At 47.9% G+C, this 144,179-nt stretch overlaps 3 protein-coding genes and 1 pseudogene across 3 annotated transcripts in view; all 4 read right to left on the bottom strand.

Moving 5' to 3' along the window:
• LOC119454571 (prolyl 4-hydroxylase subunit alpha-1-like) overlaps positions 1 to 11,480 on the bottom strand; it is a 13,504-nt gene extending 2,024 nt beyond the window's left edge. Inside the window, exons 1-2 of the mRNA XM_037716469.1 lie at positions 11,441 to 11,480; positions 6,241 to 7,172 (exon numbers count right to left, since the gene is read on the bottom strand). Coding sequence (XP_037572397.1) covers positions 6,241 to 7,172; positions 11,441 to 11,480 — 972 coding nt within the window. The remainder of the gene's footprint in view (positions 1 to 6,240; positions 7,173 to 11,440) is intronic.
• Positions 11,481 to 18,437: 6,957 nt separating this feature from the next.
• Positions 18,438 to 77,831, bottom strand: LOC119453912 (uncharacterized). Its single transcript, XM_037715953.2, has 3 exons — positions 77,678 to 77,831; positions 73,526 to 73,705; positions 18,438 to 19,456 (listed from the first exon to the last, which is right to left on the bottom strand). Exons 1-3 carry the CDS (start codon positions 77,784 to 77,786, stop codon positions 19,401 to 19,403), a joined length of 345 nt encoding a protein of 114 aa, XP_037571881.2. The 5' UTR covers positions 77,787 to 77,831; the 3' UTR covers positions 18,438 to 19,400.
• Positions 77,832 to 118,863: 41,032 nt separating this feature from the next.
• On the bottom strand, positions 118,864 to 119,364 carry LOC119454572 (uncharacterized protein K02A2.6-like). Its single transcript, XM_037716470.1, has one exon. The coding sequence runs from the start codon at positions 119,362 to 119,364 to the stop codon at positions 118,864 to 118,866; it is 501 nt and encodes a 166-aa protein (XP_037572398.1).
• A 21,292-nt stretch (positions 119,365 to 140,656) lies between these two features.
• On the bottom strand, positions 140,657 to 141,897 carry LOC125945282 (uncharacterized; annotated as a pseudogene).
• Positions 141,898 to 144,179: the final 2,282 nt, after the last annotated feature.

Below are 144,179 nucleotides of genomic sequence, written 5' to 3' on the forward strand. Positions count from 1 at the left end.
TTTTCTGAGCGATGATTGGCCCCTCGGGCCGCTGCCCGTGAAACGTGGTCGAAATGACGCTTTGCTTGTGTTTTCATTTTTCGTCGGCGCCATTAGCAGGCCGCCTCCCTTTGTTGCGAGCCAAGCTAGCGCTACGACAACGCTAGCGCTCTTATCATATCTAGCGTCATGTGAGGATGGAGTCAGAGAAATGCCTTTTCACGCGAGCCTTGACTCGCTACAGGTGATCTGCAATCAGGTGGAGGGAACTGAGGCTGTCGTTACCACTTACACATGAAGGAAGCCATCAGTCGGCGAAACCAAGGCAAGAAGAGGGTAGTGTTTCTATTTTTTTCTTTTTAAGTTGTGGTGTGAAAAACTTTGAAATTGATTGTCTAATCACTCATGAAAGGAATAATTGATTAGAAAGTAGAAGAAAAAATGTCGCAGTTTCGCCCGAACGGCGAAGCATCAATTGCGATAGCAAATTAGTAGAGAGCTATTCGGAGTAGGGATAACAGTTTTATCGGCTGCATAAACTTGGACACATGCGCTTACTAACTGAATTAACAAGCGTGGTGTCAGCGCGCACAAGCAAACATGAATAGATCACACTCAATAACTGCAGACAACCACTGTCAAAACGCTGGCAGCAAGCACAGCCGCCGCAGTGAGCGAAGGTTCGTGCAGTCTATCGCTTCAGCGGAAACTGAGCAGCGAATACACAGAGCATACAAAGGTCAGAGCTGTGTGAAGATCACTTTTAAGAGACGGTGCGGGCGACCGCCGCATCCGGGAAAAGTACAAGCGCGGTTGTTGGCAGAGTAGAAGCTGCCCCCCTCCCTCCCTCCCGCGCTGCCTTCCCGCTTTCCTCCTTTCGCGTGGGAGATTGAGTGGCCAGTTCCCCTTGCGCCCGGTTGCAAGATAGGCATTTGGTGCCGCAGCACAGCGTCGCCCCGCCTCCCTCCCTCCCATACCCCCACGGCCTTTCGCGCGATGGAAGTCGCGTTTGCTTTCCGCCGTGCGTTCGCTCTCCGTGGACGCGCGCTTTCACTCGCGCATAGGGCGCGCGGCCACGATTTTATCGCCCTTGGACTTTATAAGGAACCTCACGGTGACGACGACGGCAGAAATCCGCTTGAAGTGTCCATATAATTGCTATCGCAATAAAATGAGTACCAATCAGCTAGTGGCTGAGCGGTTTTCCTCTCCGTCGTCACTTGCGCTGTCCGTAACGCGGAGGTGCATTGAGCGCATAGCAGCATAGAATATAGACGAGAATTTGTGTCATAATCGTGGCTCTTAAGCTCAAAGTAAGTAACCAAGAAGACATGTGATAGTTTATTTAAAGCGAATTCGCCGAATTGAGTGGGTCAAACGCCTTTGTACCAATGACACTGTGCAGAATACTTGCTGTGTTTGCGAAAGAGGCAATAAAGAAGCTAATGCACGCGCCTGCATTCCGTCACGATGAAACGACGAGAAATCGTATTCCATCACCTCTGGGACTACCCTAAGACTCTACAAAAAGAAAAAAAGGCTGATTGCTCACACGGAAATTTGTAAGACTACGGCAATTGATAATTAACTTACGGAATTAAGATGTAAAGGTTATCAGAGTTCAGGGAGATTATGAAAAGCGCGTGGCTTGTACTATATGAACATCCGCGAATAATACAAGCCAGATACGTAACTTCGCTTTCTTGCGTACAGCTATTTACTTCACGACGGCTGCCAAGCGATCATTGAGCAGTTCCTAATTGACTTATATTTACTTTCGCTTAATGTACTCACGTTCATAAGCCTATGTGCAGGAAATAGGATATTTGTTTGGTTTAATTCAACAAAATAATTCTTATTCACGCATTTCGCACGATGAAAACCGCTACCAGTGTTTTATAACTGACGGCACTGAACTGAAGCATGATCTAGGTGGCGCCGAAGGTTGAGGTGGGTGCTTTGAAAAAAAGTGCCACGTTAACTACAAAATATTTCTTCTCGGCGCGCGCACACACGCACACACATATACACAGACGCGCGCATGCGCACAAACATACGAACACACACACCCATACACACACATTGTTGCGAAGTCCGATCGTCCGAGCGGCCAAGAATGTGTGGTGTCGTGCCACGTGCCGGGAGAAGGGGGTATCCAGGTAGATGAGAAAAAAACTACATATGTCATCATCATCAGCCTATATTATTGCGATAGCAATTATATGGACACTTAAACTGGATTTCTGCCGTCGGCGTCGCCGTCGCCGTGAGGTTCCGTATAGATAACATCATCGCCGCGCGCCGTATGCCCGAGCGGTAGCGTGCGGGGGACGCGCGCTATCACGGAGAGCGAACGCACGGCCGAAAGCAAACGCGACCGGCGCGCGTGGGGGCATGGGAGGGAGGGAGGGAGAGAGGCGGGGTGACGCTGCGCTCCGCCACCAAAGGCCTATCTTGCAACCGGGCGCAAGGGGAACTTCCCACTCAATCTCCCACGCGCAAGCAAGGAAGCGGGACGGCAGCGCCGGAGGGAGCGGGGGGGGGGGGGGGGGGGGGGGAGGCGGCGAACTTTTACTCTGCCAACAACTGCGCTCGTCGCTCGCCGGCCGCACTGTCTCTTATCTCCACACGGCTCTGACCTTTTCTATGCGCTGTGCATTCGCCGCTCAGTTTCCGTTGAAGCGATAGACCGCACGTACCTTCGCCCGCTGCGACGTATATGCGCTTGCTGCCAGCGTTTTGCCAGTCGTTGTCTGCGGTCATTCAGTGTGATCTATTTATGTTTGCTTGTGCGCGCTGACACCACGCTTGTTAATTCAGTTAGTAAGCGCATGTGTCCAAGTTTATGCAGCCGATAAAACTGTTATCCCTACTCCGAATAGCTCTCTACTAATTTGCTACCGCAATTGATGCTTCGCCTTTCGGGCGAAACTGCGACATTTTTTCTTCTACTTTCTAATCAATTATTCCTTTCATGAGTGATTAGACAATCAATTTCAAAGTTTTTCACACCACAACTTAAAAAGAAAAAAAAATAGAAACACTACCCTCTGCTTGCCTTGGTTTCGCCGACTGATGGCACGCTTGTTCATTCTTTTAGTAATAGTCGGGCCACATTTTCCAACGCACGCTACGCATGCAATGCTGCCCGGATCGGCAGTGCAGCGCTACAGGTGTGTCCCTTCGCACGCGCTGCCCACGGGAAGCGCTTCTCATCAACACCACCGTTTCACACGCGCCTTCTCGTGGTCATCGAGTCTCTCTTCATGTCGGCCTACCTACGCCGCAGCACACCTGCTTACTTAATCAGCTCATGTTTACTACAATTCATATTGCTACCAAAGCCGCTCACTTACTTCGTGTCACATTGCTGTGTTGCTCTCGCATTCATTGCTTCGCCCTTAGGGCGAAACTGTGACATTTTTTTATGTCCACTGCAGGACGAAGGCCTCTCCCTGCGATCTCCAATTACCCCTGTCAGCGCTAGCGTATTCCAACTTGCACCTGCAAATTTCCTAACTTCATCATCCCATCTCCTTTTCTGCAGACCTCGACTGCGCTTCCCTCCTCTTGGTATCCATTCTGTAACCCTAACGGTCCACCGGTTATCCATCCTACGCATTACATGGCCTGCCCAGCTCCATTTCTTCCGCTTAATGTCAACTATAATATCGGCTATCCCCGTTTTTTCTCTGATCCACACCGCTCTCTTCCTGTCTCTTAACGTTAGTCCTAAGATTTTTCGTTCCATCACTCTTTGTGCGGTCCCTAACTTGTTCTCGAGCTTTTTTGTTAACCTCCAAGTTTCTGCCCCATAGGCTAGCACCGGTAGAATGCAATGATTGTACACTTTTCTTTTCAACGACAGTGGTAAGCTCCCAGTCAGGATTTGGTAATGCCTGCCGTATGCACTCCAAACCAATTTTATTCTTCTGTAAATTTCTTTCTCGTGATCAGGGTCCCCTGTGAGTAATTGACCTAGATAAACGTACTCCTTTACAGACTCTAGAGGCTGACTGGCGATCCTGAATTCTTGTTCCCTTGCCAGGCTATTGAACATTATCTTTGTCTTCTGCATATTCATCTTCAACCCAATTCTTACACTTTCTCGATTAAGGTCCTTAATCATTTGTTGTAATTCATCTCCATTGTTGCTGAATAGGACAATGTCATCTGCAAACCGAAGGTTGCTGAGATATTCGCCGTTGATCCTCACTCCTAAGCCTTCCCAGTCTCAGAGCTTGAATACTTCTTCTAAGCATGCAGTGAATAGCATTGGAGAGATTGTCTCCTTGCCTGACCCCTTTCTTGATAGGTAACTTTCTACTTTTCTTGGGGAGAACCAAGGTAGCTGTGGAATCCTTGTAGATGTTTGCTAAGATATTCACGTATGCCTCCTGTACTCCTTGATTACGCAATGCCTCTATGACTGCTGGTATCTCTACTGAATCAAATGCCTTTTCATAATCTATGAAAGCCATGTAGAGAGGTTGATTGTACTCCGGAGATTTCTCGATTACCTGATTTATGACATAGATATCATCCATCGTAGAATATCCCTTCCTGAAGCCAGCCTGTTCTCTTGGTTGGCTGAAGTCAAGTGTTGCCCTGATTCTATTGGAAATTATGTTGGTGAATATTTTATACAATACTGAAAGCAAGCTAATGGGTCTATAATTCTTCAGTTCTTTAACGTTTCCCTTCTTATGGATTAGTATAATGTTGGCGTTCTTCCAGCTCTCTGGTACACATGAAGTTGTGAGGCATTGCGTATAAAGGGCCGCAAGCTTTTCGAGCATGATATCTCCTCCATCTCTGATTCAATCTACTGTTATTCCATCTTCTCCAGCAGCTTTTCCCCTGGTCATGTCTTTCAAGGCGCTTCTAACTTCAGCGCTAGTTATAGGAGCCTCTGTATTCGGTTGATCACTATCTTGAATGAAAGTAGCTTGGCTGTTTTGGGCACTGTACAGGTCAGTATAGAATTCTTCCGCTGCTTTTACTATGTCATCGAAATTGCTGATGATATTACCATGCTTATCTTTCAGTGCATACATCTTGCCTTGTCCTATGCCAAGCTTTCTTCTTACTGATTTAATGCTGCGTCCATATTTTACGGCTTCCTCAATCTTTCCCACGTTATAATTTCGAATATCCCTTACTTTATTTATTATTTCGAATATCCCTCACCAGCTCATCATCAACTGAGGTGCAGCTGGCAGATGGCACAGTGTGGAACCGACATGCAGACCACCTGCGGCGCCGCCTCGAAGGCACAGAGGAGTCGCCCACATCGGGAAGAGGCAGCGACAATGGGCAGCAAATACAAGTGCCAATTTTGCAGCCATTTTTAGACGAAAGAGAAGCAACGACGCCAGCGCGTGCTGCCACTCTGGGGGGTGAGGCACAAACAAGCATGCTACCTAGGCCGGTGGAACCGAGTGACCACGCAATGACCAGTCCTGCTGACGCTGAAGCTGTTTTCCAGACACCGGTGCGTGGTATGACAGGGCTTTCTGCCACTCTAGGAGGCGACGCACGGACAAGCGTGCTACCTTGGCAAGCAGAAACGAGTGACCACGCAAGTGCCAGTTCTGCTGGCACGCCAGCTGTTTCCCAGACACCGGTGCTTCGGCGGTCTGTCAGAACGCGCCGACCCGTGCAACGGTATTCACCGTAACTCAAGCTTGGGACGGAAGGTGTTGTGACGGAAGCTAGCGCCACCACTGAAAGACCAGTTGGATCCCCAGGGGGCGCACAGAGCCAGAAGCCGGCATTCGGCGCTGGGACGTGGTAGGAAGAAGCCGCCATGTTGGCGTTCTGTACCGAATCAATAAACGCCATTGTTTCATTATAACAGAAAACTTACAGAAATGGCAAGGAGGGATCCCGCGTGCTGTATTTATTGAGCGCCGACAGCCTAACATATGAGGAGCGCGCCGCGTTATCCCTGATACTACGCAAGCGAGGTGCTTCCGACAGATGGCGACTCCATAAGTTCTCGCCGCCAATACAGTAACTCTAGCCTCGACTAACGCCCTTAGCTTCGACTAATGTCCTTATACCTTCAGAAAAGTACCGACATCCTTTGAAGAACGCCGCTTCTCAATAAAACAAATAAGTTTAGCGTGAGGAACCAACTCAAAATTTGTTCATTTTAGTGCCCCCCTTAACTGAAGTGACCCCCACTGCAGGGAAGTATATGCCGCAGAAGCGAGCTAATACAACGGCCAGAGCACGGAGGAATGTATGCACTCATACCTTGCCGATTCGTTTCCAGCTTGGCATCCCTGCAGTGTTTGTCGGGGAGTAGACGCCTGCACGCTTGAATCCCTTCTGCGCTGCTGATCGGATGTAGTTCACTTCCGATGGGGAGAGGAAATCGCTGATGAGCACCACTCGTGGCTTCAGCGACAGCACCTCTAACTTGAGCGGCTGAAGAATCAAGCGCGGGTCTCCGAAGTTCGTAGACATCTTGCAAACAAGTCTGCTGCCAGATGGTCTCATGGCTGCCTGTTTAACGCAGACGGACTTGTACTCCCTGACATCTGACTGCGGCGACGAAGGGTAGGGGTGCAGCGACATACGTTTCGCCCGCTGACTCAACCTCCGCCAGAGCTCGTCGTTTGTCCGCAGTGTTCCGAGGCCGAGCTTAAGCTTGCGGAAAGTGCGGCCAGTGAGGGGCGACGTCACAGCAAGCGCTGCTTGGCTCCAGGCGGAAGTGTTCCCAAACTCTCCAACCGTAAAGCAACCCCTGGCAACGTCTGCGAAGTCTTCGGGCAAAGCGGCTGGAAGTAGTCGAGAATGCATGGACGCCATCGTAGTCACCGGAACGTCGTAGACTTGCTGCAGCTTGCAGATTCCAACAGCGGCGCCATTGAGGTCGCTAACCGTGGGCCACCAACGTCGGGAATAAGACGGTAGGAAAGCCGAAGGAATGCTACATAGGCTGGGACAAGGAGCGCTGAATGCGGGGTATGAGTTGGCGAGACGGCTGATGAAGAGGAACGTTCCCAATGTATGGTGGTCATCGTGCAGCAACTTCGCAGTCCGGAAAGCTCTGTAGTGTCCTATGGCTTTGTCCAGCCGCCGTTGTTCCAACAAGAGGTACAAGTAGCCGTCTTCAAGAGCTGTGCTTTCGGTTCCAATCGACTCCTGCATGTCTTGCGTTGCCGTGAACAGGTCCGAGGCGCCTGAGGCGACGTTGAACGCAAACATGAAAGAAACAACACTTCGCAGAGCGGGCCACATTATTGTTGTTGACAATCCCAGCTGATGATGACAGTGGATCAGGAAATTACATACACCCACTATGGGGATGGGTGAAAAATCAAAACATCGGGGGTAGAGGGAAAGCAAAACAATAAATGCGTATAAAAGATACAACTGATGGAGAGGAATGATTTAGAAAAGCAATCTGCCTTCAAAGAGCGTGAAATTAGGTGAAAATAAACAGACTTGCGCGATTTCTCCGGCTATGATGAACTCCTTTAATGCAGCTGGTTGTAACAGTGGATGCCATCATCACCTTAATCGCGGCCGCTGGATAAAAAAAAAGGTGCGGCCTGCCGCGTGCATCGAAAACGGTGTGATCCGCCGCGGCGCCACACGCCGGTGGCTGTTGTCTTGCATCGGCATAGCAAATGCGTCAGGAACGCGCTTTGAACGCCGTCGCGCGTGCCAGCCGACGCGTTCCATCCCCGTCAGCTAGCGCCGTTCGGCCCAGCCAAGCGGCCGACAATGCAACTACGGCCGTCACGTTCGCTACCATAGCAGCGCGCCCGACGCGGCAGGCCGCACCTTTTTTTTTTTTTATCCAGCGGCCATGCCTTAATATTGGCTTGTTGGTCCTTCATGAAATTGCATAACCCACTACGGGGATTAGGCCACTTTCTGGAAGTAAAAATTTACGTGCGATGTGGCACCCTTATTGCCAGGGAAACGCGAGCCCTTCTCACACCGTCTTCGCCTCCTCGGAGCCCATGCATTGCAGCGGAAGCCTCGAATAAATGCAGACAATCCGACCAACCGGGCCATCTCCTCGTACACTGTGTTCCTCTGCCGCAGGGGCATCGGCGGTCAGCAGGCGTTTGGTGCATTGCAACAGCTTCACGCCTTTGTCCACAAATAATTATATCCCAACACTAAAATATCATACCGAGCACACCATTTTCCTAGATCCGGTCAGTGAAAGCGAGGTAGTTTCATCTTTTATTAAGCTAAATATATGCAAGTCCCTCGATCCATCAGGAATACAAATTACACCAGTTAAATACGTTATCGATATCATAGAGAACTGTCTAGTTTTTTTAATATGTGCCTTACAACCGGAGTGTTCCCACGTAAGATGCAATGTGCGAAGGTCACTGTTATATACAAGAAAGGTGACAGAAACGATTTTTCCAATTATCGTCATATTTCTATCCTAGAAATTTTCCCAAAAGGGTACGTTAGACAAAATAATACATAAACCACTCGCATCCTTCGTTAACAGATATAACATTCTAAACCCAGTATAATATGGTTTCCAAAAAAAATCAACAGAACTAGCACTTTTTGCACAAAAAGAGTACATACTTGAAAACTTCGAAAATCACAACCTAGTTTTAGGTGTGTTTTTAGACTTCACAAAGGCTTGTGATAGCCTTAGTCATCACATTCTTCTCCAGAAGCTTAATCACTATGGTATTAGGGGTAACGCACACTACTTGATATCACCGTACCTACGACACCGCTCACAATAAGTAGACATTAACGGGCACGCATCTTCCTCAATACAGATTAATTTAGGTGTACCTCAAGGCAGCATCCTGGGCCCATTTTTATTTCTTTTATACATCAACAACATCGTCAGCGTTGATGAGACGGTAAAGTACGTTATCTACGCTGACGACACAAGCACATTCTTGTCTGGTCGCTCCGCTGTTGATTTAGTAAATCATGCAAACATGGCTCTTGAATCAATTCAGGAATGGTCCCTACAAAACCACCTGGGTTTAAATGTCGCAAAAACAAAAGCTTTGATGTTTCATCCGCGTCATAAGGTGTGCCCCATGCATCCGCTATTTATTAATGGTTCATCGCTTGAATACGTTCAGTCCTTCAAAACTCTAGGCATCTATTTTACTGCCACAATGTTATGGGATGCACACGTTGATTTCCTGGTTAAAAAAACTTTCACGTACTATTGGATTCCTGCAGCGAAATTGTACAGTGGTTCCGGTTAACACAAATGTACTTGTTTTTAACGTGCTATTCTCTTCCAATCTGAACTATGGTGCTCTTGTGTGGGGCACAACCACAAATGCAAATATTATGAAATTGTTTTTACTGCAAAAGCGAATTATTAGATTAACTTGTAAAATGCCCTACTTGTCCCATATAGCTGAATTGCTTGCGAAATTAGCATAGTAAAGGTTTCATCACTTTACGAATACAGGCTTTTCCGCCACTACAAATTATGTACAAGAAAACATGACAACGCTTTGCAAAACATAGCCAATCTTAAGATCAACGCAGTGGCATATAACACACGTAATCCGGAACAGTGGGAGGTAGCACTAAATCGTACTAACTATGGTAAACAGATGCTCCGATAACAGCTACCTTCACTGTTGAACCGGTTACAACAAAAAATGGTGTTGAAATTGCAAACATAACATGGCAAGAGCTTCGTGACTTGTTCTTGTAAATTTTCTATAACATTACTTGATTTCATTCGACTGTGTATTTGCTCCAATCCTTCCAATGTTCCCGCTTTTTCTCTATGTTGCCTTATTTCATAATTTGTTTAATGTAGCTAAAACTGTTTACATCAGGTTCATGTTATCCTCATGTTTACCAATCTTCTACCAACATGTATAATTATTCCTGTGTATATATTGTTTTTCATTTTCTCCGATCTTATTCATTCTTTATATTTTTTTGTCCTACGCACTGTCCGTTGCTCTAAGGGGGCTGTCAGTCCCCGTCAAGCTACTCATTGCAGTAGCTTTTTGTGACTGCTCCTTTCTTTCTTGGAAAGACAAATAAAGCAAATCAAACACCCCCGAGCCCATGGGAGTCGGACCTTCTCGCGCTTAACCATGAGTGGCTTAGCCTTGTGCGGGGATAAGGGCATTTTTGGAGTTAAGCCGATACTGAGATTGTGGACCTTGAAGGCCCCTGGCGGAGGCAACATACCCCTTTGGTCTCAGCTTCACGTACACGGCACCCCCGAATTGACCCGCCTTGGAGAAATAGGTAGTCACCTTTTCCTATCGGACTCTTCACTCTTCCACTTTCATCTTTCTTTTTAACCTGTTCTGTCCCCTCTTTTTCCTCTTAAATGCGGAGTTTCCAGGCGGATAGTGTAAAACCTGTGTGGATTACCAGCCTTGATTATTGATATAGCTGGATATAGCACTATAGTGCACGACCTTGTTTAGATAATAGCCACAATCAAAGTGGCCGAACCTAACTAATTGTAAAAATTACCGCTGTGACTGGAGATTGACTTATCAACGTATGGGATAAAAAAAATCTATTACACCGGTCACAATTTGTCCTCATTGAAAACATACCATCTGATCCCGTGTCCTATGCTGATCTGATCTGATCCCAAGCTCTTTAGACGCGGGCTCAGTAATTGGATCGCTATTATTTTTGATGTTTATAAATAACCTTACAAATAACATTGATCGTAAAATTAAGCTTTTTGCAAATGACTGCATAATATACAGGGAACAATAGCTTGATTTGGGCGAGTTGTTTCATACTGAATAACGTAGGTACAGCGCAACAACTTTTTGAAGGAAACAAAGAGACAGGAAAGAACGCTGACTTTAAACTGAGTTTAGTGAAGAAATTCCCTTTGGCTATTTGCTTTGTGATCCCTGCTCCTCGTCCGTGCAGTACATCAATCACTCCACCCATTATCACCACTAGGTGTCTCTCCTCCATTGTGTCCCACATGCGTTCCTTGGCCTTCGCTATCACCTCTCTAATCGGCTTTCCCGGAAGCGTGCTAACCTGGACTCGTTCGCCTGCACCTACCCTCTCTGTTATCGCCGGTTCTACTTTGCGCATGTTGGAATCCCCAACAAACACTACTCAACGCTTTTCTTCCCCCTCACCGCCGAAAGCTGCCCCCGAGGTCACAATGCCCTCCCCTCCTGTCTTATCCTTGCCCTTGGCTTTGTTCTCTTCCGCGGCTGAGTCAGTGGTATCGCCCTCGTGACTATCACTGACGGTTCCGACACTGCCTGCCGGCGTGGCGGGTTCGGCTGTCTCTGCACTCGCATCGGAGCCAGCTCCATTGACGGTGCTCGCCTCGATGGGTTCACCATTGCTTTGCTCAATGGTGGCCCTCAGCTGCATCTCTACGTTAACTGGTTTTTAAATGCAGAGCATTTCTTTAACTCACATGTAGTGTGCGCCGTCCGTCCGCACAGTCCCAAGTGCTGAAGCACGAAATGCCTACCTGCGGGCTCGAGGAGTCGACGCTCGATGTGCTTAGTCATGCAGTCCCAACTAAGTGCTGAAGCGCGAAATGCCTAGCCGCGAGCTCGAGGAATCCACGCTCAATGTGCTTAGTCGAACAGTCCCAAGTGCTGAAGCACGAAATGCCTAGCTGCGGGCTCGAGTAGTCGACGCTCGATGTGCTTAGTCATGCAGTCCCAACTAAGTGCTGAAGCGCGAAATGCCTAGCCGCGAGCTCGAGGAATCCACGCTCGATGTGCTTAGTCGAACAGTCCCAAGTGCTGAAGCACGAAATGCCTACCTGCGGGCTCGAGGAGTCGACGCTCGATGTGCGTTGTCGCAACTAAGTGCTGAAGCGCGAAATGCCTAGCCGCGAGCTCGAGGAATCCACGCTCGATGTGCTTAGTCAAACAGTCCCAAGTGCTGAAGCACGAAATGCCTACCTGCGGGCTCGAGGAGCCCACGCTCGATGTGCTTAGTCGCGCAGTCCCAAGTGCCATGCGCGAAATGCCTAGCCGCAGGCTCAAGGAGTGCACGCTCGATGTGCTAAGCCACGCAGTTCCAAGTACCGATGCGCGATATGCCTAGCCGCGGGCTCGAGGAGTCGACGCTCTATGTGCTTAGTAGCGCAGTCCCAAGTGCTGAAGCGCGAAGTGCCTAGCCGCGGGCTCGAGGAGTGTCGAGTAGTCGACGCTCGATGTGCTTAGTCATGCAGTCCCAACTAAGTGCTGAAGCGCGAAATGCCTAGCCGCGAGCTCGAGGAATCCACGCTCGATGTGCTTAGTCGAACAGTCCCAAGTGCTGAAGCACGAAATGCCTACCTGCGGGCTCGAGGAGTCGACGCTCGATGTGCGTTGTCGCAACTAAGTGCTGAAGCGCGAAATGCCTAGCCGCGAGCTCGAGGAATCCACGCTCGATGTGCTTAGTCAAACAGTCCCAAGTGCTGAAGCACGAAATGCCTACCTGCGGGCTCGAGGAGCCCACGCTCGATGTGCTTAGTCGCGCAGTCCCAAGTGCCATGCGCGAAATGCCTAGCCGCAGGCTCAAGGAGTGCACGCTCGATGTGCTAAGCCACGCAGTTCCAAGTACCGATGCGCGATATGCCTAGCCGCGGGCTCGAGGAGTCGACGCTCTATGTGCTTAGTCGCGCAGTCCCAAGTGCTGAAGCGCGAAGTGCCTAGCCGCGGGCTCGAGGAGTGCACGCTCGATGTGCTTAGTCGCGCAGTCCCAAGTGCTGAAGTGCGAAATGCCTAGCCGCGGGCTCGAGGAAGCTACGCTCGATGTATTTAGTCGCACAGTTCCAAGTGGTGAAGCACGAAATGCCTAACTGCGGGCTCGAGGAGTCTACGCTCGATGTGCTTAGTTGAACAGTCCCAAGTGCTGAAGCACGAAATGCCTACCCGCAGGCTTGAGGAGTCGACGCTTGATGTGCTTAGTCGCGGATTCCGAAACATCGAGTGCTGAAAGGCTTAACTGCGTGTCCAATTGAGGATTGCGTGCACGAAGCTTGGTCGCGAAGTCCGCGTCGCTGATGCTCGGAATGCTTAGCTGCGGGTCTGTCAACAAACGGAGGGATCAACCACGCTACTCCTATGTCCACGTAGCACCCAAGGCAAAGGTGGCGCTTTGACGCACTTGGCGCAAGTTGCACTTCGGTGGGCGCAGCAAGGTGCAGACGAGTAGAATTGTAGCAAAATGGCACAGTTGCACTGCATGATAGTAGGCAAGGGTTATGTGATAACCATATGGGCCGTGTGACAGAAGGGGAAAATGCTATCACGCAAGTACACCTGAGCAGGCGCGTAGCCAGGGGGGGGGGGGGGCTGATGGGGCTTCAGCCCCCCCCCCCCCCCGAAATTTTTTCGTGCTGGCATGCACCGCCGACCAAAACTACCACCGACGCCGGTAATCATTCTGGATTTTGTGTACAATGTCCTTTTCACGCTCGAAAAGACATTTCGGCACGAGCATTGCGAACTCGGGCTGGATTTCGAGACAACGCCCTTGCAACTGGAGTCACGTAACGCAAGGAGCCCCATCCGAGCACAAACTTTCAACGGCTTTTCGATAGCGAGCGGGCGCGTTGCGGCATCTCGCAGTGGCCGCGGAATATACGGAGCGCATGGATTTCAATTACGAAATTTTATGGGTATACAGTTCTCATAAACTTTTGACGCGAAAGGGGCGCTGAAATTTCCAAAGGCATGCTTTAAAAGATTTTCAATTCTAGAACTTTATGGGGTTAATGTTCTGATAACCTTGGGCCAACATGCGCGCACTGGAACGCTCGTGTCCAAGCCGTTGTATAAATGGAAGCGCGCGCTCGCAATCTCCCACACACACGAAAATACTAAATATCACCGTGACTGTCAGCTAGCAGCTGATAATTTTCTCCAAACATTTTCAGGAAGCGTGCCCAATGTGATTGATCAGCTGGACCAGGGCAGGCAAAGTAAAATATGAGAAAACAGAAGAAAGTGAACGGCCTATTATTGAGGATTTTTTTTTTTTTGCGGGCGACAAGGTCTGGCTCTCCGTGGCCACAGGGACAGGGGCCCTATGGATTTAAGCAATGCCCCTGCTGAAAATGCAGGAATTTTCAGAGTACTTCTTCGCATGCAAGCTGATTGTGGAGATACATATCTGAAGAACCATTTGGAAAATTGCCCCAGTATTGCCTCGTATTTAAGCCCAGACGCACAAAACCAAATTATAGAACTTTATGGTGACATCATCAAAGAAAGCTTAGATTCAAAAGCAGGCTACTTCTCCATACTTCCTGACGAAACGACGGACATCGCTGGAATCGAACAGCCTACTGTTTCTGCAAGGTACCTAAACAAGTGTGCCAACGACATCAATGGAGTGTTTTAGGTTTTAGCATCAGAATAGATGCCCATCTCTCACTGCGACAGCAGGTTCTATGTAAATGTGTAAATACTGCTGCAGCTTCTAGTCACCCTTCCAGTGATCACTGCCAGCGCAGAGAGAATATTTTTTTAACAAGAGTTTCCTAAAAAACTACTTGCGCTCTACAATGTCTGTGGAACGCATGGTTAGGCTGGCGCTTCTATACACCCACAGAGACGTCGGCATCAACGTGACCGCTTCGCTCAACTTTCCCACCGAGAGAAGTTTGTCCTTAAGATAGCGAAGCAGCAAAAATCAATGCAAGTAAAAAGCACTGTTTCTTCTGGTCCATAAGTTCTTAATTATGAAAACGTATGACCGCTCACTAGCTATTAAAACCGCAGAAATTTTGGCCGTTTATTCTAGCAGTTAGCATCATGATCAAAATTATCACGCGAATACAAAAATTACGTAGATACCAATAACCAATTTTGACCGACCTTGCTCATTGAAAGCCCGGCCCACGCGGCGTTCGCCAAAAACACTCGGATATTGGGTAGTTCAACTTACCGCATCATCTGTGGGCTTCGTTTGTCCTTTTCTTTCCTTTTCAGCTGCCTGCTTTTATTTCTTTTTTGAAACGAAGGAATACCCTCCTTTGATTTTGGGTGCAGAATAATTGTTGGCGTTGTGCAGGCAGTTAAATTACACATTTTCGTACTGATTAACGCGTTATTCCTCTATTATTCTACCCACATGGCACTGCCGCGACCGCTGCATGGCCCAAGTACATATCACGATTTCTGCGATCATAGTTATGTTCTTGCCAGGATCATCTGTCTTTCTGTGCTCAAAGTTTACTATCTGTGACTGAGCAACATGTTTATTAGTCGTATTTGACACATTATATACACTGACGTTTGCTTAAATACGTAGATTTATTGGAGACTCATACGTATTTTTAAATATCTTACTGCGAGGTTTTGTGTACACAAGCAGTGAACTTTGTTTCCAGCGACTCTTTTATTGCCCTTTAGCGAGTTGTATCTTCGCATTTCTAATATATACTTTGCAGAACTCCCACTTTTTATTTGTACTCACTGTTGCGAGTATTAGCTCGGTGTAATTACAATACACGACGAATTACAGCTGCTCCTGCGCAATCAATTGCAACGAGGGATAGCGTCATTGAGGTTTCTTCCTGGCCGTTGCATATGTAGAAAAATGTAAACAAGGTTCTTGAACGACAAAGATTCATCAAAATATTTGTCCTCAACTTATTCATTTCATGGCCTTTACGTTTTCCATATAAGCTGCATGCACTGCTTTGCTGGTTTCGAACTGATATTGACCCTTTTCGCGGCGATCCCGTGGGCGCTGCCATATTTGATCACGTGATGACGCGTCCATTGCTTGCCTCAACTGCCTCCATTGCCTCCTTGTTTACAATGGAAGTGTATGACGCCGGCGCGGCTCATAACACCTCTGTTTTCGGAGATATCGTAGACGGTGACTAGGTGGACGACACGAAGCTTTGCTCACAGCTTCAGAGAACATGCAAAAGCGCTTTCGGAGCTGATTGAGCTATGTCCAAACGGCGCAGGCAGTTTATATGGTGCTTCTTCTAAAAGCGGGGCTAAATATGCATTCCAAGCTTTGCGATTATGAATTCAGTCAGGATTAATTAGTGTGCTCTTTGTTCTTTATTCGGCAAATATTTTGAAGCAGTGGCTTGTCGGTTTCTGACTCAGTGAAGTTCCTCGATGCGGCCACTATATGATTATTTTCTGCCTAATCGCTCGCGGGTGTGCTCAGTTCCGAATCTGATAGATTTGTTCTTGCTGCGCAAAAGGCTTGAAACGTAGCTGTTTTGTACATTGTAATACCTTGTAGCAAATATATATTACAGCTAGTAACTTGCTTACTCTTGTGGACCGTCACGAAACATTCAGCTTCGACCATTGGTGCGCCATAGGTGTAGTCCGTCATTTATTGTGTGTATACAGTGCCCATATATTCAAGTGTGCGTCCATTCACTTATTCTTGATACGTCGGCGATAGAGTGGGCGTAAGTTTTCCTGCCATTTGGACAGATGTGTATAGATAACGTGCGCGAAACTTACTATGACAGGAAGCGGCGCTAGTCCCTTTGTCATTGTTTAACGAGTGGTACTCACTGTTGCCGACGTTCTAGGGATGAAGCCCTTTCTTTGAAGGTTAGCGATACAAGGCTGGCGGATGAGCAAATTTCTGTATCCTCTAGGAAAGCCGTACATCACGAAGTGCCGGTAACACGTTCGGACAGTTGCAGCAGCGGTCCGCGAACTTCGCCACACAGATTCATTCTATTCCTTAACATGCCAGTCACAATTTTTGCAGCCAACTGCTGCACACGTCTTCAATCCACATTATTCAATCTAGCATGATTGGAGCACAGTGTGTTAGCGAAAACTCAGTTGCATTTCCGACAGCTGATCGCACAGAAGCAAGGTAGAATCGGCAATGGTTTCGTATTCGTGCGCGGTCGCTGAGGAGAGGTATGGCGCGCCGCCGTGAGCGCCTTCTCGTTTCTCTAAAACAAACTGCTCCGCGAAAAGGGTCAATAGTTCTAAAGTTCATGTGATGTTTTCTTTACTTATTATTTAGAAAAAAACACACGGAAGCATTGATATCAGTTATTTCTGCCACAATTTTTGGGGCATACGAATATATTCTGTTATGAAAACATACATATTTTAATGGATAGCGCATAACGTTCAATAATTCGTTTGCAGCATCTAATATACAATGAAATTGGCAATGCAGTTATTATTCATGCATTTGATCCCTCGACAAATTCTATAAGGAGGAGGCCGCGCTGCAACCTGAGCCCCCCCCCCCGAACAAAATTTCTGGCTACGCCACTGCACCTGAGTACAGATATGCGACTTCAAATGACCTCGATTCGAAAGTCGAGACAAAAAGCGCTCTCTTTTGTACATCCTCCGCGATTTTGTTCCCTTCGAAGTAGGACTCAATGCAAATGACCTATGACGTCCACTTGGCCTTGCCGTCCTAAAATAATGGTACTTCGTACGACGCACAAGCAGCGAAGCCCTTGCTCTTCAATGTGTGGCTACATTTCTTGTCACCATTGCTACACTGTGCCGGGGGTCTGAGTGCAGCATCCACGACACACTAAACGTAAGCTGCCAAAAGAAGAATAATTTATTTTGGCCATCAAAACCACAGAAACAAGTGCAATCAAGTACAACTCTGTGCAAACAAAAACAAGCACTATTACGGGATAGCACGAAGCTAGGCGTGCACACTGACAGTGTAATCTATTTTGCAGCAGTTTACTACGTATGTACATAAGAAACTGAATTCTGGGGTTTTCTGTTTTCTCGCCCCGATCGAAATGCAGCCGCACCAGCTGGGATGTGATCCCACGACCTTGTGCTTAGCAACGCAACACCATAGCTGCTAAGCCACTGCTGCGGGTGAATTTATTCAAGTGCATGCATGATTACACTTAGGAAGAGAGTAACACTTGATGGGGTCCTCCAACCTGGGACAACAGTTTTCACACAAGCTGTGGTAAGCAGAACGGAAGTGATCATGTGGTACAAATAAACGGAGTTTATAAAACACACAGAAGGAAACACAAAACTACCAGCATATGTACAATTTGAATCCTTATACAAAGATGACAAAGAAATACAGCATAGATTGATGTATAAAAATGCATTAATGCCTCATTATTGTACATGTACATCATTGCATAAAAACAAAGAAGAATGAGTATGCCTTTTCACTCGCATTACGATACCCTCAACTATTACTACCATACACACTTCGCTGCATAACATACAGGAATAACTGGACAAACTATGGTTAACAAATGCTGGATTACCAGATCACGAGATTCTTGAACAACAAAGATATCGAAAAATTTTAAGAAACCATAAATCTGGCAAAATAATAAAGCAGGAAATAACTTAATTACTACTTTCGTTGGTTTTACCTCAATAAATATTCATCAAAACGTCATTGTTGTGTAAGCTCTAGTGTATATTGCTGTTCGAATACAATGATGTACCAATGATGCGTTTTTATACAACAATGCAGGCTGTATTTTTTTTATCTTCGCATAAGTATTGAAATTGTACGTGTGCTGGTAGTTTTGTGTCTTTCCTTCTGTATGTTTTATATACTCTGTTTATTTGTAACGCATCATCACTTCCGTTTTGTTTGCCACAGCTTGTGTGAAAACTGTTGTCCCAGGTGGGTGGGCCCCATCAGGCGTTACTGCCTTTTGTCCTCTGTTCCCAAGTGTAATCACGTACTTGAATAAAGTCACCCGCTGCGGTGGCTTAGCGGCTATGGTGTTGCGCTGCTAAGCAGGAGGTCGTGGGATAAATCCCGGCTGCGGTGACCACATTTCGATGGGCGCAAACTGCAACAACGCCGGTGTTCCACGCTTTGGGGGCACATTAAGGATCCCCTGGTGGTCAAAATTTAACCGGAGTCCCTCCCTATGGCGTGCCTAATGATCAAATCATGGTTTTGGCATATAAAACTCCAGAATTCAGTTAATGCAATTCACTCAAATAAAGTCAGTCAAGTAAAAAAGAAACTATCACTTTCACTTGTGGTGGCACTGGTGCCTGTATATCTTTCACTTGTGGCGGCACTGGTGACTATCACTTTCACTTGTGGTGGCACTGGTGCCTGACGAGCTGGATTCTATGTATAAAGGTCTCGTGACATAATTGGCACTGATATGGCCTCTCGCCAGTGTGCACGCGCAGGTGATCATTGAAAATGGACTTATGCAAAAAGCTCCGAGCGCACGAAGGGCACTGAAATGGCCTCTCGCCTGTGTGAGTGCGCACGTGTCTCTTGAGATTACTCATGCGCGTGAAGTTGTGAGGGCATGAAGGGCACTGAAATGGCCTCTCGCCTGTGTGAGTGCGCAGGTGAGAATTCAATGTGGACTTAGACAAGAAGCACTGATGGCACAAATGGCATACAAATGGCCGCTCGCCTGTGTGAACCATGGTGTGCGATTTCAGATGAGACGCTCTATTAGTCTTATAGTCACAGAAGTTACAGTGGTAGTGGCATGCCTAATGTGACTTCTCACTGTCTGTCGTTGAAGCTTGAAAGCTGGAAGGCCTCGATGCTGCATAAACAAATCAAAACAGGTTAACATATTATAGCATTTCATTTGAAAGCAAAATTGTAATTACAACATGTCAATGAAATAACACAACATGGATATTCCCACCTGTAGGTAGTGGGTCGAGGGCAAGAGTGGGTCGAGCCCAAGAGAAGAAAGAAGACCGCGCGCCCCTTCTCTGCTCGAGCCAGCCCCGACGGCCGCGTCTTCCAAGAGCCAGCTGCTCTACGTTTATTAAACCTTCAAGACTACTTCTCGAGGCTCGTGGCAAACTGGTGGAGGTGCTGGGTAAGCGTCTTCACGGATGTTGCAGACCCCTCCAAGGATCCGCGCTACGAATCCAGTGCCTGTCGACACTCCCGTGCATCGGGCCAGCCGCAGGATCAGGGGACTGTCTCCAGAAGTCGTCAATGCTACAGTTCCCACCACATCAACCGGTATGACCAGCGCTTCTCTTCAAACCGCCCCAACCGGTACGGGAAGCACGATGTCGAACCGTTACACACTTGAGAGCCCACGGATCCCGAAGACGTTTCATGACACAGTGTTCGAAGACGTCGAAGACTGGATGGTCGAATACGAGCGCGTGGCCTCCGTGAACGAATGGAACGACACGGAAAAACTCCGACACGTCTACTTCTACCTGGAGGATGGCACGCGTACGTGGTTTCAGAACCGCGAGGGGCAACTGACGTCTTGGCGCGAGTTTTGTCGTCAGCTTTTGGAGACATACACCAGTGCTGATCGCCACGAACGAGCGGAACGTGCGATTCAGGCCCGCGTCCAGTTGCCAAACGAAACTGTGACCACTTACGTCGAAGACATGACGCGCCTCTTCCGACGGGCGGATCCAAGCATGACGGAGGGGAAGAAGTTACGTCATCTGATGCGCGGGGTCATGGAGCAACTCTTCGCTGGCCTCGTACAGAGCCCTCCGAAGACGGTCGCAGAGTTCTTGTCCGAGGCCGTGACTATGGAAAAGATGCTTCTGCATCGCTCGAACATGTATGAGCGGCAAGCGAACAGCATGTCTTCTGCTGACATTTTCACGGCCATAGGAAACAACGGTGACTGCCTGCGAGAACTCATTCGCTCTGTCGTGCGTGAAGAGTTGCAAAAGGCCGCCGGAACACCGCACCCTACGGTAAGCTCCATAGCAAGCATTATCAAGGACGAAGTGCACCAGGCGCTCCGTGACACCTTGCCTCCTGCTAACGCTGCGGCAGTACCTCCTGAATATCCGCGTGCGACCTACGCGGGAGCCCTGAAGCGCCCTGCTCCCTCTCCGCCGCGGTTCGTTCGTGCTCCTCCTACGGTGTCAATTCAGTCGGCGCAGCCGATGTCGTACTACGACGCTGGGTATACACCGCCGCCGGTTGTTCATGCCGCTCCAATTGCCCACCATTCGGAGCAAGCGGTTCACTACGTCGACGACAGACGCCCGCCCCCCTCGGAAGTCGGATGTTTGGCGCACACCCGATCATCGGCCTCTGTGCTTCCACTGCGGTGAAGCTGATCACCTGTACCGCCAGTGCCCATACCGGCGCCTTGGGATTCGCGGCTTTTCCGCATACTCGCCGCCACCCCGATACGGCCAGCGACCCCGGGACATTGAGGACTACCTCTCTCAGCAGCGCTTGCCACCGCCTGCCAGGCGGCAGTCGCGATCGCCGTCTCCCAGACGATTTTCACCTCCGCCCCAGCGCTATTCTCCCGAGCGGTCGACCAGTCCCCGCCGGGAAAACTAACTGAGGTGATCTTTGGGGGCGAGGTCGCTGACGGTCGAAGCGCTGAAGACCTCCGACGGACGCAGTTACGGAAACATACCGATCCGCCATCACCTGTAGCTGAACGAGACGACCGGCTTTCGCTCGATATACCAGTGATTATTGACGGTTATGCCGTGAGTGCTTTAGTGGACACCGGCGCAGACTACACGATGCTAAGCAGGAAAATAGCAACGCAGCTGAAGAAAGTGATCACGCCCTGGCATAACTCGCAGATTCGGACGGCTGGCGGCCACGTCGTTACTCCGCTGGGCGCCTGCACGACTAGAGTTGAGATTCAAGGATCTACATTCGTTGCGAGCTGCCTTGTCTTACGCGAATGCTCCCGCAACGTTACTCTTGGGGTTGACTTCCTGCAGGAGTACGGCGCGATTATCGATCTGCAAGAGCGTCGTATCACTTTCTCTGCCGCACGAGCAATCGACGTGCAAAACGGCCAACGGCGCGACGACGTACTTCGTGTTTCGGATGACAGTGTAACGCTTCCTCCACGAGCCAGTGTCCTCGTCGACGTTACATGCTGTGGCTTACGCGATGGCGAAGCGGTGGCCGAAAGTAACTTGGAACACCTACTGAACCAAGGTGTTTGTGTGCCTCGAAGTGTTATACAGATTCGTGCTGGTCATTCGAAATTGCTTGTTACCAACTTTAGCTACGAGCACCGACACCTGTTCCGCGGCACTTCGTTAGCGTTTGCTGACGCAGTAGCAAACGTTAACTGCTTCACGTCAGAAGTAGTGGAGACAGCAGACACGTCTCTGGGCCATCTCGACATCAATTCTGAACTGTCCACCGATAGCCACACAGCACTGCGCAAGCTCTTGCTTGAATTCAGCACCTGCTTCGCACATTCTACCAAGGTACGCCACCCCGCAGGGGCGTCTGCGTCAGCAGGCGTTTGGTGTGTTGCGACACCACGGACCCGAGCACATGAGGGTTGGCCCCTCCCGCGTTTAACCGTACGTGGCTTAGCCGTGTCCGGGGAAAAGGGGATCCTGGGGGTTGAGCCGATGCCGAGTGCTTGGACCTTTACGGCCCCTCGGCGGAGGCAACACACCTCTTTGGCCTCCGCTTCACGTAGACGGCACCCCCGGACTGACCCACCCGGGGGAAATCGGTAGTTGCCTTTTCCTGTCTCTCTCTCCCTCCAACCTTCGTCTTTCTCTCTCACTTTCCATCTCTCCTGTCTTCTCTTCACTTCGTTTTACTTCTAATTTTCCAGGCAGCAAGGGTTAACCTGGTGTAGTTTATCCAGCCTTGGGTCTATTATATTAGGTTATAGTGGCTATGTACAGCTGGCGTCTTCGTTGCCTTCGGGTTTCGTAGCGTCCCCATGTTGGGCTCGGTGGTGGGTGGCTGGCATAGCTACCGAAATTATAGTTCCCTTTATGGCTCTTTCGTCATTTCCCCGACTCCCTGATCGCCCTCATAAACGAGGGCGCACCGAAGATATCTTTCAATTCCTTGGTAACAAATTGCAAAATTTCCCCCGATTCCATGTTATTCATTCTGATAACTCTGAAAAGACGATGAGAATGATTTCACCCTTCCTCGTGTCAAAGTGTCTCACCGAAACTCTTGGGGCATGGCTACAAGGCATCAAAAATGGCTAGTGGAGACCTCCTTTTGGAACTCCGCGATACGAAACAGCACGAAAAGCTTCCAAACCTAGTGTCATTCGGGGAAATCCCGGTGACAATATCCCCGCACCGAACTATGAACACCAGTCGTGGCGTTGTCTCCGACGATGACCTGATGCATCTGGCAGAAGCTGAACTGTTGGAAGGCTGGAGCGAGCAAAACGTGATCAATGTCAAACGAATTATGCTAAGGCGGGACGGCAAGGAGATCAAAACCAAGCATCTAGTACTTACTTTTGGATCAAGTATCGTGCCCGAGACAATCGAGGCGGGCTATGTAAAGCTACGGGTCAGACCCTATATTCCAAATCCTCTTCGTTGCTTCAAGTGCCAGCGTTTCGGCCACAGTTCCCAGAACTGCCGAGGCCGACAGACATGTGCTAAATGTAGTTCCGATGACCATGCCTCTGAAACGTGCGAAAACACACCACACTGCGTCAACTGTGATGGCGAGCATGCCGCACACTCGCGGTCATGCCCGTCTTGGAAGAAAGAAAAAGAAGTCATCACGATCAAAGTAAAGGAAAATATAACTTTCAAAGAGGCTCGCAGGCGGGTTTCATACCTGCCTAAAGTCAGTTTTGCCGAGGTGGCGCGTCAGGGGGCAGCGCCACAGCGGCATCCGGCAGCTGTCCGGCCCACACAAGGTGAGCCGGCGGTGACGCCATCCGCCCCCTCGGTGGCTGCGGCCAACGCTGCTCCGCCGCCCCAGAAGAAGGGGCCATCGACCTCCGGGCTGGTGGCCTCAAGGGCCTCGTCCCTCGAGACGAGGCCTTCACGTCAAGCCAACCGCTCGCAAGAGCGCGTGTCCAGCGCCTCGCAAGACGCGATGGACACAACAACCGGCCAGACGGCGCCGCCAGCGCCTAAGGAGCGGCGGGAATCCCTTGACCGCTCCAGAAAAGAGAAACCTCGCGTCACGGCGCCTGGAAAGGGCACCGTGAGCTAGTCTTCATCTTCTGAACACACAGCACAAACACTTTCTTCATTATGGAAACACAAATATTACAATGGAATGTTAGAGGACTTATTCACAACCTCGACGATATAAGAGAACTCCTACACAAACATAATCCTAAGTTGCTGTGTGTTCAAGAGACACATCTGAAACCCACAAACACAAACTTCCTTCGTCAATACACCATCTTTCGAAAAGACCGCAATGAGGCTAACGCCTCGTCCGGCGGTGTAGCAATAATAGCAGATAAGTCTGTAGCTTGCCAACATCCAGCCCTCCAGACGCCCCTTGAGGCAGTGTCAGTTCGGGCCATTCTGTTTAACAGACTAGTAACTGTCTGTTCCATTTATGTCCCCCCCAATCATCGCCTTGAAAAAACAGACTTTTATAACCTCATTGACCAGCTTCCCGAACCTTACATCCTCGTGGGATATTTTAATGCTCACAACACGTTATGGGGAGACTCGCGATGTGACGCGAGAGGTCGTCTCATTGAAAATTTTCTTCTGACCTCTGGTGCCTGTCTCTTTAATGAGAAGGAGCCCACGTATTACAACGCCCAACACGATTCGTATTCATCGATAGACCTTGCACTTGGATCCGCTTCCCTTCTGCCTGACCTTGAATGGAACGTCATCAAAAATCCTTTTGGAAGTGACCACTTCCCTGTAACTTTAAACTTAATAACGCAGCATGACAACCCTCCCAGTATTCCTCGATGGAAATTAGCATCTGCTGACTGGGAGCATTTTAAAGAATCAACTTATTTACCACGAGATTTTATAAACAATTTTAGTATCGACGATGCTGTTGCATATTTTACCGCTTTTATTATTGATGCTGCTGAAAAGTGTATTCCACAAACGAATGGTAGCTCATGTAAAAGACGTGTTCCCTGGTGGAACGAAGACTGTAGACAGGCGCGAAAAAGGCAAAATAAGGCATGGGGCATATTGCGTAGATCTCCAAATGCTGAAAATCTCATTCAATTTAAACAGATTAAATCGCAGGGAAGGCGGACACGACGTCAGGCAAAGAGAGAAAGCTGGGTGAGGTTTATCTCGGGTATAAATTCCTACACACAGGAGGCAAAAGTGTGGAATGGCGTAAGAAAGCTAAAGGGGCAACAAATTCATCCGTTGCCTCTGGTTAATGACCAAGGGAATACCTTGCAGGACCAGGCAGACTGTCTTGGGGAGCACTTTGAGCATGTGTCAAGCTCAATCCATTATTCCAAATCCTTCCTTAAATACAAACAGATAGAAGAATGCAAGCCATTTATACGCAAATGCCGACAGAACGAACCATATAACCGTCCTTTTAATATTGCCGAGTTGAGAGCTGCCTTGATCGCATGTAAGAGCTCTGCACCGGGACCCGACAGAGTCGTGTATGACATGATTAAGAACGTGCACACTGATACACAACTAACACTACTGGCGCTTCTCAACACTATTTGGGCTGCCGGATATCTTCCATCCGCATGGAAAGAAGCGATTGTGGTCCCTGTATTGAAGCAGGGTAAAGATCCTTCCTTGGCGGCAAGTTACCGTCCCATAGCTCTCACAAGTTGCCTGTGCAAGCTATTTGAAAAAATGGTTAATCGACGCCTTATACATTACCTTGAACTGAACAAAATGCTTGATCCCTATCAGTGTGGCTTTAGAGAAGGCCGATCCACAACTGATCATCTTGTGCGCATTGAAGAAAATATCCGAGACGCATTTGTACATAAACAGTTTTTCTTATCGGTATTCCTCGATATGGAGAAGGCGTACGACACAACATGGCGTTACGGAATCCTGAGAGACTTGGCGCTAATAGGCATCCATGGCAATATGCTAAGCCTAATACAAAGCTATTTGTCCAATCGTACCTTCCGCGTCAAAATCGGGAATGTATTTTCACGGCCATTCATTCAGGAAACTGGTGTACCCCAGGGAGGCGTGCTCAGCTGCACACTGTTTATCGTTAAGATGAACACACTCCGTGCCTCATTACCACCGGCTATTTTTTATTCCGTCTACGTAGACGACATACAACTAGGCTTCAAGTCATGTAACCTCGCAGTGTGTGAGAGACAGGTACAGCAGGGCTTAAACAAGGTAACGAAGTGGGCAGACGAAAACGGGTTTAAAGTTAACCCCCACAAAAGTTCTTGTGTTCTTTTCACAAGAAAGAGAGGCCTGATTCCAGATCCCTGTGTAGAACTGCATGGACAGCAAATACCTGTCAACAAAGAACACAAGTTTCTAGGCATCATACTTGACTTTAGGCTAACTTTCATCCCCCACATAAAATATCTCAAAGCAAAATGCCTAAAAACAATGAACCTCATGAAGATCTTATCTCACACATCATGGGGCAGCGACAGGAAATGTTTAATGAATCTTTACAAGAGCCTCATTCGTTCGCGACTGGATTACGGTGCTGTAGTATATAACTCTGCTGCCCCAAGTGCACTAAAGATGCTGGATCCCGTTCACCATCTAGGTATCCGCTTGGCCACCGGTGCTTTCAGAACGAGCCCTATAGAAAGCCTATATGCAGAATCGAATGAATGGTCACTTCATCTCCAGAGATCGTACATCAGCTTCACATACTTCCTCAAAGTTCACTCTGATCATGAACATCCATGTTCTCAAACCGTTAACGATTTGACGTGTACTACACTTTTCCATAATAGACCCTCTGTGAGACGGCCTTTCTCACTACGTGTGAGAGAACTTAGCGAAGAAATGGATGTCCCACTTCTCGAACATCGTTTAATGCCTCCAGGTAAGCTTTTACCACCCTGGGAGTGGCAGGTGATAGCATGTGATGTATCCTTTGTGGAGGTCACAAAGCACGCTCCTGAACTCGAAATCGCAATACATTTCCGTGAACTCCAATCGAAGTACTGTTGCCCTGAATTCTACACCGACGCGTCAAAGTCCCATGCTGGTGTATCTTACGCGGCCGTCGGTCCATCTTTCTCTGAATCAGACGTATTGAACCCTTATACAAGTATCCTCACTGCAGAAGCCTATGCAGTACTGTCTGCGACTAAACACATTAAGAAATTAAAGCTACATAAGGCAATAATATTCACGGACTCCTTAAGTGTCGTAAAGGCACTAATGTCTTTAAGGAAACACAAAAATCCTGTTTTCATTGAACTTTACTCATATTTGTGCAATATTTACTCATCTGGTAGACATGTGACAATATGCTGGGTTCCTGGTCATAGATCCATCGAAGGTAATGTGCTTGCAGACCAAATGGCCACATCAATTACATCTGAAGCTACCAATCTTAGCAGTACTATTCCCGCCACAGATCTGAAGCCTTTTTTGCGAAGGAAACTGCGAAACCACTGGCAACGCCTGTGGGAGAGTGAAACAAATAATAAACTCCACCTGATTAAGCCACAGTTAGGTTTCTGGCCCTGTACAACTAAAACACGACGAACTGATGTCCTATTCTGCCGTCTCAGAATAGGACACACATATGGTACTCACAACTTTCTGTTGACTGGTAACGAGCCTCCAACCTGTGGCCGATGTGGTCAGAGGCTGACCGTCCTCCATGTCCTCTTGGAGTGCCGGGAAGCCGAAACAGAGAGAAGGAAACACTTTCCTCTTGCATACCGCTACCATATCCCTCTCCATCCCAGTATGTTTCTTGGCAAAGAACCACTTTTTAATACCAAAGCAGTCCTAGGTTTTTGAATGACGTGGTACTACATGTGATTAGCCCTAGACATTCGTAGCACATCCTCCTGCCAGAGGATGCTGTTGCGATAGTGCTCAGTATAGCGCATGCCTCCAGGCCTTTATGTTCAAGGGCTCTGTTGAGGCAATAGTGCTTCATGCCAATTTTCTCATCGGACATACTTTGCAAATAGTATTTTATTTGCAATGCATATTTCATGCTCATAGCACACGCCATCAGTCATTTCCATAATCTTATTACCTGTAGATTTTATGCACTTTACAGCGACTATTTTTTAGGCCCCCTTACAGCCACGTCATATCCACCACTCGTAATTCATCGCTTCAATTCAAACTCATTAACACTGGCCTGGCGCTCTTTGGCCATTATTGGCCCTTGCGCCATTAAACCCCATATATCATCATCATCATCTACCAAGGTACGCCAGACTTCCATCATTAAACACAGGATCATCACGTACGAAGACGCACGCCCGATACACCAGCAGCCTTATCGCGTGTCAGCAAAAGAACACGAAGCCATACGTACGCAAGTCCGGGAGATGCTTGACGATGGCGTCATCGAACCTTCCAACAGCCCGTGGTCGTCTCCGGTCGTTCTTGTCAAAAAGAAAGACGGAACGCTACGCATCTGTGTCGACTACCGCAAGCTCAACAACGTGACTGAAAAGGACGTGTACCCGCTGCCGCGTATCGACGACTCGTTAGATAGACTACGGCGTGCCCACTATTTTTCTTCTCTCGATTTAAAAAGTGGGTACTGGCAAATCAAGGTAGACGAACGCGACCGCGAGAAAACAGCCTTTGTGACTCCAGATGGGCTCTATGAATTTCGAGTGCTTCCTTTTGGCTTGTGTTCAGCCCCGGCTACTTTCCAGCGAATGATGGACACTGTCCTTACTGGACTGAAGTGGCAGGCCTGTCTTGTGTACCTGGATGATGTGGTCATCTTCTCTGAAACGTTCGAGCAGCATCTTCACCGCCTACGGAGTGTGCTAGAAGCCATCCGATCGGCAGGCCTGACACTTAAGCCCGAAAAGTGCCACTTTGGTTACGAAGAGCTCAAGTTCCTCGGGCATGTAGTAAGCGCCAAAGGGGTCCGACCCGATCCCGACAAGCTTGCCGCTGTGGCCGCGTTTCCAGATCCTGCCGATAAGAAGGCCGTCCGGCGCTTCCTGGGTTTGTGCGCCTACTATATCGCCGGTTTATTAAAGGCTTTTCGAAGATAGCGGAACCCCTGACATGCCTTACGAGGGACGATATGCCATTTGTGTGGCATAATGAGCAACAGGCGGCTTTTGCTGAATTACGACAGCGCCTGCAGTCAGCACCCGTTCTTGCACATTTTGACGATGATGCTGATACTGAGGTGCATACCGACGCCAGCAGCATTGGCCTTGGCGCAGTGCTCGTCCAGCTTCAAGATGGAGTGGAAAGAGTTATAGCGTATGCCAGCCGCTCCCTGTCCCGTGCCCAGGCGAATTATTCGACTACGGAGAAAGAGTGCCTCGCGGTCGTGTCGGTGATCATCAAGTTTCGCCCCTCTCTATGGTCGTCCCTTCAAACTAGTGACGGACCACCATGCCCTCTGTTGGTTGGCAAGCATGCGCGACCCTTCAGGACGACTGGCACGGTGGAGCTTGCGACTACAGGAATTTGACATCACCATCGTTTATAAGTCTGGCCGTAAGCATGAAGACGCTGACACGCTGTCCCGCGCACCCATTGATCCTGCCAGTCAGGAAACAGAGGATGATGACGGCTTCCTGGGCGCCATTAGTTCGTCGGACTTGAGCAGACGGCAGCGTGACCACGCTGAGATTAGACCGATCATCGATCATTTAGAGGGCCGCGACACAACCATACCACGCCATCTGTCCCGCTCGCTGACGTCCTTCTGTCTGCGAGACAACGTGCTTTATAAGAAGAATGTTCGTTCGACCAGCCGTGCTTACCTCCTGGTGGTTCCAAGGGACATGCGCGACGACATCCTCTTCGCTTGCCATGACGAACCGACATCTGGTCATTTAGGCTTTTCACGAACACTCGCTAGAGTAAGCGAAATGTACTATTGGCCCGGGCTTTCGGCAAGCGTCAAACAGTACGTTAAAGGCTGCCGTGAATGCCAGCGCCGCAAGACACCATCCGTTAAACCGGCTGGCTTACTTCAGCCAATTGAAGCACCTCATACGCCTTTCGACCAAGTCGGCATGGACATTGTCGGACCGTTTCCTCTCTCGGCCGACGGTAACAAATGGGTGATCGTCGCGACTGATTATTTAACACGCTATGCTGAGACGCAGGCGATCCCACGAGCCACGGCCTCAGAGGTAGCGCAGTTCTTCATGCGCCACATCGTCTTGCGTCACGGTGCTCCCTCCACTGTAATAACAGACAGAGGGACAGCATTCACAGTGCAGCTTATGGACGAAGTTTTTGAATTGAGCAACACCAGGTATCGCAAGACGACCGCGTACCATCCGCAGACCAACGGACTTACCGAGCGACTAAATAAGACTGTCACAGACATGCTCGCAATGTACATTGACGTTCAACACAAAACATGGGATCGGATCTTGCCTTACGTGACCTTCGCGTATAACACCGCCGTGCAAGAGACGACGCGCTTCACGCCCTTTCGCCTTCTCTACGGTCGCGAAGTCCAGACGATGCTGGACGCTATGCTGCCGTGTCAAGACGCTGACCTATTGACAACTGACGCCGAGGAATTTGCAGAGCGTGCTGAGGAAGCTCGGCAGCTCGCGCGGCTGCATATCGGCCAGCAGCAGCAGGCAGACGCACGACGCTACAACATCCGCCACAGGGACGTGTCCTACAACCCCGGGGACCAAGTTTGGGTGTGGACCCCCGTTCGCCGTCGTGGCCTCTGTGAAAAGCTTCTGAGCCGGTATTTCGGTCCGTATAAAGTGCTCCGCCGCATCAGTGACGTAAACTACGAAGTTGTTCCGGACACAACATCGCAGACACGGAGTAGGACACAGACAACCGACCTCAGACATAGTTATGTTGTGCGCATGAAGCCGTACATTGCGCGTCTGTAATTTTTTGTTCATTTTTTTTTCTCTCATTCCCTTCTTTGTTTCTACTTTTCATTTATCTTTGGGAGCTTGCTTCTTCGTTCATTGACTGTGCCGGCGTGACGGCTACATTTTTTTTGTGTACTTTCGCTTTGCCTGCCTTCCTCTTCTTTGTCTTCTACGCCTATTTTTTTTAAGCATCGAGGCGATGCTTTTGTTCGGAAGGGGGGATATTGCCACCTGTAGGTAGTGGGTCGAGGGCAAGAGTGGGTCGAGGGCAAGAGTGGGTCGAGCCCAAGAGAAGAAAGAAGACCGCGCGCCCCTTCTCTGCTCGAGCCAGCCCCGACGGCCGCGTCTTCCAAGAGCCAGCTGCTCTACGTTTATTAAACCTTCAGGACTACTTCTCGAGGCTCGTGACAATATTAATGCTAAAGATTGTTTTTTTTCTTCATTCAAGAAGTATTGAGGGTAATTTCGGATCAGCCCAAACAAAGCACAGCTGGTTGACCATTTCTGATTTGCTTAATATACTTATGTGTGATTGTTCAATGACCCAGTTCGTGAAACTCGCACATATTTTTGCCAAGACAAATTTTCATAGTAAGCAGATCGTAAAGCGAGAGGACAGGGAATGTAGTATTAATGCAAGCTGCTGCTGAATGGTTTTGAGTTTTTTTTTTCTTTTCAAGAAACCTAAAGTTCCATACCAGAACTAGTAGTCTGGTACATTAGTTTCTTTTTTGTTTGTTTTATTGAGTGCATTGGTTATTACTTTGTGTGTGTTAGAATGAAATTGCATTACACTTTCTTTACCCTTCTGAATGTTATTGTTATTGTTTTACTTCAATCATGACTGTTTCAACGTTTCTTTTTCTTATGTATGCTCGCCCCTTGTGTAATACCCCAACAGGGGCCATTAACGGTCAATAAATGATGATGATGATGACGATAATGATGATAAGCCCCTCAGTAAAAGACATGGCTGCAGGCTTCACAAATACATACACTTGAAGTGCCCCCTTTCCAATGACCATACAAGAGCAACAACTGCATTTTAATACAATATGCAACACAGTATACGGTTCCGCAAGTGATCAGAGTGCTAGCACGATGCAGCTTTGAACTGAGACCATTTACTTTCAGTCGTGTGTGCCACGTTATTCCCACTATTTTGTGGTTTTATGGCAGGTGTTTATTCTCTCCACTATTACTCCATAACACTCTGCAAAATAAAATTTCTGTTGGCAGAATATTGTTGCACGCACGCGTGAGTGAGAAGAACGATGACCGGTGAACGTGCTTGCGGTCCCGGGTTGAAAGAGAAGAGGACGACGTTGAGTTGATCAACCAGCTGACCGCTCTTGCGCTCACCTTCGCGACCTACAATAAACGGCCCCCTTCATCCGTAAGGGTGATAAACGGTCTCCTTCGCGCGTAACAATATGCATCATGACATGGTGGCTGTTAGACACATCACTACAAATGGGTTCTACAGCAGATTGTAGACACCTCTGCTTGACATCTAGGACATTTATAAAACGCACCAACATCATTACAACTGCTTACAGTGGTCTAGATGCTGCTCCAGCAAAGAATTTTCTCACAGTCATTATTTCCGCCATACTATTGTATTATAATTTTCTTCATACACCATAAAAAATGCGAGTAACCTTAACAAACATATAGATAAAAAGTATGCAATGAAGAGAACAGTGATGCTGTTGGAGGCTGACACACATACTACAGTGGAACCTCGTTGATACGATTCTGCATAATACTTTTTTGTAACTATATGTTTTTATTTCTTTTCCCCACCAACATCCCATAAGAGCAATGTATTTTCATGTGGTTGATACGATCGCGTTTTCACGTAAAATTGGACGACACGACTGCAAACTGGTATTTCTGAAACTAGTAGCCTTATATTCAAATATAGTAGGTTAAATTACCCAAAAACAACGTGTTAAGGGCCAGCGACACTAGCGGAAAAACCCCCGCTGCATTCCGGCGAGGCAAAACGCACGCCACAAAAGCTGTCGCCAAGCAGGTTTTTCGTGCTGCGGGAGGGAAAAATCCTGGACCGATTTAAATTGCCGCGCGCCCCGGCAGCAAACAAGCCGCGAGTGAAGCAGACCAACAAGAGCAGCCCCTTAGTGAAGTACGCGCGGCAGGCTGGTGTCATGCGGACCCGCCCGACCGCTATTTTCGCACTGGCAGTATCGTCTGTTCGCGTCAGCTGCTTTCACTCGTGCTTGTTTTGGTCGGCTTTTCAGGTGAGATCTTCATGCGGCCACGTGGCTGAACGAAGCGCCTGCCCTCACAGAGTTAGTATACTGATTAAATTAACTCTATGCCTGCCCTCGTCTGCTAGTCTTATCGCTCGTGTCACGCTGCTCCACGGTGTTTCTTTGTTTCGGAATTCTTAGCCTCGTTTTTCAACGTTCAAAAGAACTTGTTTATGGACTGTGAAAAAAGGAAAGTTCAGCAAAAACTGAACAGCTATTTTAAAGTTGCTCAATAAAAGTGTGTTGGCTGCGGTTCGTGCGGCGTCGAGTGATGCTGCTCCGCATAATGCACGTGTTATGCAGAGCAGTATCACGCGACGCCAGAGGAAGCTTTGCTAGCGAGGTCGTCACCAAGTAAGCCTCTATTCTTACGTTTTGGGGCTTGCTTTGGATGATACGATTTTTGGATGATACGTTTCATTTTCTGGTTCCCGTGAAGCTCGTATCAACAAGGTTCCACTGTATATTGTTTTGCTTTTCAGGAACTAGTTTAACCCAAAACAATTAGTGCACAAAATTAGCACACAAATCAGAAGCTTCCAGTACTTTTGTTGCTGATGAGCAGCAAACAGCCCTGCACATGCATGTGCGTACTAAAAACAGAATCACACAGACTATGTACGACACCACTAATGAAAACTAAGTATGAAAAACCCTGTCTCACTGACTGCTTTGTAAAAAACATGGTCTTTTCTGCACTAACAAAACCAATATAATTTGAAATTGCAAAAAACGCCAAAACAGGAAAGCTAATCTATGGAAAAAAGGCATAAAGACCCTTTGCTGCTATAGCCCCAGCACTGTCGTCTCAACAACAAATATATTTTACGTGTACCACAATTCTAGTATACATTTATACTGATGCGGAACAGCTGGACAGTGTGACTGCAATGGAGAGGAGGAAGGCGACGTGTTCCCGATTGAAATAGGGTCGCCATCTTGGCCACTGTTGGCCTATGTGTATATACAGTCGAACCCACTTATAACAATATTCAAGTGCCACAAAAATTCCGTTGTTATATGCGATAATTGTTATATCCGGGTTGCATGAAAAAAAAGCTGTTGTGAGAAAACTATAATGGCGGGGAGGCCAGTGGCTCACCCCACTACCTTCCTCCATCTGGCTGCTGATAGTGTTGACTCGTTTAACTGTTTAACTCTGCTTCCTGCACGCTCTGATCACATGTAACAAATCGCGGCTGTCGGCTTTCAAGAATGGCAGTGCTATAGTAAAACCTCGTTAATTCGGATTTCACGGGACTGAAAAAAATGTCCGAATTAAACATATTTCGAATTATCGAGGGTATCAAGAAAACAATAAAATGCTTTCTAGGTCAACACGCTTTTATTTACTGAATGAATTCAGTAAATGAAAGCTGCTTTTGTGCAGTGCAGAAGCTGCGATTCTGGCCATCTGTTGACTGATTAGCGCTCGCGGAGGCGAAGGCCTCGGGACTTTTCACAGCACGGCTGCGGGGCGTGTCTTCATCCGAGACACGCTTTTGATACCGGCGCACATCCCATTATTGTGCGTGTGTGCGTGCGCGAAATCCCCCCCCCCCCCAACCTCTGCACCTTTGTCTGAGCTGGTGGCTTTGATATTTGACACACTCAAACTTACACCCCGCTTCATCGTCAGATACCTGATTCCCGGGCATCGGGATGAGCCTGGGAGTAGAGGTTTTTTTCTCATTACACTGTATTTACATGGCAATGCTCAAAAAGTGGGAACAATAAAATAGGGTCGGGTGTTCGTGGCACTGACATGGAAGAAGGGAAGCACGGGTAGAAGACACTCCAGTGTGTTCATGGCCATAACTTCTGGGTGAAGTATCGCGCCGGGCATAGCTTTTGACCTGCTCTATGTTCCTCCACGCTAAGCTTTACTGCCATTTTTCTTTCCCTGCGAGAGAAATTTTTGTTCGTACTTACATTCGAGATTCATTTCGACAGGTTGGACTTAAGATAGTATCCTCCTCGGAGAGGAGAATCGAACCATGGGGAAGTGGGCCAAGTATGCTAGAAAGTATAAAAAAGAATGGGAGCAAGACCCCGAGCTCAAAGGTGGGTCCTGGTGCTTTTACTTATAGATGGTTTGTGCGTAACGTCACATATGCAGATACTCATTGTGCTAATATCGCAACATGTTTGCCACGATGACATCCGTACACCATGTCACGTCAGCACCAACAACCGGGTTAGCTTAGCAGGTGAGGTGTCCCGCTGTTGGCTCAAGGACGCGGGTTTGATTCCCGGCCACGGAGGCCGCATTTTGATCGAGACGAAATGCAGGAACGCCCATGTGCTTAGATTTAGGTCCCGTTAAAGAACCCCAGGTGGTCAGAATTGCCTCCTGCTCAGATGCCTCCTGATCAGATCGTGGTTTTGGCACGTAAAACTCCAGCAATTATTATTATTATCACATCAACATGGTTTGCTTTTTGACAGTAACTGGTTTTCACAGGATTACCATTGTTTTCAATTTGTCGCTTACCCTTGCTCTTTGTGCGCCGTCTCGGCTTTCCCCATTTCGATGCAAGTTACGTTCGGGACATGCTTGTCACCGAAAACGACCGCGCGCTTCTTACAGTGGTGTGCCGTTTTACGCAGTAATCTTTTAAAGCTTCGCTTACATCGATTCAGACAGTGAATGGCATCTGTTGTCTGTCACTTTATTTTAACGCATGTTCTTGGCGTGCTAGAGACCTAAGATGGTGGCCAGGTTGATGTAAATGGACAGTGTGTCCCAGCTAACTCGGGCCAAGCTAACTACATAAAGAAGACAGAAAAAAAAACGAGAAAACAAGACAGGACGATCAGACTAATAATGCGAGATGTCATAGCGTAAAAGACTGGTTTTGCCTCATTAAAAAAAGAGCCGTGGGCACGTCGCCGTCGGAGACCGCTGAACTTCTATGTCGTAGGCAGAGGTCACATGAGAGGTCGGCGATGCTGAACATTATTTCGCGTTCACGACAGCTAAAAGTGGAGTTCGTAGTTAATATTAACTACGAACTCTACTTTTTAGCTAAGTAAATAACTAAAAAATATAACTTAGCACTATTTGCCATAAGATAAAAGCACTGTGATTTCGCCCTATGAAGCGATTCATTGGAAATGTTCTGTGTGCAAGCATGATGTCGCTGTTGTTGATGTCAAAGGTCGAAGGTCACGGTGACATGGACATTTTGTTTTGACGGGTTGTGCAAAAAAAAAAGATTGCCGTAGTCGAATATGAAAATGAATACACAAATGAAACTGCAAATAAAAATTTTGTGCAACAAAGGATTGCCATAGCCGAATATGAAAATGAATACGCAAATAAAATGCAAATAAAAATAGTCAGATTTGGCTACGAAATTTCTTGCTCATTTTTTTGTGTTTGGCTACATTTGGGCTACAATTTCTGTAGCTTTGGGCTACGCCACCTCGTATGACCTGGCAACACTGTGTCGATGCGATCATCGACGGCGACCTTGCGGTTCTGAAGGCGCGCAGCCGACACATGTACTGACTCAAAACGAACCTACCGTTTGCTGCAACTGCGGCCGAAACCGCGGTTGCTATCGGCGCGATCATGGATGGCGACTACTCAAGGCATGTGGCCGACGCAAATACCGAGTCAAAACGAAACTACTGTTCCCCGCAACCGCTGCGGCTGAAATCGCGGCCGCAATCGACACGATCATGGGGTGACTACACAGTCAGCAAGGCACGCGGCCAACGCGCTGCTATGCGCCGCGGTTAACGCACAAATAAAGGCTTTAAAGGCACGAATAGGCACGAAGCGTCCTAGCGTTGCCGTCATTCCAGTACGATTTTCATTGTTGACCACGGCGACGCGAACTCCTCACTTCATTTCAGTGGACGATAACGCCGTCTTGGCTCTTCTGCGTGGCAAATCTGTGGCGATCCGCCAGCTACCAGCGCAGTTGGCGCGGTCCATTCTTGTTTCGGAGGGTGGCGTGGCGCAGAGCTATGGGCGCAGCCCTTTCGTGTTCGGAGGGACAGGGCAATGGGACAGATGCGCGCGAAGCTGGAGATGCGGAGAAGGATGGAAAACAGCGCGCGGTGGAGTGCAATGACTCAAATTTCTTTTTTTCTTTTTTGTTTACAAGGAGTTCGAATTCCATTACCTTTCGACACGGACACCCAGTGGCCAGACTTTATCGTTATAACCGATAATGTGGCATGGGGGCATTGTAATAAGCGGGTTATTTCACCATAGAAAACATACAAAAGTTGACGGTGTAGCAGCTTCTCATTGTTATAGCCGATATATTGTTAAAACTGGTATCGTTATAAGTGGGTTTGACTGTATATTGTAAATAGCTTCTGCACCAGCTACACACAAATAATTGGTGGAGATCATCCAGCCTCTGTGGAGTCTCGATGACCTCCACCAATTATGTTGTACAGGGTCCCGTGTATAACAGGGTCTCTTGTATACAGGATCACCAGTATAACGAGCCTCGATCAGTGGCGCACCAACGGAGGGGGGGTTTCAGGGGTTGTAACCCCCCCCCCCCCGAGCCCGAGTTAACCCCCCTTTTGTTTAACCCCTTTTCCTTCCTTGCGCCTTTGAGTACTGTAAATAAGATGCAAGACGCGCAATCATCTGCACACTCACAAACTTGCGCAAACAGCGCATTTTTTTACGATTTCCCGTGAAGAAATTGAAATTAGTGCTGTTCAGATGCTACTGGCAAACTAAGGCAAACTGTCAACTCCCCCTGGCAAGAGATCCTGGGTGCGCTGGCCTCGATGACCCTGTATGAACTGACATCAGGTAAATTTCTCCGAGAACAAGCTAAAACATCTGCAAATTGTCCCGTAGCACCTGACGGCAACACATTGTGGAAGTTGCCTTGGCTGCACAAGCATGCAACGTGCATCATCAGCCACGGTAAGTGTTCGTGTTGTGAACTGTTCTGACTGTCGGTTTCTTCACAATGAAGAGCAGCAGCATCAATGAATTGCCAGAGTGAATTAAAAAAATGCTATCACTATCTGATTGCTTGGCATGGGAACTGAAACATAGGAGCACTCGTGTATGGCCAACCCAAAGCAACTGAAACATCTAAGCACCAGTGGTTATAAACTACTGGCAGCAGCTACTAGCATTGTTCTCGTGCATTTCAAGCTTATTATACTACCATGTTGTAATTCGTCCCCAGTGTTGCTGAATAGGACAACATTATCTGCAAACCGAAGGTTGCTGAGATATTCACCATTGATACTCACTTCTAAGCCTTCCCAGTCTAATGGCCTGAATACTTCTAAGCATGCAATGAATAGCATTGGAGAGATTGTGTCTCCTTGCCTTGACTCGTTTCTTGACAGGTAACTTTCTACTTTTCTTGTGGAGAACCAAGGAAGCTGTGGAATCTTTATAGATTATTTGCGAAGATATTTATGTATGCCTCCTGTGCTCCTTGATTATGCAATGCCTCTATGACTGCTGGTATCTCTACTGAATCAAATGCCTTTTCATAATCTATGAAAGCCTTATAGAGAGGTTGATTGTACTCCGCAGTTTCTCAGTTACCTGATTGACGACATGGATGTGATCAATTGTAGAATATCCTTTCCTGAAGCTAGCCTGTTCTCTTGATTGACTGAGGACAAGTGCTGCACCCGAACAAAAAATTATTGAGGACTTTGACCGACAAAGTGTAATAGCGAATTCCAATGGCAAATTCAGAGCACTTCCAGAGCAACATTGTCTGCCCTTTTTGGATCAAGACTGCTCCAATGGCTGATTGGGAGCAAAAGATGAGTGTTCTAATGGCAGATTGAGAGCATTCACGGAGGCAAGATGACTCCATGGAGCAATAAAAACTGCTCTGCCAAAATCAGCAAGTGGACTGGAACTCTCAACCGAAGTGTTTCCCGTTTCTTCCCAGCATGCCTCTAGGCCTCTGTTTATGCCAATATCAATGGATGCAATGGACGCCACTCTATCGCAGCGTGCATTTTTGCTCACACTGCTGGACAGCGAGAACTCTCAATGTCCGAACAGAGTAGGGATGAATCTGACCGCGACGCTGAAGCCACCACTTACGAGCAAGCCTTCAAAACTAAAAAATACGCACGATGCACGGGTAGTCGCTGAGCCAAAACAATGTTTATTGCTGTGATGTGTGCTAATATAGGTGCTGTGCGAGACGGTTAGAGAGGGAGGGTGGGGAGGAGGAAACAGCGGTGATAACTACAGCGGTATGCGGTCGTGCTGTCATACAGATATAGCAGAAATCATATTTTGCCTTCCTGTCAAGAGACCAAAATGGTCGGCTATGTCCAGGACATCGTTCACTGCTACTCGCTGAATGCAATTTGCAAGGATATGGTAGTTTAAGGAGAGTGGACTGTAAGTAGTACTAACATAGCATCCTATGAGGCTTTCATACAATTTACTCGCCTTGATGTCACGACAGTACTACATATGAGAACCAAACATCACCCACTGTGATTAGTGTGACTAGCCCCGCTCACCATTGACTGCTGGCGTCGTTTGTGTTATATCCATCTCCAGGAGGGTTGTGGAAACGAAGGTTCTTGCCATGCAGTCTAATAGGCTACAACTATTACAACTATAGCGGAACTACAGTGGCTGATGCGTAACCGTGGCGACAAGCAGCCAGGATAAACAGTGCAAACTATGAAGTATGCCGTCTCTCTCCGCGTGCTTGTATGCCTAAAAGCTGTGTCCGACCCATGCCAGCCGTGCTTTCTGCTAGAGCAAGGCTGGTTTCGCTTCTAGTGATGTTCGTATTCGACAGTGCCTTGTAGCTTTCTAGAATCCCGGCACTCGACACTGTGCACAACGGTGCCGTTCCCATATATGTCCCATTAGCTTTGTCTCTCGTTCACCTCTCGGCATAACCGCTTGCCCCGTACACTCACGCATTTTTTAGGCTTTTAGTACTCAAAAATTCTCAATAATTTTTGTACGTCATAGCTTCGATTGTCCCACTACGTGTTATCATCGAGAGTCTTGTTTTCTTCACAGACGCCGACAGCCTTATGTGCCAAGCCGCAATGCGGAAGTCAGCAATGTTGTAATGAATGGTAATAACTTTATTGAATTGTCCTGCAGTTTTGACGACCCGGGCTCAGGTCTCCCACGACGGGACGTCGAGATCTTGTCTCAGCGCCTGCTTCGCGGGCCTGCTGGACAGCCCAGAGTTGGTCGCCGAGGTCGGAGCTGCGCAGAGCGGCAGCCCACCTCAGCGATAGGGTCTCGGAGTTTAATTCGTTTTATTGCGATAGCAATTATATGGACACCTCAACCGGATTTCTGCCGTCGGCGTCGCCGTCGCCGTCGCCGTGAGGTTCCGTATAGATAAAATCTTCACCGCGCGCCGTATGCGCGAGCGGAAGCGTGCGGGGACGCGCGCTAACACGGAGAGCGAACGCACTCAATCTCCCACGCGCAAGCAACGAAGCGGGAAGCGAGCGCCGGAGGGAGCGGGGGGGGGGGGGGGGGGGGGGCACTTACACTGTGCCAACAACCGCGCTTGTCGCTCGACCGCACGGTCTCTTATCTCTCCCACGCGCAAGCAAGGAAGCGGGAAGCCAGCGCCGGAGGGAGCGGGGGGGGGGGGGGGGGGAATTTTCCTCTGCCAGCAACCGCGCTCGTCGCTCGCCGCACCGGCTCTTATCTCCACACGGCTCTGACCTTTATGCACTGTGCATTCTCCGCTCAGTTTCCGTTGAAGCGATAGACCGCACGTACCTTCGCCCGCTGCTTGCTGCCAGCGTTTTGACAGTCGTTGTCTGCAGTCGTTCAGTGTGATCTATTCATGTTTGTGCGCGCTCACACCACGCTTGTTCATTCAGTTAGTAATAGTCGGGCCACATTTTCCAACGCACGCTACACATGTAATGCTGCCCAGATCGGCAGTGCAGCGCTACAGGTGTGTCCCTTCGCACGCGCGCTGCCCACGGGAAGCGCTTCTCATCAACACCACCGTTTCACACGCGCCTTCTCGTGGTCATCGAGTCTCTCTTCATGTCGGTCTACTTACGCCGCAGCACACCTGCTTACTTAATCAGCTCATGTTTACTACAATTCATATTGCTACCAAAGCCGCTCACCTTACTTCGTATGACATTGCTGTGTTGCTATCGCATTCATTGCTTCGCCCTTAGGGCGAAACTGTGACATTTTTTTATTTTTATTTTCAGTATGCTTTTTGTTGGTACGCTTGCTTGTACCCTACCTTTTAGGAAATAGGTCTTCCATTGCTGGTTGGAGCCTGTGTTGTCGCCTGTCTCTAGGATCCTGTAGTGTCGTGCACGCTACACAATGCATCACGGAGAAGCCGCCGCTGGTGGGCGGGGACGCAGACGAACCAGCATGCACGCAACGCTGGGTAGCTGCATATCCAGTTGCATGGTATGCACCAACACCTCCTTGCTCTAGCGGCAGAGCTTGCGTACCAATTGCGGAGTTGCAGACGTTTCTCGACGCCGTAGTGACGTGCTTACTCGCGGAATCGGTCACCCACTCGAACTCTACCACTGGAATTCAACATAAGAGTGGCACTGATGATTAATATGCAGAAGATAAAGATAACGTTCAATAGCCTGGCAAGGGAAGAATTCATGATCACCAGTCAGCCTCTAGAGTCTGTGCAGGAGTATAACGAAACATCGTTTCAGCACACAAATAAACACCGACGAGCAGAGAAAGACAACAAGAATACCGGCTTGTTGTTGTCACCAGCATTGTTGTTGTCTTTCTCTGTTTTGCCGTGTTTATTTGTGCGGTGGAACGATATTTGATAATGCTATTCACATAGCCCAGGGGCGGTATTTTGTAAGAGTCTACCTAGTGGACTGTCCATTTCGGCGACCGTTGATTCGCTGCAGCTTGAATGCAGGAAGGAGACTGGCTGGCACCTTCCTGCACGTCAAGCTGCAGCGAATCAACGGTCGCAGAAATGGCGAAATGGACAGTCCACTAGGTAGACTCTTACAGAATACCGCCCCAGCTATCTACACTCTGTGCAGGAGTACATTTATCTAGGTCAATTACTCACACGGGACCCTGATCATGACAAGGAAATTTACAGAAGAATAAAAATTGGTTGGAGTGTGTATGGTAGGCATTACCAAATCCAGACTGGGAGGTTGCCACTGTCGTTGAAAAGAAAGGTACAATCATTGCATTCTACCGTTGCTAACGTTTGGGGCAGGAACCTGGAGGTTAACAATGAAGCTCGAGAACAAGTTAAGAACCGCACAAAGAGTGATGCAACAAAAAATGGTAGGTGTAACGTTAAGAGACAGGAAGAGAGCGGCGTGGATCAGAGAGCAAACAGGGATAACCAATATTCTAGTTGACATTAGGAGGAAAAAATGGAGCTGGGCAGGCCATGTAATGTGTAGGATGGATTACCGGTGGACCATTAGGGTTACAGAATGGATACCAAGAGAAGGGAAGCGCAGTCGAGGACGGCAGAAAACTAGGTGGGGTGATGAATTTAGCAAATTTGCAGGTGCAAGTTGGAATCAGGTGGCGCAATAATGGGTTAATTAGAGATCGCAGGGAGAGGTCTTTGTCCTGCAGTGGACATAAAAATAAGCTGATGACGATAATGATGCACATATGTCTACGTTAGGTATGAGACTGATAGCGTGCCTCTATACAGCAATCGCTGCTGCTGGTAAACCAGCATGATACAGTGTAAAATGCTTATAAAGTAAGTCACCGGAGTCGTGAATATCTGCACTATAAGCAGTACTGCACTATAACCGAAACGACTTTCAAGCCCTGCACATATGCAAACATGTAGACCAAGCAGCCGCGCGTACCCGAGAATCGAAGGGTGCAGACTGGGAGTTTTGCATCCGTTTAAATTTACGAACATTAAAAGGTTAATGTCCAAGTACCCATGATCTTCGCATGAAGCAGACAAAGTAATAATTAAAGAAAGTGTCTCAGTTTTGCCCGAAAGGCGAAGCATCAATTGCAATAGCAAATTAGTAGAGAGCTATAAGGAGTAGGGATAGTAGTTTTATCGGCTGCATAAACTTGACATATTCGCCTACTAACTGAATTAACAAGCATGGTGGCAACGCACACAATAGATAGACTATAGACTTGATGACCGCAGATAACCACTGTAAAACGCAGGCGTGGGGAAACGCGGCCGCTGCAGTGAGCGAGGGTTCGTGCGGTCTATCGCTTCAATGAAAACTGAGCGGCGTAAGCACAGCGCATACAAAGGTCAGAGCCCTGTGGTGATCGCTTTCAAGATACGGTGCGCGCGCCAACACTGACAGCCGGCGCAGGCGCAAAAATTTGTTGGCAGAGCGCCCCCCCCCCCCCTGCACGCTTTCACTCGCATTGCCCTCGTTGATCTCCTCTCCTATCGGTAGGCGCACCTCGTTGAGAAGCATTCTCAGCTACGGCCCTTGTCGGCGAGATCTTCCCGCGGAAGCCGCATTATAACCGGTATTTCGTCTCACACGGCTGCACTGTAAGCAGTATGCGTATACATGGAGTGCTATGGGAAAATTAACGTGAGTCTGAAAAGACCGTACTATATCCAGTCCTGCACTATAAGCGGTTACGTTATAAGTGGTCTATACTGTACATCCCAGGAAGTTCTGGCAAATTATAAGCCCAGGTAGGACCACAATAACATTTCTTTACACAACAATAATAACACTCCACTTCCAGGTACTTAATGCACTTCTACTTTCAATACTTATTTTTCTTCTATATTTACCACAAAAGATCAGTCTGATCTGCCGGATGTATCTGAACTAAACTACCAATACATGTCACCAATAAAAATAACAGTAGAAGGGGTCACAAGCCTGATAAATAACCTCAAGCTAACCACATCCTGTGGGGTCGACAATATTACTTCTAAGATTCTCAAAAACACCGTAATAGTGTCTAATAAAATTATTTCTCACATCTTCATGCAATCATTAGGGACTGGCCTGCTGCCCTCGGACTGGAAGATAGCAAAGGTTATGCCCATATTAAGTCAGGTAATAAATACGCACCAGAAAACTACCGTCCAATATCATTAACATCTATATGCTGCAAAATGCTCAAACATGTAATTGCATCAAATGTCTACAGCCACTTGGAAGCCAACACATTTTTCTTTACTAATCAACACGGATTTCAGAGAAATTCCTCATGTGAGATGCAATTATTCGAATTAACAACTGATTTGCATACTAACATGGAAGAGGATCTACAAAATGATTGTGCATTTCTTGACTTTTCGAAAGCGTTTGGCCTTGTAGCACATTGCCGTTTGATTTTGAAATTATCTGCTCTTAAACTAGATTCTCTTACCGTAACATGGATTCACAATTTTCTTTCTAATCGTCCGCAATTCACAGCAGGTGTGTGAATGCTACTTCATGCTGATACAGCAGGTGTATGTTACTTCAGGTGTACCACAAGGCAGCGTTCTTGGTCCGTTATTATTTCTAATATACATTATTGACTTACCGAATAACGTTTCCTCTCACGTGCGCATTTTTATCGCATTCTTTATCGTTCCATTAAGGGCGCCGGTGATCATACAATCCTCCAAAAAGATCTTGAACTTATTTCTCTTTGGTGTAACACTTGGCTAATGAAGCTTAACATTTCTAAATGTAAAATTATTTCTTTTAGCCGCAAGCACACTAACCCTACATTTTCTTATCACATAGATAACATCACTATTTTGCATGATACTCAATATAAATATTTTGGTGTTAACCTAACTTCGACTCTTTCGTGGTCTACGCACATTGCATACATATGCGCTAATTGCTCGAGATCTGTGGGTACATACGCCGAAAGTTACATAATTCTACTAAAGATATTCGTAAACTAGCTTACCTAAGATTTGCCCGACCTCAGCTTGAATATGCTGCCTCCGTCTGGTCTCCCCATCAAAAATATTTGATTGAAAAACTCAAATCTATTCAGAATAGGGCAGCGCATTTTATCTCACGTTGTTATGACTATACTAAAAGCATTACACAAATTAAACTCAACCTCTCACTACAGCCCTTGCACGATCGTTGTGATATAGCCCCCTATCCTTATTTCATAAATACGTCCATAACACAGCGCCATCAGTTCTGCCTCTTGGAACTCCTCATTACAGGTCACAGCGGTTGTACAATCAGTTCAATTTCATGTGCATCTACAGAAAGACTAATTCATTTAACTACTCCGCTCTTCCAAGAGCCATTCGTCTTTGGAACAAACTTCCTAACACCATAGTTTATGAAAGTGACCAAGAAAATTTCGAGCTTCTTCTAACAACGCACTTTTCAAACAACTCTACATAACCTGACATATTATTCTTTGTCATTGCCTTTCCCATTATTAATGTGCAACTACGCCTTACATACCGATTTGTTATAGCCTAATTATGTCGCGATGTTTTACTGTGTGACATTTCATTGTTAAATAAGCTGTCGCGTCCAAAGCATTCGGTTTGTTTCCTAGGTCATATTGTAACACTGTATTAGCATATTAGCACATTTCTTACCCTATATGTTTTGTATATGTATTCTAATTATTGTACAAGTAATAATTTTTTATAGTACTCCCCCCCCTTACACAATGCCTCTAGGGGCGTGAAGGTATCTTTAAATGAATAAATAAATATAAGCTTTGTGCTTCAGGATTGCGTCTTTCCTTGTAAAGCAGTAATATTAACGCTTTAATACACAGTGCACACAATTGTGTATGCAAAGAAAGTGCGTGAACAGCAAAAGCATTGATAAAAGTAATGGTATTTAAATGTGTTGCATGCAGATTGAAACTTTTCTGATTGCAATCCTGTTGCAAGTTTGAATAACAGGCTCAAAATGTTTTAATAACACGCGTGGGAAGGTCGACTGTTGCGTGTACTTGCTCAGTGCGAGCATGTCATTGTATGTAGTGGGTGTATTCCTTTCATTGTTTTTCACAATGCATTGCACCAGGTGTAATTTTTGAGTGCCCAGATAGGTGCTTTTCAAGCCTGCTGGACATGAAATAGTTGACATTCTCGTATGTAATGTCTAGTAGTGAGCCTTCTAATAGAGTCCATATACTGTAAACATGACAAAATTCACTAAAGAATTGAAAATTGTTAATCCATTCTGCAGCTGTATGGTTTTTATGATTCCGAATATGCAAGGAATGCGGTGAAAGCAAGTTTTCAATCAACAGAATCCATTGGCATCTGAAAGGGTGAAAAAGGCATCACATAAAATGAATTTGACGGCTATTTCTGGGAGGACACAATTCCGTAACAAGATCGAACAAAAAAATCACTTTTCATCCCCTTGCGGCTTGTAAAGATTGAATCACACTTGTCTAGACTGGTGATGCTTATAGCGCATGAAAAGACAAGGACGAATGAAGAGGTGACACACACAGGCGCTGTGTCTGTCACCTCTTCACTCGTCCTTGTCTTTTCATGCGCTATAAGCCTCACGATGTCATACCAACAAGCCCAAATCACCGCATTATAGACTGGTGAATCGGTTGATTTGGTTGCTATGCTCCATGAAAAAACAAAAAAATGCTGTATCCTATGGGTGTGCAGTAGCTCTCCGCGAGCGTGTAGTAATGTCATCCAGCGTGCGGCAAAGTTAGCGAGTGCACGTCTCCTCCTCTAGCCCAACCATCATTGTGCATAGCTGTCAGCAAGGCTGAGATACCCGGCTTGCGCGCCCTATTATGGAGGTAATCTACGGTGGGTGCAAAAGCTCGTGGAGGTAATATACCGTAGCTGCGAAGGCTGTGCAAGTAGACAGGGCTGTGGCTTTGTATGCACTGCCTTTCCGCATGTATAGGGCAGGTCGTGTAATCTTGAGTTTCAGGAAATGCGTTGAAGTAAGGGCACATGCAGCATTCGTTGCCTTTGGCCTGCGCTTTTCACGATAGCGTCAGCTGCGGTGATGGAGCGGATGCGAAAGCGTCGCAATCTTGGCTTCATACTGCCAATGTGACGATATCGTCGACATGGCTTGAAACCATACCTTTGGTCGTGAAGCAGCAAATTCAACAAAATTACTTTTTTTGCAAGTAGAATTTCTTTTACAAATTATTTGACAATTCAGAAAACAGTGCAGCCCCTTCCGTGCAAGAAAAATTCGTCAGCGATTGTACTCATTGGGATCAAAGGTCAAATTTCAGTACAACGAAATTTTGATAAAACAAAGTAAAATGCTGATTTTACTGACTTCAGTACATCAAAATTTCCCTATAAACTCTGCAGCTACCACACCTTCAGACACTTGCACTGCTCACAGCCAGCCGCTCGACAAATGTGATTCATACTATATGGTATGCTGTTATCACCAGCTACAGTAAACCCTCGTCAATTCAACCCTTGTCAATCTTAAAAATTGGATAATTCGGACCTGCACTCTGGTCGCAGCAGGCATATGTATTATTCAATACAATCAAACTCGTTAATCAAGACGCATTTGGCCACACATTGGTTAATTCAGACAACTCTCTGAACTCGGCGAGCGTAGAGAGCCACAAACGTGTGATGCAAATGAGCAATAATGGCACTAGCGTCCAACCGAAACGAACCGGCCGAGTCCACATCACCATAGTCATCAGCAGAAATCGTATGTGAATGACAGCAACAACGGAATGCTCCATGCCTATTCGCGCCTTTAAAGCCACCACTCATTCGTGCATTTACCACCACTCAAAACACCGCATTGGCCGCGTGCCTTCATAACTGTATAGTCGCCATCCACGATCGCGTCGGTAGTCACATTGATTTCATCCAGAGCGGTTGTGGCAAACAGCAGACTCGTTTTTACTTGGTGTGTGCATCAGTCGCGTGGCTAAGAAACTGCACAGTATCCATCCATGATCACGCTACAGCGACCGCGGTTTCATCTGCAGTTGTTATAGTAAACCGTAGTTTTGACTTTGTGGGTGTGTCAGCCGCATGCTTTCAGGACTGCAAGGTTGCCATCCATGATCTCGTCATTATCGGCCGCATCTTCGTCCGCAGCAGTTGCAATGGCAGCAAATGGAGCTATGCCCAACTTTAAGCACACAGCAGGGCTGGGATGCGCACTCATGTGCTTTAGCCTGGCCGACATATACTGTTTATTAAAAACAAATTTGCAGGCTTTGTTCTGTAGAGACGATGTGAAACGGTACCCGGCTCTATATTCACTGCAAAAATTATCTGCATTAGAGAAAAACAAATGTTCATGATAGTCGTTAAATATTTGTGTAATGGTAGCCAAAATTTCATCTGCCACTACACTGGTGGCACCACTGCCAGTGGGTCTGAATAACTAAGCAGGTCCAAAAAACTGGCGGACGCTTAAGATTCACCTTTAAGAGTGGAACGCGATAGCATTCAAAGATTTCTGACTCCTTCTCATGATTCTCGGCAACAGCAGCTTATGTAACCATAATGTTTACCGTGAAACGCTGCTGGAGAATGCTATGCACGAAGGCGAGCTTTCTGGTAGAAATGCGACTTCTTGCTTGGGCCGATCCCAGAGGTAGTGCACAGCCGCGCCAAAAAAGATTGCACTATTTTCAGGTTTATGCTATTGTTTTGCACGTTTATTATTTTAGTCTGAGGAGATTTAACATAAAAGGCATGCGCTGTGGGCGTTTTGTTTTATGGCATTTGTTTGTGGGCTGTCATTCTCAAAAACCCAAGGAATAACTTTGTCAAGAATGTAGGACAAGGTATGAGCAACTTTAGTAATAGAATGATGTGGCAATATAAGCCACATATACCGCATGTCGTATAGCAAGGTGTGGCATATACGTAGGTATACCTAAATATATACGGGTATTTTCGCTCACGGGAACGCCGGCGCCAGACACCGACACCGGATTTTCTGCAACACGGGGCCCTTAGCGCTCACGAATTTAAAGCGCGGCTGTGAAGAATCGCTTAAGTATACAGTCAAACCCACTCACAATACTGGCTTTAAGTATATCAGATATAACAGCCGCGGCACCATGAACTTTTATGTATGCTCTCTTATAAAATAAACCACTTACTAAAATTATCGCATGCCGCAATATCAGTTAAAACAGTTAACTCTGGCTTCTGGGTATGTGCACTGAAAAGAAAATGCAAAATCCCCTGAAAAACAGAAATCTTTTTTTTTATGCAAGCCGGCGCACCCACCTTTGCACCGCACCGCGCACAGCATGCCTTCATCTAAACCTCACACGCCCGTCTCCCTTCCATCCCTCTGGCACTGTTGGCGCATGATGATGATGATGATCTGTGGTGTTTTATGGCGCAAGGGCCAGGTATGGCCAAAGACTGCCATGACAAATGGTAATATTATCGATGAGCTGCGAACGGCGTGGACGACTTCCTCATGGCAGATGTGACACAGCTGTAAAAGGGCCTAAAGAAGTGTCACTGTACATGTTTTAAAAAACATATGTAGGTACAAAAATTATGACCTTGAATAATTAGTGATGTGGGCTATGGCAATTGGGTTTCGTTAAAAACGCATGATGTAAAAAATACAACAGTGACACTAGTGCTTGAAGACAGCCCTTGAATGCAAGAGATATTAATCACGAGCTAAAAATTACCTGGCCAAATGATTTTCAGGGTGTCTGTTCCACTTAGGAACTCTAAGACAGTATTCAGGCTAAAAAGCGGTTCATAGCTAAGAAAATATCGGGGTGAAGAGGTATGTTTTCACGATATGCAGAAGGGAAATACCTTTTCCTGTCTGCTTCTATTGCAGGGACAACTGTCATGGACATGACAGGGACAACTATCAGATTATCGCCGCACTTACTACAAGTCAGAGGATCACTCCCAGTCTCGGCCTTTTGGCTTAGTGTAGTCAAGGGGCAAGAGTGAGTACAGTAAGCACGTCCTATTCTTAATAAAAAAATAAGTACTTCTGTCACAAAAGAGCGCGTAATCCAAGCGCGCGCCGCGTGTCACGTAAGCCAGCGAAAGAACACGCCGGCCCCGCCGCTAAAGCCCCGCCGCAACTTCAACAGAGGGGGAGAGCGCATACGCCTCAAACAACAACGCTAACGGCGCCGAAACGTCTGGAAGAGACTCGACGAAGCGACGTTAACTGGAGAGAGAGAGAGAGAGAGCACACGCGCGTGCCGAGACACCTTCTCACCCGGCGAGTCGAGAGACATTACTACAGCGAGAACACGCACCACCAGGATGAGTCATCACCCGCCTCGAGAATACTCCGACAGCGGCGGTCGAAGGTACGAGAAAAGAGTAGAAGCTTCCCTAGCTTTGGCAATGCTACGAGATCGCAACACCGATAAGAATGTTCGAGAACGCCTGTGGAAGCTATATAACCGCCGTGCGAGAATCGTTTAGTGGAATTCGGGAATTTTGCAATTCAGGAGTTCAGTCCGCACCGGTGAAGGGATGTAACGTGAAGACCGAGCGTCTGCGGAAGAAGGGGATTCCCCGGCAAGCTAGTCGACGAGTTCATCGAGCGTCTGCATTTCCGGAAGAAGTTCTTTCTTCGAGATTTGCTCGAGCTACGCCGAGATCGTCTGACTCCAAGGCCAACCAGCAGGGTGAATACGATTGGACACTTAGTGTTCCTTTTCATTTTGTACTTTACGTGTTGGACTCTTAGTGCTTGTCGTGAATTATTTTCTTGTGGTTGTTAATACCCATCTGATTTGTATTGTGTTGTCTAGCCTAAGTGTGCAAGTGTGTGTGTAACTGCCTTGTGTGAAGAATATATTTTGTTGTGTTTTCACAACTCTGGGCTCTGACTCGGTCTTTGGACAGCAACCGGCGTTCGCTGGCGCACCAGAGGGCCCATTCTTAATTGTCCTTGCTTTCGTGGGATTATTTTCGGAAGCTGATAATTCGGCTTTGGAATTTGGTCCGGCGTCTGCGCCTCGTTCACCGGGGTCTGTGAGAATATTTCTGGCGTCCGCAACAGGACCTTTCTGGTGCAAATTGTGTGTCCATAGTAGGGAGAAAGAGCCTAGGGTCGTTTACGTTGCTATTGTAAACGATTTTGAGTGTTGCACCACGTTTCGCTAACTTGTGTGCAGAGAGCAGTTCGACTGTTGAAATCTAGGCAGATATTTTTTTGCACGCGGCTAGATTTTTGAAGGGCATTATGGATCTCGAGAAATTAGTTGCCCTTCGTGAGAAGATGGGTCTTTCCGGAGCGGAACTACGGAAGTGGTTTAGCCAGAAGGAAAAAGAAGCTTTAGAAAGAGAGAGAGAAAAGCTAGTGGCCGAAAGAGCCAAAGAAGAAAGAGAGGCCCAGGAGCGAAAAGAAGAAAGAGAAGCAAAGGAGCGAAAAGAACAAAGAGAAGCTGAATTAGCTGAGAGAGAAAGGTAAAGACAGCACGAGTTAAAACTCGAACGACTTCGTTTGCAGCAGCGCACAGACGCTGCCGTCCAGGCACGAGTCGATAGCACTGAAAGGGAAGAAGCTAGCTTCCGTCTGAACCCGAGCAAACTGCTTGTGGCATTCGATGAAAGAAAAGATGATCTGGATGCTTACTTGCACAGATTTGAGACAGTTGCTAAAAGCCAGAATTGGCCAGAGGAGCAATGGGCCACTGCGTTGAGTACGTGTTTGAGCGGTGAAGCACTTAGTGTGTACGGTAGGCTGACGCCAACCGATGCCTCTAATTACGGAAGGGTGAAAGCTGCTTTACTGAAGAGATTTAGGTTCACCGTAGAGGGCTTCCGAGATAAGTTTAGGACTGGAAAGCCCGCCGATGGCGAGACTGCCACGCAATTTGCCGCGCGTCTCAGTCACTATTTTGATAGGTCGACCGAACTTTCAGAGACTGCACAGGAGTACGGTGCACTTAGAGAGCTTCTGATCAAGGAGCAATTCCTCATCAGTTGCCACCCGAGCCTGTCACTCTATCTGAAAGAAAGAAAAGCTAAATCACTTCAAGATATGTTGGAATTGGCAGACCAATTTTTGGAAGCACAGGGAGGCACCAATCTCTCCAAGATCAGAAAAGAGGAGCCAGGGGACGCAAAGAAACCGACCCGATGAAAGCAGAAACCCTCCGAAGCCTGTTCCGAGGTGTTACCAAATTTACACGATTGTAAGTCGACTCGAATCTAGGTCGACCCCCCCCAAAATTGCATGTCTCAAAAAAAAAAAAAAACATTGGGGGGAAGGGGGGTAGAAAAACCACGCGAGTGCTTTTCACACAAGGGAAATTTATTGATGGGGTTGCTAAGACTACTCATCGTCACTAGAGTTGACCTCACTGGTACTGCTGCAGTCATAGCTGCTGCGGTCCCAAAGCACGTCGTCATCAACAGTGAGTCCACACTTCGCAAACGACCGCACCACGACATCGCACGGTACAGCCCCCCACGCAGACACGACCCACCCGCACACAGTAGCCAGAGAGACCAAATTTTCTCGCGCTGAAGCCGCCACTGCCGCACCACACGTTCACTGACTCCAGACTTGCGTCCCGCTGCGCAGTTGTTAGTTCCCTCAACATGGAGGATAGCAGCCCGTTTGAACGCTGCTGAGAACGAGCGCCGAAAGTTCTTGGCACTCATAACAGGCGCGACGATTCAGCACAACAGCAGAAGTGACAGATGCGAGCGGCCATCGAAAACAATCGTATCTCAAAGAAAAGCTCTTCCGCCAACTACTAAAACCCCCCAAACGACGGCTCTTCCGCCAACTACCAATACCCCCTAACGGCGGCTCTTCCGCCAGCTACCAATACCCCCCAAACGGCAGCTCTTCCGCCATCTACCAATACCCCCTAAACGGCAGCTCTTCCATAATCGATGCTCCCACAAGAGCCGTGCGCCCGTGGTGCACGCAATCAAAATATATGCAATACAGTAAATTATTACGCTACGCTTCTACCTTAACCATAAAAACGTAGGTGCAAAGTTCTAACCACGCCGTAGCGCCCCTGATTTCTCGTTTCTCTTGCCGTTACTAGCGGTACACGGTTCGGTTTCGATTCTAAGTCGACGCCCCAACATTGTATTGCCAAATTTGAAAAAAATGTGTCGACCTACAATCGTGTAAATATGGTACCTTTGTAACCGACTGCGCCATCATGCTAGCAACTTTCGAATCAATTTTACGCGCCCCAATGACGTTAAATGTTTTAAATGTGGGCGAACTGGGCACAAAGCCGTTTCATGTCGCAACGGAGTGAAGGAAACTCCCCAAGCATCCTGTGTGTATGCCCCGCCAAAACATCAAGAAGAAGACACAAACGACGGCTTTGTAGAACTACGAAATGGGAAAAGAATTCCGGTAGTTAACGCTGTGATGACACAACGCCCAGAATTTCCCAATAAGGGCATGCCCGTACTTGCCGGAAAAATAGCAGACAAACAAATCACGGTGTTGCGAGATACCGGCACCAGCACAGCGATCGTGCGAAGGGACCTGGTCAAAGACAGTGAGCTCACGGGTGAAACCAGTTTAGTTTACCTAGTCGATGGTACGGCTAGGAAGCTTGCCGAAGCCAAAATTGAGGTCGATACCCCCTATTACAGTGGGAATGTCACTGCACTTTGCATGGACAGCCCACTGTATGACCTAATTCTAGGGAACATTGAGGGAGTTCGCGCCCCAGACGATCCGAAACCATTGAAAGAAGAGTCGAAGATCGAACCCTTAACGATTGAAGAGCCACGCGGAAATCCATCAGCAGCTGTCGAGAGCACCGTGGCAGCAGACAACCGAACTCAAACAAAGGTTCAGACAAAACCTTTCCAGCTCCTTTCCATGCCCAATTCCGAAAATAAATCGACTGGGACTCATAACCACAATCTGAAACACTACTATCGAAAGACCAAGGACAGAAAATTTAAATTTAAGAATCGTTGACCATAATCCGTGGTGCAAAGCGTTTTGATTGAGTGCCCCGAATGTTTATTTATGCATCATGGTCATAGTGTTTGTTTGTGTTCTGTAAACTAACGTGTCATAGTTTTGTATACTTGTTGCACATGCTATATTTCAAATGATTGTCTTGTTACGCGAGATAAGTATTTTTGTATAGTACCAGTGTACTAGTTAGACGAGCGATGTGTTATTGTGTAGTCCAAGTGTACTTGTGTGACTTGTGTTTGTATTCAATGTATCGCGAATGATGTGTGATCTGTGGTGGACCGATTTATTGACTTACGGACTCGTGCGTAGTGGACTTTTGTGTGCGCTTCTTTTGTGTCTTCTTGAATATTATTGCATAATATTCTTAAAGTGGGGGGCAGTGTCACAAAAGAGCGCGTAATCCAAGCGCGCGCCGCGTGTCACGTAAGCCAGCGAAAGAACACGCCGGCCCCGCCGCTAAAGCCCCGCCACAACTTCAACAGAGGGGGAGAGCGCATACGCGTCAAACAACAACGCTAACGGCGCCGAAACGTCTGGAAGAGACTCGACGAAGCGACGTTAACCGGAGAGAGAGAGAGTGAGAGAGCACACGCGCGTGCCAAGACACCTTCTCACCCGGCGAGTCGAGAGACATTACTACAGCGAGAACACGCACCACCAGGATGAGTCATCACCCGCCTCGAGAATACTCCGACAGCGGCAGTCGAAGGTACGAGAAAAGAGAAGCTTCCCTAGCTTTGGCAATGCTACGAGATCACGACACCGATAAGAATGTTCGAGAACGCCTGTGGAAGCTATATAACCGCCGTGCGAGAATCGTTTAGTGGAATTCGGGAATTCGGCAATTCAGGAGTTCAGTCCGCACCGGTGAAGGGATGTAACGTGAAGACCGAGCGTCTGCGGAAGAAGGGGATTCCCCGGCAAGCTAGTCGACGAGTTCATCGAGCGTCTGCATTTCCGGAAGAAGTTCTTTCTTCGAGATTTGCTCGAGCTACGCCGAGATCGTCTGACTCCAAGGCCAACCAGCAGGGTGAATACGATTGGACACTTAGTGTTCCTTTTCATTTTGTACTTTACGTTTTGGACTCTTAGTGCTTGTCGTGAATTATTTTCTTGTGGTTGTTAATACCCATCTGATTTGTATTGTGTTGTCTAGCCTAAGTGTGCAAGTGTGTGTGTAACTGCCTTGTGTGAAGAATATATTTTGAACTCTGGGCTCTGACTCGGTCTTTGGACAGCAACCGGCGTTCGCTGGCGCACCAGAGGGCCCATTCTTAATTGTCCTTGGTTTCGTGGGATTATTTTCGGAAGCTGATAATTCGGCTTTGGAATTTGGTCCGGCGTCGGCGCCTCGTTCACCGGGGTCTGTGACAACTTCCTTATATTGCGCCGTTTTCTCAGTTACCCAGTTTCCTAGTTTTGGTTTTATCATGTGTAGCTTATTTAGTACTTCGGTATCCCACTCTCCTTGCCAATGCTTCCTCAGCTTACGGCGTAGAAAAGACTTTAGGTCTGTGGCAGGGATGGGGATATTTGCATCTGTATAGCTGTACGAAGTAAGCTACACAGAAATTAGTAGAGAGCTATACGAAGCAAGGATAGTAGATTATTTGGCCGTAAAAAGTTGTAAACATTCGCTTACTTACTAAATAGACAAGCACGGTGTCACATGTGCATAGGCATAGCCTCCTATATACTTCATGCCTGCCCATCGGCGCCGAGAACGCAGGGAACCGGTCGTCGCGCCTAGTGCCGTCACTCACCACCAGTTGGCGGTGCTACCCCAGAATAGAAATACAGGATGCTCTACGGCGGCGTGCGCTGTAGCATAACTATATATCACGCTATATTTTTTTACCGGTGGCGATTCTATTGTTTTACAACATCTGCGAGCGTTTAACGCCGACACAAGCGTACAGGCCGCCGCGCATTGCTTCTTCCAAAAGAAAAGAACGATAAAAGGAAAACCACAGCTCTTATCTGTACTAGTATGAAGCTTCATTTTCCTCCTGCTTATTATTACATATGTTTTGTATGTCAGTGTGGAAAAAAAAGAATGTCGGCTCTAATAACTGCACAACAAAAGCTTTCATTTCCATCCTTTGGATTTAAAGTTTGTGGGGCTTTCGTGACAGGGGCTTCTGTGAAAAAACTTTTGCGATGTCGTTCTTGTCCGTTATCTTCAGCACAAAATTAGTGAATAGAGGGCGGAAGAACTTTGTCACCATGATCTCAAACAGCTTCTCGTGATGCTCAGGCACTGAACAATTCAATAGTTCACGCTCTCGCAGCACTTGAGCAGCATTCAAGGCAGTCTCCCTCAGCGGCTGCTTAACATTTCTTAGCTTAGCGAGCACTACTTCAACCTACTTGTGCAAAGAGTGCAGCACAGCCACGAGTTCCTCTGACCGATACAGCAGACGGCTTCTGTCTTGAAGCCTAATCAGAGAATCTGATGGCGCCGAGGGCTGGCTTGGGCTTTGTCAACAAACTGAGGCATTCTTTGTAAGACACCCGCTCATTAACAGCTTAACAGCTCTCGATAGGTATCCGCCAACCATCGCTAGTGCTGCACATTCTGGCGAACGAAACGTTTCTTTGCGCCGGGTACTGTGGTTGAACAGCGCTACTGTCGCCTCTTTGGGAAATTTTTTGGATGGTTCTGGCGTAGTACTTACGCTCAGTTGCCGGCGTAGCGACGAGCATGTGCTATCTTCTGTGTCCATCACGTTGCTGTTTGTCGATGTTGACGCAATGCCTGTCTTCAGACTTTTCTGTTCCGCACAAAACTGCCCGTGAGTCTGTCTGATCGTTGCTTCCTGCTGACCTCCTCAACCACCCAAAAAAAGATTCATTGGCGTCAGACGAGAGCTTTCTAGTCAGAACAAATCGAAAGTGCCTCTCTCTCAGCAAGTATCTGACGCATTCCACGTTTGACACATTCAAACTTGGAGTAACTTCTCTGGAAGTTCCTCATCGCTCGGAATTTCATGAAATGAGATGCCCGGGACCTTTCTCTTACTGTACGAGGTGCATCCAGGTCCACAACAATACGCCATACTACTGGGTATCAACTCGCAAAGCGCCCTATCAAACCACCACTTAAAGTAGCACAACTCACTCGCGACCACAATGTCTTCTTTTCGGCCAGAAGGCTCTCATTTGCGCTGCTGCTAGACGTCCTCAATACGGAACCGACAGTGTCACCATGTCACCAGCCACAGTCCTTCAATACCTTGCCGCAGCTCACCGCGTCAATCCAAGGCAGAAGGCAAGTTTTTTTCCCAGCCGTGGACTGCTGCAGAAAGGTGATCTCCCAGCAAACCAGCGAACCGTCGGCAGGTGAGGCAAATTAATATTGTCTCGATTTGACACTAATGGAGACGCGCACACGCAATTTTTCCCGACTTTAACCATGCACGGCGGCTACCGAACTATTCTGGGGTAGCAGCGCCCCTAGCGGGCGACCTGCGAGGAGGTCAGGAGAGGAGGTTGAACGGCGCTCCCGGAGTGATTGCGCGGGCACAGAAAGTATATAGGAGGCTATGGCATAGGTAAACATGACGACATCTCGCTCGACGACCGTGGAAACTCTTGGTGAAAACGCCGGAGTGAGAAAGCACGCCAGCAGCAGCGGGCAAATTGACCTTCGCGTTATTTCTCATCTCGCTTCAACGCGAACTAAACGTCGAAAGCAGCACGCATACGAAGCTACCGGCACTTGCTGCGTGCACTCTGTCCCCATCGCAGATTACTTTGAAGATGAGGCCCGCGCGGGCACGCACTTGGCCCGCACCACAGATCGCTTTCAAGATACGGCGCTGCCGCGCTGCGAGCAGGAGCCAACAGAGCAGAACGCACCCCCCACCCACCCTCCATCGCCTCGTCCCTGTGCCTCGCGCGCGCGACAGACGACCGCGCACTTTCGGCCTGCCTTCCTCCCTCGCGTTGGATACATTGAGCCGCGATTGCCAGCTCCCCTCGTGAGCTTACACTCGCACACACAGCGTACGGCGACGATTTTATTCTCATTGGACTTTACACGGAACTTCACAGCGGCGACGACGATGGCAGAAATGCGCTTGGAGTGCCCATGTAATTGCTGTCGTAATAAAATGGCGTTCTTATGTTTTTGTAAAGTAATTAGGGCTTTGACGACACTTAATGAATCTGTGAACACCATGGCTCGAGCGAGATTTGTGAGCCTTGTGGTTTTAATAGCCGAGAGTATAGTGCAGGGGTTCTCAAGCATGTTGGTCCCAGAGAACCCTACTAAGCTCCGTGAAGTGCCAAGGACCCCGCAGGGGCGTCTGCGTAAGCAGGCGTTTGGTGTGTTGCGACACCACGGACCCGAGCACACGAGGGTCGGACCCTCCCACGCTTAACCGTGCGTGGCTTAACCGTGTCCGGGGAAAAGGGGATCCTGGGGGTTGAGCCGACGCTGAGTGTTTGGACCTTTAAGGCCCCTCGGCGGAGGCAACACACCTCTTTGGCCTCTGCTTCACGTAGACGGCACCCCCGAACTCACCCACCCGGGGGAAATCGGTGGTCGCCTTTTCCTGTCCCCTCCAACCTTTTGCTCTCCTATCTCCTTTCTTTTGCTCTCCTATCATCTCTTCTCTTCCGTTACTTCCAAATTTTCACAGGCGGCTTGGGTTAACCTTGTGTATGTGCCCTCCCTTGGGTATAATATATTAGGTTATAGTGGCAATGTACGGTTGGCGCCTGCAGCCTTACGCGTTAAGTGCTGCAGCGTCCCCTAGTTGGGCTCCGTGGTGGGTGGCCGCCATTGCCGCCGAAATAAAACAAATCGTTATGGGAACACCAGCTTTTCCCCGCATACTTGATCGTCATCCTCTAAAGAGGGGACGCACCGATGAACTTTGCCTATCTTTCAACCGACCAAAATAGAACTATCCAAAATACCACGTTGTACACAGTGAAAACTCTCAAAAACCGGCCAGATCAATTTCACCATTCATTGTTGCGAAATCCTTAACCGAAGCTTTAGGGTCAGGTTACAAAGTGATCAAAATGGCTAGCGGAGACCTTCTTCTTGAGGTCCCTCAGAAACAGCAGTACGAGAAACTCAGCAACCTTGTGACATTCGGCAACATACCAATTTCTGTATCACCACACCGATCAATGAATAGCTCACGCGGAGTCGTATCAGAAGCAGACCTCCTAGAATTATCAGAAGCAGAACTCCTGGAAGGGTGGAAAGATCAAAACGTCACCAATGTAAAACGTATCATCATCAGACGGGACAACAAAGAAATCCCCACCAAACATCTTGTGCTAACATTTGGATCTAGCGTTCTGCCTGAAACAATCGAAACAGGATACATTAAGTTAACTGTCCGACCATATGTCCCTAACCCTAGACGGTGCTTTCAATGCCAAAGATTCGGCCATGGCTCGCAGAGCTGTCGTGGTCAAATAACTTGCGCAAGGTGTGGAGTCCAGGGCCACTCCTCTGACAATTGTAGTGGCAGTCCTCACTGTGTGAACTGCAGTGGTGACCACGCATCCTACTCACGTTCCTGCCCGAACTGGAAAAAAGAAAAGGACATAATCACCCTAAAAGTAAAAGAAAATATTTCTTTCAAAGAAGCCCGTAAGAGGTGCTCACTTTTCCACAGCACACCTTATGCTGATGCGGCGCGTCGGGGGGCAGCGTCGCAGCGGCCACTGCCACATGCCCAGCCCGCGCGCAGCGAGCTGTCGCTTGTGGCTCCTGCCCCTGGGGTGGAAGGATCTAAGCCTACTCCACCCAACCAGCAAACAGGCCCGGTTACTCTAGGGTTGCCGGTAGCACAAGAGCCCGTGGCGACAGCCTGCACTATGAGTAGCGAACCCGCAGGACCGCCAGCAGCTCCCACGGTGGGTGCAGTCAAGGCTGCCTCACCCTCTCCAGCCTCTGCTGGCACTGGCAACAGCCGGCGCAGCTCAGGCCCAAAGGCAGCCCCATCGACCTCCGGGCTGGTGGGCACAAAGGTCTCGTCCTTCGCGGCGAGACTTTCTCGCGAAATTTCTCGCTCGCAAGAGCGTGTGTCCAGTGCCTCACATGAAGCAATGGACACTACACCCATCCCGACGGCGCATCAAGCGCCTAAGGAGCGGCGAGGCTCCCTCGACCGCTTTAGAAAGGACAAATCCCGCGTTACAGGGCCTGGAAAAGGTCCTGTAATCTAAGGCAACACTTCCTTTTTTGTACACACAGCACCAATTTTAATTTCAGTATGGATATACAAATCATACAGTGGAACGTCCGAGGCATTCTTAGGAACCTCGATGATGTGCAAGAACTTCTCCATGAACACAATCCAAAGGTGCTGTGTGTACAGGAAACTCACTTAAAATCGGAACATACAAACTTTCTTCGACAGTATGTTACGTTTCGTAAAGACCGCGATGATGCTCTTGCATCTTCAGGCGGTGTTGCCATTATCATTCAGAAAAGCATAGCATGTCAACGTTTACCGCTGCAAACACCACTTGAAGCAGTGGCAGTTCGACTTGTTCTCCTAAACAAACTCATCACGATTTGCTCGCTTTACATACCCCCACATTACCACTTACACAAACATGAATTCCAGTCCCTAATAGGCGAATTGCCAGAACCTTATCTTGTTCTTGGGGATCTCAATGCACACAGTGGTCTGTGGGGCGACTCTCGCATCGATGCTCGAGGCCGTCTAATTGAAGGCTTTCTTTTCTCATCCGGTGCATGTCTGCTAAACAAAAAAGAACCTACATATTATTGTCTTGCAAACAAAACTTTTTCTTCTATAGATCTCAGCATAGCTTCTCCATCCATATTACCCGAACTTGAATGGGAAGTTATAAAAAACCCTTACGGGAGCGACCATTTCCCAATACTGCTGAGAGCAACTAGACACCACGAATCTCCACCACATGCTCCCCGGTGGAAGGTCGATGCAGCGGACTGGGAGAAATACCAAACACTTACCAGTACGATCTCGTGGGCTGACATTTCATCGCTCGGAATAGACGGTGCCGTCGAATATTTTACTGATTTCATAATTGATGCAGCTCTTAAGTGTATTCCCCAAACAAGTGGACTTTCTAGCAAACGCCGTGTTCCATGGTGGAATGAACAATGCCGGAACGCGCGTAGGCAGCAGAACAAAGCATGGAGGCAGCTTCGCGATTCTCCTACTGCTGAAAACTTTTTCAATTTTAAGAAAATCAAGTCCCAAGGTAGGAGAACGCGCAGACAAGCCAGGAGAGACAGCTGGCAAACATTCTTATCAAGCATCAATTCATACACTGATGAGGCCAAGGTTTGGAACCGGGTCAATAGAGTAAGAGGACGACAAACACATCCGCCTCCCCTGGTAAACACGCAGGGAGACAGCCTGGAGGAGCAAGCGAACCATCTGGGTGCTCATTTTGAACATGTGTCCAGTTCATCGCACTATTCTACAGCATTTAAAACATACAAATCAGCAATAGAAAAACAAAAACTAGACCGAAAGAGCACCGGGAACGAGCCATACAACTTACCTTTCTCTCTAGCAGAACTGCATGCATCACTCGCCTGCTGCAACCAATCTGCCCCAGGCTGTGACCGCATACTGTATGAAATGTTGAAGAACCTGCCCTCCGAAACGAAGAAAACCCTTCTCTGTCTGTACAACTGTATATGGACCTCTGGCAAGATCCCCTCTGCCTGGAAAGAGGCCATAGTGATTCCTATCCTGAAGCAGGGCAAGGATCCATCGTCCGTATCGAGTTATCGGCCCATAGCTCTAACAAGCTGCATCTGCAAAGTCTTCGAGAAGATGATAAACCGCCGTCTGATACATTTCCTAGAATCAAACAAGCTGCTTGACCCATACCAGTGTGGATTTCGCGACGGCCGATCCACCACTGATCATCTGATACGCCTAGAGGCTCAAATTCGTGAGGCTTTTGTCCACAAGCAATTCTTCCTGTCTGTTTTCCTTGATATGGAAAAAGCATACGACACCACGTGGCGATTCGGAATACTAAGAGACCTCGCACACTTTGGAATACGTGGCATTATGCTAAATATCATTGAAAGTTATCTGTCCAACCGCAGATTCCGTGTTCGTGTGGGTAGTGCCTTATCAAGACCATATGTGCAGGAAACTGGAGTACCACAGGGTGGTGTGCTTAGTTGCACCCTCTTTATCGTGAAAATGAACTCTCTGCGTCTGTACATCCCACGCAACATATTTTATTCAGTATATGTCGACGATGTACAGATAGGGTTCACGTCATGTAACCTTGCAATCTGTGAGCGGCAGGTTCAGCTTGGTCTGAACAAACTGTCTAAGTGGGCAGACGAGAATGGGCTTCGGCTTAACCCACAAAAGTCCACATGCGTCCTCTTCTCCAGAAAGAGAGGTCTGCACCCTCATCCCAACATCGAGCTACAGGGTGAGGGTCTACCTGTAAAAACTGAACACAAATTCCTAGGCGTAATTCTAGATTCGAAGTTAACGTTTATAGCACATATAAAGTATTTAAGAAACAAGTGCCTGAAGACAATGAGCATCTTAAAAGTGTTGTCTCGCACTACGTGGGGCAGTGACACAAGATGTCTATTGAATCTTTATAAGAGCCTCGTTCGATCACGTATAGACTATGGTTCCATTATATATCACTCCGCGACGCCGAGCGCCTTGAAGATGTTAGACCCTGTCCACCATCTGGGCATCCGCCTGTCTACGGGTGCTTTCAGAACAAGCCCCGTAGAAAGCCTCTACGCTGAATCAAATGAATGGTCGCTCCATCTGCAGAGAACGTACTTATCCTTTGTATATTTCCTAAAAGTGAACTCAAACAATTCGCACCCTACCTACACAACCATACATGATCTGTCCAGTGTCCAAACCTTTCAGAACCGCCCTTCCGTTAGAAAGCCCTACGCACTGCGAGTAAGAGGTCTTGCCGAAGAAATGGATGTGTCACTCCACGAGCATGATGTCATGCCCCCTCCTGTACAGCTGCCACCATGGCAGTGGCAGCTGATTCAGTGTGATCTGTCCTTCATTGAGATTACAAAGCATGCGCCGGTCCTACATATCCGTATGCATTTCCTCGAATTGCAGCACAAATACTCTTGCCCGGAATATTTTACTGACGCTTCAAAGTCACACGCTGGCGTTTCTTACGCGGCGGTCGGTCCATCCTTTTCTGCTGCGGGAGTACTACACCCAAACACAAGCATCTTTACAGCGGAGGCCTACGCCATCCTGGCGGCGGTTAAACATATCAAACAGCTAGAGATACGCAAGGCAGTCATTTACACTGACTCTTTGAGCGTGTTGAAATGTTTAAACACTCCAAGTAGGCACAGAAACCCCGTAATTATAACTCTTTATTCCACCATTTGCACCGCGTATGTATCCAAGCAGCAAATTGTGCTCTGCTGGGTGCCAGGGCACCGCGAGATCGAAGGGAATGAGTTGGCCGACAAGCTAGCCACATCAGTTCATACAGACGCTGCCACTTCACCCATAACCGTCCCTGTGATGGACCTAAAGCCCTTTATTAAGAAAAAGGTCAGGACCTACTGGCAACGTCTGTGGGACAGAGAAACGGGCAACAAATTACACACTATCAAGCCTCATCTCGCTCATTGGCCACCAGAATCGAAGACACGCCGCACACAGGTTACACTTTGCAGACTCAGGATAGGACACACATACAGTACACATGCTTACTTATTGTCCGATGGCGATCCGCCTGTCTGTGATGAATGTGGCGAGCCACTCAGTGTGCTTGATGTCCTCTTGCAGTGCCCTGAACTGGAGCCTCGGAGGAAAAAACATTTTCCATTACCATCACGGCAATATCTCCCATTACATCCTTCTATGTTTTTGGGCAATGAACCTCTTTTTAAATATGAATCAATTCTCGCGTTTTTAAAAGACATAAGTAATTTCCGTGTTATCTATCCAGGTGACGTGTAGCACGGCCTCTCTGCAGAGGCCACTGCTGCGGTATTTTATTAAAGAAAGCACGTGCCTCGTGGTCTTTGTTCACAAAGGCCTTCCGTAGGCGTTGTGCTGCTTTTATATCCTTAACTTTAGCACCATGACCACTTCTCATACATTCACGACCCATAGATCACTCCACACGTCACTGCCATAATTCTATTAGATATATGTTTTACGCTTATATACCGCGATTTGCTCTTAGGCCTCTTTACAGCCGCATAGCATCCTACCATTGGAACCCACTGATCATGGCAAACATACTATTCATTGTCTTGGCGCTCTTTGGCCACATTTGGCCCTTGCGCCAAAAAACACCAAATATCATCATCATGAAGTGCCAAGGAACCCCCCCCCCCCCCCCCCGCCCAATAGAGAGACTAGGCCTAGTGTGCAACATGTTTGAGGCCAACGGTGATGTTCGGCAGGCTACTTTGACGGCGACGAGCAACACACGTGGTCCACACTGGGTGCAATCTTTATGAGCCAATACAAGACATCTTCGCAACCAAGACATATGGCGAGAAAGCATGACAGTTTTCAGTGCTTATTGCATGGGGACACTTAATTTAACATTTCATCACCAGAGATCTTAGAATTAGTGCTGACTCTACTTTGAGTACAGTTAATTAAACCTCGTTAATTCGAATTTCATGAGACCTAAAAAAAATGCCCGAATTAACCGAATGTTTTAGGAGGCTGGGAGGCTAAAAGCTGCTGGCGAACTTATTGTGCAGTTTGCACGTTTCTGTTACGCACTGTGATGGTGCTTTTTAAAGCTCGGGAATGGGTAATGGGGGTGCTTGGATCGAGCGCCCCTCGCGTTTAGTAGTCTTGGCCACTTGGCGAGCATGGAACCAGGAAAAATTTATCAGTGGCTCACGGAACCTCGAGGAGGGGCCTGCAGAAACCCAAGGTTCCGCGGAACCCACTTTGAGAACCCATACAGCGCATGCTTCCGCTGTAAAGATATATGTGTGTGGATTTAGTTCCCCAGATGTTGAAAATCAGTCTTCGAGAGCTGCATAAGAAACACCAGCAGAGGACTTCGAAGCGTCTGTATAGTATTCTGCACAGGAGTACTTATCCTTGAGTTTAAAAAAATGGGAGTGTATACGTGCCTCCAGCGCACACTTTGATATTTCTATGAAAGAGATATCGCATTCAATGGTCTGCCATTCCTAAGGTGGGGGCAGGTGAGTCGGAGCCATTAGGACATTTTCTAGAAGTGGGACGCCTATGTCTTCTGTCAGTACCTCTAAACGAAGATTCAATGGAGCTCTAATAGTGGAGCGTTTATTGAACAGCCTGGCAGTGGACATGTCACAAATAGTAAAATGACATGGATGCTGAATATCTGATTTAACCTTCAGGGAGTAGGAAAAACTTAAATATGTCCTTTAGAGATGTAGAGACCGTTCTTTAAGGTCCACATACAGGCTTTCTATGGGACTAATCCTGAAAGCAACTGTAGCAAGGCATACACCCAAGTGGTGAACGAGATCTAGCATCTTCAAAGCACAAGGTGCAACAGAGTTATATACTATAGCTCCATAGTCGAGACGTGACCGCACAAGACTATTGTAGAGGCTCAAAAGGCATCTCCTGTTACTTCTCCAAGATGTCCGGGACATGAGCTTCAGTAAATTCATTGTCTTCAGACACTTCGTTCTCCAATATCTGAGGTGGGGAACAAAAGTTAATTCGGAGTCTAAGAAATTCCTAAAAATTTATGTTCGTGGCTGACAGATAGCCATTGTTCATTATGATCACTAGCGGGGTCAGGCATTATACCTCTCTTGTTTGAGAAGAGAATGCACATGCTTTTTTGAGGGTTGAGTTTAAATCCATTCTCATCCGCCCACTTAGACAACTTATTTAAGCCAAGCTGTGCTTGTTGCTCGCAGATAGTAAGACTAGAAGATTTGTAACCCACTTGGATGTCATCCGCGTATACAGAATAAAACACTGTACGTGGTATGACAGTTTGGAGCAAGTTCAGTTTGACAATAATTAAAGTTTGGAAATTTGCAGGCACAAGTTGGAATCAGCTAGCGCAAGACTTAAAGGAAGGAAGTATTTTTGAAGTATTCAAGTACCAGAGCACGATGCACGAACGGTGCGATCGTGAAATATCGTGGCGTGCAAGCGCATAAAGACCGCAAATGCCCACGCCGGCCAACGCTCAGTTTCCGATAATGGCAGATAACGAAACTTCAGGGAGCGGCTGGAGCCGGCATGGCGACGGGACGACGGGCGGGCGGTCTCCGCGACCGTGGAATGTGAGGGCGGAGGGCGGCAGGGAAGCAGATTTGGCCTCGGCAACTCCGCCGCTTCGGTGGCAGTGGCTTCGGTGGCTCCTCTCGCCCTCTCTCCCAACTCCCTCGCTGCTCCCTCACCTTGGACGGTCTCCGCGCGCTTCCGCCGCCGTGCCAGCGCTGCTCCGGCGCCAGCATAGCCCGCTCCCTGAAGTTTTGTTTTCTGCCATTATCGGGAAGCGAACGTTTGCCAGACTGGGCCTCCGCTGCTGCATTAAGGGGTCTCTCCAAAGCTTTTGCTGTGGGAGCAATGCCGGTCGGAAGCGCCGCCGCATTATTTGGCGCGCTGCTGAGAGCATTGTCGGTCCATGGTATGTTCGAATTAACCGTTGCAAATGCTTTCGTGTTCGAATTACCAAGCGTTTTGCCCATTGAAATACACATAACTTTGACGGGACCACAGCGTCAGATCTAATAAACCGGCAGTTCAAATTAAGCGCGTTGGAATTACCGAAATTCGACTGTATAGCCTGATGATGATGATGAAAGTACAGCTCAGCACACCAACTTGTCGTACACCGGCCCCCTGCGTAAGTGTTACAGACAGGACGTTTCCAACTCTAATACGGAACGTGTGATAAGAAAGGTAGCTCTGAATCACATTTAGTAAGTTGTGTCGAACTTCCATTCCACCCAGGTCATGGAGGATTCCAAAACGCCAAGTTGTGTCGTATGCCTTCTCCATATCTAAAAATACTGTCAAGAAAAACTGTGCACAAACGCATCACGGATATTTGTCTCAATGCGGACAAGGTGAACTGTTGTGGATTTACTTTCCCTGAAACTGCACTGTAAGGGATTGAATATTTTGCTGCTTTCAAGAAAATGGATGAGGCGCCGGTTAATCATTTTCTCAAGGAGTTTGCATAGGCAGCCTGTCAGAGCTATAGGCCTATAACTACTGGCCGAGGAAGGGTCCTTGCCCTCTTTTAGAATAGGAATTAAGATTGCTTCTTTCCAGGCGGACGGAATGTAGCCAGCAAAGAATATGCAGTTAAAGAGTGACAGTAGTGTTGTGTAGGCTTCAGAATGTAAGTGTTTGATCATTTCATATAGTATTCTGTCACTTCCTGGAGTGGACTTGATGCAACAATTCAGTGAAGCCTGAAACTCTGCAATGCTAAATGGACTATTGTATGCTTCACTGGTTGTGCCTTTCCGACCGAGGGGTTGTCGCTCTGCGTGTCGCTGGTATTTTAGAAATGTATCTCTGTAGTGGGAGGTACTGGAAATGTGCTCGAAATGTGCTCCTAGACAATCAGCCTGGTCCTCAAGAGTCCCTGCTTGTGTGTTTACTTTATTAAGGTGGAAGATGAGTTTCGCAGCCTTTTATTTTGTTTACCTTGTTCCGGACTTTTGTTTCATCTATATAAGATTTATTGCTGGAGATGAATTTTTGCCAACTTTCCCTTTTGGCATGGCGGCGCACTCGTCTACCTTAACACTTTCCTAAAGCTGATAAGGTTTTCTGTAGTCTGAGAGTCATGGAGGTGATTCCAAGCCTTATTTCGTTTCTGTCATGTTTCCCTACATTCATCGTTTCACCAGGAAACCCGTCATTTAGAACGCAATTCATTTGTTTGCGCGATACATATCGACGCTGCATCGACAATAAATGATGTTATATGTGCAACTGCAATGTCAATGCTAAGCTTACGAATGTCATTCCAGGTCAAATATGTCACCTCTCTGTATCGCTGCCAGTCCACTGAGTCGACTTTCCACTAGGGCACATCTGGTGAGCATTCATCCTTTTTTGTTAATGTTAAAATAATCGGAAAATGGTATGGATACTCCCGTATGGATTCTTAACCACCTTCCACTCCAAGTATGGCATGACTGTACTTGATACAATGCTTAAATCAATGTATGAAATTGTTCTGTTTGTGATGCCGTAAAAGGCTGGCCCTTTCTTACTTAGCAAACATGCACCTGTACATAAAAGGAAATTTTCTATCAGGCGCCTTCTGGCATCACATGTAGAGTCGCCCCACAAGGTCTCATGTGCATTTAGGTGTCCAACAACAACATACGGCTCTGCAAGTTGTGCAATAAAGCTTTACAATTCTGTTATGGAGAGGCGATAGCTGGGCGGGATGTATAAAGAAGTAATCGTCAACAATCCCCCCCTTATCAAAAAAAAAACACCGCATATCCACTGGGGTGAATGATGATGAGTGGGCGAAGCTCCGGAGGGAATCATCGGTAAACCGTGAATCTTCCGTGTAATTCGCCCAGTCTCGCCGCACTAAATCGAACGATTGACTTCCACCAATGACACGCGCCATATGTGACGTCATTCCTATTTTATAACAGCGCCTTTCATTATAATTGCACCATCTCCCGCTTAAGGGGACGCTAGCACAAACGCGTTAGAAACGTGCAGTACTCTAAGGGGAAGAGGCCACAGCGTCTTACGCAGCCGTTTACACATGCCGGAACGTGCACCGCGTTTGCCGACGCCATCAGCGTTTATGAATACGGGGGTAAGGCGGAGGCCACAGCGTCTTACACCAGCTTCTTGCACGGGCCGTAACGCGCTAGCACAAACGCGTTAGAAACGCGCACTCTTTCGTTAATGTTGGGTATTTATTGCCATCGGGGTGCGTGTATCCATGTGCGCTTCGTGGCGTAGTGGTTAGCGCCACGCGTCCAGAAGCGAGGGGTCCCTGGTTCGATTCCGCTACGGCCACAACTCTCGGAATTTTTTTTTTCACATAAAAGTAGACGTGGCTACCTACTACGACGACTACGACGACTACTACTACAGAGGAGGGACAGACCCACACCCTAAGGAGCTTCGCCCCTAAAAGCACTCATCTTCAAATGCTGCAAGGCGACACCGTTGTCAACTATTATGGCGACACCGCACGATGAGTCGAATGCCTCGTTGCAGTCTTTGTGGTATATGGCATAATGCCGCAGAAAGTTTCTGTGTGTAGAATTGAGGTGTGTCTCTTGCACACACAGCACCCTTGGGTTAAACTTGTGTAGGAGTTCCTTAATGTCATCAAGATTGTGTATTAGACCTCTCACATTCCAATGCATTATCTGTGTAGCCATATTGGAAGTGCTTTGTGGTGTGTGTCAAGAGAAAAAAAACACCGCATATCCACGAAGTGAATGATGATGAGTGGGCGAAGCACCGGGGGATCAGTCGGTTAACTGTGAATCCCCCGACGCCGGCAAGCGGACCTAGAGAGGGCGAGAGAGAGCGCGGGAAGCGGCGGCAAAACGCCGGAAGCATTCTCTACCTGAGGTTGGTGGAGCCGATGCTCGGTTCAAGCGCAACGCCAGCAAGCGGACCCAGAGGCAGCGAGACCGCGGGAAGCGGCAGCAAAACGCTGGAAGCGTTCTCTACCTGAGCTTGATGGTGCCGATGCTCGGTTCGCGAGCCCTCAGCTCCGGGTCCGCTTCCATGTGTTGCCGTACTGCTGCAGCTTTGCGAGCCCTCAGGTCCGGGTCCGCTTGCCGGCGTTGCTGTTTTGCTGCAGCTTCCCGCGCCCTAGACGTCGAGTCCGCTTGTTGTCTGCGTCACCGTGCTGCAGCAGCTTTCCGAGCCCTCGACTCTGCTTGCAGATGAGCCGCCATTCTTGCCTTTTCATCCATGGCTAAAGAGAGAAAGAGAGCGCGCGTCGGGAACGAACGCCCTTGTGCACCGCAGCGCCCCTAGCGGACTTCATGCAAACCAAAGCTATAGACGACGACAAGGGGGGGAAAAGGCTCGGCCGTAAGGTGCTTCGCCCCTAAAAGCCGGCAGATCCCATGCCCCGTGGGAATCGATGTTATGCGAAGCAGTGTGCAGGTAGCCTACCAACTTAACGAAACGACCATGAGAGCACCAAGACACAGGCGGCTCTTTCATGAACTACATGACACGCATGTCATGACATTCATGAGTCCTCAGGAGTCCCTTCAGCCACACCTCAGACATGACATATCATTTATGTTCGTCATATACTATTGTCGTGGTATGCCAATGTTAGTACATACCAAGTTAACGAAACAGCCATGAGAGCACAAAGTCATAGGCGGCTAGATAGATAGATAGATAGATAGATAGATAGATAGATAGATAGATAGATAGATAGATAGATAGATAGATAGATAGATAGATAGATAGACAGATACAGAGATACGTCATTCCTTCGACATCTGGGACACCGGAGTAGTGCTGCTTGCATCCATTGCCTCTTTAGAGACGCAGGATCCCACCTGCTCAACGGGTACACTCAGGGGTTTTTTGGGCCGGTCTGCATGAGCAATTGTCCTGGGACCGGCAGGCCCAAAGGTCTGCTGTCCCTTCATGGTAGGGGGCGGAACAGCATTGACGGCTCATGGTAGGGGAGCTGATGGCGTAACCGCCATCACACTCTGCGTGACTCGGGCAGCCATCGCAGGATGTGACGCTGACCCCCGGCTCACCACATCGATGTAGGAAAGAGTGGACCGACTGTGGACAGAAAAACGCTTAAGCGCTTCTGGAAAGCAATGCTTAGTTTGACCTTGAGTTCTATTATTTCTTTTTTTTTATTCTGTGACGGCCACAATCGCGAATACGTGGGGTGGTCTCCATCACAATATGCACAATGGGTTGCTGAAGTGCAGATGTCTGAGGAATGGTCTTTTGATGCACATTTTGCACAAGTAGCATACCCTCAGCAGCTCTTAGGCCCATGCCCAAAACGCTGACACTTCAAGCATCAGCGCGGATTTGGAATCTACAGTCGTACATGAAGCTTACAATATCCGGTCTCGATTGAATCAGGGATGTTGCTGGTTCCAAAAGTAATGATTATGTGCTTGGTAGGTATTTGCTTGTCATCTCACCTTATCGTTACCCTTTGCACGTTGACGACATCTTGGTCTTATCATCCTTCAAGTACATCACTTTCACTGAGTTCTAGGAGGTCATCTTCCGAGATGACACAGCGCACTGCGTCCATTGACCTGTGTGGGCCCGCTGAAAGAGGAATGTCCCCAAATGCTACAAGATTCGAGAGTTTGTCGTACTATGGTTTGTCGCGAACTTCAAGGAGAAGACCACTGCTTCCCATCTTCATTACTTTATAACCTGGGCCAATTGCTTCTGTGAAACATTTGGTTACAAGAAATGGTGAGATCATTCGGACTGTCCTAGTTTCACGTTGACTGTGTACAAGGTGGTACTTTGGAAAAGACTGTTTCGGCTGCAAAAAAAAAATTGCATATTTCATCGGTGCACCCCCTCTTCAGGGAGGGATCAGGGTGGGGAAAAAGCATTTTCTATATAAAATTGAAAAATTCAGCAGCGATAGTACCCACCCAACACCGAGCCCAACAAGGCAACGCTACAAATACAAAGTTAGAATACCTACAGACGCCAGCCAAGCATTGCCGCTATAACCTAATATAAAATACCCGAGGTTAACCCTAGCTGCCCAGAAATTTGAAAGTGAGAAGGGAAAAAAGACAGGAAAGAAGAAAACAGCAACAGAAAAAAGTTGTCGCAGTTTCACCTGAAAGGCGAAGCATCAATTGCGATAGCAAATTTGTAGAGAGCTATACGGAGTAATGATATTAGCTTTATCAGCTGTATAAACTTGGACATGCAGCAGCACCGACAACGCGCAGAACTATTGTCGACGCCGTCGGCGTTTTGCCCGCGTTCGCTCAAAATGCGTGCGGCGTTGGTGACTGTTGCCGGAGCCTCTGATATAAATAGGCACTTGGTGCCGCAGCTAAACGTCGCCTCCCTTCCCTCCGCCTCCCCCCCCCTCCCCCTCCCCCACGGCCTCTCGTGCGTCGGAAGAAGGCGCGTTTGCTCTACATATATGGTGATTGTAAAGGAGGAAAGAGACGCTTACTTCTGCAGCCCTTAAGCGAGCACGGCGCAGAACGCGCGTTTGTTCTCCGCCGTGCGTTCACTCCCCGTGAAAGCGCGCGCCCCTCGCGCCCTTTCACTCGCACATACAGCGTTCGGCGCGCGGCGACGATTTCAGGTTAAGTGCAACGCGATAACTGTCTTTCTATTGAGAGACAGTTATCGCGTTGCACTTAACCCAACTTTTCACCCCTTTCCACAACAATCTCCACCGACGATTTCATCTCCATTGACGTCATACGGAATCGTGCAACGCGATAACTGTCTTTCTATTGAGAGACAGTTATCGCGTTGCACTTAACCCAACTTTTCACCCCTTTCCACAACAATCTCCACCGACGATTTCATCTCCATTGACGTCATACGGAATCTCACGGCGACGGCGACGGCTACGGCGACGCCGACGGCAGAAATCTGCTTTTGAGTGTCCATATAATTGCTATTGCAATAAAAGGAAAAAAAATGACAGCAGATCCACGAGGTGAATGATGATGAGTGGGCGAAGCTCCGGAGGGAATCATCGGATCTCCCGCTTAAGGGGACGCTAGCACAAACGCGTTAGAAACGTGCAGTACTCTCTAGTAAGGGGGAGCGGCCACAACGCAGCCATTTCACATGGTTACGCAGCCATTTACACATGCCTGAACGTGCACCGCGTTTGCCGACGCCATCACATGACTGCTGAGAGAGTATACCCCCCGTATTCATAAACGCTCCTCGACTTGAACTTGACTTGCCACCGCCTTGGGCAGCGCGTTCGAAACGCGTTGAAGGTAAGGTGGAGAGGCCACAGCGTCTTACACCAGCTTCTTACACGGGCCGTGACGCGCTAGCACAAACGCGTTAGAAATGCGCTAGAAACGCGGCCTTTCGTTAATGTTGGGTATTTATAGCCATCGTGGTGCGTTTGTCCATGTCCGCTTCGTGGCGTAGTGGGCTAACGCCGCGCGCTCGGAAGCGAGGGGTCCCTGGTTCGATTCCGCGCTACGGACACAACTTCGGAAATTTTTTCTCATTTTTCTCAGACTGGTTACACACTACTACTACTACTACGACGGGGACGGAACGGGTGCCGCTATAAGGAGCTTCGCCCCTAAAAGATTGAGGAGGAGGACAGGAAAAGGCGGCTGCCGATTTCCTCCAGGTGGGTCACTCTGGAGGTGCCATCCATGTGAAGCAGAAACTGAAGAGGTGCGTTGCCTCCGCCGAGGGACTTTAAATGTCCGAACACCAGCATCGACTCAACCACCAGGATCCCCCTTTCCTCAGATACGGCTAAGCCGCACACGGCTACACGCGGGAGGGTCCAACCGTCACGTGCTCGGGTACGTGATGTCACAACACATCAGACACCTGCCGATGCAGACGGGCGCTGTTGGCGCAGTCAAATTGTGTTTCGGAGGGGTCAGAGTTAGAAACAAAAGGTGCGCAAGGCCGGCAAGACTTAACAGTAATCCTGTCTGCAGGAGGCTCCTTGATTTTATAAGGAGCAATGTGTTTTACGATTTCCTTTAACGCCCGAGCCCTGAGGTCATGCATAAATGTATTTTCTTATTCGCAATATTTTTTTCTTTCTACTCTATTTTCAATAGTTTCATCACTTCCTCACATGAGATGTTTCATCAATCACTCACCTGTGCGGTCTGTGAGTGGAGAGGTTTTTTCCACCAGGTACTCTTCTACGTCATCCTGGACATCCAAGTCAATCTCTGCAGCCTCTGTGGTCGTCCACACGGGCTCCCTCTTCACCACCACATCCTCGGAGCATGCCACTTTCACACTCGTGCACAGTCCACCATAGAAGGCAGCGCCACCTGTAGTGTCAAACACGCAAAGACCACATAATCCAGTGAGAGATGAGGAAAGGTAGCTCATTTAACACAAAAAAACACTAAACAAAATGTGGGGTTTTACGTGCCAAAACCACTATTTGATTATGAAGCACATAATAGTCGGGGATCCAGGCTTAGTTTTGATTACCTGGGGCTGTGTAACGTGCACCTAATGCAAGGTGCCCCAACTGAAACGTGACCGCCCCGGCCAGGACCGGGTGCACAACTTTGATCCCGGCAGTGCGATGCTACAGCCACTGCGATGTCACGGCGCGTCATCGACTCACTGGACTGTGCCACTGTCAGCACACTGTCCATGAGCATGATGGAATGCACAACTCAAATACTTTGCAGACACATTCTTTCCACAATTATGGGAGCAGTCTGTTAATGCAAATTGGCATCATTTGAAGTACAAAGTAAATGCCCTCGTTGAAAAATACATCCCTATCCATTGAATGTTGGGTTCTAAATGCACTACATGGTTCAACTTATCTTTGAGTCATCTACAAAACAAAAAAGCGAATCTTCAGCCGTTGCAAAGCAGCCGAAATGCTGATCAAATGGTCTGCTTATCTGTCTGTCACTTCAGAATACAAACAAGCACTTCGAAGCGCAAAGCATATTTTCTTTCGTAATACACTGCCTAACCTTGTAGAAATAAACCTGCACAGATTTTGGAATGCTGTAAAAAATATATGAAAGTAACGATGTTGTTTTAATATAGTGTGGCGAGATACTTCGGCATGAGGAATGTTGCAGTGATTCAAACAATGCTTTCTCATAACAGTACCCCGGTAACACACTGAAAAGATTTCCTGACACTCCTGTGCCAAATTATGTGCTTATGAAACCCATACTGATTGACTTGGAGGGTATCTGTAAATTAATTGTCAATACTACATTCTTGTCTTCTTCTAGTGCTGACGAGATTAAATACAATTTTTTTAAAGATAGAAAGACTTATTCACAAATATTATTGTCTTGTATCTTCATGACGTCTTTGCAGAATGCCATGCTACCCGATGACTGAATGGTGGCCAAGGTGGTACCTGTGCAGAAATCCCGTGATATTTGCAATCCACTCAATTACCGGCCTGTTTGACCTCATTAACTTCAGTTGCTTGCAAACTACTAGATGATGTTATTTACTACAGTCTGGTTGATTTCTTGGAATCAATTTCTTTTTTTGCATCTAACCAGCACATATTTCATCCGCATCGCTCTCGTGAAACTCTGCTTATGGCATTTACTAATGATCTACTTTCTATGTGGGATCGCTCATCTTTTGAATGTATGTTCACAGTCACACCCCATTATAATGAAACGGGTTATAACGAAATGAATACTACGAAGTGAAATATCTGGTGCTATTTGTTATCTCTACGATAGTTTTCTACTTCATACACATAGAAAGCAGCCGCCAATTTGATTTGAGGCATGTTAGAATTGGGCAAATACTGCCAAGTGAATCAGGGGCGTGTTTTCGCGCTAGTTCTGTATCTTGTTTAATTCAACCCCCAGGTAACAATTTCGTCAGTCCTGTCAGGGTCGAATTAACGGAAGGTGACAGTATTTGAACTCGTTTGTAAATTTTACCCACTCCATTCTGTAATGTCTGAAAGGTCCTGAAAGTAAAATAAATGAAACGAAATGAAATTACATTTTCAGGGCTGAAGTAGCTCCTGCCAATAGCAAAAAAAAAAAGTTGAGCAGAAACCGTTGCCGATAATTTTCAATGTAAGCAGAAAGGCTAAACCAATGAACAAACGAGCCAGTGAACAAATGAACACCTTCTTTTGCTTTGCCAAGTTCAACCATCGACCAACGACGAAAACTGCCATAACAGCAAAACAAAGGTATTCTTAAAAACAAAATAATCACCAAGAGCCAGTGGCACTATACTACAAGTCTTCCTGGTCAATTTAATCCAAGCACCAGCTAAAATAATCCGAACACTAAGGAAATAATCTTGGCTTCACACAATTTAATCTAAGTGACAAGCACGTATTACTAGCGCCAACATATTCATTCTCAGCGCCAGCACAAATATACCTCACGTCAGTGTATGAGCATGAGCAATCCAAGTACCAACATGTTTAATCCAAGTGCCAGTCAATTTATTGCAGACAAGAAAAACAACACGAGTGCGAAATAAAATGGCCGAAATGTTGAAATACAATTACCATAGGACGACAGCACTCATTTTTGTGGTCGCAATTAACATTTATCATAGCATTTTTCTTGCTTCATAAAAGATCTGTTTCATCGTGACTGAAATTACCATCTCCTTTTCTTTCTTCCAAGATCGTTGAATAAGCTGGATGATCTCTTTTGTAGTTTGTACAGTGTGGCAGAGCATCACAGCTCTCCGACGGGTGATCACTGGCACAACACTTTGCACATGTCGATTTACCTCTGCATGATTGTGATGCATGCCCGAACCTCTGGCACTTGAAGTACTGGCTCAGGTTTGGGATATAGTACGTTCTTACGTCGATCTTCACATACCCTGCGTCGAGTGAACTAGGCACAATATTGGTACCAAAGGTAGGTATCACGTGTTTGATGAGATTTGTTCGTCATTTTTCGGAGAGTCATTCATTGATGCACTGGATATATTGCTCTTGGAACCCTTCAAGGAGTTCATCACTCAAGTTTAGGAAATCTTCTGATATCATGCCCCTGCTTTTGTTTAGTGAGCTGGGTGCTGAAATTGAGACGTTGATATCGCCAATACTGGTTAGATCAGTGAGCTTTTGTGCTTGGTCTGTGGTTTTGAGTACGGAAGGAGGTCCCCCCTTGCCATCTTTGAGGCGTTGTAATCTTTTCCAATTTTTTCTGCAAGGCATTTTGCCACCCAGAATGGAGATAGCTATCTTGGTGTGGTTCCTTCACTGTGCATGACATGGTAATGTGGAAATGTTCCTCCATTCCTTTGGAGTGTGAATTGAAAAGTTGCTGCTGTGTGCCCTCTGCAAAAACGGCGATCTAGAAGGTGGGGAGAGGGGGAAGGCATTTGCCATGACATGCTTTCAATATTCGGCAGCGATGGTAGCCACCCAACACCGAGACCAACAGTGGGATGCTGCAAGATTTGGTAATACCTGTAGATGCCAGCTATGCAACGCCACTATTTCCTAATGTATATACTCAAGACTGGATATATGGACTATAGACTGGATAGATGAAATTATGGAATATTCGAATAAATCATACAAAACCTTTCTCATTCTGAACAATATTGAGTTTGTCTGATTAGAACCGCAGCATAAATTGTCAGTCTTTTATGTGTTTTGTTTTCAGGTTGTAGTTGGTCTGAAACAAAATGTATCGTACTTTGAGTATTCTATCGCTCATTCATACTTCTTGTAAGACGTTCTGTGTCGCGACACTCCAGTTAATTTTGCTATGTCTGAAAGATACATGTTGCTGCGTACGGCCTGCGTGCCGAATTGTTGTGGGAGCAGAAGCCTTTGTCAGGCCACGTGGCCTTTAGCTTCTGCTTCCTTTCTGTTGTAAACAGGAGAAAATAAACTCATTCATATTGCACACGGTTAACCTTTGCTTCCTGGATATCCAGAAGTAAAAGGAAGTGAGTCAAGGACAGGAAAGATTGAAAGCGAGAAAGACGGAGATTGGAGAGGAGGACACGAAAAGGCAACTACCGATTTCCCCCGGGTGGGGCAGTCCGGGGGTGTCGTCTACAGGAAGCAGAGGTCAAAGAGGTGTGTTGCCTCCGCCAAGGGGCCATGAAGGTCCAAACACCCAGCATCGGCTCAACCCTTAGGATCCCTGTTTACCCGGACACGGCTAAGTCACTCACGGCTAGACGCGAGAGGGTTCAACCCCCCTCTGCTCCTGTCTGTGGTGTTGCAACACACCGAACACCTGCTGACACAAACACCCCCGAGGGGGCATTAGAAAGGAAGAGCAAGAAGAAAACACGCTTGCCTTTTCTTTTTGCACAATACTGCGTCTGCTGCTCGGCACTATCTATGTCGTCGTCCAGTCCAGAGACTTGCGTGCCTTGAGACACCATCTCGACGGTGCACTGCAACATCTTGGAGAAGACTCTGATGGTGCAACACGTAGACTTGATGGCTACTTTGACGTTGCATTGCATGGTGACTACACCTGGACATAAAGACTCCACTTCTTTCTGCCTAACTGGAATGAAAAAAAAGGAACTTACTAGTTGCTTTTGGAATCAAAAGTATGTTGGCCAACACAAAAACTGCGATTGTAGAACCCTCCCCTCAGGCTAATTTAGTGCTCTTGTTCAGTAAACATTTGCAACAAGAGACTGCATAATGAACCAATACACTTTTTTCACAAGAAAGCACATCTCTCAGTCTACACTTGTGGTACCCATCAAGCTGAACTCCGCTGCACAAAGTGCTTCTCAAAGTACTTGTTTGCATTTGTAAATCACTTAGTCCGGTTCCACTGCTGTCTCAACATTCTGTATCCATATACTCATAAACCCCCAGTTTTAACTGCTGCGTTGACGTGAGCGCAAGTTAGAGCTCTGACCCTTTGGGAACCACCTTAGCAGAGAGCATCCAGAAAGTGGGCGAAGAGGCTAATACAGCTTCGTCTAATAATATCACCATTTCATTATGTTCCCATGTTTGCTTCACTAGGGACGATCAAGAAGGGCATGTTATAGACACAAAGGACATGCCTTGCCGACTAATCAGAATGAGACAGCACACGTCGGTGCGCACCCGCAAACCAACGTGTTGGCAGGAGGAAAAGGGCATGCAACCACAAAACACAAGCTCAGACACGCGGCAACGCTCGCTCCTCGGTTGCGGCACCGTGTTGCTTGACCATTTCGTCTCAGACCGTCCAAGTATGACCTCAAACAGCCTGCCGTAAACTAAGCTTGAAACAATAGGTTAGTGATCTGGATGCTTTTTCAGATATAAAGAACACGCCTGATTAATGAATGTATGCCTGCCGCAACAGTTTTTTTTACTTTTGAAGTAACAACAGTACGCAAGATATCGACATCAGTGCTTGCACTCGCGTTCAGTGCCCGCGTCATCATCTGTCTACAAGATCGCCTAGCTAACATCTGCAGACAACGCCATATAGGAAAAGCTGTCGTACGATTTTATATTTGGTGGCTCATAGCAGAGCCAATATGTAAGAAATATGTGCACCAAATAACATTCAAAATTCTTTATTAGAAATAGTTATACTTGCTGGTGTATGAATGAAACACGAAAAAGTTGGTCTTCAGAAAATCAACAAAAAAGGATTGAAACACCTGCAGCACTCAACAAAAGCATCTACTGCAGCTAAAATTTACCAAATTTGTAGCTTGTCTCCTCCTGATTCTTGTTTCTGTCTAACCTTGCCCATGAAGCACTTCCTTTGTTTTTCAAGGGTGTTTTAAAGCATCAACACTGCATCGGGAGCACATCACATTGAGTGGCTGGTGAATTGTTAGAGAAGCTTTCACTGTGTAAAATTCATGTTCTATTGCAACTGGTTTCAACATGTGAAATTGTCTTTCTCAAAACAAATAAAATGACAGAATGTCAGATACCACAAATTTGAGAATCAGAGGGCCCTAATAGGTGTCTTTCGTTGCCCTTTGCCAAGGCGTTCAATTGAACCACTTACTGAAATGTATGTGGGCAGCTCATTTGCATAATATCAAAAAATATACATAAACAGCTTATTTTCACAATTTATATACTTTGACCAAGTCACCACACAAAGAATAAGAAATACCAGTTTGTTTATTGTTCTCAGCCTACTATGATGTTTTGATTGAGAAAGACATTAAATTTGTTCTGTGAGGAGCGTAATAATTGCTGTGCCATATTACCTTATGGCATAACACTGGACATGGTAGCCAACCGTTATTAAACCTCCGAAGAAATTAATAGCACAATGCATATGATCAGGCAAATTGCGTTTTACTGCACTTCACTGATGCTTTAAAAAAATTGTCACACTATAACAATATTGCACAAAAAATACTGAACTGAAATAATATACAGTATAGACCACTTATAACGTAACCATTTATAGTGCAGAACTGGCGACAATGTGGCCTTTTCCGACTCCCGTTTACCCTCCCATAGAACTCCATGTATACGCATACCGCTTACAGTGCAGCCGCGTGAGATGAAATACCGGTTATAATGCGGCTTCCGCGGGAAAATCTTGCAAGGGCGGCAGCGAGCACGCTTCTCAACAAGATGCGTGCCGCCGGCCGGCGTATGCATTATTCAATGCAATCAAACTCTCGTATTCGGACTTATCTGGCCGCACATCGGTTAATTCGGACTACTTTCGGAGCTCAGTGAGCAGCGAGCGCCGCAAATGTGCGACACAAAACAGCAAGAATGGCGCTAGCGTCCAACCGAAACGAAGCGGCAGAGTCCGCATCGCCACAGCCATCAGTTGAAATCGTACGTAAATGACAGCAACGCTGGAACGCTTCGAGCCTATTTGTGTCTTTAAAACCTGTATTCTTGCATTTACTGGTGCGCATAACACCGCGATCATCCACGATCGCGTCGATAGCGGCCGCGGCTTTCTCCGCAGCGGCTGCGGCGAACAGTAGTTTCGTTTTTACTCGGTACGCGCGTCGGCCGCATGCCTAAAAAAAAATGTCACAGTTTCGCCCTAAGGCGCGAAGCGATGAATGCGATAGCAACGCAGCAATGTCATACGAAGTAAGGTGAGCGGCTTTGGTAGCAATATGAATTGTAGTAAACATGAGCTGATTAAGTAAGCAGGTGTGCTGCGGCGTAAGTAGACCGACATGAAGAGAGACTCGATGACCACGAGAAGGCGCGTGTGAAATGGCGGTGTTGATGAGAAGCGCTTCCCGTGGGCAGCGCGTGCGAAGGGACACACCTGTAGCGCCGCACTGCCGACCCGGGCAGCATTGCATGTGTAGCGTGCGTTGGAAAATGTGGCCCGACTATTACTAACTCATTGAATAAGCGTGGTGTGAGCGCGCACAAACAAACATGAATAGATCACACTGAATGACTGCAGACAACGACCGTCAAAACGCTGGCAGCGAGCGGATATATACGCCGCAGGAGCGGGCGAAGGTACGTGCGGTCTATCGCTTCAACGGAAACTGAGCGGCGAATGCGCATAAAGGTCAGAGCCGTGTGGAGATATAGACGGTGCGGTCGAACGAACGACGAGCGCGGTTGTTGGCAGCGTAGAAGTGCGCCCCCCCCCCCCCCCCCCCCGCTCCTTCCGGCGCTGGCTTCCCGCTTCCTTGCTTGCGCGGGGGAGAGATAAGAGTGTGCGGACGAGCGACGAGCGCGGTTGTTGGCAGAGAAGTGCCGGCGCTGGCTTTCCGCTACCTTGCTTGCGCGTGGGAGATTGAGTGCGTTCGCTCTCCGTGATAGCGCGCGTCCCCGCACGCTGCCTCTGGGGCATACGGCGCGCGGCGAAGATTTTATCTATACGGAACCTCACGGCGACGCCGACGGCGACGCCAACGGCAGAAATCCGGTTGAAGTGTCCATATAATTGCTATCGCAATAAAAACTCCGTAGTCGCCATCGATGATTGCATAGATAGCGATTGCAGTTGTTGCAGTGAATGGTAGTCAGTTCGTCCAAACTTTGTGCGTGCGTCGGGCGCGTGCCTTTACACCACAAAGTCGCCGTTCATAATCGCGCTGATAGCGGTCACGATTTTTTCCAGCCGTTGCGGCAAACAGTTGTTTCGTTTTGACTCGGTACAAAGCTGTCAAACTTGAAGAGCGCCGGCTACATTGCGATTATGTTTTCGCCAGAAACGTAATCACGATATGCGTGCGATAGTACAAGGCGTGTCTACATGCTTGGTCTACATGTTTTGCATACGTACAGGGCTTGAAAATCGTTGTTTTGGTTATAGTGCGGTACCGCTTATAATGCAGATATTCACGACTCCGGCGACTTACGTTATAAGCGGTCTACACTGTACTAGTACATATTTAAAAATCAATTTCATACTACAATAACAATAATAATAACCAATCAATCAAATGTTTTTTATAGGGGCCAGGAACAGCTAGAGGGCCTTCGTACTGGTGCACTTAAAAAGCAATATGCGAGACAAAATGTACAGAGAACACAAACGTGGTAGACAAAACAATGCGAGATAGTGAGCCAAATAGGGGGGAAAAACAGGAAAGCTAAAAGGCTGGCAAAGCCGGTAAAGGCTGGCAACAGACACAGCCGGTCCGTACCACTTAGCACGGTCAGACTGGAGCATTTGAGCACGACCATGCACTCAAGCCCTGTCATGCATAAAGCAAACGCTGCCCAGATGCACCACAGTTGCATGCAGCTGCGTTTTGCTACAGAGCGGAGATACCACGACCGCCACGGGGTGCCGCCACGAGTCCACTGGTTAAGTGCACTGCAGCTCGCGTCGTAGAGGTCATAATCGAAGTGGTGGCTACTACGTTAACATCCAAAATGAAATTGAACTGCGCGTCACGCTGACATTTATAAGGCAGAGCCTTGTGGGCATGCCCCAGTCGGCCGTAGCCTTAGCAGCGCAAGGCATTGAAGAAAGAGCGGAAGCACCACGAAATCCCAGATGTAATGCGTAAGGCATTACACGGTGGTCAGAGGGCAGGGTGGTCTATCAGAGTTACAAAATGGGGCCAAGAGAAGGGAAGCAAAGCAGAGGATGGCAGAGAACTAGGTGGTGCAATGAAGTTATAAAACTTGCAGGCATAACGTGGAATCAGCTAGCGCAAGACAGGAGTAATATGAGATCACTGGGATAGTCCTTCGTCCTCTAATAGACATAATGAGCTGCTGATGATAAATTCTTCCCCAATCACCCTGAACACAAAGCAGTGGTAGTTAGAAAGAGAACCACGATATATGGCACCCCGAACCACCTGGTGGACCCCTCAACAAGCAATGTTTTCAAATCCCGGACAAGTGGAGGCACATAGCGGTTTGAGCTACAGTCATGTTTAAGATGCCCGGCGTGGGACCACCACCTTAACCTGGTCACAAGCATCTATTGCCTGCTCAAAACACACTAAGTCAAGTTTGAAGCAACAGGCACTTCCTAAAGGTACGTGCATATCAGCACTAGGGTTTGTAATATCGATGAACGATTAATCGATGCAAAGTATCCCGTAAAACGATTAATCTTCCTTGATGTCCACCTTTCATTTAATCGACTTAATTGATTAGGCCTGTTCGATTAATCGTTTTCTAGATTTGGACAGGAGCGGCACTAGAATTTTGAAATCGAACTGAAATGGCGGCCCACGAGCAATGTCTGTGCGGCTGGGGTAGAGCGACTGTCAACTGTCTTTCCGAGTCCAGAGTGATGCCAAGATGAGCGCTTCCCCTGTCCCCCCCACCGCACACGCCACCACGCCGCGTGGAGCCGGAGGCTTGAAATGCCCTCGCAATTCAAGGCACACTATAGCAATCCAGTCGTTGACCGTAGTACCACTCTCAGTCCACTAAAAACGTTTCACAGCATGCGCGCCGGCTTAGGTCATGTATTTGACATAGCGATGGAGTTCTATATTCTCGCATGCTGGTTGTGTGCCATTCAAATTAGCTGTCGGTTTCACCCAAACATGCCAGCCAATCAACATTCCTTCGCTCTGTAGAAAAGATTGTGGTTTAAAATTTTAAACCACTGACTTTATTTTCCCCTGTGTACATTGCAATTTCTTGCATATTTCAGTTGAACTTCACCTTTTACTTATGCCATTTTTCTTTATTCTTCTTTAACTGTACTCTACTGGGATTCACTAGAGCAATGTAACTTAATAAAGCGAAGCTTTATATGTCTATAGTCAGATACAACTTAAGTATGCAGTGAAGCCCCGCCAGCCACTCTTCCTCCCCGCGAGGCTACAAATAGTTCGTACTTCAAAGTTTCCCTGTTACCTAAATAGGCAGTAACCACAAAAATAAAATTATAAACGCGTCATTTTATATGTTTTCACTCAACTATTATAGTAGAAAGTACAAATACAACAATTACAGTGGTATCAAGTATGACACCATTTTGAAAACGTCGCATGACGACGATTTTGTTTACTTCTGTGATTGGCTGGCGGAGTAGCACAACCCCGCACGGTCCGTCTGCCTTTTTTGCCAACTGTTGTTTTTAAAGTTGTGTCCTTCTATAGGCGAAATCATATATGGCTAGGCGAAATCGCCTGTGTACACAAAACTATAATCATCAGCATTCGCTCGAGCGTCGTCGTCTTCTTCTGCAGCTGGCTCGTTGGCGCTTCTTGGGTTGCACTCGTGCTCGTACTCGGCACGCGCTCGTGCCTCTGCTCCCGCGTTCGTCATCGTCGTCTGCTTCCATAGCTGGCTGCAGAGCCACTAACCATTCCAGCGTAGAATTTCACTTCTGTCGTCGTATTGGGGAGGCCGCGTTTACGGCGCTATGAACCAGAGCCATTCATTATCTTACGAGACGTACATATTTAATGTTTGAAGCAATTTGATTTCAAAAAACCGCAAGTGGCAGTGGCGGGCGAATGCTGCTAACCACGCCGCCGAGCAAACTCGAGACATCGAATGCAACCGACAACAGTGAAATGCGGGCATACCGTCAGTGACGTTCTCTCCGTCACAGCCGAACGTGTGTAACCTCATAATTGAGAAATACTTGAATGAACCCTAGGGATTGACCCAGTGATAAATACCGGGGCCGCATGTTTCAGCTTCGCTGGTTAACCATCTTCACGGAGTGGTAGGGCCGACGAATTTTTTCATTCTCAACTACAGGGGCGTAGCCAGAAATTTTTTTCGGGGGGGGGGGGAGGCTTCACCGGCCCGACCGGGGGGGGGGGGGGGCAAACTTCTGCTTTCCTCCACGTCACGTCATCATCATCATCATCATCATCAGCCTATATTTATGTCCACTGCAGGACGAAGGCCTCTCCCTGCGATCTCCAATTACCCCTGTCTTGCGCTAGCCTATTCCAACTTGCGCCTGCGAATTTCCTAACCTCATCATCCCACCTGACTTTCTGCCGTCCTCGACTGCGCTTCCCTTCTCTTGGTATCCATTCTGTAACCCTAATGGTCCACCGGTTATCCATCCTACGCATTACATGGCCTGCCCAGCTCCATTTCTTCCGCTTAATGTCAACTAGAATATCATCTACCCCCGTTTGTTCTCTGATCCACACCGCTCTCTTCCTGTCTCTTAACGTTACTCCTAAGATTTTTCGTTCCATCGCTCTTTGTGCGGTCCTTAACTTGTTCTCGAGCTTCTTTGTTAACCTCCAAGTTTCTGCCCCGTATGTTAGCACCGGTAGAATGCAATGATTGTACACTTTTCTTTTCAACGACAGTGGTAAGCTCCCAGTCAGGATTTGGCAATGCCTGCCGTATGCACTCCAACCTAATTTTATTCTTCTGTAAATTTCTTTCTCATGATCAGGGTCCCCTGTGAGTAATTGACCTAGATAAACATATTCCTTTACAGATTCTAGAGGCTGACTGGCGATCCTGAATTCTTGTTCGCTTGCCAGGCTATTGAACATTATCTTTGTCTTCTGCATATTCATCTTCAACCCAATTCTTGCACTTTCTCGATGAAGGTCCTCAATCATTTGTTGTAATTCCTCTCCATTGTTGCTCAATAGGACAATGTCATCTGCAAACCGAAGGTTGTTGAGATATTCGCCATCGATCCTCACTCCTAATTCTTCCCAGTCTAAGAGCTTGAATACTTCTTCTAAGCATGCAGTGAATAGCATTGGAGAGATTGTGTCTCCTTGCCTGACCCCTTTCTTGATAGGTATCTTTCTACTTTTCTTGTGGAGAACCAAGGTAGCTGTAATAATAATACAGTGATCTATAATAAATATCGGTAGTTTAAGCAGACTCTCTACATGTATATCACAGACATGGGACCGCCCCCCCCCCTCGCGTGTGCGTGTGCTTGTGAAAAAATTAAGTAAGAAGTAAACTACGCTCAGTAAATACAGTAAGTACGACAGGTACAGTAGGCGTTTGGAGCAACGGTCTCTCATCGCGCCACTGAATGGACCAGTCTTCTAAAACACATCTTTGAGACGACCCGTGCGATCGGAGAAGACATCATTAATTGTTAATTTCTGTTAAGCGTAGATGGCGTCGTCCTCGTCGGGGCGAAGTGCGTTTCACAAGTCAAGGACGGCTATACGCGTGAAAATGCACGTGACCAGGCTATAACTACTCCCATAGCAATAGCTTGTTCGGTGCGTCTTTGCGCTAGAAAACTTAAATACGCGCAAAAACGCGTAAAGGCTTTTTTTTTCGAAGCTTTCGTCGCCCTGCTCCCTCATACGAGAGGGTTGCATTTCCTGCGGCAAGTGCATGGGCCGCTGTGTCTTCCACTGTGTGCGAGCGTGCAGCCGTCATTTGCCTTTACGTCAACAGATTCATAATTGTACAGAATATTTCACCGCACAGTATAGATATGGCTTGTGTACGCATTTAAGTAGTGCGTACGTGCAACTCATTTCTGCTTCACTGACGCTGGTGCAAACAGGAAGCGGCCTCGTGCCTCACAGAATCTCGACTGATTGGTGTACTAGTGATGCAGGAATGAACTCCGGTCTTGTTCAGTGCATAGTGCACATAATCAATTTCTCAGGATGCGTGAACTCCGACGAGAACTCCCCGCAGGGGCGTCTGCGTAAGCAGGCGTTTGGTGTGTTGCGACACCACGTACCCGAGCACATGAGGGTCGGACCCTCCCGCGTCTAACCGTGCGCGGCTTAGCCGTGTCCGGGGAAAAGGGGATCCTGGCAGTTGAGCCGAAGCCGGGTGTTTGGACCTTTATGGCCCCTCGGCAGAGGCAACACACTCCTTTGGCCTCTGCTTCACGTAGACGGCACCCCCGGACTGACCCACCCGGGGGAAATCGGTGGTCGCCTTTTCCTATCCCCCTCTCTGCCCTTTTTCTTTCCTATCTCCTTTCTTTACTGTCCTGTCTCCTATTCTCTTCTGTTACTTCCACGTTTTCATAGGCGGCTCGGGTTAACCTTGTGTATGTGCCCTCTCTTGGGTATCTTATATTGGGTTATAGCAGCAATGCACGGCTGGCGTCTGCAGCCTTACACCTTAAGTGCTGCAGCGTCCCCTAGTTGGGCTCCGTGGTGGGTGGCCGCCATTGCCGCCGAAATAAACCGAACTAATATGGGAACACCTGCATATCCCCGTCTACTTGATCGTCACCCTCACAAGAGGGGGCGCACCGATGAAATATTAAACCTATTCAGAGCGAAAGAAATTTTTCCCCGATACCAAGTTGTGCACAGTGAGAAAACTGAAAAACCAGCTCGAACCGTATCCCTTTTTCTTGTTGCGAAAGGCTTGACTGACGCCCTTGGCCCAGGTTACAAGGTCACCAAAATGGCGAGCGGGGACCTCCTGCTTGAGATCCGTGACAAAGCGCAGCACAATAAATTGAACAACCTTGTGGCATTTGGAGACATACCTGTTACCGTCTCACCTCATCGGTCTATGAACACAGCACGTGGAGTAGTGTCTGATGCAGATCTAATCGACTTGTCCGAAACCGAACTATTGGAAGGCTGGAAAGAACAAAACGTAACAAACGTACAGCGCATCATTATCAGAAGAGAAAATAAGGAAATTCCCACTAGACACCTGATCCTGACTTTTGCCACTTGCGATCTGCCAGAAACCATAGAAACCGGATACACAAAGTTAGCTGTCAGGCCATACATCCCCAATCCCAGAAGATGCTTCCAATGTCAAAGATTTGGCCACGGCTCGCAGAGCTGCCGTGGTAGACTAACATGTGCGAAATGTGGAACGCAAGGTCATTCCTCAGACAACTGTGAAGCGGCACCTCACTGTGTAAACTGTGATGGTGAGCATCCAGCTTACTCCCGGTCTTGTCCGAATTGGAAAAAAGAAAAAGAAATTATCACTCTCAAAGTTCGTGAGAACATCTCCCTCAAGGAAGCACGTAAAAGGTGCTTGCCATTCCACAGCACAACATATGCCGAGGCGACGCGTCAGGGGGCAACGTCGCACCGGCTTCCGCCACCTGCCCGGCCCGCGCGCAGCGAGCCGCCGGCTGTGGCAGCCGCCCCTATGGTGGGAGCAGCCAAGGCTGCCTTGCCATCACCGAACTTGGCCACACCAGTGGCCCCTGCTAGCTCTGGCAGCAGCCAGGATACCACGGAGGCTAAGGAGGTACCGTCAACCTCCGCACTGGTGGGGACAAAGGCTTCGTCTTCCGAGGCGAAGCCAAACCGACGTACACATCGCTCGTTAGAGCGAGTGTCCAACGCCTCGCAAGAGGCAATGGACACAACTTCTCAGACGGCACATGGAGTGCCTAGGGAGCGGCGACTCTCCCAAGAACGCTCCAAAAAAGACAAGACACCAGTTACAGCGCCTGTAAAAGGCTCTGTAAAATAGGCTGTACACACCCCTTGAAACACACAGCACCTTTTATTTTCCTTCAACATGAATAAAATAATGCAGTGGAATGTTAGGGGATTAATCCACAACCTAGACGATATCCAAGAACTTCTCAGTAAATTTAATCCAAAGGTGCTGTGTGTTCAAGAAACACATCTAAACTCCAGAAACACCAACTTCCTACGTCACAATATTGTTTTCCGAAAAGATCGCGAGGATTCTGCCGCATCATGTGGTGGTGTGGCCATCATACTCGACAGAAGTGTAGCCTGTCAGAAACTTCCACTTAATACGGCACTTGAGGCGGTAGCCGTTCGTGCTGTACTTCTGGGTAAACTCGTTACTATTTGCTTGCTCTACATACCCCCACATTATCCTTTACACAAACATGAATTTCAGTCACTTATAGATGAATTACCAGAACCTTACCTAGTTCTTGGCGATTTCAATGCACACAGCAGCTTGTGGGGCGACACGCGTATCGATGCGCGAGGACGCCTAATCGAACAATTTCTTTTCTCCTCTGGTGCGTGTCTCCTGAATAAGAAGGAACCCACCTACTACAATCTCGCAAACAAAACATTTTCTTCCATTGATCTCAGTGTAGCTTCCCCGTCTACATTTGCTGAACTTAAATGGGAAGTTATAAAAAATCCTTACGGGAGTGACCACTTCCCGATACTGCTGAGATCACCACTACAAAACGAACCTCCACCACAGGCACCCCGCTGGAAGTTGGATATGGCAGATTGGGAGAAATTCCAAAGTCTTACAAGTAGTATCTCGTGGTCTGAAATATCTTCGCTGGGAATTGATGCTGCTGTCGAGTATTTTACATGTTTTATAATTGATGCCGCTTCTGAATGTATACCTGAAATAAGTGGTGCGACCTGCAAACGCCGTCTCCCATGGTGGAACGAGGAATGTCGGAACGCTCGTAGGAAACAGAACAAAGCGTGGGGGTTGCTACGCGACTCCCCAACTGCGGAGAATCTTGTAAATTTTAAGAAGATAAAATCGCAGGGGAGAACACGTCGACAGGCCAGGAGAGAGAGTTGGGAGTTTTTATCAGGCATCAACTCGTATACAGACGAGGGCAGAGTCTGGAAGAAAGTTAATAAGATAAAAGGGCTACAAACTTATCCACTCCCGTTGGTAAACACACAAGGCGACAGTCTGGAAGACCAAGCTAACTGCCTGGGAGCACATTTTGAACATGTGGCAAGCTCATCCCATTATTCGCCAACATTTAAAAGACACAAGGCTACCATAGAAAAACAGAAAATACAAAGAAAATGCATCGGAGACGAGGCACACAACCAGCCATTTTGCATCGCTGAGCTCTATGCGTCGCTTAGTTGTTGCAACAAGTCTGCCCCAGGCTCTGATCGCATAGTTTATCAAATGCTAAAACACCTTCCCCATGAAACAAAGAAAACTCTCCTCTGCCTTTACAATGCTATATGGTCCTCCGGCAAGCTCCCCGCCGCCTGGAAAGAGGCCATTGTCGTCCCTATACTGAAGCAGGGCAAGGACCCATCGTCTGTTTCGAGTTACCGGCCTATAGCACTAACAAGCTGTCTCTGCAAACTGTTCGAAAAATTGATAAACCGCCGACTAATACACTTCCTCGAATCAAGCAAACTGCTTGACCCGTACCAATGCGGGTTTCGAGAGGGTCGATCCACCGCCGACCATTTGATACGTATTGAAACGCAAATTCGTGAAGCTTTTGTCCATAAGCAGTTCTTTCTGTCTGTATTCCTTGATATGGAAAAAGCCTACGACACCACGTGGCGGTTTGGAATACTAAGAGACCTCTCACACGTTGGTATACGTGGTAACATGTTAAATGTCATAGAAAGTTATTTATCTAATCGCACATTCCGTGTTCGTGTGGGAAATGCTGTATCAAGACCATTTGTGCAGGAAACTGGAGTGCCACAGGGCGGGGTGCTGAGTTGCACTCTCTTTATCGTAAAAATGAGTTCTTTGCGCTGTATATCCCAAGAAACATGTTTTACTCTGCATACGTGGATGATGTACAGTTAGGTTTCGCCTCGAGCAATCTTGCAGTCTTCCCGCAGGGGCGTCTGCGCGAGCAGACGTTTGGTGCGTTGCGACACCACGGACCCGAGCACATGGGGGTTGGACCCTCCCGCGTGTACCGTGCGCGGCTTAGCCGTGTCTGGGGAAAGGGGGATCCTGGGGGTTGAGCCGAGGCCGGGTGTTTGGACCTTTAAGGCCCCCCGGCGGAGGCAACACACCTCTTCGGCCTCTGCTTCACATAGACGGCACCCCTGGGCTGACCCACCCAGGGGAAATCGGCAGTTGCCTTTTCCTATCCTCCTCTTAAATCTTCGTCTTTCTCTCTCACTTTCAATCTATCCTGTCTTCTTTTCACTTCCTTTTACTTCCGTTTTCCCAGGCAGCTAGGGTTAACCTTGTGTGGGTAGCCAACCTAGGATATCCCATATTTGGTTATAGTAGTGGCGTACAGCTGGCGTTTGCAGGACCTGGCTTTTCCAGTTTCTGCAGCGTCCCCTCGTTGGGCTCCATGGTGGGTGGCTGGCGTCGCTGCCGAAAAATGCACCAATACTTATGGCTGAACCATTCCCCCCACTCCATGATCGCCGTTAGAAAAGAGGGCGCACCGAAGATGTTTTCCAATTTTTTGGACGCCAAACGCATAACTTCCCCCGCTTTCATGTTATTCATTCTCAAAAGTCGGATACATCAGTAAAAACAATTTCACCTTTCCTTGTCTCAAAGTCTTTGACGGATATTTTTGGACCAGGCTATAAAGCATCCAGGATGGCAAGCGGGGATCTCCTCTTGGAGCTCCGTGATCTCAAACAGTACGAGAAACTTCCCAACCTAGTATCATTTGGAGATGCTCAAGTAACCGTAACCCAGCACCGTACCATGAATACCACCCGTGGCGTTGTATCAGATGATGACCTGTTGCAGCTGAGCGAGGCTGAACTCCTAGAGGGTTTCAGTGAGCAGAATGTAATCAATGTTAAACGAATTAAGATGAGGCGCGACGGCAAGGAAATCCAGACCAGGCACCTGATACTTACCTTTAACTCAAATGTTCTGCCCGAATCCATCGAGGCCGGATACATCAAGCTACGGGTCAGACCCTTTGTACCAAATCCTCTTCGTTGCTTCAAGTGCCAGCGTTTCGGCCACAGTTCTCAGAACTGCCGAGGCCGACAAACATGTGCTAAATGTAGTTCCGGTGACCATGCCTCTGAAACGTGCGAAAACACTCCACACTGTGTCAACTGTGATGGCGAGCATGCCGCATACTCGCGGTCATGCCCGTCTTGGAAGAAAGAGAAAGAAATAGTCACGATCAAAGTAAAAGAAAACATAACTTTCAAGGAGGCACGCAGGCGGGTATCGTACCTGCCAAAAACCAGCTTTGCCGAAGTGGCGCGTCAGGGGGCAGCGCCACATCGGCCCCCGGCGGCTGTCTGGCACACGCGCAGTGGGCCGGCGGCGACGCCATCCGCTCCCTCGGCGGGTGCAGCTAGCGCTGCTCTGCCAACTCACAAGAAGGGGCCATCGACCTCCGCGCTGGTGGCCTCGAGGGCCTCGTCTCTCGAGGCGAGGCCTTCTCGTCAAACCAACCGCTCGCAAGAGCACGTGTCCAGCGCCTCGCAAGAGGCTATGGACACAACAACCAGCCAGACGGCGCCACTTGCGCCTAAGGAGCCGCGAGAGTCTCGCGATCGCTCCAAACAAGAAAAACACCGCATCACGGCGCCCGGAAAGGGCTCTGTGAAGTAATTCCTCTTTCTTAACACACAGCACAAACCCCACATTCAACATGGATACACAAATATTACAGTGGAATGTCCGAGGACTCCTCCACAATCTCGATGACATCAAAGAACTCCTACATAAGTATAATCCAAAGGTGCTGTGTGTCCAAGAAACACACCTCAAACACACGCAAACAAAGTTTCTCCGACAATACGCCATTTTTCGTAAGCACCGCGATGACACAGTCGTGTCTTCCGGTGGTGTGGCTATTGTAGTCGACAGAGGTATTGCCTGCCGGGAACTAAAACTTCGTACGCCCCTAGAGGCAGTTGCTGTCCGAGGGGTGTTGTTTGACAAGCTGGTCACTGTCAGCTCTATATACATCCCTCCCAATTATCAACTACATAAAACAGAATTCCAAAACTACATAAATGAACTTCCGGAGCCATGCATAGTTGTCGGAGATTTCAATGCACATAACACTTTGTGGGGAGACTCACGTTGCGATGCGAGAGGTCGCCTGATTGAAAATTTTCTGTTTTCTTCAGGCGCATCATTACTTAACAAGAAAGAGCCTACGTATTACAGCATTACACATAACACATATTCATCCATTGACTTAAGTATAGCATCGAGTACACTAATGCCATACCTGGAGTGGTCTGTTCTCAAGAACCCCTTTGGGAGCGACCACTTCCCAATTATGCTAGGCTTAACAGAACATAATAGATGCTTGCCACACGTTCCCCGATGGAAGGTTGACTCGGCTAACTGGGAACTTTTCCGACAAATAACATATTTAAGCCGTGATGACATTGCCTCTTTTAACATAGACGATGCTGTGGCATATATAACAGGTTTTATCATTGACGCTGCTGAAAGGTGCATACAGCAAACTAATGGACTAGCTAATAAACGTCGCCTGCCTTGGTGGAATGATGAATGCCAGAAAGCACGTAAAAAGCAAAACAAAGCCTGGGGATTGTTTCGCAACTCCCCAACTGCTGAAAACCTGATAAATTTTAAACAAGCAAAGTCACAGGGCAGAAGAACGCGTCGACGTGCAAAGAGAGAGAGTTGGGAAAGGTACATTTCCAGTATAAATTCATACACCGACGAAACAAAAGTCTGGAATAGGGTAAATAAACTAATAGGCCGGGAGTCACATCCTCTACCCTTAGTAAGTAGCCAAGGTGATAGCCTGGAAGACCAGGCGGATTGTCTAGGTGAACACTTTCAATATGTATCAAGTGAATCGCATTATACAGACACTTTCCTGAAGTTTAAAGAACGCGAAGAGCGGCAGCCTCTTAACCGCAAAGGTTCTTCGAGTGAGGCTTACAATCAACCATTTAGCTTAGCCGAACTTAAAGCATCTCTCGCTTGTTGTAACAACTCGGCACCAGGTGGCGATCGTATCATGTACGAAATGATTAGGTACTTACACCCCGAAACACTGACAACACTGCTGTCTCTTTTTAATGCCATGTGGGCGGCTGGCTGTATTCCGTCCTCATGGAAAGAAGCCATAGTCATACCGGTTCCTAAACAAGGCAAAGACCCGTCCTTAGCCAGCAGCTACAGGCCAATAGCTCTAACAAGCTGCCTGTGCAAGCTGTATGAAAAAATGATAAACCGGCGTTTAATCAGTTTCCTAGAAAATAACAAAATACTAGACCCCTTCCAGTGTGGATTCCGAGAAGGTAGGTCGACAATAGACCACCTTGTTCGCATCGAGGCAAACATCAGAGATGCGTTTATTCATAAACAGTTATTACTTTCTGTATTTATAGATTTAGAGAAAGCGTACGACACGACATGGCGCTTCGGGATTCTGCGAGATCTCTCTGCGATGGGGGTCCGCGGTAATATGTTTAACACAGTCGAAAGCTACTTGTCTAACCGCACGTTTCGCGTAAGAGTGGGCAATGCTTTATCTAGAACATTCACCCAGGAGGCTGGCGTGCCGCAAGGGGGTGTACTTAGTTGCACACTTTTCATTGTAAAAATGAACTCCCTGCATACAGTCATTCCACACAGCATGTTTAATTCTGTATATGTCGATGACGTACAGATAGGTTTCAAATCATGTAACATCGCTATCTGTGAACGACAGGTGCAGCTTGGATTACATAAATTGTCTAAAGGGACGGATGTAAATGGGTTCAAAATAAACGCACAGAAAAGTACATGCATACTCTTCTCAAACAAAAGAGGCGTGACACCGGTGACAAATCTCACGATCAATCGAGAGGAACTATCTATGAGCAGTGAACATAAATTCCTGGGCATAATTCTGGACTCTAAGCTTACCTTCATCCCCCATCTTAAATATCTGAAGACAAAGTGTCTGAAGACTATGAACCTTTTGAAAATTCTCTCGCACACAACATGGGGTAGTGATCGAAAATGCCTCCTAAACTTGTACAACAGTCTTGTCCGCTCACGCCTTGATTACGGAGCTATAATTTATAACGCTGCAACGCCAAGTGCATTAAAAATACTAGACCCCGTTCACCATTTAGGTATCCGCCTCGCAACCGGTGCTTTCCGAACAAGCCCGATCCAGAGCCTCTATGTAGAGTCGAACCAGTGGTCACTCCATCTGCAGCGATCATATAGCAGTTTCACGTATTTTCTGACAGTACAAGCAAACAATGAACATCCTTCTTATTCCATCATAAACGATATGACCACTGCTACACTCTTTCATAACCGACCTGCAGCGAGAAAACCGTTCTCATTACGTGTAAGGAATCTTAGTGAGCAAATGGGTGTTCCATTGCTTGAACATCGACCTATGTCTCCTACTAAACTGTTACCGCCGTGGCAGTGGCAGATCATAGAGTGTGACACATCGTTCGTAGAGGTCACGAAATACGCTCCAGAGGCACAGATTAAAATGCATTTCCTAGAGCTTCAATCCAAGTACTCGTGTACAGAGTTTTACACTGACGCTTCTAGATCACATGCCGGGGTTTCTTATGCAGCCGTCGGCCCATCTTTCTCGGAATGCGGTGTACTCCACCCACAAACAAGTATTTTTACGGCTGAGGCCTATGCACTATTGTCGGCTGTGAATCATATAACGAAAACAAAACTTCAAAAAACAGTTATATTTACAGACTCTCTAAGCGTTGTGAAAGCCCTGATGTCACTCTGCAAGCACAAAAATCCTGTACTCATTGAGCTCTATTCCGCCCTATGCAGAGCGTATGTAGCAAACCAGCATGTAATAATATGCTGGGTGCCGGGCCATAGAGGCATTGAGGGTAATGTGCAAGCAGACCAAATGGCCACATCAGCGACATCACACACTAGTAATCATACAGTAGCTGTTCCTGCAACAGACTTGAAACCTTTCTTGCGAAAGAAATTGCGAAGCCACTGGCAACGCTTGTGGGACGCTGAAACAAGTAATAAACTTCACATGATTAAACCACAGTTAGGTTTCCGGCCCTCAGCTACGAAAACACGACGAATTGACGTCATATTCTGCCGTCTCAGAATAGGACACACGTACGGCACCCACAATTTTTTGCTTACTGGTGATGAACCACCAACCTGTGGTAGATGTGGTGAGAGGCTGACCGTCCTCCACGTCCTGCTGGAGTGTCGGGAAGCCGAACCGGAGAGAAGAAAACATTTTCCTGTAGCATACCGCTATCATATCCCTCTTCATCCCATGATGTTTATTGGTGAAGAACCACTTTTTAATGCCAATGCAATCCTCGGCTTTTTGAGCGATGTTGTGCTACATGTTATTAGCCCAATCAGTTCGTAGCGCATCCTCTCTCTAGAGAATGCCTGCTGTGATAGTTTTTTATAGCACATGCCTCCAGGCCCTTGTGGTTCAAGGGCTCTGTTTAGGCAGTAGTGCTTCCTGCCAATTACTGCATCTTAAATATTTTAAATATAGTATTGTTCTTTCTCAATGCATCCTTCATTTCATAGTACACCTCATTAGTCATTGCCATGATCTTAGTACATTTATATTTTACGCACTTTACAGCGATAATTTTTAGGCCCCTTTACAGCCACGTTTCATCTACTTCTCAGAATTCACCGCTCCACTGCACACTCACAAACACTGGCATGGCGCTCTTTGGCCATAACTGGCCCTTGCGCCATAAAACATCACGCATCATCATCTTGCAGTCTATGGAGCGGCAGATTCAGCTTGGTCTGAACAAGGTGTCTAAGTGGGCAGATGAGAATGGATTTAGCCTTAACCCACAAAAGACCACCTGCGTCCTGTTCTCCAGGAAGAGGGGTCTGCAACCCGATCCTGACATTGAGTTGCAGGGACAACGTGTGGCCGTAAAAACAGAACACAAATTTTTAGGTGTGATTCTAGATACGAAACTTACATTTGTGGCACACATACAGTATATAAGGAACAAGTGCATGAAAACAATGAATATTCTAAAAGTGTTGTCACGCACCGTTTGGGGTGGTGACACAAAGTGCCTTTTAAATCTGTATAAGAGCCTCATACTCACACGACTAGATTACGGCGCCATAGTGTACCATTCCGCTACGCCAAGCGCCCTAAAGATGCTGGATCCTGTACACCATCTAGGCATCCGCCTAGCCACTGGTGCCTTCAGGACAAGTCCTGTGTCAAGCTTGTACGTAGAAGCGGACGTGTGGTCGCTTGACATGCAACGTTCATACTTAAGCCTTACCTATTTCCTGAAAGTAAATTCGAACTCGGAACATCCGTCCTTCTCAATCATAAATGATATGACCAGTGCCACACTCTTTAATAACCGGCCGACAGTAAGAGAACCCTTCTCACTACGTATAAGAAAAATTAGCGCAGAAATGGATATCCCACTACTTGAAAATAATTTGATGGCCCCAGCAAATCCAATGTGCCACCGTGGAAGTGGCAACTCATAGAGTGTGATACTTCGTTTGTAGAGGTCACAAAAGACGCTCCAGAGGTACATATCCAGATGCATTTTCTAGAAATCCAGTTCAAGTACTCGTCCTGCACTCAGTTTTACACTGACGCTTCCAAGTCACATGCAGGGGTTTCTTATGCAGTAGTCGGCCCATCGTTCTCCGAGTCCGATGTACTGCACCCGGAAACAAGCATTTTTACGGCTGAAGCCTATGCACTTTTATCAGCCATGAAGAATATAGGCAAGTCAAAACTCAAACGATCAATAATATTTACAGACTCCCTAAGCGTTGTAAAAGCTATCATGACTCTACACAGACACAAAAACCCTGTACTTATTGAACTGTATTCTGCTCTGTGCAAAGCATATATGTCTAACCAGCATATTATTTTGTGCTGGGTGCCTGGCCATAGAGGCATCGAGGGCAATGTTCTGGCTGATCAAATGGCCTCATCAACTACATCGCGAGCCCTTAACCCTACAGCTTCTATCCCTGCCGCAGACCTCAAGCCCTACTTAAGAAATAATCTTCGAAGCCACTGGCAGCGCTAGTGGGATGCCGAAACGAACAATAAGCTCCATCTAGTTAAGCCACATATAGGTCCCTGGCATCCCGTTACGAAAATACGAAGAACTAATGTCCTATTCTCTCGTTTGAGAATAGGACATACATACGGCACCCACAATTTTCTTTTAACTGGAAATGACCCACCAACCTGTGGTAGATGTGGAGAGAGGCTTACCGTGCTCCACGCCCTCGTGGAGTGCAGGGAAGCCGAAACAGAGAGAAAAAGGCACTTTCCTCTAGCATACCGGTACTGTCTTCCTCTCCATCCCGCTATGTTTCTGGGTGACAAACCCCTCTTTAACACCAAAGCTGTCCTGGGTTTTCTTAGCGATGTTACATTGCATGTTATTTGCCCAATTGTTTCATAGCGCATCCTCTCTCCAGAGGATGCCGCTGCGATAGTAGTTTCGTAAAGCACGCGTCTCCAGGCCCTTGCATTTCAAAGGGCCTGTCAAGGCAGTAGTGCTTTTTGAAAAGACTTATCAGTGATAAATTCTCATTTATCATCATTATCTTGCAATTTGTTCTTTCGTTTCATAGTGCACCTCATTAGCCATTGCCATAATTTTATTACATATATATTTTACGCATTTTACAGCGATTGTTTTTAGGCCCTTTTACAGCCACGACACATCTACCTTTCGCAATTCATTGCTCCATTGTCAACTTATTAACACAGGCTTTGCGCTCTTTGGCCATACCTGGCCCTTGCGCCATTAAACACCATACATCATCATCATCATCCGACGAGAACTGTCAGCGCCTGCAACAAGAGTTTACTTACGCTGTACTGCGCACAGCAGTAATTCATGCTTGTCGGCTGTCTGTTTCGTGCATTCTGTTGCGAGTCGGTGGAATTTCACTGCTGTCATCAACCACTTCGTGCGTACATTGCTGGTTTGGGATTCCACAACAAAACAGCAACTACCAACCTTCCGTAATTGCTGGTTTGGGATTCAACAACACAACAGTAATTACCAGCCTTCCGTAGGGGCGCAATCGCAAACAAGAGACGTTTCTCGCGCAGACTAAGCCTACGTTCACACTTGGGAAGCGGCGAGCGGGCAGAAAGGCCAAAGCGGCAGGAAAATTTTTTCCACGCCTGTCCAAGTTGTTCACATTTGTTTTGCTACCGCCGCGGCCGCCGCTGCCGTTTTCGTCCAGATCCATCTCGTCTGCGTACGTTTGTCGGCGTGATGGCGCTCATTATCGCATTATTTCGAGCGGTATGTTCATTCTTTGACCCCCGTACCGTCATCAAAAGTGATCAATTTACGCAACTTCGCGTGTCATCTGCGACCTTCGGTAAATTCCTTGTTGGCGTTCCGTAATTCTCCTCACACGGGCGCGGTAGCGCTGACTCACAGGTTGGTGCCTAGGCGGGACAATATTTCTTTAATAGCTTTTATTTACAAGTTGTAATAACATTTCATCATTTCGTATTGTCGGCGCCTCCAGGACACCAAAGGGGCAACGGGAACACCACAGCTAAGACCCGGGCTGGGCCTTGTGTTGGGGCTCGCCAAAACCTGCGCGTCCTACGTGAGACCTACGCTCCCAATCTATCGTCGCGACGAGAAAAGCACCCCGCGACTTTTGCAACACACCGTACACGTGCGAGGAGAATTATGGAGCGCCAACGAGGAATCTGCCTAACTATTGTCTGCCATGGAAGTGGAAGAAGAAATGGCTTTTATACTTCTACCTACTTGTTTTCTAGAAATGGACAATGAATAAACGGAAGACGCGGACACCTCGGAAACGGCGGTGGTGGGTTCGCCTGGCTTTGCAAAAGCGCGAGAAGTTGGGTCATTCAAAGGCTTCGTTGCCGCGCCTCCGGTCGCGCGACGTTGAATACTATCGCGAGTATTGCTGACAGTACGTTTTAGTACCACTCTTGTCGTAGAGCAAGGGCTGGTTCCTGATCGCGTCGATCAGCATTACAGCCTACACTTTTGGTGCCATGTTCAATTTTACGACCGGTTGTTTACATTGCTAGTGTAGCTTCTAGTGAAGCAGAACGACTTTCCTCCGCGTTTCCGCTTCGCCATGGCGAAAAAATCGGCCCGGGACCGATTTGGCTCGCAGCCTGTTTTTCTGCCTGTTTTGACGCCTAAAATTAATTAAAATTAAATTATGGGGCTTTATGTGCCAAAACCACGATACGATTATGTGGCACGCCGTAGTGGGGGACTCCGGAAATTTGGACCACCTGGGGTTCTTTAACGTGCGCCTAAATCTAAGTACACGGGTGTTTTCGCAATTCGCCCCCCCCCCCCCCACCCATCGAAATGCGGCCGCCGTTGCCGGGATTCGATCCCGCGACCTCGTGCTCAGCAGCCCAACACCATAGGTTTTGACGCCTAGGCGGGCGGATTTTTACAAGATTTTGCCGCTTCCGACAGCTTCGAGACCAAGTGTGAACGTAGCCTGCGCGAGCGCGGCCTAACCGGCATCTGAAGGGAAGTGGCGGAAATGTATACCAGAGATTTCGACCACCTGGGGTCTTCAACGTGCACCTAAATCTAAGTAAACGGGCCTCGAGCGTTTTCGCCATCATCGAAAATGCGGCTGCCGCATTTGTTGCTTCATTTGTTGTGCATTTGTTGCTTCAGAATGCGGCCGCCACATTCTCGCCCAAAACTTCACAGAGTGTCAAAGCCTTGACAAACACCGTGACAGTTTTTTCCGTATATGCAGACATGATTCGCTGTAAATTACCAACCCAAACGGAAGCGCCCAGGAATGAAATTGTGATATTAGCACCGGTTTCATGAATTATGTCAGCGCGAAGCGACGAGAACAAAGGGTGGGTAAGTGGGGGGGAGGGTTGCGGAAAAAAATTCGGGGGGGGGGGGGTTGCAACCCCCCCTCTGGCTACGCCCCTGCTCAACTAAGTGCCATTTTATAACATATATTGTTTATCTCGTCCAAAACCAATAGTGCCAACCATAGTTATTCTTTAACAAGGTAAAGACTACCTTTCTCAAACATTTATACACTTGTGTTTCAAACTTGGTTCCACCTCTCAAATATTAAAATAGGGCCCTACTATTGGCAGCAGCGGGGCAGCAGCGGGGCAGCAGCACTTGGCAGCAGCGGGGCAGCTGAGGAGCACGCTCGCTAAAAGTTATCTTCCTATTCATGCAGCCAAGCAGCTGTTCGGCTATCAACACCAGCGGAGCGGAAACTATCTACCGGCCATTGTGACGTCAGGTGCCTACGTCGGTGCAGGGATCGTCGCAAGGCTACTTAAGCAGGGTGCATCGCTGTGACAGACCACTTGGCAGAAGCGGGGCAGCTGAGGAGCACGCTCGCTAAAAGTTATCTTCCTATTCATGCAGGTTGGACTTCGTTCACATATTTCAGCCCGTTTCTTTCTGTGTTTTGTCCTTGCTGCCTTTGCTGTTGCCAATATCTGTGCATGTTGTGCCTGATCTATGTTCTTTTTCAACTGCACTGATTGAAGTAGAATGGCTCCTGGTCTAGATGAACTCCGGGAAGAATTTAAGAAAGAACTGAAGGAATTAAAAGGGAAAATCGAAAGAGACCTAAGAAAAGAACTCAATGAGATGAGAAAGGAACTCGGAGACATGAATAAAAGTATTTCTTTCTATGACAAAATGTATGAGGAAATGAAGGATGTGAATGAACGACTCCTAAAAGAAAATGGTGCGCTAATGAAAGCAAACGCAGCTCTAGAAAACGAATGCAAATCTATGAAAAAGATGTTGGAAGATCAGGAGCAGAGAATCACAGGAAGTGAGCAGTATTCCAGAAAATGCAATGTGGAGATTAAAGGAATCCTGCAAGCAGATCGTGAAGATCTAGTAAAGACTGTTTGTCAAGTTGGCGTTCTCGTGAATGAATCACTCATTCCTGATGAAATTGAAGTGTGCCATAGGGTCAAGGGTCGCAACGATTCTGAGCTTCCCAACATAATTGTTCAGTTGAAAAGCCGTGCCAAACGTGACAGCTTTCTCAAGAAAGCCAAGAAAATGCGCCTATCAATGTCAGACCTCGGCCACACATCTTCCTCTTCCATATATATTAATGAGCATCTTTGTCCAGCACTAAAGAGACTCCTGGGCATGACCATTCAAAGAAAGAAGGCACAAAAGTGGAAGTTCGTGTGGACGAGGGATGGCAAAATATTCGCAAGGAAAGATGAGCAATCTAATGTGATCAACATTCGAAGTGAACGCTACATTGATAAGATTGTGTGACCTAGCGCGCATTTTTAGCCTGTACTTTTTTCCTTTCTTTCAATAATGGCGATACTGCCTGAAGATATAGACAACACATCTAGTTTTCATGACTTCAAGGGATTGACGTGCTTCCATCTAAACACACAATCAGCTAGAAATAAAGACGATAACCTTTGCGCTCTGTTCAATAGTTTTAACTTTTCCTTCGATGTACTCATGTTAACAGAGACGTGGTACTCTTCGGATAGTGACGTCATCAAACGTGCAAATTACAATGTTTTTCATGTTAACAGAACAATCAGACGTGGTGGTGGTGTTTTAATCTACGTAAAAGATAATATTGAATGTCAAGTGCTTGATGAAATGACCTGTATGACAGATGATATCGAATGCCTTGTTTTAGTGTGCCAAAAACTTATCTTAGCAGTAGTTTATCGCCCACCAGGTGGAAATATGAATAACTTCTTTCTCTCAATGGAATATTTGTTTAATTATGTAAACCAAAAGCAGCATATGCTTGTTCTTGGCGGCGATTTCAATATAAACATGTTACAGTCCTCAATTATGACACACAACTTTAAAACACTTCTACACTCACATGGATTTACTAATCTTATTTATGACGCCACACGCACCACAGAATCGACGAATACCTTGATTGACCTTTTTATAACCAACCAGCCAACGGACACATTTATATCCGGAGTTATTTCTTCCCATATCAGTGATCACCTTCCAATATTTTTATTCATTAAGCCTCACAAATGTGGCGTTAATTATTGTTCATCTATTAGAACAGTACAGAATATTAATCCACACAGTTTAGACAACTTTCGCAAAAGAATAATTTTGATAAATTGGGATGCCATAACTCGAGCGAAGACATCAGATGAGGCGTATGAAATTTTTATTCGTAAGTTTGCAGAAGCTTATGCCGAATCATTTCCTCTCAGAGAGATAAAGAACGCACGTAATTCGCGTAAGCCATGGATGACTAGAGAGTACATAAAGATGGTAAGAAAAAAAGAAACTTTTCCAAAGGTATTTAAAATCGCACAGCCCAGATGATTGGGCTATATTTGAACAGCATCGAAATCAAACCAACGCCTATCTGCGAAAAACAAAACGCGCACATTTTTTTTGTGCTTTTCAGCAATATGAAAAAACCAAGCCCGATGTTATGTGGAAAAAGATAAACGAATTGCTGGGTCGCTCACATTCCACAGAAACTATTAAAGAATTAATGCTAAACAATGTACCCGTCAAGGGTTTAGAATTGAGTGAGTCATTTAATGATTTTTTTACGAGTTTAGTGGTCAGTACGCATTACCCAGAGGCAGCAAACGAAATAAATAAAAACGATAGCAGTATATATCTCAGTCCTGCAGATGATAATGAAATCTTTGGTATATTTCACTCCTTTAAAAATAGTGCAGCTTGTGACATAGATGGGATACAGATAAGACCAGTTAAATATGTAATAGACATTATTTTACCACATCTTTGCAATATTTATAACTTAGCGCTCAGTACCAGCGTCTTTCCAAGGAAAATGCAGATATCAAAAGTGGTTGTGATATTTAAAGGAGGTGACAAAAACAACTTTTCTAATTACCGCCCAATTTCCATATTGCCCACTTTTTCTAAAGGCCTAGAAAAAATAATTTTGACAAGATTAACGAAGTTCACTAATAAATTCAATATACTTAATGACGCCCAGTTTGGCTTTCGCAGTGGCCGTTCCACAGAACTTGCACTTTTAACTCAGAAAGACTTCATTCTCAGAGCATTCGAGGAAAAGCAATCAGTCATAGGCATTTACATAGACTTCTCGAAGGCGTTCCATCGAATGAATCATCAAACACTGCTAATAAAACTACAGTTGTACGGTGTTCGCAGTTCACCATTAGATCTCATAGCATCATACCTCCGAAATCACATGCAACGTGTAGAAATCAATGGATACTCATCTCCATGTAAACCCGTGAATACAGGGGTTCCACAAGGGAGTATTTTAGGTCCCTTATTCTTTAATCTCTATATAAATGACATCACAAATATTAATAAAACACCTAAATATGTCTTATATGCAGATGATACGACACTATTATTTCGTTCACAGAATTTACATAATACAACTAGTGACATAAACGATGTTCTCAAGAGTCTTAGCACGTGGTGCAATTTGAATTCTTTACAAATAAATGTTAACAAAACAAAAGCTATCGTATTTTCACTACCCCAAATAAATATCTCACTAACAGACCCCCTAGTTCTGGATAATTCCGTCATAGAGATTGTTGACACTGTCAAAAATCTTGGAGTTCACTTTCATAAACATTTGTCGTGGGATACACATATCAACCATCTCGTTGCCCGCATTGCCAAAACACTAGGTGTCTTCGCAAACTCACAATTTTTACTTCCGAGTAGTGTCAAACTACAGCTGTACCATGCATTATTTTCCTCTCAAATGAGCTACTCTTTTCTTGTTTGGGGCACCACGTCACTAACAAATATAAACAGATTACACGTACTGCAAAAGAAAGCTATCCATCATATAGCTGGAGAACACTACAGAGCACACACAGGACCGCTATTTACACGGTTTTGCGTGGTTCCTGCTCACAACTTCTACGCATACAATTTAGCCCTCAGATACAAACAATGCCTTAAATTTTCTGATGGAACATTACGTACATTAGCTGAACTTGAAGTAATTGATTGAACATGAAATATTCATTGAATCTACCAGTAAGAAAACACTGAGAAATTTTTTGTATCCGTTGAGTAGTGCACATTTGTGAAAAATATACGTTTCTTCTCTTTCAATTTTATGTTTCTATAGTGTAATGAAATTCTGTACTAATGTAATGAAACCAGTGTAATGAAGAATATTTAATGTTTCTCTTGTTTCAGAAATGTAACATATGGTGTTTCGTGTTTTTTCTTTTGTGTGTACGCACACTAAGTGATTTTTTATATACATATAAAAACAAAGGGACACGGAATGCTTTGTTACCGTAATAACGCATAATGAGTGTTGTTTTTTGTGTTCCACATCAACTGCTTTGCTATATGCCTTGTAAAGGGGGCCTGAATCCCCGTCAAGTGAACAGAGTTTCACTTTTTGTTCAGGCCTCCTCCATTTTTTTTGTGTATCTCAAGAAAAAAGGAATAAACTTGAATTGAATTGAATTGAAAAGATAACTGCGTTTCAGCCTTCTTGAATGTGCCCGGTAAAAATTTCGATTATTCGATTAATCGATGAAAAACCCTGCATCGAAAGCAATTAATCGATTAAAGGATAAAACGATGAATGATTATTCGTTAATCGAATAAAATAATTAATCGACCATCCCTAATCAGCATGCTATATTGATAATATTCATTTCCTTCCAAAAGGCATATAACTCAGCTTATTTTGCCCAATTTTCGTTTGTTATAATCGTTCCACCTCTCATGATCCGTAGCCTGTCATCACATTATGCTCATCAAATAAGCGCAAAACAGTTGTAAGCATGCATGGGAAAATGCAGATCTTGGAAGGCAGCGATTGCTGCATTAGCAACAGGTATCCAGACTTGCCCTGGAGCTAAGTGCATCGGCTGACAGATGTGTGCACTGCATGGGGCCGCATGCACCACATCTAACAGGCGCCTCCTCCGCTTCCGCCTGCGTTGGCCTTCTCTACACTCTTTTGCCGAACGCAACCCAACAGACTGGTTTTCGTTCACATGACGATCGAATTCTAATGTTGACACATTAAAATCTAAACTGTCACGTGCGCACATCATCAAATGGCTGAATTACACGTGGCTGTTTGTGAACACACCTCCCAAAGCGTGCACCGTGTGACAGAGAGCAAACGCCAAAGTGCAGTGGGTAGCAGCAAGACCCTCTCGCCGCCATGTTCCGTATAAAGTCCTCATAAGATTGAATTGCACGACGCATGCTGTGGGTGCCAGGAAAAGCTTGCGAGGGTGAAACCAGAAGGATGTCGGCTTGATGCACCGTGTCTTCCCATGCAAGAAGGGGGGGGGGGGGGAGGAAGAGGGTTTGAGCGAGTGCCCGGTAACGAGATCACTTTCCTTCCCTTGGCAACCATTCTGTAACTATAATGGTCCACTGGTTATCTACCGTACACATTACGTGGCCTGCCCAGCTCCATTTTTTCCTCTTAATGTCAGCTAGAATATTGGCTATCCCCGTTTGCTCTCTGATCCACGCGGCTCCCTTCCCGTTTCTTAATGTTACGCCTACCAATTTTCATTCCATCACCCTTTGCATGGTCCGTGAACTTCATTATATTGTGACGGGTGTCAAATAGATAAAAGCGGGACAAGATTTATAAACAGAGACTGTCAGCAGAGATGGCAAAGATGGCTGAACACGCGCAGCGTCCCCCTGCGATCATCGTCTTCTTCCTTGATGCAAGGAGGCAGCCCGTAACATCTAACCGCCCCGGCGGGCTGAGCACCATCTCGGCGCAGACTAATTACACGAGGAGGCGACGGAAAAGTACGGCTTCACTCGGGATACGTGCACGACGTCACGAGAGGGCAGGGTAGATGGTGACGAACTGTTCAGTGGGGTGATCTCATAGTTCACGTCACTAAGTTGCCGTAAAACCTTGTAAGGTCTGGTGTAACGCAATAAAAGTTTTTTGGAGAGATCGACGTGACGAGAAGGAGTCCAAAGAAGCACAAGAGATCCCAGAGAAAAGCAGAGGTGCCGGTGGCTGCGGTCATAACGGTCCTTTTGGCATAATTGTGAGTCGGAGAGTCGTTCATGAGCGATGTGACGTGCCAGATGGGCTCACGTGGCAGCATCGCGGGCATACTCCGTAGTATGTTGTACAACAGAAGTTAGTAGCGTGTCAAAAGGCAATGCAGGGTGGAGTCCATACAGGAGGCAAAATGGCGAAAAACCGGCCGTATTGTGACAGGAAGAATTGTACGCGAATGTGACGTATGGCAAAGCGCTGTCCCAGTCCCGATGATCGTCAGACACGTACATCGACAGCATATCGGTTAAGGTACGATTCAGCCTTATCGGTGAGCCCGTTGGTCTGCAGGTGGTACGCCGTAGTGAGCTTGTGCTCCACAGAACCGGAACGAAGGAGGTCATCGACAACTTTCGACAAGAAGTAGCGGCCTCGGACGGTGAGCAGTTGCCGAGGGGAACCATGACGAAGGATGACGTCATGAAGGAGGAAATCGGCGACGTCAGTGGCGCAACTAGTCGGCAAAGCTCGCGTGATGGCAAAACGTGTAGCGTAGTCGGTCGCAACTGCTATCCACTTGTTCCCTGAAGCAGACGTAGGAAATGGACCGAGGAGGTCAAGACCGATGCGGTAGAATGGCTCCTGGGATATGTCAATAGGATGCAGAAGGCCTGCATGCCACCCCGAGGGCCATTTACGTCGCTGACAAAGGTCACACACAGCAACGTAGCGTCGAACAGATCGGTACAAACCAGGCCAGAAAAACCGGCGCCGCACGCGATCGTATGTGCGGGATACGCCAAGATGGCCAGCAGTCGGAGCATCGTGGAGTTCTTTGAGAATCGTAGCACGAAGATACTTGGGGAGAACAAGCAGAAGCTCCGGGCCGTCGGGAGTGGTACTACGACGGTAAAGAATATCGTCGTGAAGCTCAAACAGACGAAGCGATGGGTCAGGCTTACAAGAATGGAGGCGGCCAATTATAGATCGTAACGTGTCGTCATTTTGCTGTTCAGCGCGTATGTTGGCCAGATCGGCAATAGCCATGACGAAGTCACCGGTATCGCATTCGGCGGTGTCAGGAGGGTCGACAGGGTAGCGTGATAAACAGTCAGCATCTGGGTGCATCCGGCCAGATTTGTAGAGCACATCAAAGGTGTACTCCTGTAGTCGTAACGCCCAGCGACGAAGCCTTCCTGTAGGATCCTTCAGCCACGAGAGCCAGCAAAGGGCACGGTGGTCCGTGACGACGGAAAACGTTCAGCCGTACAAATAAGGGCGGAATTTTGCCACAGCCCTGACCAAAGCGAGGCATTCGCACTCAGTTATCGAATAATTCCGCTCCGATGATGAGAGAAGGCGGCTGGCGTAGGCAATGACACAGTCCTGGTCGTTCTGGCATTGGGCAAGTACTGCACCTATGCCGTGGCCACTAGCGTCGGTGCGAACTTCTTTAGGGGCCGACGGGTCATAATGCGCCAAAATGGGTGGTGAAGTCAGTAAACTGACCAGGGTGGTGAATGCGGCAGCTTGTGCACGATCCCAGGAAAAAGAGATGTCCTTCTTGAGTAGGTCAGTAAGCGGCCGGGCAATGTCGGCAAAATTCCTGACAAAGCGGCGGAAGTAGGAACACAAGCCGACAAAGCTCCGTACATCGCTAACTGAGCGAGGAACAGGAAAGTCTCGGACGGCACGCACCTTGTCGGGCTCAGTTTGGACAACGCTAGTACTAACAAGGTGACCGAGAATGGTGATGTGACGTCGAGCGAAACGACACTTGGAGGAGTTAAGTTGCAGGCCAGCGCGGCGAAACACATCGAGAATGGCCGACAAGCGGGCTAGGTGGTCCTCAAAAGTAGGCGAAAAGACAATCACGTCATCGAGATAGCATAAACCACTTATAGCCCCGAAGGAGAGAATCCATCATTCGCTCGAAGGTTGCGGGGGCCAAAAGGCATAACCTTGAATTGGTAAAGTCCATCTGGTGTGACGAATGCAGTCTTTTCGCGGTCCATGGCATCCACGGTAATCTGCCAGTATCCGGAGCATAGGTCGATGGAGGAAAAGGACGTGGCGCCGTGGAGGCAGTCTAAGGCGTCATCAATTCGGGGCAGGGGGTATACGTCTTTGCGTGTGATATTCTTCAAATGTCGGTAGTCAACACAAAAGTGCCAGCTGCCGTCTTTCTTTTTTACTAGTACCACAGGGGAGGCCCACGGACTGGAAGAAGGTTAGATAACACCTTTTGAGAGCATTTTGTCAACTTCGCCTTAGATCACACAACGTTCGGCGAGGAAGACACGATGTGTGATAGGGACGGCGGTAGGGATGTGCGATAGGGACGGCGGCAGATAGGGCTCGCGTTCCCCATGTCGATGCAATGTTGGACAACAGACGTTTGGCTCAGAGAACGATCGTCGAAGTCGAAAATGTCGCGGTAAGTCTCTAGGAGGCGGCAAAGGTCAGTAGCTTGATCAGAAGGAAGGTCAGCAGGGATCATTCCGACAAAGACATCGCGCGGCAAACTGCTTGTGGTGCAAATGAATGACGAACTGGAGGGACAGGTGGGACCCAATGCGCAAATTTCACAGTCTTCGGCAGCAGTGATGGCGGCGAGTGACATGCCTGCCGGAATGAGCTAAGGAGAGGTGCTGAAGTTTAAAATAGGAATGGCGATGCGATTGCTGGTGATAGTCACGAGGGTGTTAGGCACGGCGACGTTCTTGGTAAGCAGAACGTCTGTTACCAGGGATAGTACATAATTGCCATCAGTGACAGGAGGGTTCGAGACCATGGCGATATACATGGCGGCTTGCGGGGGCATGCGCACATAGTCGCGAGAGCAGAGACGGGCCAAAGGCGTGGTTTGGGCTTCGGCTAGGAGAGGTATTTCGAGCTGCAGGAGGCCAGTTGCACAGTCAATTAGGGCAGAATGACTTGTGAGAAAGTCCAGACCCAGTATAACGTCGTACGGACATTGCTCAAGAACGGCAAATAAACAGAAGTTGGGTGACTGGCGATGGTGATGCGGGCGGTGCACATGCTAAGGATGGTGGGAGTTCCTCCATCGGCCACGTTTACAACGTGGGAAACAGCAGGTGTGACCACCTTCTGTAGGCGACAGCGAAGACCAGAGCTCATGACAGAAATAGAAGCCCCGGTGTCGACAAGTGCAGAAATCGTCACGCCATCAACGTCAACATCCAAAACACAGCGTCGAGTCGGCAGAGTAACTAGAGGGTTTTGGGGCCATAGGTCGGCGCACTCACTCATGAGTGCACTGACTCACACTCACTCGCACTCATTTCAAAGGCGCAAGTGCGAGTGCGAGTGAGTGCCACTGAGTGTGAGTGCAGGTGAGTGCGAGTGTGAGTGAGTTCCAGTGGGTGTCAGTGCAGGTGAGTGCGAGTGCGAGCGAGTGTCAGTGCAGGTGAGTGCCAGTGAGTGAGAGTGAGTGTCAGTGAGTGTGAGTGCAGGTGAGTGCCAGTGAGTGTGAGAGAGTGCCAGTGAGTGTGAGTGCAGGTGAGTGCCAGTGAGTGTGAGTGAGTGCCAGTGAGTGTGAGTGCAGGTGAGTTCCAGTGAGTGTCAGTGCAGGTGAGTGCGAGTGCGAGTGAGTGTCAGTGAGTGTGAGTGCAGGTGAGTGCCAGTGAGTGCGAGTGAGTGTCAGTGAGTGTGAGTGCAGGTGAGTGCCAGTGAGTGTGAGTGAGTGTCAGTGAGTGTGAGTGCAGGTGAGTGCCAGTGAGTGTGAGTGCAGGTGAGTGCGAGTGACTTCCTGTGAGTGTGAGTGGAGGTGAGTGCGAGTGAGTGTGATTGGAGGTGAGTGCGAGTGCGAGTGAGTGTCAGTGAGTGTGAGTGGAGGTGAGTGCGAGTGCGAGTGGAAGTGAGTGCGAGTGAGTGCCAGTGAGTGTGAGTGGAAGTGAGTGCGAGTGCGCGTGAGTGCCAGTGAGTGTGAGTGGGAGTGAGAGTGAGTGCCAGTTAGTGTGAGTGGAAGTGAGTGCCAGTGAGTGGAGGTGAGTGTGAGTGAGTGGAGGTGAGTGCCAGTGAGTGTGAGTGAGTGGAGGTGAGTGCCAGTGAGTGTGAGTGGAGGCGAGAGCCAATGAGTATGAGTGGAAGTGAGTGTGAACGTGGTGAGTGAGCGTGAGTGGAGATGAGTGCGAACGCGACTGAGTGCTGTGTGAGTGGAGCTCAGTGTGAACGTGACTAAGTGCTGTGAGTGTGAACGGGATGAGTGCTTCTGGGTGTGTAGAGGTGAATGTGAACGTGAGTGTGAGTGCAGGTGAGTGTGAACATGAGTAAGTGGTTGCACGTGGAAGTGAGTGTGAACGTGGTCAGTGCTTGAACGATAGGCTGAGGTGATATCGGTTCACCTTGCTTGCTGAAAAATGGAGGCACGTTGTGTCTACAAGCTCACTAGCGGTGATGACTTATCGCACTAGCAGATCGTGCACGCCAAGATAGAAACCACTCATTAAGGTCGTAATAATCCAAGGATCAGGCATGAGTGAGAGAATGTATAATGAGATGAGTGGATATATTATATTGCTATAGCAATTATATGGACACTCCAAGCGAACTTCTGCCGTGATCATGGACGTCGTTGTGAGGTTCCGTATAAAGTCCAAACACGGTAAAATCGTCGCAGCGTGCCGGCGGTACGCTGCGTGTGCGAGTGCAAGCTAGCGAGGGTCAGCCGACACTTGCTGCTCAATATCGCACGTGCGAGGGAAAAGGACTTTCTCGCACGACAGAAGCACGCTGCTTCTGTCGTGCGTCAGGCATTGGGGGGGGGGGGGGGGGGTCGACTTGCTCCGGCGGCCGCCGCATGGGTGTCGTATCTCGAAAGCGATCTGCGACGTGGAAAAAGGGAACGCGCGCGCGCCTCCTCTTCAAAGCGATTTGCAACGTGAACAATGTTCAACTAGAGCCGGTAACTTTGTATGCGCCGTGTTTTCGACGTTTAGTTCGCTTTGAAGCGAGAGGCGGCACGAAGGTCAATTCGCTCGCGGCTATAACTGCGCCTCCTTACTCCAGCGTTCTGACAGCGAGTTTCCGCGGTCATCGAGCGAGATGTGTTCATGTTTACCTGTTCGCGCGTGACACCGTGCTTGTCTATTTAGTTAGTAGGCGAATGTTTAGAAGGTTATACAGCCCATTAAACTACTATCCTTGCTTCGTATAGCTCTCTACTAATTTGCTATCGCAATCGAAGCTTCCCCTTTCGGGCGAAGCTGCGACATTTTCTTTAATACACCAGGGAATATGTATGGGCTGGAGCGCTGACGACAGACATATCCAAATCATGACCGGCAAATTTTGCCATGACTTCCACTGAGTTAAGACGTTTAATACCGTGTGATTTGGTACAGCTTCGCTGGTCTTCCGCGAGAGGGTGGAATGGCTCCTCATTTTCTTCATGCTTCCCTCTTAAACGTACACGTACAGGCTCCTTATATAAACAGGCAGAGCGGAAGAGGCACTAGCCAAGTTAGCACAGAGTAACAGACACGCAAGCTCGCATACACGGAGAAAAAGCGAAGATGCAATGATAGATACCGCTTTGTTCTCCCTTTTGTGTTTGTTTCGGCATTAAGTGGTTGACTAAGTATACGGAAGTCAATCTATCCCTCTATTTCCCGCTCTCTTTGCTCAATCCGACCGAAGGGGAGCTTAGCGAGCATGGGCGGCAAGCATGCACACGTCTAATGTCAATGACAGAGAGATGGACAGAGAGAGTTTGGGGCTGACGTCAATGTTTATGTCACCATGAATAAATTGAAACGAAAACTTTAGTCGTGCTAGTTTTGCACTACTTTGGAGTGTTAATAAACCAGCTCTCTTTAATAATTTAGTCAATGAATCCGTTAATTGGTATTTATTAAAACATAAGCTTATTGCCTTTCTCTGCACCCCTTCCATTCTTGCAATGAGTTATTTTGTGTACGGAAACCAAACAATATTGGCGTGCTCCAGCACTGTTCGAACAAGCATCTTGTAGGCCAGCAAATTTTATCTGGAGGCGCAAGACGAAGGTGTCTTCTCAGAAAGAAGAGTCGGTTTAGTGCTCAGCATGTACATTGATTTCCACTTGAGGTTATTTTATTAACATGGCTTTCCCATCGGAGAGCGTATGTTAAAGTGACACCTAAATATTTACGCTGAAATGCACAAGTGAGAGGTGTGTCATTAATCATGTAAGTAAACCAGATATCTGTTTCTTTCTTACTGTTAGCGTTACAGATTTTTCGGCATTTAGAGTCATCTGCCACTCCTGACACCAAGAAAAGGCAGAATTTTGTATAGGGTGATTATCAATGTGATTAATTTCGCGGTACGAAATACAATAGTCAGCGAATAGACGGATGTTACCATGTAATCGGGAAGGCAAATCTTTTATGTATATTAAAAATAAACCTGGGTTCAAACACTGCCTTGGCGCACTCCCGATGCAACAGGTGCTAAATTGGAAGCTTCGTTATGAATATACACGAATTGTGAGCGGTATAGATCGGCACAGTGACTCATGAGTGCACTCACTCTCACTCGCACTCATTTCAAAGAGCTGAGTGCGAGTGAGTGCCAGTGAGTGTGAGTGTGAGTGGAGGTGAGTGCGAGCGAGTGCCAGTGAGTGTGAGTGCAGGTGAGTGCGAGTGAGTGCCAGTGAGTGCCAGTGAGTGTGAGTGCAGGTGAGTGCGAGTGAGTACCAGTGATTGTGAGTGCAGGTGAGTGCGAGTGAGAGCCAGTGAGTGTGAGTGAGTGCGAGTGAGTACCAGTGAGTGTGAGTGCAGGTGAGTGTGAGTGGACATGAGTGCCAGTGCGAGTGAGTGTCTGTGAGTGTGAGGGAGGTGAGTGCGAGTGCGAGTGAGCATCAGTGAGTGTGAGTGCAGGTGAGTGCGAGTGCGAGTGAGTACCAGTGAGTGTGAGTGCAGGTGAGTGCCTGTGAGTGAGTGGAGATGAGTGCGAGCGAGTGTCTGTGAGTGTGAGGGGAGGTGAGTGCGAGTGCGAGTGAGCGCCAGTGAGTGTGAGTGGAAGTGAGTGCGAGTGAGTGCAGTGAGTGTGAGTGGAGGTGAGTGTGAACGTGAGTGAGCGCGGAGCCTGGAAAAAACTATGGTGAGTGAGTGTGAGTGAGTGTTCTCCCACACTGCCGACCTATGTTTGGGGCAGAGTCGTCGATGCAGCGTTACCTCCGAGCGCTGCATCGTTTAGTTTTCCGGAGTGAAGGAGCCACGGTTGCTCGGCGACGAGGCGCGGCGAGGTGGCGGGGAGCGGGAGGACGGACGGCAGTACGGTTGTGAACGCAACTGGTGACCTCTAGGTGACAGCGAGCGGCTAGACCATGTCGTGGAAGCATCAGGATTGTGAGGGTGTGACGCAGACAGTGGCTCAAAAGGGCTGCGATCAAGGCGGCGAGCATGGCCAAGGGATGGAGTACGCTGCGGGAACGACCAGCGGTTGTTACAGTAGCGAGCAACGTGCCTGACACGGCGGCAGTTAAAGCAGATAGGCCGATTGTCTTGAGTTCGCCAATCGGCAGGGTTCCGAGATCGTGGAGCGAACCGTGGATACCGAGGGAACGACGTCGGGGCCCCGGAAGCGGGTGTAGGGCTGGCAACGGCGCAAGCAGCGTGAACCCCGAGATTCGCGAGTTCGTTTCGCATGATGGCTTGGACGAGTGAAACCGCTGGTGCGCTCGAGTCGCCGGCATTAGAGCTGGTAAAGAGGCTAGCGGGAGCCATTGCCTCGAATTCGCGGTGGACAATCCTCATCAATTCGGCCGAAGGCGGCGAAAGGTTAGATTGCGGACGCTCTCCACACGAAGACGTTCCAGCGGTGTTGGGAAGCCGGGCGAATGGTCGTTCAATGCGGCGGCTCTTAGCCTGCTCGAAGCGCTGACACTCCTCGATCATGGCATCGACGGTAGCACAATTTCTGCACATCATCAAATTGAATGTGTCGTCCGCTATCCCTTTCAGGACGTGGCCAACCTTGTCAGACTCTGGCATGTTACTGTCAGCTTTACGGCACAGCGCCAGTACATCCTGTATGTACGACAAGTATGATTCCATGGACGTGTGGGCGCGGGTTGACAGCTGTTGCTTCGCAGCGATTTTTCGACTGAAGGCCTTACCGAACAGGTCACAGAGCTTTTGTTTGAATGTATCCCAGCTCCCAAAGTCGGCCTCGTGATTGTCATACCACAACTTCGCCGTTCCACTAAGGTAAAACACCACATTGGCCAGCATGACTGTCAGGTCCCAGTGGTTGGAATCGCTCACCCGTTCGTATAGCGTAAGCCATTCCTCAACGTCGATACCATCAGTCACGTTGAACGTTCCAGGGTCTCGGGGTTGGACTACTACAATCGGTGTCCACGGCGCAGAAGCAGATTCTGGTTGGTGTGGTATGGTTGTTGCACTGCAGCGCCGACCGCTTCGGAGCTCCGTCGTCTGGCGAGAATACCTAGCACCTCCCACCAATGCGTGATGTCGTGTCAAATAGATAAAAGCGGGACAAGATTTATAAACAGGGACTGTTGGCAGAGATGGCAAAGATGGCTGAACACACGCAGCGTCCCCTTGCGATCGTCGTCTTCTTCTTTGATGCAAGGAGGCGGCCCATAACAATATCAAGGCTTAACTGTATATGTGACTTACAAAAACCCGGCTGCTCAGTTCCCCCTTCTTCTTATTCATTACGTAGCGAGGGTCTTGTTTCTAGCAGCTTTGATGGCTTCAGGTAGCATATGATTGTTTACTGGCCAGCTGCCCTCTTCAAGTTCACATACCACGCAATGCCTTGCGGAAGAAGGGATTTTATACATCTGCCATCAAGGTCGCAAGTGGTGGCACTTCCTAACACTGCCAGTGTTAACTCTAGTACACATGCATAAATATTGACACGTATACATGTTTATCTTTCACCGGTGGCTGCTTTCCACCAGCTAACAAATGTTAAACGTTATCGCTCCGAGCAGGACACGCCTGCATTGGAAGCTTCTCGAACGTTATCGATGCTTCTATCCGTCGTCTGTGGTCACCCACGCTCATGTAATCTGATTGTGTGAGCGACGCGAATTGTCTAGAACTTTTTGGAAGACACACCGGCACCAGGGATTAATCTGGAACCTTCGATGACTCACGTATAAAAGCCGACACGTTTGTCCACTGATCAAATTTTTGATAATCGCCGACTGTGTTCGCCGCTTTCGTTGTGCTTTGAGTGTAGCTTGCTTATGTGGGCACAGGTTCGCCCAATAAAGAATAAGTTTCGTCATACACAGTTTCACGACTGTTTACTTCAGCGTCACTACTACATGAGAATATTAAAGAAAGTGGATGAGGAAACAGCGCCAGGGCAGGTCACATGGTAAGAGCCTCAAGTGCGCAATGCGAAGAAGTTGGTTCATATAATAGCCGTGGCCAGTTCTTCTTTTCACATATATAAATTTTTTACACTATAACTAAATAAACAAGTAATTCCCCTGTGCTTTTCCTGTTATCGAGGTCTGTTGGCTGTTATCACAGTCTGATGTGTTTGCGACTTCTAAATATACATAGAAGTCATACCTACAATACCTAAATACCTACACTCACCTTCAGTCTTGTCAATAAATGAGTGGAACGCCCTCTCGCAATACACTGCCAACATTAATGAATTACCTACCTTAATGAACAAACCTGCCATAGCAGCTAACCTTTTCTAACAGCCATTTGTCTGATTTCTTTTTTTTTACTTAGTTATCCTGTGTGCACGCCCTACTACCTTTCAAGTTCATCATGTATTTGTTGCATTTCAGTAATAGTGTTGTAGCTCGAGCTTGTATTATTGCATTACATAATCATTACTTCATGCTACTACTAGATGCTTTATGTCTCCTTAATATTGAAAAACTGCATTCTTTATTTGTGTTTTGTTTTTCTTGCTACTATATAACCCTATTTTGCAAGTTTCTTGTTTTAAAAAATTTATTGTTTTTATACCCCTATGTAATGCCCCTTTTTAGAGTAAATAAATGAAATTAAAATATGAGGCCTTTCTGTTCCCCTTGTACTCATCTATATACATATATTGTAGCGAAGAATATTAACGCCATAGCACGTCCCGCTCTCCAGCCCTTTCTAGTGGGTCAATCCCTCCTGCGCTTTCCTCGAGAAATGCCGCTCATGCTGAGAGCTCGGACCTTCAAACAATGGACGGCCCAAACGGTTGGTGTCTAATAAACGCCTTTACAAGTGGTGGAGAGTGCTTCTGCTTACAGCGTAAATCCTGGAGCTTCGATCCCGTACCCTACGCTCAACCATGCCCGAAGACGCATCCCAGCAAGGGCCACCTACCCCATCCCAGCAAGCGCCTCTTCAGTCTGTCATGTGCTCTGGTGTGCCTCACCCACAGGAACCCTGCCATTTTCAACGGCGCGGACGAAACCGATGTGGAGGACTGGCTGACAAAGTATGAGAGGGTAAGCGCTCAACAAATCAGACGACCCCGCAAAGCTCAGCAATGTGATCGTCTCTCTCGCAGGTGTAGCCAGTCTCTGGTACAGATGCCATGAGACCGATTTTCCGACGTGGTCCTTGTTGAAGACTTCTTTGGTGGCGGTGTTTGGTCGCCCTGCGGTGCGCAAGCTGCGAGCAGAATGGCGTTTGCGCGAACGTGCACAGCAGCCGGGTGAATCATTTACCAGCTGCACTGAAGATGTTCTGGACTTGTGCAAAAGAGCCAACGCGACGATGTCGGAATCCGTTTGCAAGCCGCTTCAATACTCTGTGATGCTGCTCCGAGGGCAATGTCTCGGCCATGTACAAGCGATCGAAGACGTGCAAGTTATAGACCTCCCCGATGACCATTGCTGTGCTAGTTCCAGTGCGCTCACTGCTCTCTCTACCTGTGAGGGACCTTCTAGTGATGTGTTCGGTTCTTCTATCGCCGATGGCCTTGCGCCGGTCCAGCGATCTCAACTTTTGTGCCTCTTAGAAGAATTTCGTTCTTCTTTCAATGTTGGGCAAACTTCCCTAGGCCGGACATCCACTGTTACGCACCGCATCGACACTGGCTTGCAACCGCCATTGCGGCAACGGCCGTATCGTGTATCTCCTGCAGACCGTCGTGTAATCAATGAACAGGTCAACGACATGCTTCGCCGCGAGGTGATGCAACCTTCCAACAGTCCATGGGCATCCCCTGTCGTCCTCGTTACGAAGAAAGATGGTTCTGTGCGGTTCTGTGACGACTACCGGCGCCTCAACAAGATCACACACAAAGACGTCTACCCTCTCCAGCGCATAGATGATGCCATTGACAGTTTACAGGGCGCAGAATTATTTTCGTCTTTAGATCTGCGCTCAGGGTACTGGCAAGTACCCATGGCAGACGCCAATCGGCCAAAGACAGCTTTTGTAACACCCGATGGCTTATACGAATTTAACGTAATGCCTTTTGGACTGTGTAATGCGCCCGCAACTTTCGAGCGCATGATGGACACAGTTCTGCGCGGCTTGAAGTGGCGCAGATGCTTGTGCTATCTTGATGACGTTGTTTTTGCGCTGGACTTCACAACACACCTTCAATGCCTACGATGTGTTTTGACGTGCTTAGCAAACGCTGGCCTACAAATAAACCTAAAGAAGTGCTGATTTGCTGCTCAGCAGCTGACAATCCTTGGTTACGTTGTATCCAAGGATGGGATACTCCCAGATCCAGCCAAACTTCGGGCCGTCGCCGAATTCCCTAAGCCAACATCTGTCAAAGAATTGCGCAGTTTCATTGGTCTATTGTCACGTCTGTGCAGCAGGTTGTGGCTGCCGACGATTTATTACAAAGAAGGAAACATGAACATCTTAAGTGGCATAGCTTAGGCGTTGGAGTCAACAAATAGCCAGAATTCGATGACAAGCTCGCGCTCGTGCCATCAAGTCCCATGCATTCGCGCGCGCATTTCGCTGTCGTCTTCTTCTAGCGCGACATGTCAGTCCTTCCTCTCTTAGACGAAGTCTCCATAGCGGTCTGGAGGACGCCTAAGTTCAGGTGGTCGCAGTATCCGGGTGGTTCCTGCATGTGACGTCGAGGTCGACGGTTGCAAGGAAGTATTGTCTTGCCTGTCGAGCGAGTCAGGCCGTTGAACCGTAGAACTCTCCGGTGTCTCTTCTGACGTGGTGCCTGAGAGATCGTCTGCTATGCTCCAATCTACCGGTGATTGGGTTGCTTGTCCGGTCCGGCTCGTCTTCTTCATGTGGTTGAGGTGACGCCGAACCTTTCCTTGGTTGCTTTTTACCAGCCAACGCGGCACAGTATTACACCCTCAATCCAATCCGGCTTTTTCAAAAATTGACGGATGAGTACTCTCTCCCCTACAGCGAAACGACGTGATTTCGGTAATGTCTCCTGGCTTTCAGGGATTTGTATCTCCATCTCCCGCTTGAGCAGATCAAGGGAGCATAGAAGTTCTCGCCCGAACATGGCTTTCGCAGGTGTCATCCCTATGGCAGTGTGTATAGTTGTGTGTTGTCGATACAGGAATCTTGCAAGTCAGCACTGTATGGACTTGTCTGTATCCCTCAGGAGTGCTCTCTTCAGCTCAGCCACATTGCGTTCTGCCTGGCCCTTTGTTGCATGGTGGTACGCTGGTGATGTTATAGCCTGAATGCCATTTGCCGTGTAGAACTGCTTTATCTTGGTGGAAATAAAGGCTTTTCCGTTGTCGGAGACGACCTTTCGGGGAATGCCAAACGTTGCAAAGAGGCTTCGGAGCACATCGATGACAACCGCGGATGTTGCTTGCGTCACATGCCGAACTTCCACCCACTTTGTGTGTGCGTCCACAACAACCAAGTAGGTGCGCCCGAGTAGTGGCCCCGTGAAGTCAACGTGCACTGTGTGCCATGGTGTCTGGGGACAGTCCCAGGTGGGAATAGGAGCTTTGGGTGGGCTCTTCTGCGTTGAACGGCATTCACGGCACTGTCGCTCCGTTTCTTCGATCACCTTGTCGATTCCAGGCCACCATACGTAGCTCCTTGCGCCCTTTTTCATGGCTACCATTCCTCGGTGACCAGCATGTAGAAGTGCCAGGACGTGTGATCGTGCTGAGTTTGGTATGATCACCCGTGATCCAAATGTGATGCACTCACGATGAAATGCTAGTGCGGTCGCTCTTCGTCAGTAAGGTGCGAACTCCTATCCAGTGAGTTTTACCACTGTGCCATCTTGCACTGCCTTGTACAACCTCTGCAGGATGCTGCCTTGTTTTATCAGACGTGCTATCTCTGTAGCAGTAAACGGAGGTCTCAACAGAGCTTCAAACAACAGTACGTCGCCTGGTGGCCAGGGTTCATCGAGACGTTCTGGTAATGGTAATCGGCTCAACGCATCTGCATTTTGATGGTTCTTGCCATGCTGGTAGACGATGTTGTAGTCGTATGCTGATAAGTTGATACATCATCTGGCCATCCGTGGTGAAAGGACTTGAGCCGTTGGCTTTCCTGGACCTAATATGCTGAGCAGCGGTTGATGGTACATGACCACGGTGTAAGAATAAGGAGAGGTGCTGACACTCTCCCCCCAACGCGCGCAAAAGCGCCGCTCGCTCGCGTCCAGATTATGTTCGGCTTGGTTGCAGCTGGTTCGGCGCCGTCGTAGAGGGCGCTGCGGTATGCGGTCCCAGCCTCGGCGGCAAGGCGCGTGCTGCCGCTGCTTCGTCTTCCTGCTTGCATGTGGGGTTGCGCTGTTTTGAAGGCACGATTTTTGTTCGCGTTCGTTTCATGAGCTTGTGCTTGGATATTGTCGCCACGGGCCCTCGACGAAAGTGGCAGCGGCCTTCTGAGGGGCGTTTGAAATGGCAAGAAAGTGCTTCGTTCCGAACTGCAATTCTGGATACCTGACTTGTGCGGAGCGTGTGCCTTTATTCAAAGCGCCGTCCGACAGCGGTCGTCTAGAGCAGTGGCGCCGTGCAAATCTGAGGGCAGACCGAACTCTAACGCCTACCGACCATGTCTGCACCAGCCATTTTTCAGAGGATACGATATCGATGGCATATTGTCACGACGTCGAAAGCTCGAGGGACAAACGAAACGCACTTGTCGGCAAAGGCAGTAACAAGAACGGACGGTTTTAAAATAGCGCGCGCTAGTCACTGATTCTTCTTCTTCTTGCTATGTTTTTCATAAGTGCCGATGTGTCTTATGCCATCGTCATCGCCGCGCTAGACATGTGGCAATATTACTCGGAGCGCTCGATAGAAGGATTCCCACCTTATTTCCAAACTGTCCAAAGAACCTCACACGGTCAAATAAACCTCGAAATCCGCTGCGGAAGAGAGAACCTCCTGTGTGCCGCAGTAGTTTGTGCAAATTTTGCTCCATGTACAAGATATATACTGGGTGGTTTACTATCATGCACCAAGATTGGAAAATATGTAAATGTCACGTAGCTGGACAGAACCAAGGTAATGTTGTTTGCCGTCGCTTGGAGATACTCAGATTATTTTTTTATTCCGCTTAATTGCATAATTATTTTCAAAATTGATTTATCAAGTCGTTTAATGCTATAATTGGATAAAAAGTATGAACAAGAGAATTGTACAGCAGCGTGAAAAACTCCCAATATAACTTTCTGGTGCTCAATACGTGATACATGAAAGTGTTTTCCGAGCGTGAACGAAACCCGCGAATACAGCAATATTGTCGCGCGACTGGCCCCTCGAGGCACTTTGCGTGTATTCGTGAGCTTCTTTCATGCTCGGAAAAACACTTTTACGTAGCGCGTATTGAGCAATACAAAGCTGTATCGGGAGTCTTTGATGTTGCTCTACAATTTTCTCATTGACACTTTTTAATCTAATTATAATAATTGAGAAGTTGATCAATAAATACGACTAATTATCTAATTAGGCGAAATGTAAAAAATAACCGAGTATCTCCAAGGGACGGCAACAACATTACTATGGTTCTGTCCAGCTACGTGACATTTGCATATTTTGAAATAATTGTGCACCCTGTAAAATACTGCTGTTTTCTGTGCAGATGTGTGCCTTATTTTCAAATTTGTTCCATCCTGGCTACTGAATTTTTTTTACAATGCGCGTGCGGTGTATATTACACGCTTGCATGTTTTTATACATTTTTCCATTGTGGGAGTGTATGAAACCGCAAGCTTCTGGGGCGGTTCTCACCTATTAAAATTATCGAGCTGCTTCATGCAGAAGTCTTTTCGTATTGTGTCTATGCAAAAAAAAATGTCTATGGGATTACTGTGTGGTGGGTGTAAGTGTATTTGTGGACAGGCTGTAGCATGCATTGTCAAACACGCTTACATTGGCACATTGTCATATGCAATTTAAGAAAAAAGAAAGTTACCTCTTCTTTTTGAGATCCTGCAAGAGTCACTCAGTCCTCAATGGACGAAAGCCCAATGAATAATATACGCGGTCTATGTTAAGTGGAATTGGAATAAAAAAGGCATTTGCTCAGGTTTTCATCAGTAAACTGTGGTAGTGATGCTCTAATTCAAGATAGACGCCTGCCCCCCCCTTCGTCCCGCCTAATAAATTCCCATTTGAAAGAGTTTTTACATAGCTGATGTGCATTCTCATCTGAAGTTCTAGCCATGAACAGCCACTTTGCTCTAGTGCATTGCATATCGCAAGCTTGCGCCGTTTCATTTCTTAATTTATATCGCAGCCACATTGAATTTGCGCAACGATGATTGAACGGTTTTCTGAGTGTGAATGGAAGCAGCGATAAGCATGAAATACATTTTCTGGTGCAGTCACTATTTTCTTCTGATCGAGGGGTAGCCCTCGATCGCTGACAAACTTCCTTGCAAGAGACCAAATTCCGGGCACAGACCTTGCAGGCGGCGGCTTGCGCGGTGCACAGGTGTCTCGACGCGTGGATGATGTTTTGAAGGGCTGGATGCAGGGCTACTCGCAGGAGTCGTCCCAATGGCGAGGATGCGATACCCCGCACCTCCACCAGTGTTACGGCTCACTGGAGACAAGAGCGAAGAGCGGTATTTGAGACAATTAGGACAATGCGCTCAGTTCAAACTTCTTCTGTAGCACCTCGCTTGCACGCTCGAGGTCGTCGTCTTCGTTGTCAGCGTGGTTGGGCACAGATAGCGTCGCGGCAATATATGCTGACCAGTGTTGCGGAGTTACCACTCTGGAATTGGAATGACTCCGGAATCATTCCACATTTTCGCGACCCCGGAATGGAATTGGAATGAAATGGCAACAACGCTTGGAGGAATGGAATGGAAATGGAATTAAGCGTCTTTTGCCCGGAATGGAATGGGAATGGACTTACGTGTTTTTCGGAAAATCGAGCGCTTTTCCGTCTACGCGCTGTTTCTTTTTTTTTTGTCAAAATATGCCGAAGAACCAACCAGCGTACGTTCAAACATTATTAAGTCAAAGCCTCGAATTTAACAATAAAGCAGTATTTTTAAAATGGCTTGGCTGCTTACAAGCACGGCACATTTATAAGCAACGCACCTATACTACAATTCTGTTCTTATAGACTGAGTTGTTCCGAAGTTTGTCTCGATTCTACGCGTAACCACGGCGGCGGCATACCCCCCTCCCTCCCCCTCTTGTGATTCTTTTTTTTATTTTTTTCACCTCGGCGGCGCCTTCGCCCCGGACGCCTGCTGTCTCCCGGCCCTTCACTTCTCTGTTTTATTGCGATAGCTATTATATGGACACTCAGAGCGGATTTCTGCCGTAGTCGTCGCCGTAAGAGTCCGTATGACGTCAACGGCGATGAAATCGTCGCCGCGCGCCGTATGCTGTATGTGCTAGTGAAAGGGTGCGAGGGACGCGCGCTTTCACCCATGGCTTTCACGGGGAGCGAACGCACGGCGGAGAGCAAACGCACGTTCTGCGCCGTGCTCCCTGAAGTGCTGCAGAATTAAGTGTCTCTTTCTTCCTTTAAAATCACTATATATAGAGAGCAAACACGACTTCTTCCGTCGCGCGAAAGGCAGTGGGGGGACGAGAGGGGAGGCGACGTTTAGCTGTGGCACCAAATGCATAATTATATAAAAACGTTGTGAGGCGAGAAGGTGGTTGTAAGGTCGTTGTGAATGTGCGTCTTAGTGGACTCATGTATACAGTCTTTTTGTTTAGTTGGAATACGTGGTCGCTCGTCTTCTCTGGGGCTTTCTCTGTATTTGTGGATTTGTTGCCGTGCAATGTTGTGGTGCTTGCTCGTACCCGAGTCGCTTCCCGAGAGCGCCTGCAAAGCGGCGGTGGCCGGACGCGGTTCGGCGAAAAAGGGAGCGGCCGGGGTTCTCGCGCACTGGGTCTTGCGAGTGCCATAAATCGCACGGCGCGCCGCTAGAGGCATCTGGAGAAGGGAGTTTTTCGACAGTGTTTGGGTCGGGAGCGAGACGGCGTGGGCAGTTCGGTAGGTTCGAGTGGCGCCCACCGCCGGTGTGAGTTATGGAGCCCGGACACGGGGTCCTGGGTCTGGGGGTGAGAATGTGCGCGGCTGAGCAGGCAGTGTGGTCTGAGACTTTAGAGACAACGGACCGATCTCCCAAATGCCCGATCGGGGCGACGGACTGCCCCGCCACACTCATTTGTGTAATCGCTTTCCTTGTTTATTATACACTCGCAGTGTAACCTCTGTCTTCTGCAATTAAATTCAGTTATAATTATTGACATCCACGATTTCGAGTCCCTGAATACCGAAACTCGATAACAGTGCAGCGGCTTAAGGAAAGCCGACAACGACTACGAGGACAAACTAAAACAGCAAGAAAGAAGAACCCGGCGGTGGGAAAAAGGAAGAAGAAAAAAAAGTTGTTGCAGTTGCACCTGAAAGGCGAAGCATCATTTGCGATAGCAAATTTGTAGAGAGCTATACGGAGTAATGATAGTAGCTTTATCAGCTGTATAAACTTGGGTGGTGGGTGGGTAAACTTTATTGATTCACGACAGAATCATGTGAGGGGGGGAGAAAGGGAAGCAGGACGACGATAGGCCCTCAGGCCGCTCTAGATGGCCGGGCACATTTGTGCTTCGGCGACCCCTCTGGCCCAGCCCACTGTCCGAAGCTGTAAGTCCGGTTGCGAGCTGCGCAGAGCAGCCTCCCATCGCTCCTGGTGTTCTGACCCTCGCCACGGGGGCTTGGGCTTGTTCGGGCAATTTAGAAAGATGTGGGCAAAGTCAGCTCTGGTGCTAGGACACAAGTGGCAGTGAGGAGAGGTTTCCCCGTGTGTAATAATCGACAGAACGAAAGGGGTCGTAACTGTGGCTGTTTGAAGTCTTCGCCACAAAGCCTGGTCACTTCTGGGAAGAGATTTATGCGGCGGGGGGTAGATTAGGCGGGAATTTCTGTAGAACAGGGTGAGGTCATGGTAGCTGAGGAGTCGATCTCTTGCACTGCGAGACGAAGGCGGGTCGCTCTCAGCCCGGTTGACGAGTGCTCGGGCCTGGGTGTGAGCGGCCATGTTGCCTGGGTGTTCGCTGTGTGCAGGGACCCAAAGGAGGGTGATAAGGCAATTAGGAGGGGGATTTGATTCGAGTATTTTAGCAGCCGGGGAGTGGATTTTGCGATTGGCATAATTACTGATTGCGGTTTTTGAATCTGAGAAAATATACGTAGCGGAGGAGTGAGCAATTGCTAAGTCAATTGCTGCCTCTTCCGCTTCTAGGGATTCTGTCAAATTTGGAATCGACTCACAGACAATGGGGTTTTGGAAGCCGTCTACAACGGCTAATGCGAAAGCTGGCCGGTCTGAATATTCAGCCGCGTCTACATAGAATGCCTGTGAATGAGGAGGGTAGCTCTTCTGCAGAGCCATGGCTCTAGCTTCCCGTCTTGCTCGATTATGTTCCGGGTGGGTGTTTTTGGGAAGTGGCATAATGCAGAGGTTATTGCTAACAGCAGTGGGAGGAGAGCGCGTGGCTGTGGTATGACCGGGTAGGTTGATTCCGAGTCGGTGCAGAAGTATTTGACCAGTTTGTGTATGTGACAACCTTTGATATTGACCTATGAGGTGCGCTTCTACGAGCTCTCCCAGGGTGTTGTGCACCCCCAGTTGAAGGAGTTTCTCTGTGGGCGTTGATTTAGGGAGATGAAGAGCAGTTTTATAGGCAGTGCGGATGAGTCTGTTGAGTTGCTCGGTCTCTGTGGGTGTGAGGTAGAGGTAAGGGATGGAGTAGGTGATTCTGCAAAGGCAAAAGGCCTGAACGAGGCGACGTGTGTCTGCTTCTCGCATGCCGCGATGACGATTGGAGATGCGCTTAATTAGTGAAGCTGTATTGAGAATCGCAGTGCGGATTAATTTTATTGTTTCAGCGTTGGAGTCATTGTCTGAAATATTGAGACCCAAGATTTTGATTTTATTAACCCTCCGGATGGGAGTGTCATGTAGCGTGACTTGAATGTTAGAGATATCCTGTTTTTTTTAGGTTCATCACTAGGAGTTCTGATTTAGCTGCCGAGCAGCTTAGACCGATGCAATTGGCGTGCTTAACAACAGTGTCAACGGCCAACTGTAGTTTTGATTCGATTTCGCCATGGTTGCCAGAATTGACCCAGCTGGTGATGTCATCCGCGTACAAGGAGTGATTGACAGAAGGAATTTTGGCAAGTTCTCGCGCTAACGGGATAAGAGTAATGTTGAAAAGAAACGGGGAAAGAACTGCTCCCTGGGGCGTGCCTTTGCTTCCGAGCGTGAAAGAGTTGGTTTTGAATGTGCCTAATTGTAGGCAGACAGACCTGTTACTGAGAAAGGCAGCAACATACCGGTGCGTGCGAGAGCCCACGTTAAGGTCACTCAGAGATTGTAAAATGGCGAAGTGAGCAACATTATCAAATGCCTTGGTCAGGTCCAATGCAAGGATGGCTCTGGTAATGTGTGGGAAAACGGGATTGAGCACGTCCTCCTTAAGCTGTAACATGACATCTTGAGTTGAGAGTCCCGCTCGGAAGCCAAGCATGGTGGCTGGAAAGAGTTGTTCTTTCTCCATGTAGCGGTTAAGGCGACTTAGGATCACATGCTCCATCAGTTTTCCGGTGCATGAGGTAAGAGAGATTGGTCGCATATTCTTAAGGTCTAAGGGCTTGTTATTTTTCGTGATAAAAGTCACCTTAGCTGATTTCCATTCCTGGGGTAGCGTGCCCTGCTCCCATTGCTGATTCATGTAACTGGTGAGAGCGGCCAATGATTTGTTGTCTAAATTTAGGAGTGCTTTGTTAGTGATTCCATCTAGTCCTGGTGCGGATGTGGTGCGAAGTTTGCTTAGTGCGGCCCATACCTCCGCCTCTGTGATGGGGGCGTCCAAGTCTGAATTGGGGGCTCCTGTATAGGTCGGTGTTGATTCCTGCTTTAGATCGGGGAAGTATGTGGCTTTAAGAACAGCTTCAAGGTCTAGCCCTTGTTTCGCTACCTCGAACAGGAGTTTGGTGATTTGCTTATTATTTTCCGAGCGCGAGGAGCACGGGTCTAACATATGGCGAAGGAGGGACCACGAGTTCTTCCTACATAGAGTGCCGTCAAGTCGGTTGCATATCTGAGTCCATTGCTGCGACGAAAGCTCGGCCGCGTGCACGGAGAAAGAATACTTCTTTCTCCGTGGCCGCGTGTTCCGTGACGAGCTGTAGCGTTTGCGCCATTTTCCGTTTTCATTTGCGATTATGTTTTTGCCTGAGCCATCGTTTCTCCATATTCTGATAGGCCTCCCATAGGTGGAGTAGCCTACTGTCTACTGGATCGCGGATATGTTCTACCGGGGCCACTTTTTCGCTAAGAGCTACGTCCCGTTGGAGCTTAGAAGCCCATTCTTCGTAATTCTGAATTTCTGCTGCCGATTTTTTTAGTCGGATTTCGCGGAACTTGTCCCAGTCGACAATAGGTTTGAGGTGGAACTTTGGGCGTAAACTGGCACACGGTAACGTAATTGTTAGAATATAATGATCGCTGCCGAGGTTGACTCCTGTGTGCGTCCAGTTAGCTTGTCGAACGTTTTTAGTAAACGTAAGGTCTGGGGTGGTATTTCTGCTCACACTGTTGCCAATGCGTGTGGCTAACGTGCAATCAGTGACTAGGGTGCACCTATTTCGCTGAATGTATTGAAAGAGGCTGGTGCCCTTGCGAGTGTTTCTCCTGTATCCCCAGTCTGCGTGCGGTGCATTAAAATCACCCGTTACCAATATAGGAGCGGAACTTGCTATTTCGATGGCCCTATCAATTGCTTGGAATACGGCAGTGAGGTCATCTCTAGGATGAGAATAGATATTTAAAATAAAATATGTGGCTTGTCCTGTACGACGCGGGAGGAGCTCGAGGAGAATGCAATCGGAGTAAAGGTCGGAGAGGTCGTGAGCTATAAAAGAGATATTCCTCTGGATATATGTGGTGGCCCACGGGGAAGTAGGATGGGAGTGTACAGCCTGATAGCCGAGGAGTTTGCATGCTTTTAAAGGCTCCTGTACGGAGATGACGTCAGGGGCGGGTGTAGACTGCTTTATGTAAAGTGAGAGATTGTCTCTCTTTTTTTTATTCCACGGCAGTTCCATTGCCATATGCAAAGCCAAGAGGGGGAGGATGCGGCAAGGGTGCAGGAGGGGGTTAAGGTTGCGAAAGCGCTTGAGAGGGCGGGGATTGTGGCAGAGCTTCCAAGGGGGGGAGCCGAGCAACTAGCATATCGAGAATGTTCTTGGACATGCAGCAGCACCGGTAACACGCAGAACTGCTGTCGACGCCGTGGGCGTTTTGCCCGCGTTCGCACAGGATGCGTGCGGCGTTGGTGACGGTTGCCGGAGCCTCTGATATAAATAGGCACTTGGTGCCACAGCTAAACGTCGCCTCCCTTCCCTCCCCCTCTCCCTCAAGGCCTTTTGCTCGTCGGAAGAAGACGCGTTTGCTCTACGTATATGGTGATTGTAAAGGAGGAAAGAGACGCCTACTTCTGCAGCCCTTAAGCGAGCACGGCGCAGAACGTTGTTTGTTCTCCGCCGTGCGTTCACTCCCCGTGAAAGCGCGCGTCCCTCGCGCCCTTTCACTCGCACATACATTGTTCGGCGCGCGGCGACGATTTCATCTCCATTGACGTCATACGGAGCCTCACGGCGATGGCGACGGCGACGACGACGGCGACGCCGACGGCAGAAATCTGCTTTGGAGTGTCCATATAATTGCTATCGCAATAAAACCTTACTGTGGTAAAGACTTCCGACGCTGCTCGACGAGTGTCCCGGTCTCGTCGAAAAGCTCCGAGCCGCCCCCAGAGGCACCGGTAACAGTCACCAACGCCGCGCGCGTTCGGTGCTAACGCGGTCAAAACGCCGACGGCGTTGACAACAGTTCTGCGCGTTGCTGGTGCTGCTGCATGTCCAAGTTTATACAGCTGATAAAACTACTATCCTTACTCCGAATAGCTCTCTACTAATTTGCTATCGAAATTGATGCTTCGCCTTTCGGGTGTTTGCTTCTGTCGCCGTCGGCGACTCGGGTGCATATTCCAAAAAGTGCTTCTATAAGTTGCGATGCGTATTGACGTATACTAGCCCGATGCTTGTGTTCACTGCAAGCTTTCGCATACCAGCTTGCGCGCCGTCTCACATCGTACTCGCTTGACATGCGTGAGTGGTGACGAGCAGTGCGGCCCAGTGTTCCGTATTTGATGCAAAGACACGACAACGTGCTCAAGCGGTCATCATCATCATCATCAGCCTATATTTATGTCCACTGCAGGACGAAGGCCTCTCCCTGCGATCTCCAATTACCCCTGTCTTGCGCTAGCGTATTCCAACTTGCACCTGCGAATTTCCTAACCTCATCATCCCACCTGACTTTCTGCCGTCCTCGACTGCGCTTCCCTTCTCTTGGTATCCATTCTGTAACCCTAATGGACCACCGGTTATCCATCCTACGCATTACATGGCCTGCCCAGCTCCATTTCTTCCGCTTAATGTCAACTAGAATATCGTCTACCCCCGTTTGTTCTCTGATCCACACCGCTCTCTTCCTGTCTCTTAACGTTACACCTAAGATTTTCCGTTCCATTGCTCTTTGTGCGGTCCTTAACTTGTTCTCGAGCTTCTTTGTTAACCTCCAAGTTTCTGCCCCGTATGTTAGCACCGGTAGAATGCAATGATTGTACACTTTTCTTTTCAACGACAGTGGAAAGCTCCCAGTCAGGATTTCGCAATGCCTGCCGTATGCACTCCAACCTAATTTTATTCTTCTGTAAATTTCTTTCTCATGATCAGGGTCCCCTGTGAGTAATTGACCTAGATAAACATATTCCTTTACAGATTCTAGAGGCTGACTGGCGATCCGGAATTCTTGTTCCCTTGCCAGGCTGTTGAACATTATATTTGTCTTCTGCATATTCATCTTCAACCCAATTCGTGCACTTTCTCGATGAAGGTCCTCAATCATTTGTTGTAATTCCTCTCCATTGTTGCTCAATAGGACAATGTCATCTGCAAAGCGAAGGTTGCTGAGATATTCGCCATCGATCCTCACTCCTAATCCTTCCCAGTCTAAGAGCTTGAATACTTCTTCTAAGCATGCAGTGAATAGCATTGGAGAGATTGTGTCTCCTTGCCTGACCCCTTTCTTGATAGGTATCTTTCTACTTTTCTTGTGGAGAACCAAGGTAGCTGTGGAATCCTTGTAGATATTTGCCAAGATATTCACGTATGCCTCCTCCACTCCTTGATTACGCAATGCCTCTATGACTGCTGATATCTCTACTGAATCGAATGCCTTTTCATAATCTATGAAAGCCATATAGAGAGGTTGATTGTACTCCGCAGATTTCTCGATTACCTGATTCATGGCATGGATATGGTCCATCGTAGAATATCCCTTCCTGAAGCCAGCCTGTTCTCTTGGTTGACTGAAGTCAAGTGTTGTCCTGATTCTATTGGAAATTATCTTGGTGAATATTTTATACAATACTGAAAGCAAGCTAATGGGTCTGTAATTCTTCAATTCTTTAACGTCTCCCTTCTTATGGATAAGCATAATTTTGGCGTTCTTCCAGCTCTCTGGTACACTTGAAGCTGTGAGACATTGCGTATAAAGGGCCGCAAGCTTTTCAAGCATGATATCTCCTCCATCTTTGATTAAATCTACCGTTATTCCATCTTCTCCAGGCGCTTTTCCCCTGGTCATGTCTTTCAAGGCCCTTCTAACTTCATCGCTAGTTAACTATAGAAGGAGCTTCTGTATCCGGTTCGTCACTATTTCGAATGGAAGAAGCTTGGCTGTTTTGGCTACTGTACGGGTCAGTATAGAATTCTTCTGCTGCTTTTACTATGTCATCGAAATTGCTGATGATATTACCATGCTTATCTTTCAGTGCATACATCTTGCCTTGTCCTATGCCTAGTTTTCTTCTTACTGATCTCATGCTGCGTCCATATTTTACGGCTTCCTCAATTTTTCCCACGTTATAATTTCGAATATCCCTTACTTTCTTCTTGTTGATCAGTTTTGACAGTTCAGCGAATTCTATCTGATCTCTCGAGTTGGATACTTTCATGTTTTGTCGTTTCTTTATTAGGTCCTTTGTTTCTTGGGAGAGCTTCCCTACAGGTTGCTTTGATGCCTTACCTCCCACTTCAATTGCTGCTTCTGAGATCAGCCTAGTTGCGGTTTCATTCATTAGCTCTATGTTATCTTCATCTTCCTGTTCTAAAGCTGCATATTTGTTTGCGAGCACCAGCCTGAATTGGTCTGCTTTTACCCTTACTGCCTCTAGGTTGGCCTGTTTCCTCTTGACTAATTTCACTCTCTCTCTCTTCAAATTGAGAGAAATCCTAGACCTCACTAACCTATGGTCACTGCACTTAACCTTACCTAACACTTCTACATCCTGCACTATGCTTGGATCGGCAGAGAGTATGAAATCTATTTCATTCCTTGTTTCTCCATTAGGGCTTTTCCAGGTCCACTTCCTGTTGCTGCGCTTCCTGAAGAAGGTATTCATTATTCGGAGCCTATTCCTTTCCGCGAATTCTACTAACATCTCTCCTCTTGCATTCCTAGAATCGATGCCGTAGTTGCCAATGGCTTGCTCACCAACCTGCTTTTTCCCCACTTTTGCATTGAAGTCGCCCATGACTAAAGTATACTGAGTTTGCACCTTTCTCATTGCTAGTTCAACATCTTCATAAAACTGTTCTATTTCTTCATCATAGTGACTAGAGGTTGGGGCATAGGCTTGTACTACCTTCATTTTGTACCTCCTATTCAGCTTTATTACGACGACTGCTACCCTTTCATTAATGCTGTAGAATTCATCAATGTTGCCCGCTACGTTGTTATGCACTAGAAATCCTACCCCGGATTCTTTCTTATCTGGAAGACCTCTGTAGCAGAGGACGTGGCCGTTAGTCAGTACTGTGTAAGCCTCACCAGTTCTTCTAACCTCACTAAGGCCAATAATATCCCAGGAAATGCCTGATAATTCTTCAAATAGTCCTGCTAAGCTAGCCTCACTCGAGAGGGTGCGCGTGTTGAACGTTGCCAGGTTCAGTTTCCATTGGCGGCCTGCCTTGACCCAGAGATTCTTAGCACCCTCTGCCGCGTAGCAGGTGTGACCGCCGCCTTGGTCAGGTGCTCCGCAGCCACTGGGAACTGAGGGCCATGGGTTAATTGTCGGAGTCATGAGGGAGGTAGTGGCCGAATACTGCACCAGGGAGGCCAATTCCTGTTCTGGTGAGGGAGTGACTTTGATGAAGCTTAGTTGGCCTGCCTAGTTTGGTTGCACCTGAACTAGTATAGCCCCACTAGCTCTCGGCAATATGTTTTTTTTTCTTTGCCGGTGTCAGGCACCACTCAATGCCTGAAAATCTGGTGGAATGGAGCAGGTTTCGAACTTACGACCTTCAGATTTGAAGTCGGGTGTTCTACCTCTACTCCACGCCACACACGCTCAAGCGGTGCACTGTTCGAACTAATGCCAGCAGATCTGGAGGTTTCTGTTGCCCATTAACCAAATCTTAGTTTCCTTCATATTCACGACCGCTCCAGACGCGTGACAAAACTGCTTAGTGAATATCAGGTCTTCTTGAACACTACTTTTGTCAGCATAAAAATACGCCATGTCGTCATTTAAGCATTAACACATTTAAGCTTAAACAATAGGAAAGCATCACAAGCCGTTGCAACAAACATGCTGACCATGCAAATATATAGGTAGCGGGGGAACTGCCCCTATGGTAATTAGTATAGGGTGGTTGTACTGCACGAGATATGTCACCAAGCTACTATCCCTTGACATTGATAACGTGTTTTGCGTATTTTTGCAGTTCTTAACGCGTCTGATGACATCAGCTTTATGGTGCGTTCATCGCTAACTCGGTAAAACTATCAGATGCCTTTCCTACGTTGAGGAATTACAGGAATGGGATTGAACTGCCCGTTCATTCCCGGAGTGGGAATGGGCTAAGTTTTTTTAATTCCAAGGAATTGAAAGGAATGGAATTGCGGCAAGGTTCTAATTCCCCGAAATGGAATTGGAATGGAATGGGAGCGCCCATTCCGCAACACTGCTGCTGACTAAAAGCCATTGCAGTTAATTGAGCCATAGCCTCCTATATTTTTTCATGCCCGCCGAGTGGCGAGCAGAGCAAGGCGCTCCGTGGAGACGCTGCGGTCGCCGAGGTCTGTGGACGTGCTTCTATCGGCTCCGTCACCTTCACATGATTCCGCAGCGATTTCTATCCAATTTCGCCGAAGTTCTTGCACCAAGAGTTTCGTGAAGTTCCAAGGAAACCGTGGATACCCGATTTGGAGGTAGGGTACCATTTTTGACGATTCTACTAGAACTTTTCTACCGCGTCCACGCCGCTACCGAACTGAGCCTAGGCGTTCACACCAGACGCTAGGCTCAGCCGACGCGCTCGCCGCGCGCCGGTCGGAACGCGAGAGCTCGGCGAGACGCCACCCGCCCTTCGCGCCGGGCGCGACACGGAGAGAATGGCCACTTCTAGCGAAGAAATGGATAGCTCTGCGGAGGAGTTACCAGCCACTCCGACTACTTCAGCAATAACTAATGAGCAAGAGGACAAGACGGGCTGGAAAGTGGTGATCAGCCGGAAAACGAAGAAAAAGGAACGCGCCGAAACAACTGCTCAACAGCAAGCACAACATACAAGCGGCGGGCAGGTGAGCTCTTCTCGCACGCCTCCTAACATTATGAACCGGGTGATTAGCGCCTCACGCATGCCACCCCTGCCGCAAGACAACATCAAGATAGTGCTTCGCCCAAAGGGCGGCTTGAACATACAAAAGATCGGACCGACCTCAGTGAGTAAAGCCCTCATGGCAGCAGTAGAACTCAATCCAGAGCAGACCACGGAGGACATTATATGTCCCAATATTACGCAGAATATCATGGTGGCGAGCACGCCCTTTCGAGAAAATGCAGACAAGTATGCGGACGTAAGGGCTATATCCGAATAGCCGGAAAAGAGTACGCAGTCAACGCTTACGAAACTGCCTCAAGCGACACCTGCAAGGGGGTAATCAGATACATCGACACTGCCGACGATCACAGGACGATTGAAAGAAACATCGTGAATGACCGCAACCCCTTGGCACTAGCGGCGAAAATAATCAAGAACTCAGCATCAGTGATCATTGCGTTTGATGGACTTCGCGTCCCAAACTTCGTAAGATATGGACCAACACTGGTACCCTGCTCCTTATATCGCAGACAAGTGGACATATGCTACGTATGCGGAAAACTCGGACATCGTGTGGACGTTTGCCCTGAGCCGGGCTCCACCGAATGCAGGGGCTGTGGACTTCCTAACCCCACCTCATTCCATGTGTGCGATCCGAAATGCAAGCTGTGCGGGGGCTTGCACGCGACAGCGGACAAGGTGTGTAAGAACCGCTATCTCATTCCATACGTAGTACGCGCACGCCGACAACGAGCACGACTGGAGCAACAAGAGAAGGCACAGCTAGTCGAAGAAAAGCAACACGCGGAACGAGGCCGATCTACGTCGAAGACGCCGGGACGCAGCCGCTCACGCTCTCGATCGAGGAGCCACACACCTGCGAGGACAAGCAGGAGTCGTTCAAGGTCACAGGTGCGATTCGGTGGAAAGAACAACGGAGGCGACGGCACGTGCGCAGACAAAGTCAGAGGTGCTACGACGACCACGCCAAAGGAAAGTGAGTCCCGCAACCCAGATAAAGAGCGGATAGCTATGTTAGAACAGGAACTAAGAGAGCTAAAAGCCGCGTATACTAAGCTAACACTCGAATTAACTGAAATACGTAAAGCGAACAGCAGTAGGCCAACGCGCACTCCCGGATCACCAACCGACATCGAAACTCCCCAGCCAGTTGAGATTGCGAGACAGGGAGAACAACGCGAAGAATGCCCGCCTCCTAAGAAGCGAGCTGTAACGCAACCGCGAATGGCCGTGCGATCAGACGTTAAGGACGCCATGGACGCCATGAGCGAGAACATGAGGTTAATGCACGAGAGCATGGTGCGAATGAATGAGAAAATGGATATATTTAGCACGCGAGTTAAGAAAATGGAAATGTATCTAAACAACACTGTAGTACCGTCTGTGGAGAGGATGAGTTCACAACACGTCGGTGCGCAAGGTCCACCACATGACGGTTTCACTGCAAGTGAAGGGGGCTACAACAGCCAACATGGCAATGACAAATAAGACACGAAATCTCCGCATCTGGCAATGGAACTGCAGGGGGATCGCCTCAAAAAAGCGGTCCTCCTGGAGATGGTCAAGTCAGAAACCGAGAAGCCACACGTCATCTTCCTACAAGAAACACTCATAACGGAACTGGCCCTTATGGGATATAAAGCCGAAGCCCACAGAAACGAGCAAGGCAGAGGCGTCGCTATTCTGATTGGAAAGAAGATCCCGAACATTCGGCATGAAATCCGCAACACAGCCTGCTATCTAGAACACCTCACCATCGCGATCATACCAAACGACCACGTAGGGAACAAGCAAAGCTTTTTTCTCACTAATCTGTACAGCAGCCCTAAGGACACGAGGCAAGGGTTCAGAGGCTTACTGGGCAATATCGCGCGCATCGCCAAAGATAGTCCGCTGATTGTAGGTGGGGATTTTAACGCCCCACACCAGGCATGGGGCTACGCGTATCCCTCTAGCAAGGGAGATCGTCTTCACACGACAGCCTCCGATCTCGACTTCACGCTGATCACAGACCCGGAAACCCCAACTAGATGTGGCATTTCCACATATCGAGACACCACACCGGACCTCACTTTCGTCCGGGCGTAGAGAAATGTGCCTGGCGCAACTCGGGCATAGTAGACCTTGGCAGTGACCACTGTATTCGGCGAATTGATGAAGAGCTCCCGGAAAAGAAGCAAATGGAGTACAAACTAATCGATTGGGACAAATTTCGTGCAATACGGACGCAGCCATCCAACTCAACAGGAGCAAACACGAAGCACACGATAACTAGTTGGACCGAACAGCTCAAAGCAGACATCGTAGCCTCGGAACGAACGATTACGACGGACGTTAAGGTAGAGAGAATGGACAGTCGGCTAGCGAATCTACTCGAAGCCAAACAATCCATACTAGCCAGGTGGAAGGGTCAACGTGTCAACAGAAGACTACAAAGGAAACTCGCCCAACTCAACAAAACCATTGAAGAATACTGCGTGGTTCTCTCCCGACAACAATGGGACGAAGTCTGTGACTCCCTCAACGGGCAAATACGCAGAGGGAGTGGGTGGAGGCTCATAAAACACCTCCTCGACGAAAACGGAACAAAGGCCAAAACTATGCAACGGATCAGGCTAAGCAAATTAGTACACCACGCGAAGCAAAGCTGTACTGCCGGAGCACTTATGGAAGACCTTGCCAAACGGTACTTGCCGCTTAAATCGGGGCAATCTCGTAGCTTACAAAGGAAGAACTACGACGGTGTCCCAAACTCGGAGCTAGATGCGGACTTCACAGAAAGCGAAGTACGCTTCGCAATTCACAACCTCAACAGTAACTCTGCAGCAGGCCCCGATGGTATCACAAATCGGAATCTGCGAAGTTTAGATGACAACTTCGGTCACGCTCTTAACGCAACAAATCAACGAAGCCTGGAAAACTGGCCATCTACCTGCAGAGTGGAAGCATGCCAACACGGTCCTCATCCCAAAACCGGGAAAGCCGCTGGGGCTACCAAACCTGAGGCCGATCTCACTAACGTCCTGCCTAGGAAAACTAGCCGAACACGTCATCCTGAACCGACTATCGGAATACGTAGAGGAAAAGGAGTACTTCCCCTACAATATCATCGGCTATAGGCCGGGTCTCTCAACGCAAGACGCTATGCTAATAATCAAGAAAAGTCTGCTGGATCGCCCCACACGAGACACCAAGGCGCTGCTAGCACTTGACGTGGAGCAAGCTTTTGACAACATCCAACATCAAGCCATTCTCAAAGCCATATCTGAACACAATCTCGGAACTCGTTTCTACCGCTACGTCAAGACGTTTCTGGAGGATCGAACGGCCACTCTTCGGATAGGCGAGCACGTCTCGGAGATCTTTGAACTCGGAGATAAGGGAACACCGCAAGGCTCGGTACTTTCGCCATTATTATTTAACTTGGCGATGACAGAGCTCTCTCGCGCACTGGGTGAAATTGCCGACGTGGAGCACACCATATACGCAGACGATGTCACCATCTGGAGCACTGGTGGCAGTGATGCGGAATTAGAATCTCGCATGCAAGAAGCCATCTCGGTTATTGAAGCCCATCTCACGCCAATGGGACTTCGCTGCTCCTCCAGAAAATCCGAGCTACTCATCTACCATCCCCCAAGACCAGGGCGCCCGTCCAACGACTGGCGCAGACACCACACTCCACGCATAGAGTTACACGACAGGGACGGAAATCGCATACATACGGTTGACAAAATACGAATCCTAGGACTAATCATCCAAAGTAACGGCTCCAACTGGGTGATTCTGGACAGCATCAAGATCAAGATTGCGAACGCGATCCGAATGTTTCGGCGCATCATGAATAGGAACAGGGGACTGAGCGAGGGCAACGCCATTAGAATGGTCCACGCTTTTGTACTCTGTCACATCACATACGTGGCTGCGATGCTCAACTGGAAAAAAGAACACCGGAAACACCTTGAAGTACACATACGACGAGCTTTCAAGACAGCGTTGGGACTCCCCGATAATGCCTCCACAGTCCACTGATCTACTCTTACAGCTAGGAGTGCACAATACCCTTGCCGAAATCATCGAGGCTCAGCACACGGCACAGATCGCACGCCTATCAAGCACCAAAGCGGGCAGAGAGATTCTCTTCAAGCTCAGCCTGAACACTATAGCGGAAAGGGACAACGTCTGGCAGTTACCTAAAGTCATGCGAGAAGCAATTAAAGTGCTCCCCTTCCCAAGAAATGTACACCCGATCCACAATCAAGGAAGAAGACTCGCCCGCGCCAGAGCCCGCGCGGCTGACGCGACAAGGTTTCCCGACCAGACAGCTTTCGTGGATGCTGCGTACATACCGGGAAAACACGCCTACTCGGTAGCAGTAATCGACGGACACGGGCGAATGCGCAACTCACTCACGCTTTACACTAAGAAGCCAGAGGTAGCTGAACAAGCAGCGATAGCACTAGCTCTCAAAGACTCGCGCTTCACAACTGCATACAGCGACTCTAGAGCAGCCACTCGAGCTTTCGCCAAGGGCGGGATAGACAAGACGACGCTACGAATCTTAGGCGGAAGTAACATCACCGATCACTCAATCGTATGGTTCCCGGCAAACATGGGCAGCTTAGGGGGCGGCCTGCGGAATCTAAACGAGATCGCACATGAGGTGGCGCGAGGACTCATCGACCGCGTCCCTCCGGTTTCCCCCGCTACCCCACATATCGAGTACAGGGATCAATTATTCACTTACAACGAGCTCACTAAGCACTTTTATTTAAGCAGACGAGACTTCCCCCTCCCGGATAAGAAATTAACGCGCAGCCAGTCAGTCACGCTACGCTTGCTCCAAACGAACTCATACCCCAACCCCTGGCCCATGAAGCACATCGACCCATACTACGACGGACAACATGTGTGTGAACATTGTAGTGAACGTGTTGACTTGAACCATATGTGTGGTTGTGCATCGAGTGACGCTTACGCCAAAATAAGGAACATTGGGACATAGTGCTAAAAAGTGCTTCACTACACGACCAACTTCGGGATGTCCAGAAGGCCCGCGAGGCAGTGGAGAGCTTCGGGCTCTCTGTGCCGACTTGGGAGGTGCCCTCTACACCTGGCGCCTAGCCGAGTGTCCTTCAGGACCCCTTCTTTGGGAAATAAAGTTTTACCACCACCACCAAGGCGCTCCGCCCGTACCTTCTAGTTCATGCGCTCGCCACCACGCCGCGCTGCCGCCCCATACCCAGAGTTTGTGGGACATGCTGGGCACTCTAGAGGTGGAAGATGGAGTAAGAAATCTTTTAAAAGATATCTATAAAAGTAACAAGGTGCTTATAAAATGGGAAAACAAGGTATATGGGCCTATAGAGATACAGCAGGGGCTTAGGCAGGGGTGCCCTCTGTCACCTCTGTTGTTCATGCTGTATTTACAAGGATTAGAAAAAAATTGGAGAGGAGCGGACTTGGATTCAACCTTTCCTATTTCAAGCAAGGAGAATGGATTAAACAGTCATTACCAGGACTGATGTATGCGGATGACATTGTACTTATGGCTGACAGCAAGGAAGACTTGCAGAGATTAATGGACATCTGTGGTAAAGAGGGAGATAGCTTAGGTTTGAAGTTTAGTAAAGAAAAGTCGGCAGTCATGAATTTTAATGATAATCAGGGCAGCGAGCATAGGATACAGGAGGTTACGCTGGAGGTGGTGGATAAGTACAAATATCTTGGAGTGTGGATAAACAATGGGGCTGAGTACCTAACGGAACATGAAAAATATGTGACGGCTAAAGGTAGCAGGAATGCAGCTGTGATGAAAAATAGGGCACTGTGGAATTACAATAGGTATGAAGTGGTGAGAGGGATTTGTAAAGGGGTGATGGTCCCTAGTTTGACTTTCGGCAATGCGGTCCTGTGCATGAGATCAGAGGTTCGAGCAAGGTTGGAAGTTAAGCAGCGAGGGGTAGGTAGACTGGCTCTGGGAGCACACGGAAATACACCAAATCAGGGGGTACAGGGTGACATGGGATGGACGTCATTCGAGGGCAGGGAAGCCAGCAGCAAGATAGAATTTGAGGAGCAATTGAGAGAAATGGCAGAAAAGCGGTGGGCAAGGAGAGTTTTCATTTATTTGTACATGAGGAATGTTGATACAAAATAGAGGAAGCTGACCAGAAAACTGTCAATCAAATATTTGGACTGCAGGAGGGGTGCAAACCAGGAAACAGCGGTTAAGAAAAAGGTTAAGGAAACAGAGAGGGGTCTGTGGAAAGCAGGGATGCAGACGAAATCAGCACTGGGAACATACCGAACTTTCAAGCAAGAAATTGCCAAAGAAAATATCTACGATAATTCTAGGGGAAGCTCTTTGTTGTTTGAAGCCAGGACGGGAGTATTGCGGACTAAGATGTACCGAGTCAAGTTCCAAGGTATAGACACGTTGTGCTGTGCGTGTGGAGAAGAAGAGGAAACGGCTGAACACCTCATACTTTTCTGTAAAGGGCTTAATCCTACAGTGCAAGGCAACGGGGCTGATTTTTTCAAAGCATTGGTGTTTAGGGACAGTGAAGGCAAAATAGACTTTAAGCGGGTAGAAATAACCAAACAGAGGTTATCTGATTGGTGGATAAAATCAAGGCAGGGGTGAAATTTCACCCACCACAAAGTACAAAATATGTTAATAGTCATGGCTAGGTGGCGTATGCCACCGCCCGGTTTAAAGGGTTCAGCCTCATCCATCCATCCATCCATCCAGAGCAGACGACGCGACTACTTTGTTGCGCGCCTGCTTGTGGAGAGAAACTTGCGCTCGTATTAGAGATGGAGCTGTGAAACAAATGCGCAGGTTGCACTGGTGTTTGTTCATGATGTACAGGGGTGATGGGAAGAAACGCAAACAGTGCGGCGCGATGTTTTCATCCTGCTGTGACCCTGGTAGAAATAAAAAGATGGTAGAATAGTTTTATTCTAGTGGCTTCTAGTTATCATGCAGGCTGCAACCACTCGAAAAGAAATGCGAAATATCAGAGAATGTAGGTGCCGCACTGTTCGCGTTTCTTTCCATCCCCACAGTACATTGAAAGCAAGCAACACGAGACATATTGTGAAAACTGGACCTTTCACTTAGGCCCCCAGCTGTGAGATCAATCTCACAGTTTCAGGGTCTTTCGTGACAGTGGCTTCATTGCGAACACTTTGGCGACGTCTTGTTTGTTTGTCGCTTTCAGAGCGAAATTGGTGAATATTGGGCGAAAGAACCTCGTAAGCAGCAATTTGAGCAAATTCTCTTGGTGCCCTGGCTTCGATCACATCAAAGCTTTGTGCTCGCGGAGGATTTCGGTAGCATTGTTCACAGCCTCATTAGAGGGTGATGCATACGCCTTCTTCTTGCTAGAAGAACTTCGACGAACTTCTGTAGTGCGTAGAGAACATCTAGAAGTTGTGCGGACGGGTAAAGAAGTCCACCGCGGTCTTGGTGTTTAATTAGCGAGTCCGATGGTGTCGAGGCGTTTGGCTTTGTTAAGAGCGCGAAGCACTCCACACATTCGAAGTTTTCTCGTACGGCTCTTGCGAGGTAGCCACCAACCATAGCCAATGCGGCCACATCTGGAGTGGGAAGTAGAGGCTTATCTCGGTTTAGTCGCTCTATGAGCTCTCTACGTGCATCTGCAGGGAATTCCTCGCTCGTTTGCTCCCTTGTGTTTTTCTGTTGCGGCAGCGTTGACAAGCAATCACTCTCTTCTGCTGCCATTATGTTGCTTGTACTCGACGCCGATGCGATACCGGTCTTGAGGGTTTTCTCAATGCCTGTGAGCACGGCGCGGACGTCCGTTTGGTCATTTGATCCTGCTGATTTCCTGAGCCAGCCAAAGAACGACTCGATTGGGTCCGATGACATTTTCCTCGTCAAAACGAAGTGAAAAGACATCTCTTCAAGAAGATATCTAATACACTCAACGTTCGAACGAGTTGTGATCACAAGATCCTCATCAGTCTCTTTGGTTAGGAAGTTCTTTGCCAGGCACTGACTTTTGAGATCGGCCAGGTAGTCGAGGAAGCTTGTCTCCAGCCAGATTAGTCGTTCATCGCCTGCAGATTCAAACTGCTTGCAGTCAGCATTCTTCTGATGTATGTGCTGAGTACAATTACTCACGTCCATGAGCACGAACCAGCGGTGCACGGTGTCCATAAATTGCACCGTCGGTCCGACACCCGCGAAGCTTGCGTCGCACGTGTGGCCCGCCTGCTCTTGCAAGAGCTTCATAGCAGCTGTCACGGGAGGAGAAAAAACTTGCACTGCTCTCTGTACGTTCATTTTTTAAATATTCGTAGGGAATACGTGCTTTCTCGTCAAAAATCGTACTGGCTTTACAAGGCTGACTTGCTGCATTCTGCAGATGCTCTTCAAGTGGTTCGCTGATATTTCGCCGCCTTTTCCGATGTCACACGACAAAAACTGTGATCGCACGTTTTTGATCAGGTGGCACTGATCGAATGCAAGAAAGAGCTTTCGATTCGGTTTGCCAGGGTGGTCAATGCAATGCTTGAGGCTTCCGTTGCACAGAAGTTGCATAGCCAAGACATTGATCTTGTGGTTGCCTGTGACAATGCGCACGACGAAAAATCCTATTTCTTCAACTTCCTTCAGAACGTGTCTCATGAGCATGTGCAGCTCACGACCAGTGCAGTTTCTCGCGAAAAAGTACGCCACGGGTATTTTGAAGGAAACTGAAAGGCCGTTAAGGACGAAACACAAGAGTGAGTTGGCCAGCACAGGCTCATTTGTTGTTTCTTTGGGGAAGTTCACACCATAGTCCACTTCGCCGATGGAGGCACCTCTTTGCTTGTGATACAGTAGCCGTTGTTTGACGCGCATTTCGTCTACAATTAAAGAGCATGCCCTCGCATGCAACGAGGGATGAGAAGCGAGTTCTGCAGACAGCCTTTGCTTCACGAGTTCGGTCATGCCAACTTCTCCACGTGATGAGCCCATAAAGCGCTCGAGGGTACTTCGACAGGGAAGCCGAAGAATACCTGTGCTCCTTACGTGTTCGTATGCACGAGTCGAGAGGTTACGCAAAACCACAGCATGGTGCACTGTCACTTCCGACCACGTTGGTTTCTTCTTCGCGAAATTCTGAACTTGTTCCACTAATATTGAAGCAGCCAGGTCTTTCTCTTTCGCTTTCTCCACAACTTGCAGGAATGCAGACACATAGCATTCTTCCTTGAGCTTTTGCAGTTCCTGTTTGTACTTGTCGACGGTGTTCTTGAGTCGCTCAATTCGCGCGTTCAAGTCTCGCTCCTTACGTCTCCACTTTCGTTTGTCCATTGCCGAAACCGAGAATAATGACGACACCTGCACTGCTCTGTCCACCTGCACGGTCGTAGTGATCGATGCAGCGCTCGCTTGCGCCGTTTTCCAGAGGTAGCGGCAGTTCGGTTGCGGAGCAATCCATCAGTGATAACTCTTGAGAGGCGACGTCGACGGACGGCAAGTCATTGAGAGGAAGCGAAGGAGACTCCAGTTGGCTCTCAATTGCTCTTCGTTTCGGCGGTGGTGTGTTCACTGGCGCAGCTGCCTCCCGTTTTCTCACAGACGCGTCGCTTCTCTGTCTATTTTTCGGAGGCTGCAGGTACGCAGGATACTCTTCGAAAATGCTGGGAACAGCGTCTTTCTTGAGTTTGCGTATTTTGCAGCCCTCCTTGAAGTCGGAGGAACCGAAGTGTCGTCGGCTGCATGCAGTCGAGTAACACGACGTCGTATTCGGTGTCCAGTCATCCCGAGAAATGACCTTTAGCCATTTCGCTCGCAGTTCCGGATCGCTTGGTATCTCGTGGAACGATATGCCCGGCGTCCGTTGTTTGCTCGAAGACTTGCAGCGTGGTACGCAGCAGTACGGCATCTTGTCGGGCGCAGGGCACCCCAACTGATTCCACACTGCGGATAGAAAACCTAAGCGGTATGTCGAAAGTAATGCAGCATGAAATATTGTCACGTATGTAAAGGTGAGCTGCCTGGCACACAGGTAGACAAAAAAGTAACACTGCGTCGACGATGAACTTAAAATAGAATTTATTGGGCGAACTTGTGCCCCTAAAGCAAGCGAACTCGGCAACAGCGAAAACAGCAAGCGCGCCTACGGCGTTCGTCGGACTCTGGCAGCACGAGCGGTGGACCCGTATTTCTAGACCTACACCACGGTGCTACGTCACGAAAATGCGGTGGCGCTGTCGTCGGAATTTATTTTCTCTCGAGTGAAGCCGAACAGGACGCTACGTCACGAAAATGCGGTGGCACTGTCGTCGGAATTAAGTTTCTCTCGAGTGAAGCCGAACAGGACGGTCGTGGCCGAGTGGAGCTCAGCGCAGCAGGAGCAGTGAATAAGTTCAATTTTTGTTTATTCTTATTTGGTTGATAGAAGTGTTAGGGTACCCGAGCTATCTATATATACTGTTTTTCATGCTTTTTTAGTTTCTTGGTTAGTTTGGTAGGACGTTAGTAGGTAGCGAATAGTTCAATTTGTTTAATTTTTTTTTTTTTTGGAAGCGGGTTGTGGCGCACGTGTTGCATGGTGAAAGCAGTGTAAAGTGGCAGTTTTAAACCGCGTTAGGGAAGCTAGCGGAGGTAGCCGGATAGCGAGTTTGCCGTACGGCTTACCGTGGGGCTTT

The sequence above is a fragment of the Dermacentor silvarum genome, chromosome 5, assembly GCF_013339745.2.
Source record: "Dermacentor silvarum isolate Dsil-2018 chromosome 5, BIME_Dsil_1.4, whole genome shotgun sequence".
Taxonomy (NCBI): domain Eukaryota; kingdom Metazoa; phylum Arthropoda; class Arachnida; order Ixodida; family Ixodidae; genus Dermacentor; species Dermacentor silvarum.

Excerpts from the sequence above, each read along its gene's own strand:
- LOC119453912 (XM_037715953.2), bottom strand. The coding sequence starts at position 77,786 with ATGTTGCAGTGCACCGTCGAGATGGTGTCTCAAGGCACGCAAGTCTCT. Across the intron at positions 73,706-77,677 it reads GTATTGTGCAAAAAGAAAAG|GTGGCGCTGCCTTCTATGGT; the intron begins GCAAGCGTGTTT and ends TTGACACTACAG. Across the intron at positions 19,457-73,525 it reads TCCACTCACAGACCGCACAG|CATCGAGGCCTTCCAGCTTT; the intron begins GTGAGTGATTGA and ends TTGTTTATGCAG.
- LOC119454572 (XM_037716470.1), bottom strand. The coding sequence starts at position 119,364 with ATGAAAAAGGGCGCAAGGAGCTACGTATGGTGGCCTGGAATCGACAAG.